At 39.3% G+C, this 144,179-nt stretch overlaps 4 protein-coding genes and 1 long non-coding RNA gene across 14 annotated transcripts; 4 read left to right on the top strand and 1 right to left on the bottom strand.

Moving 5' to 3' along the window:
- The first annotated feature begins 3,444 nt into the window (after window positions 1-3,444).
- On the top strand, window positions 3,445-16,546 carry LOC311090784 (uncharacterized protein). Of its 4 annotated transcripts, XM_084126301.1 has the most exons (4): window positions 5,890-8,302; window positions 8,832-8,912; window positions 13,387-13,553; window positions 13,807-16,546. In XM_084126301.1, exons 3-4 carry the CDS (start codon window positions 13,469-13,471, stop codon window positions 14,670-14,672), a joined length of 951 nt encoding a protein of 316 aa, XP_083982427.1. In that variant the 5' UTR covers window positions 5,890-8,302; window positions 8,832-8,912; window positions 13,387-13,468; the 3' UTR covers window positions 14,673-16,546. The 4 variants fall into 4 exon arrangements, with proteins under 4 accessions (XP_083982426.1, XP_083982425.1, XP_083982428.1 ...); XM_084126300.1 differs by lacking the exons at window positions 5,890-8,302; window positions 8,832-8,912 and adding an exon at window positions 3,445-3,615; XM_084126299.1 differs by lacking the exons at window positions 5,890-8,302; window positions 8,832-8,912 and adding an exon at window positions 3,445-3,615 and having other exon boundaries at window positions 12,883-13,553.
- Window positions 16,547-28,279: 11,733 nt separating this feature from the next.
- On the top strand, window positions 28,280-38,405 carry LOC311090783 (uncharacterized protein). 6 transcript variants are annotated; one of them, XM_084126298.1, is made up of 4 exons: window positions 28,280-28,361; window positions 35,146-35,196; window positions 35,369-35,589; window positions 37,176-38,405. In XM_084126298.1, exons 3-4 carry the CDS (start codon window positions 35,505-35,507, stop codon window positions 38,039-38,041), a joined length of 951 nt encoding a protein of 316 aa, XP_083982424.1. In that variant the 5' UTR covers window positions 28,280-28,361; window positions 35,146-35,196; window positions 35,369-35,504; the 3' UTR covers window positions 38,042-38,405. The 6 variants fall into 6 exon arrangements, with proteins under 6 accessions (XP_083982424.1, XP_083982420.1, XP_083982423.1 ...); XM_084126294.1 differs by having other exon boundaries at window positions 35,366-35,589; XM_084126297.1 differs by lacking the exon at window positions 28,280-28,361 and adding an exon at window positions 29,425-29,695.
- A 7,865-nt stretch (window positions 38,406-46,270) lies between these two features.
- On the top strand, window positions 46,271-48,832 carry LOC311091527 (uncharacterized protein). The gene is made up of 2 exons (XM_084127486.1): window positions 46,271-46,461; window positions 47,308-48,832. The coding sequence occupies exons 1-2, from the start codon at window positions 46,377-46,379 to the stop codon at window positions 48,150-48,152; spliced, it is 930 nt and encodes a 309-aa protein (XP_083983612.1). The 5' UTR covers window positions 46,271-46,376; the 3' UTR covers window positions 48,153-48,832.
- A 13,996-nt stretch (window positions 48,833-62,828) lies between these two features.
- On the top strand, window positions 62,829-82,947 carry LOC311090781 (uncharacterized protein). Of its 2 annotated transcripts, none has more exons than XM_084126290.1 (3): window positions 62,829-63,050; window positions 72,996-73,230; window positions 80,706-82,947. In XM_084126290.1, the coding sequence occupies exons 2-3, from the start codon at window positions 73,146-73,148 to the stop codon at window positions 81,716-81,718; spliced, it is 1,098 nt and encodes a 365-aa protein (XP_083982416.1). In that variant the 5' UTR covers window positions 62,829-63,050; window positions 72,996-73,145; the 3' UTR covers window positions 81,719-82,947. The 2 variants fall into 2 exon arrangements, with proteins under 2 accessions (XP_083982416.1, XP_083982417.1); XM_084126291.1 differs by having other exon boundaries at window positions 62,831-63,081.
- A 2,763-nt stretch (window positions 82,948-85,710) lies between these two features.
- LOC311091511 lies at window positions 85,711-88,905 on the bottom strand. Its single transcript, XR_014608109.1, has 2 exons — window positions 86,399-88,905; window positions 85,711-86,040 (listed from the first exon to the last, which is right to left on the bottom strand). It is a non-coding gene; the product is annotated as an uncharacterized lncRNA (long non-coding RNA).
- Between the last annotated feature and the right edge of the window lie 55,274 nt (window positions 88,906-144,179).

Here is a 144,179-nt window from a genome sequence, read left to right as displayed (position 1 = left end):
GATTTCTTGTGGCCGTAAAGCAATTGTTTACATCGCGAGACCTGATATCACGCGAGACTTCCTGACGCGGCGGCCCACCGGCTCAAAGTTGCAAGTGCGGATTTTCCGCTCACGGGCACCAGGGGGGTGCGAAACGACCACCATTCAACCCGAAATAATCAATATAACCATTCCAATGACTCCGAAGCTGTTCAGTTAAGGTAAAAAAGTTACTTAGTTCACCTTTAAATTATGGCTAGCTTAGAATATGCAAAACCAAGGTTGCTGAGCTGAAAACTGGAAAATATAAGGTAGCATGTACAATAAATGACAAGAATCTGGAAAACAACTAATGCAATATCTCTGGTTTACCATGGAATCATGCAAAGATTTGCTCCCAAACTTGGAGGCCTGCAAATATGAATGTTAACAGACTGGCTAGTGTTTCCTAACTTAATGAAAACTAATGTTGCTGATGGCTACATTTAGATTTTGGTTTAACCCTATGGTACCAATCCCATGCATGACATATCTCAACAACAATAACAACTGGTAAATATAAGGTAGCATGCACAATAAATGACTAGAAGCTGGAAAACATAACTTATGCAATAAGTCTGGTTTTCCATGCATGGAATCATTATAGATTTTGTTTTACCATTAGCTGTTCATGTTAGCTGTGCTGTCAGACATACAGGGCGCCAAAATTGTTGCTGCATACCCCTCTGACACTGGGTAGTTGCGCCCCTGCTCGGAGCTATGTGGATTACTTTTATGATGGATAGATTCACTTTTATGGACTTCAAAACATAAAAGGCCATTCACTGCCCTTTTAAAGCTTAGTCATTTTTTATATAACTCATATTGTCTGAGTCTGTAAGAAGAATGTCATATACACCTAGGATCAGGGACGTGCGGTCAGGGTAGGCAGGGTAGGCAGTGCCTCACCAAAGGAAATGTTGACATTACATTTATTAATTCCAAGAACTTTATTAATTCACCACATTATTAATTGCATTTATTTTATTCCAAATATTAATTTTTGTAACAAAAATTTTCAGGAATACACATATAATATACTCATTTTGTCATTGTTTGCTCCTAAAACCATTGTTTCATGCAGGAAATTCAAGGCCATGGCCATTGAGGCAGAGGTTAGCAGTGCCTCTTTGGTCCATAGAACGTAGTTTACGTAGGTTTGCGCATGCGCAGTCAGTTCTCATGCTGTCTTGAATTATCAACATTGAGGCAGAGACCGAGCTTGCTTCATGTCACGTGATCCACTCGCTCTCACTCAATCCGCACTTCCCGATCTAGCGGCGCCTAGCGTTGGCTGTCAACAGGCCCGGGGTGGGTAATCGGGAGAATTCCCGGTGGGCCGCTTCACTTTTGGGCCGGTCGAGGATTTTTGTTTTTTCACATTTGTCACGTTAGTTACATTAGGCTACACACGTTCCGCATTCTGACACCGCAGCGCGCAGCCTCTGCATAGGTTGTACCATGTGAGGGAGTTCTCCCCTCCCCTCCTATAGAGTTGGTTGGGTCCATAGCCCGTGTTTTCCAAAACGTTTTCTCAGGTAACTACCGCGGCACCGCCGGCGCCTACCGATAGCTGGGCCGGCCCGGTAGCTATGCGTCAGGGAGGATGGATGGGAGGAAGAGGCCAGGAGGTATGGAAGCTTGTTTCCGCCACAGAATAAAACATTTTAAAAGATAATTGCGACTTTTTATCTCACAATTGCGAGTTTACATCTCGCAATTCTGTCATTATTTCTCAGAATTGCGTGAAATAAAGTCGCAATTGCGTGTTATAAAGTCAGAATTGCGAGATATAAAGTCAGAATTGCGTGAAATAAAGTCGCAATTGCATGTTATAAAGTCAGAATTGCAAGATATAAAGTCAGAATTGTGTGAAATAAAGTCGCAATTGCTTCTTATAAAGTCTAAGTGAATTATTATTTAACCTTTACATTATTTTTTGAACCATGGCATTAATACAAACTACACAATAGTGACTAGGCTGCTTGTCGGTTCGCTGACACCGCGCCGCCTCCCTCTCTTACTGTGTCCCGCACAAAACATTTGTTTGTTGTATAATATATATCTATCATAAGATAGATGTGTCCATTAATTTGATTATTAGATTTGATTGTGCATTAGCCTCACATATGACTTTGCTGTATGCAGGCAGCGATGTGATGATTCCTGATATGAACTTGGGTTGCTTCATTAACTGAATGAATATGAACATATGCCACATTGATAGGTCACAGCCTACCCATGACAAGATTTCACCGCACATTACTGCCAAGGATGGCTTGAGTGTGAGTAAATCATGGGCTAATTTTAATTTTTGGGTAAACTATCCCATTCATGTTTATTTCAGACCAGATGGAAGAGAAAGAGCAAAGACAAACTGAAGTGATTTTTTTTGCTGTAGTTTGTTTCAGCCTGTTCACACCAATAAAATGAGCTTAATGTGTCAATTTACAGAAGATCTCAGACATGACCATAATGAATGAGCTGAAAACAGGGAACTTTTGGAGACGTTTTCAGCAGCTCAGTTAAACATGATGGCCCTGTTTATTTTTGTCAAACTATCAATACTAATTGATAGATAATTGAGGTTTGTGAAATAATGTTATGACAAATTGTCATCCATAGACTCTGTATAATAAATGTTCTAAAACTGTCCTAATTCGATCCACTTCTCGATCTGAATGAAAAATCAAACCTTTCAAGAGGGCAGGGTCTCAAATCTGAGCTTGCTAAAGTTTCACAGATCTATATGTGCATTCTAAGATATTGGAAAGCCAAACAATTGTATAAAATGTAATACATGTCAGTAGAATAAGTTATTTGTCAGTACCTGCTCTTCATCTCTTCTTCATCATCCTCTCTCTTTCTTTTTCTCCCAGTCTCCTTATTTTGCCTTGTAGCTCTTCCCTTCCCAATGCTGAGCTTTGATTGATACTGTCTTTTCTTCTGTCAGTGAAGAAGGTAAACAAAGCTGATAGCTATTTGTTTCATGAATCATTATGTGCATTTACTGAGAGCTACAAGGTAGGTACACACAATATGTGCACATTCATTATTAATCTTATGCCTAATATGATGAAAAGGGCTTCGTTAATGTTTCTTGTCTTGTCACATTGACAGTTACGAATTACATTAGGCTAACGTTACATGAATCATGCAAAAAAAAAAGAAAAAAAAAGTGGGTGGTTATTTCCCAATTCAAAATTGCGAAATTAGACAAGTTTATTAGTTTGCACACATGATTATTTTTGTTGGTCCTTTAACATTTCTATCATAAAACAGTAGTCAAATATTAATGTTTAGTTTATCTACTTGCATCTTATCTCGTACTTTATAACCGTTGTCACTCAGTCTAGAATTCTCAGCAGCTTCTGTGAACAATAAGCCCCGCCTACTTTGATTTGATTGGTCATCTCAACCCTGTTGACAGTGACGAGCGCTGTTAGACTGCGGAGCTCAGATGAGAAGGACGGTTATCCTGGCGTCGTTCAATATCCTTGCAGAACCAAAGTAGAGTTAAGATCTGGCAATTATTTCACGGCCTTTATTATATACTACTATTATATACACAAAAATGTCGAGGTCCGGACCTCATTGGTGAGTATACGGCCCTAGAAGAGAAAATCTCTTGTGACGTCAGTTTTTTTCTCTGTCTTTCTCCGGCTCTGACTGACGCACTGCGCATGCGCTTAATCTTTGTTTGGATTCAGACTGCACGTAATACACATGTAAACTAATATGCGCTTTGAATTGCAAAGTTTATGGTTCATATAAACAGAGCTTTCAGAATCTATTTAATTACAAAAATCAGTGCATGTAAACATCCAATAGGTGGCAGTAATACACTAAAAAGGTTTCTAGTTTGCCATGTAAATCCAAAAGAACAAATAGGTTTGAGGAGGATGCGCAGAAGAGGGACACGAGCGCTGAAAGTTTAAAGACCTGTATACTATTTGTTAATTTTAATCCAAGATGCTTTAACGACCGTGTGAGTTTAAATGAAGGACAGTTGTGGAGTATTTTCGCTGGATGCTAGATATTTTCAGTCAGTGTGTTGTTGCCGCATGTGAAAGATGACATGAACCAGCTTGCTATATAGGTATTTAACTACTAATTAACACATTATGTGCTCAGGTTTAGTGTTAATATGTAATATACACGAAATCTTGTTAGTTTCTAATGTAAGATTATGTATTGATGTTAACATTGATTACCAATATTAATAATGGTACATAATGTAGAGCTAAGGCTAGTGCTCTAATCTAGCTGTAGTCTTTAAAAAAATTAATATGTCTGTATATATATATATATATATATATATATATATATATATATATATATATATATATACACACACACACACATACACAAACACAAGAGAAAGAAATATTTGCATGCATACACTGAATTTATGCTTGATTTATATTGTATATAAATAAGAATAAAGAGATCCTCACACGAATATAGGCCAAAAATCCCAGGGGATTTTATTGTCCAGAGGCCACAAATAAAGTGCAAAACGTGTTTGGGTTCAACCGTTCATCAGTGTCATGTGTTACCAAGCGTACACCTAAACACGTATTACCGTAATCCATGTAACATACCAGAATCTGATTTGATCCCATATACAAATATTTACATAATTATATATACATATCACAACAATCCTCTATTAAAAAAATAATAATAAAAAAATGTATTAACATAAAAAAAAATCTGACTATCAATATGAACATAAATATACTCATTCCCTTTATTGAATAACACAAAAGAGTATTCTCATCATCCCTACACATCACACGATTAGACACTGCAATGCATAATGAAACAACATTTATAGGATATAGACATTTTAGGTCAAAAATCCATTTAAATTCCCTCTGCAAAAAACTCCGCTTCAAATGACCACCCCTACGCGACTGTTATATGCTCTATAATAACGAAATTTAATTCCGAGATCGAATGGGACATCTCAGTAAAATGACGCGCAACTGGAGATTTTTGGTCTTTCCTTCTGATAGTGCTCATATATTCACTGATACGTGTCTTAATTTGTCTATTTGTCGTACCTACGTATTGTTTGTCACATGGACAAGATAATAGGTAAATCACATTGGTAGAAGTGCATGTAACAAATTGTTTAATCTTAAATGTACGGTACGTGTTACAATCTTTAAAGGTCTAGGAGATGGAAACATGATAATTTATTACAAAAAGCTGAAGCCACTAGATACAGTGAGTGAGCTATGTACAATGTAAATGAAAACACACAGAAGGAAAAATAACATACAAATAATTATAGGGAAAAGGAACTTAAGTGGCGCCAAATTAAAGGACCAAATATAACAAAATAATTCACTTAAACTAATGGAACCAATGTTGTATCTCGTAGATTACCTCACTAATAATGCCTAGAATGGTACCAAACTTCTACAGTAGTACAAATAGGTTCTGTACTCATAAAACGAGGCATTGGAAAGTTTGTTAATACATCAGGAGTTTATTTAAATTACACTTGCCTGACAGCTCATGCTACTGCTAACCTGGACATCGAGATCACTTCCGAGATTTGTGAAAAGTTTGCAACAATTGTTATGTAACACTAAGTTGTCAAAACTTCCGAAAAAATAATAATTCGTCGTTACACTACATCCTTATGCATCGCTTTCTGCCAGGACTTTTACGGGCTTTTCCCAAATCATGGAAGTGACCTCGACGTCCGGGTTAGAGGTAGCATTAGCTATCAGGCAAGTGTTATTTAAATAAACTCCTGATGTACTTACAAACTTTCCAATGCCTTGTTTTATGAGTACAGAACCTATTTGTACTACTGTAGAAGTTTGGTACCATTCTGGGCATTATTAGTGGGGTAATTTATGATATACAACATTGGTTCCATTAGCGCCTGCAGTAAACCATCCGGCTGATATCTCTAAATAAGCTCTAACTTTAATAATGTTCAACCAAGAGAAAAAAGGCTTCTGGGGGGGGGGGAGCCGTGTTTGGCTCGAAGTCACGGTGCAAAGGACCCTAGGTTGATTTTACTCCGAACCATCCCTTTAAGACAGGGAAAGAAACCATAGTCTTTGTTTATACGTCCATCAGGACTAGTCTTCATGAAGGTGTCGGATTTGACCAAATAGTCTCTAATGTTTCACGCTCTATAATGTGAAAAAAGAGGCGGATCCGAAAAAGACTCTCGCCCACTGGATCACACTTAAGTATATACCAATGTTTTTTAATTACATTCTTGATCGCTTGACTGTGTGCAGAAAAAGTAGTGGTACAAACTACAGAGTGGGACTTCTTTTGTTTATCCGATATATGGGATGATTCTCTACTTTCTCCAAAGCCATATCGAGCCATTTTTTCGGATAACCCCTAAGAATAAAATGCTTATACATTATCAACAATTGTTGTTCAAAATCTGATTCTACAATACACTTCAGTCGAAGAAATTGGGTATAGGGTAGCCCTTTTTTTAGATAAGCGCTTGGTGCATGGAGAATACTATTTTTGTATGTTGGTTTGGAATATAAAGAGGTCAATAACGTACCGGATTCAAATATAACTGTAGTATCAAGGAAAACGACAGAATTAGGGATGCACCGAATGTTCGGCAACCGGAAAAAGAATAAATTTTGCGGAACAATGATGTTTTTGATGACGCGATCAAATAGTAACCAGCGTAGAGTGAGAGGCGTGTTCTTTATAAATGCAGCAAACATGTCGGCGGTGTGGAAGCATTTTAAAGTGTCTGAGAAAGAGGCAAAAACGGCCGTTTGCTGACACTATTCTGCTGAATTTGTCTAGAGGGGGTGTATCTGCAAAAACTTAAAGCACTACAAGTTTAATTTATCACTTAAAATCAAGACACCCCGAACAGCATGCAGAGTACGAAAGACGCAGCGGCAGCAGCAAAAAGGAAAGTAGCTCCTCCCAGTCCCAGGACATCTGCGGCTGACTTCTTAGAAAAGGCAAAATAGTTTGCCAATGACAGTGCCAAAGATAAGGGCATTACTAAAAGGCTAATGGAATGATCAACCATTCTCGGTCGTAGAGGATGTTGGATTTCGCAGGCTTATAGACCATATTGAGCCCCGTTACACCATGCCTAGTAGACAGCATTTCTCAGACGTGTGTTTACCTGAGATGTATTACGTCGTTTCAACTCGCATCCATGAGCTCTTGGCTACAGATATTGCAGCCCTCAGCTTCACGATGATATATGGAGCTCGGATGTAAGCACCAGCAGTGTGCTGAGTTTAACTGCGCCGTGGATCAACACAGATTTCAAGCAACAAAATATTGTGCTGCACTCACAAGAGTTTAGGGGTTCCCATACAGCTGCAGCCATATCCGAGGCGTTCGCCAACATGTTTGGCACTTGGCGTATCGACTGATCTAAAGTGCATGCGGTAGTCAGTGACAACGCAAGAAATATGGCTAAAGCCATGGAAGATAGCGATCTGAAAGGCATACGGTGTATGGCACACACAATTCAACTGGCAACCCTGCTTCAAAATCAAAACGTTTCCAACAAGATGTGAGCACAAGGTGGAACAGTACATATTATATGCTGGAAAGCCTTTTTGCACAAAAAAGCAAGTCCTGGCTACATACATAGCAGATCATGATCTGCCCGCAACATTAACCGCATACCAGTGGGTGTTTATCGAGAGCGTTCTCTCTCTTCTCGCCCCCTTTGAGCAGATAACAAAAGAGATAAGCTCATCTGATGCATCTGTGGCAGACTTTAACCCCTTACTTGCAGCACTAAAGCGTCTTTTAAAAAAGAGGCTGAAACAGACCCACGGAGTGAAAACAACTAAAAGTGCGCTCTTAGAGGCTGTCAGCACACGATTTAGTCAGGCGGACTCACAACCCCTGTACTGCATCGCGACTGTACTTGATCCATGATATAAAGATCATTACTTGGATTTGGGGAAAAAGCTGCGGAAACAAGAAAAGATCCAGGCCGAATTGGATTTGGGAAAGCCGCTAAGTAATGGAGATGGTCAGGTGATGCACAGCGCAGGAGATGAAAACAGCGCAGAGAGAAAACGGGCTCGTACTGCAGGTGAGCCGCGCTGTCTCGCTGTCTGACATGTTCTATGAGATCCTCCAAGAGAATAACCCATTTGCAAGACAGAAGACAAGCTCAACCGCTCAACAGTTAGATGGTTATCTCTCAGAAGTCCCCACCCCCAGGAGCAATAACCCTCTCAAATTGTGGAGGACTAATCAAGGCCGATTTCCAGAACCTGGCACAGATGGCACGGAGGTAGGCTTCTTGTATGGAAAAATTAATTTAAGATTTTATTTATATTTTGGTAACACTTTATAAGTAGTTTATATTGTTAACATTAACTAGGCTATTAGTTAACATGAACTAACAATGAAAAACACTTATTAAAAGCATTTATTAATCTTAATGTTAACATTTACTAATACAGTATTAAAATCAAAAGTGGTATTTGTTATCATTAGTTAATGCGCTTATACTAACAATGAACAATTGTATTTTTATTAACTTACATTAACAAAGATTATTAAATACCGTAACAAATGTATTGCTCATTGTTAGTTAATGTTAGTTAATGCTTGTTAATGCAATAATGTTAACAAATGGAACCTTATTTTAAAGTGTTACCTATATTTTATATTATGTATTTTGTACTTTTTCAGTGTAGTAAAATAGTAGGCGTACACCAGTTTTCAACCATTTCATTATCTCTGAGACATTGTTTGTTTTGAAATGCGCAACTGTCAGAAAACTGCAATATTTAAAATTGTAACTCTTCTGATCCCAGGTCCATGCACAAGCACAGACAGCGAGAGACTGTTTAGTGCTGCATCTCATGTCATCGATGAGAAGAGGAACCGACTTTCATGTGAGAAAGCAGAGAAGCTACTTTTCATAAAGAAGAACCTGCCTCTTTTCCTGAAGAATTAGGCTAAGTAGGCTTATGTCTAGGACAGTTATCATTTGTTGTGGGTTCATCCACGTTTTTGCACTTTTCAATGCACTTTTTTGTTGTTGTAGGCATACAGTTACATTCTTTCAGCAGTCAGTTATAGGCCTAACATAGGCTATTCAAGAAGGGGGGGCTTTAAAGATGGCCAAATAAAAATATATTTATTATATATTAATTTATGTTAAGTTATATTGTGCTTTGTTTGTATAATATCTGCTGGAATGTTGAATACATTTTCAGTTTTAAATAAATAATTTTAAATAGTATTTTTGGATTTTTTTTTTTTTTTCTGAAAAGCAAGACAAAATAGTAAAAAGCAAATTTTTACTATTTAATTAATGCAATGGTGAAAAAATTGGCAAAAAAAAATGGAAAAAAATGCGAATTGCATCTCTAGACAGAATGGGAATCAACTTCCACATTGAACTTAACAGAATCCACTATATTATTCAAAAACGCAACAAATTCATCGAACAGCTGTCTTGAGACCCTAAAAATACATCATCCACATAACAATATTATCTAAAAAAGGGTTATTATTCCAGATGTAAATAGGCAAGCATAATCCGGAGAAAATTTGGAACCCATGGCTGCACCCTGCTTCTGTAAATAGTATTTATCCTCAAAAAGGATTTTAAACATTTTTTTTTTTTTTTTTAAGTAAAGTGATCATATCAATGATAAATTCAAAAGGAGGGGATTTCTCAGTTCTTTGATTTAAGAAATGTTTCATCACCACTAAACCTTGCCTATGAGGAATGTTAGTGTATTATGAGACCACATCCATAGTTGTTCAAATATAGTATTGGGTTCTTCCCTTTCTATATTAATTTCAGATAATTGTATCAAGAAATCACCAGTTTCTTTTAGATATGAGGGGAGATGTTCAACCAAAGGTCTTAAAATGCGATCTACATACTGTGATATAGGTTCCAGCAAACTTTCATTGGAAGCTACAATAGGGCGCCCCGGGGGCTTATTTACAGATTTATGTACCTTAGGTAGAGCATACATAGCAGGCAGAACAGGAAAATCATTAGTCAGAAATTTTAACTCTGATTGATTTATAAAACCCCTTTGATGTGATTCAAGTAAAAACATGTCAATCTCCATCTTTAAAAGGAATGGTAGGATCACTATCCAATTTCATCAAATCAAGTATATTTGTATAGCGCTTTTCACAATACAGATTGTATCAAAGCAGCTTCACAGTATTAAAATAAAATAATACAACAAAGTTTGTTTCTAGTGGAATTTATTGATTGATAGAATAAAATTAAATATCCCCAAAATATCCCATATAATTCATATAATATGTAGCATCAGACAATTGCGATGTCACTAAAGAAATATTATCCAATTTATTCATCAAGACTAAACCACCACCTTTATCAGCTGGTTTCCAAACCACATCAGATTTCCTTGATAATTCATTTAAAGTCCGACGTTCCTTAAAGGGTTAGTTCACCCAAAAATTTTAATTATGTCAGTAATTACTCACCCTCATGTTGTTCCAACCCTGTAAGACTTTCGTTCATCTTCTGAACACAAATTATGATATTTTTGATTAAATCTGAGAGCTGTCTCACTCCTCCCTAGGTTTCTATGTTGTTGAAACTTGCCAGCCCAGAAAAGTTAGTAAAGACAATGTTTAAAATAGTCCAAGCGACTACAGTGACTTCTCGTCACTTGATAAACTTAAGGTTGAGCCACTGTAGTCACTTGGACTACTTTAAACATTGTCTTTACTAACTTTTCTGGGCCGGCAAGTTTCAACAACATAGAAACCTAGGGAGGAGTGAGACAGCTCTCAGATTTAATCAAAATTATCTTAATTTGTGTTCCGAAGATGAACGAAAGTCTTACGGGGTTGGAACACCATGAGGGAGTAATTACTGACAGAATTTTCATTTTTGGGTGAACTAACCCTTTAAATCCATAATGATTGTGTGTGGGACATTTCAAGATATTTTCAATCTCAACCACGTTTGAAATCAATCGCTGAGTTGTTAACAACAGGACAAAATACACTGCGTGGTCGTAAAGGTTGTTTAGTATTGACCGATTTGTATTGTCTTTGAGAACTGTCCTTATGAAAAAAATACTTAAGTTTGATAGATCTATAAAATTTTAACATCTCGATTTTAAGTTGAAGGGGATCGGTAGGTGTAGGAGGAACATAAGTCAGACCTTTGTTCAGCAGTTGCTCCTCAGTACCTAAATGGATCGTGGATAAGTTAAACACTAGACTTTGGTCTTGTACATCCTTTTCCTTCTCATGGGTTGAGTTCCCACTTTTTCTTCCCCTTCTGCCTCGACGTGTTTTGTACCTCGGGTGTTGTAGTATCGTCGTCGTGGAGGATGCACATCCATCTCGTGAGTCTTTCTTCCTAAAAAATCAGGATCAGAACTTGAACCTGACATGTTGAAGGATCTTTCGCTGAAACGAACTTGCTTTTTCTGGCTTATAATGTATACGCGTGGCTGGATATCGCTTTGGAGAAAGTATGAGAATCGTCCTATATATCGGACAAACAAAAGAAGTCCCACTCTGTAGTTTGTACCACTACTTATTCTGCACACAGTCAAGTGATCAAGAATGTGAACATTGGTATATACTTAAGTGTGATCCAGTGGGCGAGAGTCTTTTTTCGGATCCGCCTCTTTTTTCACATTATAGAGCGTGAAACATTAGAGACTATTTGGTCAAATCCAACACCCTCATAAAGACTAGTCCTGATGGACGTATAAACAAGGACACTGGTTTCTTTCCCTGTCTTAAGTGCGCGGCATGTAGACACATCCGTAGAAGATGTTCTTCCTTTCGTAGTAGCATAACGTATATGCGCTTCTACCAATGTGATTTACCTATTATCTTGTCCATGTGACAAACAATTTGTAGGTATGACAAATAGACAAATTAAGACACGTATCAGTGAACATATGAGCACTATCAGAAGGAAAGACCAAAAATCTCCAGCTGCGCGTCCCAATTGAATGTCCCATTCAATCTCAGAATTAAATTTCATTGTTATAGAGCATATAACCCAGTCGCGTAGGGGTGGTCATTTGAAGCGGAGACTTTTGCAGAGGGAATTTAAATGGATTTTTGACCTAAAATGTCTATATCCTTTGGGCATGATTGAGGAATATACTCTCAATTGTTTTCTATAAATGTTGTTTCATTATGCATTGCAATGTCTAATCGTGTGATGTGTAGGGATGATGAGAATACTCTTTTGTGATATTCAATAATGGGAATGAGTATATTTATGGTCATATTGATGATCAGATTTTTTTTAATAGAGGATTGTTGTGATATGTATATATAATGATGTAGACTATTGATGTAAATATTTGTATATGTGATAAAGTCAGATTACGGTATGTTACATGGATTACGGTAATAAGTGTTTAGGTGTACGCTTGGTAACACATGACGCTGATGAAGGGTTGAACCCGAAAACGTTTTGCATTCTTGCACTTTATTTGTGGCCTCTGGACAATAAAATCCCATGGGTTTTTTAGCCTATATTCGTGTGCGGATCTCTTTATTCTTATTTTTGATTTCCTTTTGGATCTATGCACCACAAGAAGATATCACTCATCAGTTTGGGACTAATGTTTGGCGCTACGCCTTTCCATCCTCTTATTATATATAAATATTTTAACAATTTTTTCTTAAATATATACATGCATATGTGTGTATTTATATATACAAAATAATTATACAGTACACACACATGTATTATGTAATCCCAAACTTTTATTTTGGATACGATTAATTGTTGCCCAGCACTAATTTTTATGCTACAGTATGTCTTATCTTTCACATTATATTTATATTTATTTTTTAAATCATTGATGTCTGTGTTATTCATTGCAGAACTCAAACCGACTTTGGAGAGGAGTCATCTTTCTTGGTCTTCCTTTTCTTAAAAGGATACTTCACCGATTAGCATTAAGCTTTGTATTAGTAGAAACCCGGTAGTATTTTCGAATGACCGTGCTTCCCTCTCTCATGTCCCCCTGAGACGAGAAATTTCTGTATTGTGTGTCTGGAAAAAAAACTCAGATGACGCAAAAATCATCATTTAGCGTCATCGGAGGCTTTTTTGGCTAGAGACTACAGCCAGTAGTAGGAGCTAGTTCTGCATGTTTTCAACCCGCCCATAGAGGGTGGGATCTCACTTACAGAATGTACAAATAGTGTCAGCCATCTTTTTTTGTTTAAGCTAAGCTAACAGCAAGACCTGCTTGGCGGTCAGGCAGACTCGAGCTGGGGCAGACTAACTCGTCACGGAGACTCACGATAAAACGGCGTCTTTTCAGTTTCGAGTCAACTAGTTGCCTAGTTGTAGCTTCTGATACTGCCCTCTGTAACTGGTAGGCGTGGCTTGGATATTCCCATCATCCTACAAGAGAAGGACAAACTCCAGGAGTAGCAGCTGAAATCTGTGTGACTGTTAAAGATGGAGTTTATTAAAGAGGAGATTGAAGACATGAGGGATCCAGAACCATCCAGAATAAAACTTGAAGATACTGATGAACAAGCAGGTTGGTGTCCATGCTTGATTCTTCATTGTTGACTGCTTTGGTAGATGTGAATTAATAAGCATTATTTGGATGATAAATGATAGAGATATACATCTAAATGATCATCACCTTGTATATAGCAGTTGTCAAACATATTCTAACTATTAACAAGTGAATATGCCACATGGAAGATTTGAACCTGATCTCTGTTGCTTTCTGCTATTAAATCAGGGTTCACCTGAACTGATTATAACTGTATTTCTGTGTATTTTAGACCAGATGAGAGTGAAAGAGCAAAGACAAGAACTGAATGAAGAGGAGGAGGAACATTGTTTCTTTAAAACTCAAGGAGCAAAAGCTGAAAAGCTGCACACCTGCTCTCAGTGTGGAAAGAGTTTCACACAGAAAGGAAACCTTAAAACACACTTAATAATTCACAATGGTGAGAAACAGTATACATGCCCTCAGTGTGGAAAGAGTTTCAGACAAAAAGGAAACCTTAAGACGCATTTAAGAATTCATACTGGAGAGAAACCATATACATGCACTCAGTGTGAAAAGAGTTTCACACAAAAAGGAGACCTTAATATACACATGAGAATTCACACTGGAGAGAGACCGTATACATGCACTCAATGTGGAAAGAGTTTCACACAAAAAGGAGACCTTAATATACACATGAGAATTCACACTGGAGAGAAACCATATACATGCACGCAGTGTGGAAGGAGTTTCACATATTTATCTGATCTCAGAATTCATCTGCGCGTTCACTCTGGAGAAAAACCATTTATCTGTGATCAGTGTGGAAAAGTGTTTATTTCATCATCACATCTAAATAAACACCTGAATGTTCATTCAGATGAGAGGCCTCACTTGTGTTCTCTATGTGGAAAGAGTTTTTCAAGGCTGGAAGGATTTAAACAGCACCAGAAAAGACATAATAAAGTGAGAGATCATGTATGTTGTGAGTGTGGGAAGGGATTTACTACAGCTAGTCATCTGAAACAGCATCAAAGAATTCATACTGGAGAAAGACCTTACAAGTGCTCATATTGTGACCAGAGTTTCAATCAGTCTGGACATCTGAAATCACATGAGCGCATTCATACTGGAGAGAAGCCGTACTTCTGTACTTAAAGTGAGAAGAGTTTTGCCCAATCAAAGAATCTATTGGCTCATATTAAAAAGCAATGTTCTGTGTCACAATGAGCAAATGTTTTCTTCAGATCCAAAACGTCCAAGTAAATCATGTGAGATTCACATAAAGTAAATGTGTAGTTAATTAACTAATTAACTATGAAATGTGTTTTCTATGTTGGAGAAAAAGAAAATGATTTAATTATTCTTTGATTGAACGCTTACTCAAAGAAATATTGAAATTAAAAGAGATGGGAAACAAATGTTAGAAGAAAAAAAAAAAAACAATCAGTTATTTGTTAATATATGAAGCAATTCTTTCAGTTAAGTTTTTTAATTTAATATGGAGGGTTTTTTTTTTTACTTTTGTTACATAAAATCAACAATTGTTATTTCATAAACAGATGTAACGACTGAGACAAATCAGACACAAGTATTATAGTTTAACAAATAATATTTAAAACTCACTCTGGGATCTGTGGTCTCATCCCCCCAACAAGGGCAAGAAGGTCTTAGTTACCATGACCACGATCAGATAAGTTGGTTTTATTGCTGTTACAAATATGGTCACGTGGTCGAGACAGAGACAATGGGGAAGACAGAAAAAGACTTTAAAACAGACTTTGCTGCATTAATCTGATCTATAAATGAACATGCATCCCAGAAAATTGTGTTACTGATTTACTGTTGTGTAGTGTTTTTAATTCTATTTTATATATATATATATATATATATATACTGTGTATTTTATGATAGAACCAACGGTCAATGTAACTTCACCTATACCATGTTTTGTCTCTATATATTGGTACTTTGAAGATCGAAATGATTGTGTACATGATATGCCGATAGCTGCGCAACATATTAGTATTACAAGAATCTTTCTTAGTTTCTTCATCAGAAACCAATCCAGCTGCCATTGCAAATGAGCACGCTTAAACCAAAGATTCATAAATCAACCACAGAGGAATTTTCTCGCTTGGAAATTCCACCCTTCTCATTGGTCAACCAAACCCGGAGAGGTGGGACCTTTCTCAGGCTTTATTAGAGACAAATTCACAGTGACCCTCGCTCTCTTCTTCTGGCTCTCTATTGCTGTTTCTTCGGGTTGATGTTTGTGGGGACCCCCCTACTGGGGCCCAAGGGCCCCAGCAGGCCATGACCACCGCCTGCTATCCTTTCACTCTCCCAAAGGATTCAGACTGTCTTTTCTTCAATCCAACTCAGAAGAAAACTGCAACCTTACCATCACTGAATGGGCAACGATCAACTCTTGGCCTTCTCAGTACGTTCAAGATGTTGTGCTGTCCAGCGTGGCCTCAGCAGGCCCCAGGGCAGCAGGCCTCGACTCACAACCAGCCATGTGGTCATCCAGGAGAGAGAGGACTCTCTCTCAACCACAACAGAATCAAGGACAACCTCAGGAGTTCAACGTCTTCATTCAATGCAGAAGAAGTCCATCGCAACTCCCACTATTTGCTCTGCAAGTCCTCTCCGGCCCAGGGCCGGCAGGCCATGATCTGCACTCCAGCCATGAGAACAGAGTCGAACTAACCATGCAAGTTCATCATATCTTCTTCATCCAGCAGAGAAGAAAACGATTGCAACCTCAACAACTTCAATTTTCAACCACTTCAAGAATTCTGTCCACTGCACAGACCATGCAAGTATCAATTTAATGAGGTGCTCTGAAAATGATAAGCTGATGGTTCTTTTCATAGTTAAATGGATCTTTTCCATAGTTCCATTTCCTGCTTCCGGTTCCATATCACTCACCATTTTGCCTATGCATGTATGTATGTATGTATGAATGTATGTATGTTTGTTTAGTTTAGTTATGTTTGTGATTTAGTTAATAAAATTTGTGCACAATATGTATTTGGTTCTGATTCTCTGCTTGCAACAAAGTCTATTTTACGATCTTGATCTTGTTACATGCTCTAAGTATTTCATGTACGAAATAATTATTTTTCGGTGGCCATGAAAGATACGCTTTTCTTAGAATAAATGAATAATCAAAAGAGTTTGTTGGATGAACTGATTAATTGATTGTAATATTAATTTAGCTACATCAAGTTAATCCAATTAATTGACCCAAATATTAATAACTAATTATTAATATTTCCCCTTTGAGCTAACTTGTTACACAGATGTATTAAAAAGGTACACATTTCTGTGTCTATAAGTTCTGTACAATAACAACAAATAAATTTACCATTTCACTGACAATGTGTGATTTTGTGAGCAAAAGTTATCTACAGATCCAATCAGATAAAGCAAATGTATAGTAAAATAAATTGTGTTCTTTGATGTTAGTGTTGTGGAGTTTTTTGTTTTTGTTTTTTTGTAACTGATTTGTCATTTAGCTGTCACATTCATTTCAATACATAGACTGTATATTAAAAAAAAATCCCCCATAGAAATAATTTATAAAGTCAAAAATGTTGACGTACGCCACATTGCCATCCATGGATTCTGAAATGAAACAAGAACTATATTGGAATGAGACAAAGATGTTTTTCAACATCTCGTTTAACGTGCTGTGATTTCATTCTTTTGTTTATATTATACAAACATACATTGTACATTGATACAGGACCATGGGTGTTTTGTAAAGCCTATCAACAAGAGGGGGGCCGATGAGCACCACTCCCTTTTTCTGCTCAGACATGGAAGACTTCTTACAAAGATTGTTGTGGAAAAATCTTCTCCTCTTTGTGAACACAATCCAATAGTGCCGTGCTATAAACACAGAATGACGATCGTTCTAAGGCCCTGGCCTAAGGCACTTGAGGATACGGGCCCTGAAGGTAGCAAGGCTAAGATAGAGCGAAGGCATTCCTCCAAGACTAAGGGGCTCAAACTATGAGGTCAGAGCCTTGAGGGACAATGTTCTGAGCGGGCTGAGCTTGCGTAGAGTTCAAGGCCAAGCTAAACAGACAGGACCCATGCTTACAGAGCAGGGACATATGTGCACATTTGTCACCATTGGATACTTCACTGGACCGTGCCCAGGAGGAGGCCATGCCTCTGGTGAAGTGGGCCCTGACTCTGATGAGGCACTGGAGGCCCATAAAAGCGTAAGCTAGTGTAATTGCATCCACTCTCTATAATCTCTGCTTTGCAACCGGATGCCCTTTGGTGTGTCCTCCGAAGCACATGAAAAGCTGCTCTGATTGTCTGAACTGGGCAGAGCACTCAATATATATACCCTTAAAAGCCCAAACTGGGCAGGATAAGTGCAACTCTCGCTCATCCTCAGAAATGGGAAGAGCAGAGACAGTAAATTACCTGTGCTCTGAACGGAGTGGAGAGCGCCTTAGGCACGTAACCACTTATTAGTTTGAGGATGAATTTACAGTCATTGGGCCAAAACTTAAGGCAAGACACATTCACAGAGGGCTCTTGCAAGTCACCCACTCATTTGACTGATGCTAGGGCTGGCAGAAGGGCAGACTTCAGCGAAAGGGGCTACAGCTTGGCCGACTGAAGCAGCTCGAAAGGCAGGCCCCTGAGGGCCTTAAGGACTGTAGACAGGTCCCATGTTGGAATAATAAGGGGGTGAGGCGGCATCACTGGTATAGTATAGTACCGCCACCCCTACCCCAATAATTTTTTTTGGAAGGAGTTATGGGGTTGTGAACGGGAGCGGGCTCTTGGGCTGGAGCGGACTCATGGTCAGGGGTTGGCGCCATCACTGGAACAGACTCAGGAATTTCTCTCACTGGAACAGACTCTGTGGCTGGCATGCTGGTTTCCTCCTCGCTCTCGCCGATGGTAAAAGTGGAATCATTGCAGAGGAATACCCAGTCCACGTACTCCTCAAATGTCCTTCGAGGTCAGTCTTCTGAGAAACAGGATTAAGATTATCCCATTTCAAATTAATGTGATGAATGAGTTAGGTCAAAAGTAATCTAAAAGTAACCAAATTGCATTTCCTTAAATGTGCTATGTTATGGATTACATTACCGAATACTATACCCAGCACAGTGACCATTTTGACCATTCTTCTAGAAGCGCATTTGTGAGGTCAGGCACTGATGTTGAACGAGAAGGCCTGGCTTGCAGTCTCCACTCTAATTCATCCCAAAGGTGTTCTATCGGGTTGAGGTCAGGATTCTGTGCAGGCCATTCAAGTTCAGTCAAGTTCTTGCTTTGTGCACTGGTGCGTGGTCTTGTTGGAACAGGAAGGGTCCATCCCCAAAATGTTCCCACAAAGTTGGTAGCATGAAATTGTCCAAAATGTATTGGTATACTGAAGCATTAAGAGTTCCTTTCACTGGAACTAAGGGGCCAATCCCAACCCCTGAAAAACAACCCCAGACCATAATCCCCCTCCACCAAACTTTACATTGGCACAATGCAGTCTGGCAAGTACCGTTCTCCTGGCAACCGCCAAACCCAGACTAGTCCATCGGATTGCCAGACAGAGAAGAGTGATTTGTCACTCCAGAGAACACGTCTCCACTGCTCGGAGATATATGTCCAGTGGCGGCGTGTTTTACACCACGGCGTCTGCCGCTTTGCATTGCACTTGGTGATATAAGGCTTGGATGCAGCTGCTCGGCATGGAAACCCATTCCATTAAGCTCTCTACGCACTGTTCTTGAGCTATTGTATCCTGTAGCTATTGACTGCAGAAAGTTGGCTACTTTTGCGTACTGTGTGCCTCAGCATGCGCTGACCCCGCTCTGTGATTTTATGTGGCCTAGCACTTCTTCCTGGCTGATTTGATGTTGGAATATTTAATAGTGAGGAAATTTTACAAATGGACTTATTGCAAAGGTGGCAGCCTATCACAGTACCACACTTGAATTCACTGAGCTCCTGAGAGCGACCTATTCTTTCACAAATGTCGCAATAGATGCGAATTTGACGCTCTATTCGCATTTGGCGTGAACGCAGCATAAAGAACAGGCTGCGATGTCAAGATTGCAATGCTGGAATGTGTGTGTGTTTGTGTGTGTGTGTGTGTCAGAGAGAGAGAGGCACAGGCGCGATCGAACAGTGGAAACATAAAAACATACTCCGTCATTTTGTTCATACAGGACATCATTAAAACTGCAAAGTGTTTACTTATATTTGTGTAAAACACAACATTGTACTTTTGTCAAACTGTAAACTCTTGTCAAACTGTAACCTACAACTGTCACCCAACCAAAATCACACACACACACACACACACACACACGCTGTTTAAAAGCAAAAATGATCTTATCTTTTGGACATTCATCATATTGCATTGGTTTTCATTTCTAGTCTAAAACACTAATCTGTTTATTTTTAAGTTACACATTCTACATTGATTAAAAAAGAAAAGCAAATGTGTTTTTAATGGTAGTATTATTTTATACAGAAATAAATTATTTATAATTAGATGAGAATAAAGTTAAAGTTAATTAAAATTTTAAGGAAACAAATATATTGATCTGAAATATAGCAAATTAATTTGAAATTCATTCATTCAGAAAATTTTAATTTTCCAAACATATCTCAAGGTCTTTTGAATAAAGGGTGGCAATCTTTCATTATCAACTGTTGTTGTGGACTATATACTAGAGAAGTATTTGTTCTCCATTTGAGTGAGATGTTTTTATGTGGCTAACTGAGCAAAGTGCTTCCATATATTTTATTATTAGTAGTATTAGTTCAAGAATAAAATAAAAATATCGGATTGATATCGGTATCGGCAAATAGCCAAGGCTGCGGCATCGGTATCGGAAGTGAAAAGGTGGTATCGGGACATCCCTAATACAGACACACACACATGAAGATGAATTTGCTTATTTCAGATGTGTTTAGATAGTAATAATATACAGCCATATTCGTCTTTTGGCGAATTTCTTAGTTTTGAAGCTAAAATATGTCACACAACCTAGGTGATTCGTGCAGAACCATTGATTTTTCGCGTACGGGTGGTTGGGGAATCCGTCCGAAAAAAAAAAAAGCCTAAAATTGTAACATTTAAAAAAAACACGTTATTTTACAGGTAATGTTCTGTGTTTTTTTTTTACAGAATTTACCTTTTTTCATTAAACAGTCAAATGCTGTTGTTTTACAGATATTTGCTGTAATTTAAAGTTTTACCATTACAATTACAGTAATTAATTGTAATTAGCAATTACATCAAAATTATGTTTTTTGAAGGCAATTCATACTATTTTTACAGATTAAAAATGTAGTTTTACATAAAATAACTGTTAATGTTCTATAGATTATTTTCCTGTTCATGACATTAAATTAATCCCCCTTCAGAATGCTACCTCCCGGGAATTACTTTCTACAGGGTGCGATGTCTGTGTTTATATTCGGCCAGTGATTAAGTACATTATAGCAAAATTCAAATGCTTTTGCGCTGCTTGCAGCTATATTTTTTATTTTTATAAATTATCATTACAAATTAAAATGTGGTTTATTTAGGGTTTTACCCTGCCCTGGCAGGAACGAAATGTCTATGTCTCCTGGATCAATATTTGTTGCGTGATATCTCTGCGCCCAAGTAGCAGTGCTTCGCCTGTGCTTCACCCCAATATAGTCCCATGTCAATATCTGCCTAGGAAATTGCCTAGTCTTAATCTGCATTGCTATTTGTACTCGTTTTAAATACGCAGGCCACAAGAAGTTATTCTTTTTTTTTTTTTTTTTACTTTTACTCACGACATGCTAGCTGGCAACAAAGGATTCCATTCATTATGCTAAGCTAAGCTAGCGGCGGCGCTGCCGAACTAAAACAATGCATGCACTGAGATAAATGTAGGAAAGACGGTGAATAAGCCCTATTTAAAAAAAAACGGTGGAGTGTTCCTTTAATATTATTACCCTCAAGAATAAAAAAAAAACAATCAGAAGATAGTTAAATTACATTTACCATTAAAGAAACTCAAGTGTGGCCCCAAGTGCCATTGGGTAGTGCATGTTAAAGATGTAGTAACACACAAACATCTAGACCAGTGCATCTGTGAAGCTTGTCATGTTTTCCATTATCACCTACTGGTCTGCTGCCACCATGAAAGCTGCTGCAGACATTGGACTCTCTCCTGTGAAAAATAAAATACAATTAATAATATTATCAGGAAAATCCATCAGCTTAAATGTCACTACTTGATTTTAGCACACACAAATTCTGTTGCCTCTCACTTACCACATACAATAATGCATGGTGTGGGTGACAGGTGTTCTGTCTGAACCTCATATGCAATTGCAAGTTTTGTTGACCATGTGCAGGGCCGGAGTGGGGCCACTTTTCAGCCCGGGAGTTTCAGGCCCAAGACCGGCCCACTTTTTCCATGGTGTAATTCCAAATTAGCACTTTTTCCAAATTGGATAAATGAAGCAACAGTTCAGCTCTTACTATTGTGTAGTTTGTATTAATACCATGGTTCAACAAATAATGTAAAGGTTAAATAATAATTCACTTAGACTTTATAAGAAGCAATTGCGACTTTATTTCACACAATTCTGACTTTATATCTTGCAATTCTGACTTTATAACACGCAATTGCGACTTTATTTCACGCAATTGTGACTTTATTTCACGCAATTCTGACTTTATATCTCGCAATTCTGACTTTATAACACGCAATTGCGACTTTATTTCACGCAATTCTGACTTTATATCTCACAATTCTGAGAAATAAAGTCAGAATTGCGAGATGTAAACTCGCAATTGTGATATAAAAAGTCGCAATTGTCTTTTAAAATGTTTTATTCTGTGGCGGAAACAAGCTTCCATACCTCCTGGCCTCTTCCTCCCATCCATCCTCCCTGACGCGTACTGTTACGGTAGGGTCGGCCCAGCTATTGGTAGGCGCCGGCAGTGCCGCGGTAGCCTACCTGAGAAAACGTTTTGGAAAAGACGGGCTATGGACCCAACCAACTCTATAGGAGGGGAGGGGAGAACTCCCTCACATGGTACAACCCATAAAGAGGCTACGCGCTGCGGTGTCGGAATGGTCAGAATGCGGAATGTGTGTAGCCTAATGTAACTAACGTGACAAATGTGAAAAAAAAAAAATCCTCGACCGGCCCAAAAGTGAATCGGCCCACCGGGAATTCTCCCCATTCTCCCGATTACCCACCCTGGGCCTGACCATGTGCAACATTCTTGCATGATCATCATTGAAGTGTAAAAGTAGCATCAACACTGCTCCAGAGGGTCCACCACCAGCTTGGATTTCTTCTCTCTGTTTTGAAGTTATGTTTGACAAGAACTCTAGCCAATTTTGTTGCCATGGCCTCCTCAAATGCCTCACTGATGTGGACACCGGTTAAAAGTTTGAAGGGACATTCTTCTTTAATGACCTGTGTGTCCTTACCAGACTGTATGTCATTTCTCTGCAATATGAAGGTGTCTGACATTAACTGTTCTATTTGTTTTGTATTCCTGTCATTTACCATGAACATTTCTTGCATCTCTTTTTTTCTTCATCATCTGTGCTTCCACATTCACAGGCCGAGACTCCCAATGAATACAGCCATAAGAGTCTTTGCGTTGCAGCTTTTTTCCATCTCTGTTCTGTTCAGCTCTGTTCTGAAGTTGTTTTGTTAAAGAATCATGGCCACTTCCAACGATTTCAACTTCAATCATGTCTTTTAAAGACTTTGGATATTCTAGGACCATCTTCCGTGCAACTTCATTTAGGTGCTTCTTTGATGTTTTTTTGCAAAGGGCAAGGATTTCAGCGGCAATAATGCAAATCATTTCCCTCCTTTCCCTGGCTGTTGGTTGCTCCCGATTGTTTAATTTCTTATTCAAAACAGCTGGCAGCATGTTCCAAGGGACTTTAAAATTGTAGTGCCAGTCATTGCCCAGTTGTGTAGAGGAACTAGTGCTGTCAGTATCAGATGGAGAGGAGATGACGCTTGCAAGTGAGCTTGCACTCCAGCAAGGTCATCTGTCTGTACAAGGTTCATGTCATCTAACATTTCCACACCCAGGTCTCGGAGGGCATCCAAAATGGGTTGCATTGTAGCTGGTGTGCTATACATTGGAAGTGCTTATTTAATAAGTGTGGCTATGTCATCCATGGCTAAACAAATAAATGATCAGTGAAATGGAAACATAGCTACAGATCTAAAACACTATGCTTCAGGGATATTACTTTCATCGCAAACAGACTGTATGCAGCAAGTGGGTAAAAATCTAGACAATGATCAGCATGAATGCAAAGCATATCCCTTGCAGCTTCTCCAACTTTATAGAGCCCATACTCTGGCATGTAAGATGATGAGTGAGGTGTCACAAGAAAATAGACATCTTTGTATCCTTTCATAAGAACAAGCTCAATTTGTCCAAATTCCACAGACTCGTCATTATTAAGGCATAGAAAGGAACCCTTTCTATAGAGAGTTCCCTTAAAGGTCACTTCTGTGGACACCAAGTCAGGTGTGACCAAGCTTGCCACAATAGTATTGCGTACTTTACTGCTGTACAGCTCAGCATGGTAAGGAGAGGAGTCTTTCTCCTGTAAAGCTGGAGGAAAGAAGGAGCTGGAGTTCATGAAGGATTGAAGGAGCTGATGATTGTTTGCCAGACTCTTGCAAACATTTTTGAAGTTTTGTGTCCTCCTCACACATTGTTTGAAGAATGAGTGTTTGCTCTCAAACCTCATTGTCCACAAACAAATGAGTGAGCCAAAACTCATGATCAACAATGGATAGTGTAGGAAATAGTGATGCTTTGGTTTCAGTTTTTCAGAGGGAAATAGATGCTTCCTTGTTTCAAGATATTCTTGAATGTGGACCTGAAGGAAACTAACTTGGGCAGCAGATATATTGGCGGAACAGACTAACTCCACTACTTCCTTTAGCATTATCACTACCTGCCATACCTGGTCCTGGGTGTCTTTGATTCTGTCCCCTCCCCAATAATGATGGGATTCTCAGCTGCCTGCCCACCAATCTTAGTTCCACATTCACTGACTTCTGAAGGGACTGATCTAGCAACAGAACCCATGTATTTGAACTGTTTGATTTGCCAGTTGAGTTGCTGGTAAGTCATCTATTTCTTCACTTTCACAAAGTACTGCAGGTAAATAGAAAGGTCATAGGCAACTACTCCTTCAAATAAGTCATGGCCTATGCAGGGTGGAAGGCCAGGCTGACATACTTGAAAATACTGAAGACTATTGAAAAATGAGTCAAACTTCACTTCATTTACAACTATTTCTTCACTGTCTTGAAGTAGCTGCACTTTGTAATTTTTAACTGTCCTTACTGGAAACCTGACTGTCACATTACCAATCTCCTTTCTGGGTACCAAACAGAACAGTGAGAGGAAGTACTGACATTTTCAGTATAACCACCAATACAGTGGGATCCCAAATTGTCACCAACGATGCACAAGACCGTTGCCCGTACAATATGACCTGAAGACGTGACTAGACCATTGTGTTCTAGCTCTTTAATGTCTGACAGCATTCTTGAAAACAATTTCTCCTGCCCAAAGTATTTAAAATCTTGCTCCGTGCACAAAAGCAAAAGTTGCAGGTGATCAACACTTGACCGATAGAACGGCTCAAAGTTGGAAAGTGTAAAGTACACCCCCACTATCTTGTGCTTTTTATTTGCCGAGCCGAGAGGGTTGACTACCTCAAAAGCATCCTGGTACAAAATAAGCTTTAAACTTATACCTGGCTGCACACACAAAGCATTGGTATGAAACACTGATCCATCACAGACATCAGTTAATACCCCTGTAGAAGGGACATTTTGAGTCTTCACACATTCTCGCCAAACCACAGGATCTTTTAATATTGCATTGCAAGTGTATTTGAGAGGGATTTACTGTGCATACCTGTCTCTTCTTTTATCATCTGTCCCTAGGTAAATAGGTTGTGGGTGCACATAGGAGAAGTTCTTTTGAAAAAACTGCTTCCTGGTATATTCTGTAGAGAGAGGAAGGCTGCATGAAGAATGAAAATCAGTCACACCATTCAAAGCTGCTTCTACATCAGAATCAGAAATATGTGTACTCTCTTTAAGTATTTTTTTTTTTAATTGTTTTGTTGTATGCTGACTGCAAATATCAAGTTTTTTTAAAAACTTTTGTTTGTTACATAAAACCCGTTATTTCATAAACAGATTTATTTAAGAGTACCCATTTCCCTGCAACATAAAAGTAGCATACTGTATAAGCTCTGTACAATAACAACAAATAAAATGACCATTTCACTGACAATGTGTGATTTTGTGAGCAAAGGTTATCTACAGATCCAATACTTCAAATAAACAATGGGATTCAGATAAAGCAAATGTATATTGAAGTGAACTGTGACATTAGTTTTGTGAAAGTTGTTTTTGAGTTGTAAGTCTCTGAATTGTCATTTAGCTGTCACTTTCATTTCAACATTAAATGTTCATGTTTACATATTCATGCATTTTATTTCCTCCAGGATGGATTATTGACTACGTTTACAAGCTGTCAATATTCGGGTTATGGTCGGGTTAAGGTCACTATTTGGGTTTCTGAAACATTTGGAATAACCCGTTTACATGCGTGAGCAGAGAGAGTTACTCCTGTATACATGGAATTTGTAATCAATTGGCAATATCCCGATGTAAACGGCGACGCACGGTTAGCGTCTGGACGTACGGACAACCTTAAGACGCAATATGCGTAATTTCCGATTTTTCTTCCTGTATCCAAAGACAACAACAACAGCAGCAGCACGCGGATAATGAATAGTTTGGGACAGATAGTGATCGCCTTTGTTTGCGCTTTCCTCCTCGCTCCAAAGTGTGGTGCTGTGCTGCGTCTCGCCATGTTTACCTCTACTTCTTGTTTACTTCCGGTATACTGCATGCGGGTTTTTGTATGCGCCGTCTCTCCTCAAAAGACCAAGATTCCTTGCGAATAGAACATGCGCAGAACACAAATCAATGTTCCTTTTGATGGGGATATGCCGATACGCGTTTACATGACCAAATATTCGGGTTAGAAAAGGGGTACCCCAGGGATCATATCCGGGTATTTAAAAACCGGGATATGAGCATATCCGGGTTTTTGCCGGTGTTTACATGGCCGTGTGCGACCAGGTTATTGCTAATATTCCGGTTTTGAACGGGTTATTGGCTGCATGTAAACGTAGTCATTGTAACTGTATCTTGGCGTGGCTAAATCCTCCTTATCCCACCTTAAATTGATACAAAACACTGCCGCCAGGCTTCTTACTGGAACTAGAAAGAGGGAGCATATTTAGCCTGTTCTTCCAGCCCGTTCTCATCCTAGGGCGTCATATATTGACGCTTTTGACATTTCGTCGACATCGAACGCACATGGCACCCTTTAGCGTCAATATGAGACGCAGATAGAAATGGGCCAGAAGGCGCCTCCTAGTGGTCTAACCCTAACCCTACACTAGACCTAAACCTACCCATAACCGAACAAAGCTCTGTGCGTGTCATATTGACGCTAAAGGGTGCCATGTGCGTTCGATGTCGACGAAATGTCAAAAGCGTCAGTATATGACGCCCAAGGATGAGAATGCGTTGGTTCTTCACTTCATTGGTTGCCGGTCAAATACAGTGTTAAGTTTGAGGTTTTGTTGTATGTGTATAAGGGGTTAAACGGCCAGACTCCCTATTACATTACAGATCTTCTTCTCCACCAGAAATGTTCTAGGCCCTTAAGGTCTTCAAACAGGTTAATGCTGACTGTGCCACAATTTCGCTTGAACTAAAAGGTTGATAGTGCCTTTTCTGTTGCTGCTCAACATCTGTGGAATGATTTGCCGGAACACATAAGGCTGTCTTCCAATGTTGATAGCTTTAAATCCTCACTGAAGACTTATTTTTTCTCTCTGACTTTTGGTTCAATGTAATTTTATGAATTTGTGTGTGTTCCTGTGAGTTTATGTATTTTTATTTTCTAAAGTTGTACGATTGGGAAACAAGTCTTTGCTCAGCAGTGGCTTTAAATGTGCTCTAGAAATAAAAGTGCCTTGCCTTTAATTTTTATTTTATTTTTTTATATAGGCCTAGGTGTTGTTTATTTATAAATTCACAAAATTATTTCTAAGATCACTTAAAGTTTGTGAAAGAATATTGTTATGATAAATTGCCATCCATAGACTCGGTATAATACATGTTCTAAAACAGTTCTGTTCTAAAACTGATCTGAATGAAAATTCAAACCTTTTAGTGAGAAGACCAAGACCGTATGCAGGGTTTTATAAATAGTGATGTCCCAAAAGCTTGCTAGGGGTTCACAGATCTACATAAATGTGCATTTTAATATATTGGAAGGCCAAATACATGTCAGTAGGTAGTAGCATTCATTTGTTAGTACCTGCTCTTCTTCTCTTCTCCATCATCTAATCTCTTTCTTTGTCTCTCAGTCTCCTTATTATGCCTTGTATCTCTTCCCTTCCCAATGCTGAGCTTTGACTGATACTGTCTTATCGTCTGTCAGTGAAGAAGGTAAACAAAGCTGATAGCTATTTGTTTCATGAATCATTACGTACATTTACTGAAGGCTAAGGTAGGGGGAGACCGGGGACAGTTGCAACATGGGGATGGTTGCAACATGTCATTTTTCTCCAATCAGACACAAGCTAGAGCTGTGCTAGAGCTACAAGCTGCACTCATACTGCACATGCACATGCACAGTTAGACCCTCCCCCGACTAAGAAGACAGTAGACATATTCAACATCTGCTGCTGCATTTATTGAACAAAACTTGTTTTGGAGGTATGAAAGTAAATTTTTTCATGAGATATATTTTTTGTCATACTGTCCAGACATTTTGTATGAATTAATCAAAACTTACTTAGTTTGAATTATTGTTTTGTTGACTTCTAAGTGACATGGTTAGCATGTGTCAAAGTCAGTGTCTAGCAGGCGTATGATGTTCTGTCATGGCTGATAGGGTTGGGGACGGTTGCAACAAGTTATAAATTGCATTTTTAATAAAGGTTTGTTGCATTGCAAATTGTTCAATTCTTCCTGTCTGACACTGAAATATGGAGAGATTGAATAGCATCTGTAACACCTGCACACTGAATCTATGTAGGCCTATGTTCTACACATAAACAAAACAAACTCAATAACTGTTATTTGATAAATATGACTAAATAAATAAATTATAGGCTACAATAATATTATTGAAATAAATAATACTATAATATTATAGTAGGCCTAAAACAGTTAATATTTTCAGAATTCTATGCTCATTGAGACAAAAAGCTAAAATTAATTAGAGAAATTTAAGGTATTTTTAACGTGTTGCAATCGTCCCTGGGTTGTGTTGCAACCGTCCCCTGGGTCGGGGTCAGTTGCAACATCTGACTTCTTCCATTCAAATAAATACTGTGAACGATATGTCATATATAATCATCTTTAAATGGTATGGGTAATTAGCAGACAGATGCAAGTTTAATATATACAAATTTGGTTGGTCTAGTCCAAATAGTCTCTGAGTAACTGAGAGAAATGCAAAAAGTGTTGCAACTGTCCCCGGTCTCCCCTACACAATATGTGCACATTCATTATGCCTAATATGATGAAAAGGGCTTTGTTAATGTTTCTTGTCTTGTCACATTGACAGTTTTTTTTCTTCACATTTTTACATTTTACATTGACAAATTGCATGAATCACGCAAATTAAAGGCTATTTTTAATTCAAAATTCCAAAATTAGACAAAGGTTTATTAGTTTGCACCCATTATTATTTATGTCGGTCTTTTAACATTTCTATCATAAAACAGTAGTCAAATATTAATGTTTAGTTTATCTACTTGCATCTTATCTCGTACTTTATAACCGTTGTCACTCAGTCTGGAATTCTCAGCAGCTTCTGTGAACAATAAGCCCCGCCTACTTTGATTTGATTGGTCATCTCAACCCTGTTGACAGTGACGAGCGCTGTTAGACTGCGGAGCTCAGATGAGAAGGACGAGTATCCTGGCGTCGTTCAATATCCTTGCAGAACCATAGTAGAGTTAAGATCTGGCAATTATTTCATGGCCTTTATTATATACTACTACTATTATATATACAAAAATGTCGAGGTCCGGACCTCATTGGTGAGTATACGGCCCTAGAAGAGACTGAAATTATCTTAAAATCTCTTGCGACGTGACGTCAGTTTTTTGTCTGTCTTTCTCCGGCTCTGACTGACGCACTGCGCATGCGCTTAATGTTTGTTTGCATTCACTGCACGTAATATACACATGTAAACTAATATGCGCTTTGAATTGCAAAGTTTATGGTTCATATAAACAGAGCTTTCAAATGTACTATTTGTTACTAAGATGCCTTAACGACCGTGTAAGAGTTTGAATGAAGGACAATTGTATTTTCGCTGGATGCTGGATATTTTCAGTCAGTGTGTTGTTGCCACACGTGAAAGATGACATGAACCAGCTTGAGATATGAGGTATTTAACTACTAATTAACACATTATGTGCTCAAGTTTAGTGTTAATATGTAATAAACACGGAATCTTCTTAGTTCCTAATGTAAGAATTGATGTTAACCTTGATTAACAATATTAATAATGGTCCATAATGTAGAGCTAGCCTATAATAGGCTAGTGCTAGGCTAAGGCTAAAGCTAGAGCTGAATTTAGTCTTTAATTTGATTAGTGTGTGTGTATATATATATATATATATATATATATATATATATATATATATATACACTAATCACACACACTCACACAGAGTATGCTTATATGCACATACATGCTGGCTAGTTACTGATTTACTGTAATCTGGATAACGCATTACAAGATTCCAAAAATTAAGTAGTAGTTAATTTATTTGAATAGAAAAAAGCAGTAGTTAATTGAGTAGAGTTTTCTCAGCATTTATTGTTAAACACACATTAATTATTTGAATTATATCACCCAGTCAGTCATTTAACCATGTATTACTGTCTCTGAAAGGCTTTTGTCTCTCAAACACATTAAAATGTACAAATTCACATCATTTTATTTGTATGCAATGCAGGGATTCCCCCTTTTCTTTCTCTTTTTTTTCTTCTTTTTCTTTTTTCTTTTTGTCAGTTAAACCTCTTTGTCGTAATAGTTGAAGATTACCCTGAGATTTTAAGCAAACATGTTAGGTCAACAATACAATTAAGACAATGATAATAATAATAGATAAATTAAATTAAGTTAAATGTACAATATGTAAGATTTTTGTAATAAAATATCCAAAGATCACTTGCACAGTGTGATATATTTCCTGCAGTTGTGTACTTACAATATCCCAAAAGTTCCCAAAGATTTTTAATTTCAGAGTAATTCCGATTTTAAATAATGGCTCGTCCTGGTTCACTTGTCGCCTGTCAATGGCGTAATATCCGCGTTATCCCTGGTTTCCGCTAGTACTGCCATAGTAACCATGGTGACAGACGTGGACAACTGCGTTATGTCTAGCGGCACGCTCACGCTTTTGTTGTTTCATTCAAACATTATGGACCATGGCAAGCAGACTTTGGGACAAAAGGAGAACTAAAACAAGGATCAATATCAGCGTGCCGTTTTTGAGATGCTCCACGTCCGCGACTAACTTCAACTTGGCGAGATGCCGTTTTTACATGTACTTATTAGACAGGTGAGCAAATGCACATAAAACTAATCAATGTTATATAGCTCAACATGATGAAATGTTAGAATATGATCTGTATGTTATTCTAATGTTGATCTAGCGTACTGCTAGTCTCATACAGCCAACAAACGAACACACAGAATAACATTATAACTTTCAACACACTCAAATGCAGTTTAGTATGACACTGTAACGTTAGACCAAGTGAAACAGCGCTGCGTTAAATAAACTGACCTGTGTGAGTAGTAATTCAGCACTTGCGTGTAGTTCGGTAGAATGAAATATCCTTTTTCCTTTATATCCGCGGGACGGGCGTGTGCCGCTGATACCTGTCTCTCATTAGCACTCGCGCCCTGCTTCATACCACAGTCATGTTAAAAACATCAATGTATTCACTCATCCATAAACATTATTAGATCCATCAGCATGACGACAAGTTCCATAATTCCGGTTATGCGTCATCAATCTACGCCTTTGTTATTGTAAGAGGTTAGCGACTCCTAGCTGCGAAAAAAAAATACATATTGTAGCTTTAATGGATTTTTGATGTTGGTTAATGGTCACATGACATGCAGGTACACAAATAATATATTTAATCATTTTTACTAAGTGTTTTTATTTTTAAATTATTACATTTAATTAAAAAATGTTGGGTTGAGACTTTTGACATAATGACGCTGGGTTGATTCAACCCAATTTTGGTTGAAAATCGTTCTTAATCTGTAACACAACGCTACTGGGTTGGGAACGCGGATGTGAAAGGGAACATGCATTTCACGGTAACAACACGGACGACACCAGTGAGAGAAGCCATTTTACGCCATTTTCTCAGCGTCTTCAGGTGGAAGCAAGTGGTTTATGGTAAGTGAAGATGATAAATTAAAGTCCTTATCAATTGTTTTTGATTAAGATTATGTTGAGGTTTCTTGGAATGCGGAAAAAGCAAGAAAAGAGCTTTATAGGAATATTCGTGGTTTTAACAACTTAGGTCTCTTTTATTGAACTGAAGAGACACTTTTAATATAGTGGGTTTCTTATGTCATGTTTACAAGTTTTTTTTTTTTTAAGTGTGTTGATTGAGGGTTATCAACAGATTTACATTTAATTATTTTTATTAACCGGAATGTAATGAATTTAGTTTCCCTTGAAGAAAAGAAATAGCAATATGTAAAAAAAAGGTTGAATTATTTGAATACTGCTGTAGTGATAATTGCTAAAATTAATGTTTTGCATGTAATATTTCAGACTTGTTGCGCATTGTGTGTTCATTTTGCCTGCGCCGGGAGTAATTGACACTTGAGGATTTTCTCAGCTTCTTCAGAACAGAGGAAAAGACGGTTTATGGTAAGGAAAGGTTAAAATTCCTCGTCGTTATCAATTGTTTTTTAATTAAGGGTAAAACCATGTTTGTTTTCTTGTAGTTGTACAAAGCCAGAGACCTAGGATTGCTTCATTATTCTGAGTTTATATGAGTTTATTTTTAGAAAATGTTTCTTTCTGTTGTCTCCTGCCTGTTTACTTTAGTGCTGGGCAATGATTAACCGCGATTAATCGCATCCAAAGTAAAAGTTTGTGTTTACATAATATATGTGTGGGTACTGTGTATAACTATTTTGTATATATAAATATACATGAATGTATATATTTAAGCAATATGTGCATGTATACACTGAATATATATTTATACATAATTTATATTATACATAAATATTTTATATATAAATTACACATTTTTCTTAAATATATACATGGATATGTGTGTATATACAAAATAATTATACACCGTACACACACATGTATTATTTAAACACAAACTTTTATTCTGGATACGATTGATCACGATTAATCGTTGCCCAGCACTAATTTTTATGCAACAGTATACCTTCTTTTTCACATTATATATTAAATCATTGATGTCCGTGTTATTCATTGCAGAACTCAAACCCACTTTGGAGAGGAGTCATCTTTCTTGGTCTTCCATTTCTTAAAGGAACAGTTCACACAAAAAGAATTTACTCGCCATCATCACATTCCAAACACACAAGACTTTTGTCCACGTTCGGAACACAATTGAAGATATTTTTAATATTATCATCATTTTTTTGTTGATCCATTTACAGTCTAGATCAGTGGTTGAGATCCTATGGCTCGCGAGCCACACCTGGCTCTTTGGCAAAAATCATGTGGCTCGCAAGGTCTCTCACCCTTTATCAACGGGTGCTTTGCTGTGTTAAGAGACATTTCGAAACATTTCACCCGCTGGTACTTTCACTTTTGCCGCAGAGACCCTTTATGTCCTATAAATGTGTCTTATTTTTGATAATCTGCGCAGATTTCAGTTGATGATTCTTATTAATAACAAAACATGAATGAATGAGACAGAAAAGAGCATTTTATACTTTATATTGAAAATAAATATTAAAAGCGCGATAAGTCGAGAAAGAGAACTGAATTTTACTGACAGGATGCTGTGCGCGTGTAACCAAGGTTACTAATGCTCATATCAAACCTATGAGAAAAAAAAGACAAAAGTAAGATTTACTATTTAGTATTTTATTACTTATATGTTTAAGATGTTTATTTATAGCACATTTCATACACATAGTGCTTTACATAGTCAAGGAATTATAATAATGATAAAATAATCACAACATATGCATAAGTAATACACAAGCCTGCATCCAAGGACCTGCTGTCCCAAACTCATGTCTGAGTGCGTGTGTAAACTCACTTCCCAATTCTCTCAACTCTTCCAACCAGACAGCCCTAACCAAAAAATAAACAAAATCGTAACCAAAATAAAAACAAGGATAATTAAACCCGTTATAAAAAGAATGAAAAGAATAAAAAGATGATACATAGATGACATAAAGTGCAATCAGTCAGATGTTCTGTGGCACAGTGCTCATTCAGTAAATTCACAGCTAAACATATTTGTTTTGAGTCTGGATTTGAATGCAATATGCAAAAAAAAGTCTAATTTGGTCTTAAATGCAGGTTATATTCATCAATGTTAACTGAACTGTTAAAAACAATTTAACTGTAAACTGTGTGGGTGTTGATTTGCAATATTTTCTTCATGCGCACATTGTTACGTTTTACTGTGTTAACAGTTTTTAATAAATTTGTACCTTTTGATAGTCATTCTGTGTGTGTAAAAGTGTTTTTATAATGTATAAGATGGTTCCACTTTATTTTGATAGTCCACTTTAGATATTCTACTAACTATAAGTAACTTTGCAACTACATGTCAACTAACTCTCATTAGAGTATTAGTAGACTGTTAGGTTAGGGTTAGGTGTTAGGGTTCGGGTTAGTATAAAAAGTTGACTTGTAGTTGCCAAGTTACTTAAGCCCCTTTCACACAGCGCGTTGATCCCGGGAAATTGCCAGGAAATTGCCAGAGTGCCTTCTGTGTGAACGCAAACACATCCTGGGATTGATGCTAGGGTTGGGGACTTTGTATCAGTCCCAGAACACGCCCTGTGTGAACAAAAGCTGTAATCAATGCCGTAAGGTGTGTGTCGTAGTGATGACGCTGAATCTGGGATCGTTCGCCAGCTAGTGAAATGGTATGTAATGCGCTAGCTTATGATCGAATTAGAAAAAAAATGCACTAGCGAGAGAGAAATCGCTTAAGGCGCTGGAGACATTATATGTCACATCTATGTCACGGTTCTTTACGGGATGTGGGTGAATGCACGCACAGATTCTGGAAAATTACTGGCAGTGTTCATTTTCATTTTAATCCAGCAATGTAGTAATATTTATATATAACACAAACACAAAGATGAACTTGCTTCTTTCATGATGTGTTATATAGTAAAAATATATAGCCTTACTCTGTACAGCAAATATGTACAGTTAACATTGTTCCACATTACATCATTCTAACAACTTAATGTTTTAATATGTTTCAGACCAGATGGAAGTGAAAGAGCAAAGACAAGAACTGAAGTGAAATTTCAAAGGTAATGATGCTGTAGTTTGTTTCAGTCTGTTGACACCAATAAAATGAGCTTAATGTGCCAATTTACAGAAGATCTCAGACATCACCATAATGAATGAGCTGAAAACAGGGAACTTTCCGTACGGCTTTTCAGCAGCAGTTTAACATGATGACTTTGTACTTTTAAAAAGCAGATTGGATAAAAATTCACACCTGCAGTGAAGCCCCTCCCACAACAATTCACCAATAAATACTGGGAATATTCCCATCATCCTACAAGAGAAGGACAAACTCCAGGAGTAGCAGCTGAAATCTGTGTGACTGTTAAAGATGGAGTTTATTAAAGTGGAGATTGAAGACATGAGTGATCCAGAACCATCAGGAATAAAACATGAAGATATTGAGGAACAAATAGGTTGGTGTCCATTCTTGATTCTTCATTGTTGACTGCTTTGGTAGATGTGAATTAATAAGCAGTATATGGATGATAAATGATGGAGAAATACATCTAATTGATCATTACCTTTTTATCATAACTAGAGGTCGACCGATAGTGGATTTTACCGATACCGATAAGTAAGTTTGACTGTACTTGCAGATAACCGATTAATCAACCAATATTTTTTTTTTAAATGGATACTGGATAAAAAACAAACACAACACTCCAAGTAAAACTGAAAGTACTAAATTAAATAAATATATAAATATGCATGTATTAAAATGAAAAGTTCTATGGAACTAATTCTACAGAAAATAATGTAAACATTAAAATATTACAGGTCAAATGTGTGTTTCTTTAGCTATAACCTAGAAACATACGTAACACTGTGCAAGTCCCATTTGTTAACAAGGATGTATTAGCTAGCTTTCATGAACTATATTATGCAATGTACATTTTTACAGCATGTATTAATATTTGAGCAATTCAATTGTAGCTTGATCATTCATGTTAGTTCATAGTACATTAACTAAGGTTAACAGATAAAATAAAAATGTATTTACTACTTAAAATGTAGGCTATTAGTAAATGTTGAAATTAACAAAATAACAAAGAACAATACTTCTACAACATTTATTAACCTTAGTTAATGCTAAAAATGTAGACCTATATTACATGTATAGTCTCTCACTTTATTTGCTTCAATTTTAGAACACTTGAAGATTATCTAATCAAAATAACAATATGTATTGTAGTGCTAAAAAAATAACTGAAATCGAATGTGTTTCTGATTTGTTTCTGACGGCTACATGAACGTATTAATGTTGAGAAAGCAATCACGTCACTAGCTTTAAATATGCAACTTCGCCAGCTAATGAATGCATAAAAGTGACCAGCTGGATATAAACTAATGGAAATAGATGGTAACATTAGCGACATTAAACATTTGGGTCAGGTTTGCGTGTGTTTTTATCATATTCTTTTAACCGCTTGAGGTACTACTAATGTTAATCCTCTCAGCCTCGACGGCAGACATACTTCTGTTCTTTCTCTGCAAACGCAGCATCTAGTCAACAAATGAATTACTTTATAATGAAATGGCAACATGTACTTTAGTGCTCTGTATTCATACCGTTTCACTGTCTGTGTTTTAAATGCGCATCTGAAGTGTCAGCGCTCTCCATTAAGCGCGTTCTCTCCATGCAGCGCACAGCTTCACCTGATAAAATAAACAACTTGAGGTGCCAGTGATAGTTTTATTTGGCCTCTAGATGGCACTCTTGTTCTGTGTAATGACAGCGCACCCTTCTCAGCCGCTCCAGCAACGGACGCAAACCGGAAAAACTATTGGTCTGGATTTTTGTCGATAACTGATAAACTGGTATATCGGCAAAACCGATGAATCGGTCGATCTCTAAATTACAACCATATTTTAACTATATTAACAAGTGAATGATAGAACAAACCTTTGCCACATGAAAGATCTGAAACCTGATATATGTTGTTTTTTGCTATTAAATAAGGGTTCACTTGAACTTATTTTAACTTGATGTGTATTTTAGACCAGGTGGAAGTGAAAGAGCAAAGACAAGAACTGAATGAAGAGGAGGAGGAACATCATTTCTTTATAACTCAAAGAGCAAAAGCCAAAAAAACCCACACCTGCTCTCAGTGTGGAAAGATTTTCCAACAAAAAGGAAACCTTCAGGCACACTTAAGAATTCACAATGGTGAGAAACCGTATACATGTCCTCAGTGTGGAAAGAGTTTCACACAAAAAGGATATCTTAAGACACACTTAATAATGCATTCTGGAGAGAAACCACATGCATGCCCTCATTGTGAAAAGAGTTTCGTACAAAAAGGATACCTTAAGATACACATGAGAATTCATACTGGAGAGAAACCGTATACGTGCCCTCAGTGTGAAAAGAGTTTCATACAAAAAGGAGACCTTAGAACACACATGAGAATTCACACTGGAGAGAAACCGTATACATGCACTCAGTGTGGAAAGAGTTACACATATTCATCTGATCTCAGAATTCATCTGCTCCGTCACTCTGGAGAAAAACCATTTATCTGTGATCAGTGTGGTAAAGAGTTTATTTCATCAACACATCTAAATAAACACCTGAATGTTCATTCAGATGAGACGCCTCAATTGTGTACTCTGTGTGGAAAGAGTTTTGCAAGGCCAGAAGGATTTAAACGGCACCAGAAAATGCATAATGAAGTGAGAGATCATGTGTGTTGTGATTGTGGGAAGGGATTTACTACATCTAGTCATCTGAAACAGCATCAAAGAATTCATACTGGAGAAAGACCTTATAAGTGCTCATATTGTGACAAGAGTTTCACTCAGTCTGCAAACCTGAAATCACATGAGCGACTTCATACTGGAGAGAAGCCGTACCACTGTACTTAAAGTGAGAAGAGTTTCACCCAATCAAAGAATCATCCAAGTAAACAAAATCAATCAAATCAAATAATCAAAACGTCCAAGGAAATCATGTGAGATTCACATTAAGTAAATGTGTAGTTAGTTAACTAATAAACAATGAAATTTGTTGGAGAAAAAAAAATTATTGAAAATTATTGAATTATTCTTTGAACATTTATTTAAAGAAATATCAAATCAAAGTTGTTGTTTTACTTTTGTTTGTTACATAAAACCTGCAATTTCATAAACAATGTATTAAAAAGTCTACACATTTCTCTGCAATATAATAGTATTTTATGTGCGTCTATAACTGTCTATAAGCTCTGTACAATAAAACAAAATGACCATTTCACTGACAATGTGTGATTTTGTGAGAAAAAGTTATCTACAGATCCAATCAGATAAAGCAAATGTATAGTGAAATAAACCTGTTCTATGGTGTTAGTGTTATTTGTTCGAGTTGTAACTAACCCCAGTAATTTGTTATTTAGCCGTCACTTTCATTTCAATATGTATTTATATTAAAGTTTTTTTTCATAGAAGTAATTTATGAAGTGACATTTTTTGACTTGCGCCACATTGCCATACATAGGTTCTGAAATGAAACTGCAACTAAATTGGAATGAGACAAAGATGTTTTTCAGCAGCTCGGTTAACATGGTGCTGTTATTTCACTCTTTTGTTGTTTATATTATACAAAACAGACATTGTATGTTGATACTCGGTTCGGTTTGTGTCACGGGTTATTTTGTTCATTTTTAACACTTTAGAAATACTATACATCAGCATAAAATATATAACCTTATAATCTACCATTTACAGTATTACAGTTATTCTCAAGGTCATGTAATCAAAACACTGAAAGAAAGAGGCAGCTTGATCTTAGGAATAGACACATTATTGTTACAGTGACAATCATAAATTAAATCTGTGAGATTCTGATACAGCAAGAGGGGAGATGCTGTTAATTTCAACAGGCTTTTCATTTATTTGTAAAAAAAAAAAAAGGTTTACAACTGTTGGCCGTAAACAAATTGTAGCTGAGAACAAAAACCCTTATTGTCAAATTTAAAGAATAGGCTTTCTTGTCACTGTCAGTGCCTACATTTATTACACCGTGTCCTCACCAGCCGTGACACGTATTAAAAGGTGTCTTTTCCATGTTAATTTTTTAGAAACGGTTCGTATTTACAGCATTGCAGAGAACAGAAAGTATGCTAATCTCAGGAAGGCTACTGTTTATGTGCTTTATTTAAAGGGGTCATATAATGGTACATGCACTTTTACAAGTTGATTGTACTGAAATGTGTGTTGGCAGTGCCTGTACACAACCATCATAAAATGATAAAAATCCATCCAGTGATGTCACAAAATCGAAGCCCCTCCCACGATTGTTGATTGACAGCAGCGTTTCAACACAGACCTGCCCTCGCTCGTGAGCGAGCTGTCATCATAGTCCGCGTGATCAATGTTGATACGCTGGAGCACTGTCTATGAGCAGAACGGCGTCTAAGCGATTGTGGTGTTCTGTTCTTGGGTGTAATAAGGAACACAGCAGTCATTTTGATGTTCCTAAATCCAAACCGCTGAAGACGCAGTGGTTGAGTTTTGTTTTCGAAGGGAATATTCCCCACGATCAACAGCAATGCTTTCATGTTTGTGCGAATCATTTGACCAGACTGCTTTATAAACGAGAACATTGAAAAAGGTATTAGCTCCTGTCTGAGTATGTGTTGTTTATGTGCCTAATGACTGTCATAGTCTCACAGACTGGTTATTTTTTAAACAGATCAGTAAAATATTAGTGCTTCAGCCCTGACAGTTGTACCTAACAACACTGCATAGATAATGTTACTCATCACGGACAAGCCTACATTTACCGAAAAAAAGTTTAGCTGTAACATAAATCTGTCAATGAACTAACCTATACATCAGTAAACACATAGCGTTCGTATCTCACTACTCTACCCTGCCAGTACATACAAAGATAGATCAAAGTGACATTACGTTAACCAACCATTCAGAAACATCCTGTTTTCCATCTCCGGTTCAAATTGATACGGTTGCACAGTGTCCTCAGAGACTCCCGCTGCCATTCTTCCAAATATAACGTTACCCTCAACTGTTGTCAAGGCAACACTCCATGTGTGTTGTTGTGGCAAAACGCCCACAGAACAGAGGGGCGGGGTGAGCAAAGCTCATTATCATTTAAAGACACATGCACTTAAACGGCGTGCTGAAAACAGCTGTTTTTGACCAGGTAAAATGAGTGTTTTCTTACAATACTAATGAGAATTTTTTATTAAAGTATATTACAAACTTTTAATTTAGACCCTAAAGAATCATATTAGCTTGTACAAAAATGGCATTATATGACCCCTTTAATGTTAAAAGTGTCTGTGTGAGTTTGCATATTTTGTGTGTGTGTTATTGCATTACTGAAAGCAACAAGAAAGTTTAAACTGTCAGTTAAGAGAGAATTTTTTTTTTTCGCTATTTACAAATCAGAAATTATGTTAAGTACATAATTTATCATATTGAACTCCTTCCGGAGAAGCATGTCTTTTTCGATGTTCTTTTTAATCCTCCTGACTCTAGGCATCTTATTTCTAAATTTATTTGTTTATTTGGAAGCTGCGTTTCAGCCCCTACTGTAAGATTTAAAGAGGCCTGGGAGGAAAACCTAGGAGTTGAGCTCTCCGAAGATACGTGGGACAGGTGCTTGACTACGATACATGCCTGTTCATTCAACAGCAGACACCAACTGATCCAATTCAAAGTTATCCACCACTTACATTACACTAAATCCAAATTGCATAAAATTTCCCCCTCTGTTTCACCAATGTGTGACAGGTGTAAGGTGGCAGAAGATACAGCTTCTCATGCTTTCTGGTTTTGCCCTTTATTGTTTGGATTTTGGTCAAGCATTTTTGACTGGTACTCCAAGGCTTACAATAAGCCTCTTTCACCAGATGCTGAACTTACCATCTTTGGCTTCTCACAGCGCACTTCCTGCCTTTCAGGTGCATTGCAACAGTCCCTAATGCTGGGCATGGTCATGGCTAAGAGACTTGTGCTTAAAAACTGGAAATCACCCTCACCCCCTTCCTTCCATATGTGTATTATGGACATGATCTCTGTCATACACAGGGATGTGATTTTTCCGGATTAATCCGGAATTCCGGATTTTCCGACCTGAAAATGTGACCTACGTGAATCATGCAGATCTGTAAAAAAAAAAAAAAAAAAATGGGGGGGGGGGGGGGGGGGATCTCACAGCCGTCACCATGGTAACCCGGGACGGAACCACAATCGCCGCGAATCGCGGCCACACCGGGCGGCACGTCAACATGGTTACAGATGGCAGAGAGATGCAATCTTTCCCCGCCCAGCGAGTGCTTGAAGTGCGTCAGAAACAGAGCGCGCGCGCGATCAGTTGTTGGTCATTTGTTGTGTAGCGTGCGCGACGCCGCATCCATATATACAGCATTGCTTTTTTTTGAGGGCGCTTAACACACAGGCTCGTAGAAACGGGCCTGGCAGCTCGCGCCAGTTCTAGACGCGGTGAAAGTTTACAGATTGTGACGGATGGCCGAATTTACGTGACACATTATAAATGAGCATTATAGTCTGCGATAGATACAGTGCCAAAAAGAAGAGAAGAGGATAAAAGGGGATAAAGACAGAGGTAAAGTGATGTAGTGAATGAACAGTTTATCTAATTGCATAGGAGTAAGATAGTATAATTTCATGGCAGTTATTTTTTACCTTAAACTTAATGTTAGCAGTTGTTCTGAGTTCTCCAGACTGTGTGATTTTGTTACAATCATGTCAGTTTTAAGACGCATTTTTTATTATCACTTTTTTATTAATGTTTTACCCTACAGTTGTGCAGTTTTGGGGGGAATACAGTAGGCTACAGGCCAAAAGTTTGGAAACATTACTATTTTTAATGTTTTTGAAAGAAGTTTCTTCTGCTCATCAAGCCTGCATTTATTTGATCAAAAATACTGATTTTTTTTTTTTTTTAATATTGTGACATATTATTACAATTTAAAATAATTGGTTTTCAATTTATTATACTTTAAATTATAATTTATTTCTGTGAAGCAAAGCTGAATTTTCAGGATCATTACTCCAGTAATCACATGATCCTTTAGAAATCATTCTAATATTCTGATTTATTATGAGTGTTGGAAACAGTTCTGCTGCCTAAAATATTTGATGAATAAAAGGTTAAAAAGAACTGCATTTATTCAAAATAAAAAAAATATTTTCTAATAATATAAATCTTCTTTACTATCACTTTTTATCAATTTAACACATCCTTGCTGAATAAAAGTATTGATTTATTTCAAAAAAAGAAAGAAAAAAATTACTGAACCCAAATTACTGACCAGTAGTGTATATTGTTACAAAATATTTCTATTTTTTTATTTTTATTTTATTACTTTTTATTCATCAAAGTATCCTAAAAGTATCACAGGTTATTAAAAAATATTAAGCAGCAGAACTGTTTCCAACTTTGATAATGAATCATCATATTAGAATGATTTCTAAAGGACTGCAGTAATGATCCTGAAAATTCAGCTTTGCATCACAGAAATAAATGATAATTTAAAGTATAGGCTAATAAATGGAAAACCAATTATTTTAAATTGTAATAATATATCACAATATTGCATTTTTTTTGTTATGTTGTTATGTGTCATACTCATGACATAAGTTGGATATTGCACATTAAGCAGTTTAAGTTTGGTGTAAATTTTTTTTAAAATATATATTTTATTTTTTAAATTCAAATAAGTTGTTGTCATGTGTCATAAAAAGTTGGATGTTTTTATGGGGGGGGGGGGGGGGGGGTCTCAGTATATTTTCCTGCTTTTTTGTCCGTAGCCAATCACATGCCTGCATACAGATGGAAAGACTCCGACTTTTGATGACTGACTCTATTGAAAAGTTTTCTGCTGTTTGGGGTTCATTTCTTGGGCATTTGGACAAGATGACAACTCAGTCGGCCCCCAGTGACTTCTCTAAGGTTTAAGCTGCATATCCCTTCTGGACACCTAGACTGTTGTGCAGATTTATACTAATGTACTTTTATATATTGGACCAAATGTATATTAATAAATTTCTTCCTTTTTTCTTCTTCCCCCCCCCCCCCCCCCCCCCTTCTTTCATGTGTGTGTATAGTCCGAGCCTGTGTTTGTTCTGTGTTTTAACTTTAAAAATCCTTAAAATAAAGTATAAAAAAAAGAAAGTTCAAACTGTCAACTCATTGTTAACAGACAAGTGTATTCTATGACAACGATTGTTTCAGTAACTCAGTATGTCATTTTTATAGTGTTAAAATAGTGTAATATTCATGAATTTGATTATGTACTTATCCATTTAGTTGAGGGTGCCAGGAGCTTGTGGAGAGGACCAACTCACTCAAGCATGATTGGCTGTGATTTTGATTGACTACATAGCGTCCCATAGTTGGGATCTGGTGATCTGGGATCTACGCATCTGGGGTCTCATTTATAAAACTGTGCATAGGAACCTTACTAAAAGTGTACGTGCGCCTGAAAGCCAAAAATGACGTACGCAAAAAAATATTCAGACTTATAAAACCGTTCGTACGCCAGAACCTGCGCAGAATTCACTTTATAAATCCCAGTCAGCGGAAGATTGTGCGCACATGCGTCTTCACCCCGAAAGAACCATATATGGAGCTTACAACGCCTAGTTTTACTATGCATATCCTCACCTGCATATTATTTGCATATGATTATTCATCCACGTGATAACGTTTAACGGTACAAGACACATTACATTAAAAATCAAGTAGTTGCCTATATATTGCCTTGTTTTTGAATACATAAATCAAATAGTGTAAAATACATAATCTTTTCCACTGGCCGAATAGTATTTTTAATAGATTTATATTTTTAATGGAAACAGATAGGCCTTGGGCATTATTTGCACAAAACTATTTTCTCAGACAATCTTGTATTATCATGATAAGCAATTATCTCTGTGGTTAAAACATTAAAACACAGCACGCTACAGGAAAAGTGTTCAAAAACATCGCATCCACAACAAATATTTATATTGATTGAATTTGAATATAAAAAATGTTGTAACTTCTCAGTAATGATTTCATGTTTAAGTGTTCTCCATTAATTTGAATGGCATATTTAATCTAAATGTTTATATCAGAAGTAAAACAGTTTAAATCATTATTTTATTTATTTAAACTGTTATTTGCGTCAGTTTCACTAAACGGCCCAACGCGCTCGCTGGCGCGGACATTTAAGAAGGGATGGAAATTTGCTTCAAGTGACAGGCTTGGTGAGTGAAATTATATTTGTATTATCTTGTATTTCTTTAGATTTTCTGTCTAAAAGTGAACAAAAAGACGCTTAACTCCAGCTCACCATCGGTGTCGCCAAACTGCTCCATCTCCAAAACGTTCGTACGCATGGGTCAGAGTTTGCGTGCAGGTGCGCAAATTTTCCAGTCAGGTTTGTTTTTATAAATCACAACTTATGCGTCGGAAGCGGCGTACGCACATTTTCAGCCCCGTTTTGTGCGTACGCCATGTTTATAAATGAGGCCCCTGGTGTGGACAGTCAAATTATTTGTCGCTGGAATCTTATCGCATCGTGTCTGGTTAGGACACGGTGTAACATTCGCCTCTGTGCCATATGATAAAAAACACGTTACTCTGCATGTGGCCGGACCCGAACAATACACACGTGTCTCGAACCGTGACAAGTGAATTGAATGGTTCAGATTTTTTTCATGAACCATTCCACCCCTAGTGTTTTGTATAGTCTATCAACAAGAGCTGGGGCAGATGAGCACCTCATCCCTTTTCTGCTCAGACATGGAAAACTTCCTATAACGATTGTTATGGAAAAATCTTCTCCTCTTTGTGAATACAATCCTATATAAGTGCTATAACACAGAACGAAGATCGTTCTAAGGCCCTGGCCTAAGGCACTTGAGGATACGGGCCCTGAAGCTAGCAAGGCTAAGATAGGGCGAAGGCATTCCTCTAAGACCTAAGGGGCTCAAACCATGAGGTCGGAGCCTTGAGGGACAATATTCTGAGCGGGCTGAGCTTGCGTAGAGTTCAAGACCAAGCTAAACAGACAGGACCCATGCTTGCAGAGCAGGGACATCTGCGTACATATGTCGCCAATGGATACTGGGTTTGGCGGTTGCCAGGAGAACGGTACCTGCATTGTGCCAAGTGTAAAGTTTGGTGGAGGGGGGATTATGATGTGGGGTTGTTTTTCAAAGGTTGGGCTTAGCCCCTTAGTTCCAGTGAAAGGAACTCCTAATGCTTCAGCATACCAAGATACTTTGGACAATTGCATGCTCCCAACTTTGTGGGAACGGTTTGGGGATGGCCTCTACTGTTTCCAACATGACTGCGCACCAGTCCTGACCTCAACCCGATAGAACACTCTGTTTCCGCTCCACCAAGGTCTGTGGTGGGCGTTCTGGCGCAATATGGCTGATGTCGCATCATCCAGGTGGATGCTGCACATTGGTGTCACTTTGGGTGTTCCTGTGCACCCAGGAACCCTGCATATTCTCTTCTTGTAACACATTATTTGCCATTGTGAGGTATTGACATCTTTGAAAAGTACCCCTTATCGCACAATGTTGCCCTGAAGCAACAAAAAGAAAAACAGAATTTGTACATGAGAAATTAAAAAAACTTTATAAAACCTGCCAAAAGGCTTCTCTACACCTTCATACACACACATTTTTAATGTACAGTCCATGTCATTTTAAATAAGATTACTGAAGCAAATAATCTTGCCTTCTCACCTTCAAATGGTGCATGCTAGTGACTCCCAACCCTTACTGGACTGTTCTTTGATACTTTTTCAAACATTCTAATTGGTTGCAATCATTTAAAGAAACATGTACTGAACATAGGGCTTGAGAAGGCAACGCTGTACTGTAGAGGGTTAATATTCTGGAAAATTTGAGTACAGTATAGAGTATATTATAATCAGATATGATGACATTACAGTAATTATTACAGCAAAAGCTAATGTTTTATTATAAATATATACATCACCATAATGAATGAGCTGAAAACGGGGAACTTTTGGAGACGAAGAGCTGCTCAGTTTAACATGATGACTGTACTTTTTAAATGCAGATTGGATAAAAACACAGTGATCACAGTTCACACCTGCAGTGAAGCCCCTCCCACAACAATTCACCAATAAATACTGGGAATATTCCCATCATCCTACAAGAGAAGGACAAACTCCAGGAGTAGCAGCTGAAATCTGTGTGACTGTTAAAGATGGAGTTTATTAAAGAGGAGATTGAAGACATGAGGGATCCAGAACCATCCAGAATAAAACATGAAGATACTGAGGAACACATAGGTTGGTGTTCATTCTTGATTCTTCATTATGACTACTTTGGTTGATGTGAATTAATAAGCAGTATATGGATGATAAATGATAGAGAAATAGATCTAAATGATCATAACCTTGTATATAGCAGTTGTCAAACACATTTTACCAATATTTTCAATTGAATGACAGAACAATCATTATGAAAAAGAAGTTTATTCAAGTGTGCTATTAGTATACTTCTTTTAAACTAAAAATAAGAACATATACTTTCAGTCTACTTATTATGTACTTAAAATTGCACTTAAGTATACTTGACTCATAGGTACTGACAGAAAGGTCCAAGTATATTTCAACTATAGGACTCAATCTTTTGATGGAGATATACTTAAAAGTGTAAAAAAAAAAAGTATTCTAAGTATACTTGGCTTGAAGTTGTTTAATCTTTTAATTGACTAGCCTATTAAATACTTTTTCACACATTTTACATATTGAAAATAATGGTTTATAAAGAAAGCAGGCGGTTTTCCTACTTCTGAGTATCTGAATGTTTGTGAAGGCTAGTCCACTGGTAGTGTACACAGGCATTTACTTCAAATCTAAAAAAAAAAAAAAAAAATTTAGTCCCAAGCAGTATTGAAATAGTACACTTACAAGTATACTACTAGTACATTGACATTAGTACTTAGTTAATAAAGTATACTGAAAATATACTTGAACATTAAATAACTTCTTATTTAAGTAGTGTTAAGTACACTTCTTTTTCGTACGGGGAACCTTTGCCATATGAATGATCTGAATCTGATCTCTGTTGCTTTCTGCTATTAAATCAGGGTTCACTTGAACTAATTCTAACTGTATTTCTGTGTATTTTAGACCAGGTGAGAGTGAAACAGCAAAGACAAGAACTGAATGAAGTGGAGGAGGAACATCGTAACTTTACAATTCAAAGAAAAAAAGCCAAAAAGACGCACATCTGCACTCAGTGTGGAAAGAGTTTCACAAAGACAGGAGACCTTAACAGACACTTAAGAATTCACACTGGAGAGAAACCGTATACATGCCCTCAGTGTGGAAAGAGTTTCACAAATAAAGGATACCTTAACAAACACACAAGAATTCACACTGGAGAGAAACCGTATACATGCCCTCAGTGTGAGAAGAGTTTCACATGTTTAACTGATCTCAAGTATCATCTGCGCATTCACTCTGGAGAAAAGCCATTTAAATGTGATCAGTGTGGTAAAGATTTTATTTCGTCATCACATCTAAATCAACACCTGATAGTTCATTCAGATGAGAGGCCTTATGTGTGTTCTCTCTGTGGAAAGAGCTTTTCACGGCTGATCACTTGTAAACGGCACCAGAAAAGACATAATGAAGTGAGAGATCATGTGTGTTTGGACTGTGGGAAGAGCTTTATTGCATCTGGTGAACTTAAACGGCACCAAAGAATTCATACTGGAGAAAGACCTTACAAGTGCTCATATTGTGACAAGAGTTTCACTCACTCTGGAAACCTGAATTTTCATGAGCGACATCATACTGGAGAAAAACCTTACAAGTGCTCATATTGTGACAAGAGTTTCACTCACTCTGGAAACCTGAATTTTCATGAACGACATCATACTGGAGAAAAACCTTACAAGTGCTCATATTGTGACAAGAGTTTCACTCAGTTAAGATCTCTGAAATCACACAATCGAGTTCATACTGGATAAAAGCCGTACGACTGTACTCAGTGTGAGAAGAGTTTCACCCAATCAAATAATCTAGTGTATCATATTAAAAAGCATTGTTCTGTGTCACAGCGAGCAAATATTTTCATCAGATCCCAAACTTTCAAGTAAATCATGTGAGATTCTCATAAAGTAAATGTGTAGTTAGTTAATAAACAAATGTTTCTGTGAAATGCCACAATATCTGTGTTTTATATGTTGGAAAACAAGAAAATTATTGAATTATTCTTACATTGATCGCTTACTCAAAGAAATACCAAAATTTAAAAAGAAACAGGAAGCAAATGTAAGAAAAACAACTATTAGTTATTTGTCAATATATGAAACAATTCACTAAATATTGTTTTTTTAAATTTAATATGGAGGGTGTTTTATCTTTTGTTTGTTTAGTTATAAAACCTGTTATTTCATAAACAGATGTATTAAAAAACCTACACACATCTCTGCAATATTAAAGAGGTCTATAAGCTCTGTACAATAACAACAATTATTACATGGCTAATGTAGAATGCGGTCTGATATTTCTTGAAAACAGACCGCTGCTAAGTATAACACACCGTTGCCATGAAAAACGGAGCATTGCTATGGACGCAGGATTCTAACCGTAGAGACGGAACGGACTATTTTCTTTAGCGGAAGCAATACAATCGTTTTTAAATCAATAAACTCCTTTTTAAATCAATATTTTGTGTCAAATTATTATTTTGTAGGTAGCCATGTAATAAGCGGGATAATGTAGAGCGAGGCGGTTGTTATAGCGAATACAACCCCTTCAGGCTGATTCAAGATCCCTCCGCGTCAGGGTCCTGATAAGCCTGTTGGGGTTGTATACGCTATAACAACCGCCTCGCTCTACATTATCCCTTACATAATTACCATTTCACTAACGATGTGTGATTTTGTGAGCAAAAGTTATCTACAGATCCAATACTTCAAAATAAACAATGAGATTCAAATAAAGCAAATGTATTGTGAAATTAACTAGTGTTCTGTGACATTAGTTTTGTGGAAGTTGTTTTTGAGTTGTAACTTTCTGACTTGTCATTTAGCTTTCACTTTCATTCAATATATACATTAAATATTTTTTTCCATCCATCCATCTTCTTCCGCTTATCCGGGGCTGGGTTGCAGGGGCAGCAGTCTAAGCAGAGACGCCTAGACTTACCTCTCCCTAGACACTTCCCCCAGCTCTTCCAAGGGAATACCAAGGCGTTCCCAGGCCAGCCGTGAGACATAGTCCCTCTAGTGTGTCCTAGGTCTTCCTCGTCTCCTCCCAGTGGGACGTGCCCGGAACACCTCCCCGGGAAGGCGTCCAGGAGGCATCCGGAACAGATGCCCGAGCCACCTCAGCTGGCCCTTCTCGATGTGGAGGAGCAGCGGCTCTACTCTGAGCTCCTCCTGAGTGACCAAGCTCCTCACCCTATCTCTAAGTCAGCGCCCAGCCACCCTGCGGAGAAAGCTCATTTCGGCTGCCTGTATCCGGGATCTTATCCTTTCGGTCATGACCCACAGCTCATGACTTTAGGTGAGAGTAGGAACGTAGATCTTCACCTTGCAACTCAGCTTTTTCTTCACCATGACAGACCGGAACATCGACTGCATTACTGCTGAAGCTGCACCGATCCATCGGTCAATCTCCCGTTCCATCCTTCCCTCACTCGTGGGGGGACCCCAAGATACTTGAACTCCTCCACTTGAGACAGGAACTCTCCACCAACCTTAAGCGGGCAAGCCACCCTTTTCCAACTGAGAACCATGGCCTCGGACTTGGAGATGCTGATTCTCATCCCAGCCGGTTCACACTCGGCTGCAAACCGTACCAGTGCATGCTGGAGGTCCTGATGTGATGAGGCCAACATGACAAAATCATCCGCAAAAAGCAGAGAGGAAATCATATGGTCCCTAAGCAGGACACTCTCTGGCCCCTGGCTGCGTCTAGAAATTCAGTCCATAAAAATTATGAACAGAACCGGTGACAAAGGGCAGCCCTGCCAAAGTCCAACATGCACTGGAAACAAGTCTGACTTACTACCGGCAATGGGAACCAAGCTCCTGCTCTGGTCGTACAGTGACCGGACAGCCCTTAGCAGAGGGCCCCGGACCCCATACTCCCAGAGCACCCTCCACAGGATGCCACAAGGAACATGGTCAAATGCCTTCTCCAAATCCACAAAACACTTGTGGATTGGTTGGGCAAACTCCCATGAACCCTCCAACACCCTGGAAAGGGGTGTAGAGCTGGTCCAGTGTTCACGGCCGGTACGAAAACCACATTGTTCCTCCTGAATCTGAGGTTCTGCTATCGGCCGAATTCTCCTCTCCAGTACCCTGGTATAGACTTTCCCCTGTAGTTGGAACATACCCTCCAGTCCCTCTTCTTGAAAAGAGGGACCACCACCCCCGTCTGCCAGTCCAGAGGTACTGTCCCCAACCACCACGCGATGCTGCAGAGGCGTGTCAGCCAAGACCACCCCACAACATCCAGAGACTTGAGGTACTCGGGGCGGATCTCATCCACCCCCGGAGCCTTGCCACCGAGGAGCTTTTTAACTACCTCGGTGACTTCAGCCCGGGTGATGGACGAGTCCACCTCCGAGCCCTCGGCCTCTGCTTCCCCAATGGCAGATGTGTCAGTCAGTCTAGGGTATCGTGGTGCCACGTGCACTGATGGACACCCTTATGCTTGAACATGGTGTTCGTTATGGACAAGCCGTGGCTAGCACAAAAGTCCAATAACAGAACACCGCCCAATCACGCCCCTCCAGGTATCACTGTCGCTGCCCACGTGGGGGTTGAAGTCCCCCAGTAGAACGATGGAGTCCCCAGTCGGAGCACTTTCCAGCACCCCTCCCAGGGACCCCAAGAGGGCCAGGTACTCTGTACTGCCATTCGGCCCGTAGGCACACACGTCAGTGAGAGACCTATCCCCGACCTGAAGGCGCAAGGAAGCGACCCTCTCATTCACCGGGGTGAACTCCAACACTTTGCGGCTGAGCCTGAGGGGCTATAAGCAAACCCACACCAGCCCGCCACCTCTCACCATGGGCAACTCCAGAGTGGTAGAGAGTCCAGCCTCTCTCCAGGAGTGTGGTTCCAGAGCCCAAGCTGTGCGTGGAGGTGAGCCCGACTATCTCTAGTCGGTACCTCTCTACCTCCCGCACAAGCTCAGACTCCTTCCCCGACAGCGAGGTGACGTTCCACGTCCCTAGAGCCAGTTTCCGTGTCCAGAGATCGGGTCGTCGGGGCTCCCGCCTTCGACTGCTGCCCGATCCACTAAGCACCGGCCCATTATGATCCCTTCTGCAGGTGGTGAGCCCACGGGAGGGCGGCCCAACGTCACTCTTTCGGGCTGAGCCATGCCGGGCGACATCACGGTCCTTGTTCTTAAATCGGTCATAAAGGGTTTATGAACCGCTCTTAGTCTGACCTGTTAACTAGGAAATGTTCTAAAACTGTTCTGAGACAGAAACATAATTTAAAATAGATTTCAAAGGTTTGTCTCAGCTTGTTCAATGAAATTAAACGGGAACTATAACAAAACGTACAGTATAGCAACCTACTTTTAACTTTTATACCGTTTCTAACACCTTGCCTCCCAACTTTGCTCAACCAATTAGCATTCATTAGCACACAGAGAACCAAAGCAGTGACGTCTAAGAATTTTGACCAAAAATGTATCCAAAAAAGTAAATGTTTCTCACAACTTGATATAAATATAAAAAGGTTAGATCAGAAGGTTTGTTGTATTTATTTGTTACATTTAGACACCTTTGTGAATGGCACACAGAAGGCATTGGGACTGAGAAAACATGCTAGGTCTGTAGCGTTTACCTCTTAAGAAAAGTATGGACCATTTTTATATTTTGCTCAAAGCAATAATCTACTAAAACCAAACAATGTACATAATAAAATAATCAAAACTCTCATCATGAGAACAAATCAAAGTTAACTAATTTAAAAGTTTTTTTTGACTTTCACCCCTAAATAATCTTTTAAATTCTAATATTGTTTATTGTGAAATGCTCTTTGTATGCTGATTAATAATGCTGTATGTATGTATGTATGTATTAGGGGTGGAGCCGAACCCGAATACGGTATTCGGAAAGGCACAAATAATGTGTTTTTTACGAATACTTATTTCGAACAAATACTTTAAAAATATTTGTATTCGGGAACAAGAAAAACTTTATATCAAAAAGCTGCGTTTCCTCATGAGACATGGCGACCGGCGGTGCTGCTGAGGAGGAAAGAGCCACATATGGAAATATTTTGGATTAGGCTAATGTCACGTTGTCATAAGGGGTCGTTCACATAGCGCGTTTTTTGCATGTGCAGATTTCAAATGTAGGCGCGCGGCAAGGGCGCTTATAATAGAAGCGAGCGGCGCGTTCGTTTTTCCAGGTGCGCCTATGTCCATGTTTGCATAGCAACGACAGACGCCACGAGAGAGCAAGCGCTTGTGGAAAGGAGAAAGCGGTGCGAACTGCGCTCTCCATGATGACGAGGAAGTATCAGCAAAGAATTAATTAATTTCTAGCCCTTGCATTAGCTTTAGATATATTTATGGAGATGAGAAATGAAATAAAAAGCCGTCATTAATATCAGTCCGTCAGAAAAGCAGTTCTAGGCTTATTCTTGGCTGGATAACTCTCGGTAATTTAGACAATAGGCTGTTGACAGAGTAACGTAAGGTAATGGCTGTTATGTTATTTTCTTTTCAATGACGTTCCTTGTTACATGTTCATTGCTGGATTTATGGAAAAACATCAACCAATATTGCATATCCATAATTATTATAATGGATACAATTAAAGAGTACTTACACTATAACGTAAATTAGAAGTGTAACGCAAAAAAAAATGATTTTTACACCTATTTTGAATTTTACTCGAATACAAATACAAATACAAATACTTTTCCCCCCTCAACAAATACAAATACAGATACAAATACCGGCTGCTTTGCACACCCCTAGTATGTATGTACGAAAAAAAAAAACATCTAAAAATGCCACACATTCACTTAAAACCTGATTTAGTCACAAACATTGTTTAGTTAAACAGTCAGAGTTATCTGTATGACAGATAAAATAATTGTATTATCTGTATTCTCATTTTCTGCAGTGTTTTAGCAAAATGATCTATTTTGCTGCTCACCGTATTTTTTACGCGCAGCTCTGTAGAAACGGTAAAATGACGGAATTATGTCCGCCATTTGAATAACACTGGGCCAGAGTCCGTTCATTGGGTTTTGGAACAATGGATCCAGAAAGACATGAAGGAAGAGGTTGAGGACACTGGAGTGGAGGAGGAGGAGGATAAGGATGAGGAGGAAGAGTAGATGGGAGTGGAGGAAGAGGTTAAGGAAGAGGTAAAGTATGAGGTGGAGGAAGAAGAAGGGGAAGGGAAAGGCCAAGGAGACAAGCATTGCCACTCTAGTTGCTCATGTCTTTGTCCATGGTATGTCTATGAGGGAGGATGGGCAACGAGTACAGCCAAACTTGAGTCGCTTCACCGTCGCCTCGATCATAAGAACCTTCATGGAGAAAAACAGGTACTACTTCAGACTGCTCTCAACTATAACTTGTGAGTGCTGTAAACTCTGCTGTGACAACACATACATGTACTGTAGCTGTTGCCCTATACTACTGTAACAAAAGTAAATGCATCAAATTGCCTCACATACATATAGAGTTTTCTGAACGCTTCCATTTTGTAAAAAGGATGTGTTACAGTTACAGTAATCAGTACTTCTGTTTTTCTAGGACACAGAGACGATGAAATGGAAGAAGCCTGCCAAATATTTCAGTTGATGCGAGGTGGCTAGGGCCAATACAGCAAAAAAATGTGCAAATGTAACCATTGGTTGTGTCTTTTGTGTTACAGTTTTTCTCGATTGCATAAACACATTTCTTGAAACTATGCCTCGTATTCTCAAAACTGTAAACACAAATCCACAACGTCTCACCCAGTTCCCCAAACATACTATTTTCAGGTCAAAATGAAGCTCTACACTCAAAACCATTTACTCTTGCTGAAAAAACAAACGTTGCCCTCAGACATCACACACAAGCCCTCACAAGCACACACACTACAACATAGTCTTACACACTGGTGCAATAAATTTAAAACATTTCCAAAACTGGTTATGTTATGTTGCTTGTGGTTCCCCCCTCACAAACCTTTTCACATGGTGAACACAAAAGACACAACCAATGGATACATTGGCACATTTTTTTATTCCTTAATGTACTGTACAGTACAATACACCAAACAAACAAACAACAAAATAAATGCTCTGCCTCAGCATCCCGTCTTTGGTCTGCATAGGCCAGAGTCTCGTCAGCAGTGGGGGGGGAATCCTCTTGTATGCCTGATCCACCGCTGGCACGCATCAATTGTTGACCACAAGCAGAATAACTTACCAGTTTTGGAAATGTTGTTTTTAATTTATTGCACCAGTGTGTAAGACTATGTTGTAGTGTGTGTGTTTGTGAGGGCTTGTGTGTGATGTCTGAGGGCAAAGTTTGTTTTTTTCAGCAAGAGTGAATGGTTCTGAGTGTAGAGCTTCATTTTGACCTGAAAATAGGATGTTTGGGGAATTGGATGAGATTTTATGGATTTGTGTTTACTGTTTTAAGAATACGAGGGATAGTTTCAAGAAATGTGTTTAAGCAATCGAGAAAAACTGTAACATTTATATAGTAAAACAGCTGTTAAATATTAATGTTTAATTTAGCTACTTGCATCTTATCTTGCACTTTATAACCGTTAACTGAAGCGCCACTCTGCAATCGCGCTCAGCAGCTTCTGTGAACAATAAGCCCCGCCTAATTTAATTTGATTGGTCATCTCAGCCATGTTGACAGTGACAAGCGCTGTTAGACCGCTGAGGACCTCAGATGGGAAGGTTGGTTATCCTGGTGTTGTACAAAATCCTTGCAGCACCAAAGTGGAGTTAAGATCAGGCAATTATTCCACAACTTTTGGTCATTGTTATGGATTCTTAAACGCGGGTTTAAGAATGTCTTAGTGACAACGAACTCTACCTGAAGCAGGAGAAATGCGAATTTCATCGACCATCCATCCACTTCCTGGGTTACATCATTGGCGGATGTGCATCCAGATGTACCAGGGGAAGGTCCATTCTGTCAGAATCTGGCCACAACCATCAAAGAGCTGCAACGTTTTCTAGGATTTGCAAATCTCTACAGGAAATTCATCACCAACTTCAGCCTGATTGCCTCTCCCATCACTTCACTACTCCAAAATCGGCCCATGTCTCTGTTCTGAAGTCCACTGGCACTGACTGAAGTGATCAATCAACTTTAAGAAGCCTTTTGCACCGCTCCTATCCTTAAAATCCCAATCCAGACCTACCCTTCATAGTGAAAGGGGATGCATCCACCAATGTTGTGGGAGAAGTGCTATCACAGTTGCAAGGGGAACAAGCCCAGCCTCATCCATGTGCCTTCTCCCTAAAACTGTCCTCGGCAGAGCAGAATTATGACATCGGCAACCATGTGTTTCTCGCCATCAAGTTAGCTCTGGAAGAATGGAGACACTGGCTGGAGGTAGCAAAACACAAATTCCTTGTCATCACTGATCACCGTAACTTGGAATATCTCCAGAATGCATGCCATCTTGATCTTTGCCAAGCCAGGTGAGCTTTGTTATTCACACACTTTGACTGTGAACACGAAGTTACTTACCATCCAGGTGACAAGAACACCAAAGTGAATGCACTTTCCTGCATGCACTCTCCAGACTTATTTAAACAATCTCCTGAAACCATTCTCCCTCCAGTCCTCTTCTTGTGCCCGATTCAGTGGTCTCTGAATGACCAGATCACAGCTCCCACCTCATGTACTGGTGTCCATCACCGTCTCTGGGATCCGTTCATCCAGGTAACCAGCAAACCCTCTCGCTCCTCAGTGAATGCTACCAGTGGCCAAGTATGACCCAGGCCGTCCAACGCTACATTCGAGGATGTCCCTTCTGTGCCATCTCCAAAAGACAGAGACATCTACCATCGGACCATGACTGGTTCCGCCAGAAAGGGGCCACCAGAAGGTCTACACGTCTGTCCTCCCTGATTCGTCTGATGACCTGAGAAAGTAGCACGACTGAGGGAAAGGCGTACAGAGGTAGGCTGGTCACTCATGGGCCAGCGTGTCCCTGTCCTTCAATAAGATTATTGGGCAGTGAGAGTGGTCTTCTGAGGTGAAGAGATCAACCTCTGCCCTCTTGAAGATACTCCAGATCTTGTGAACCATCTGGGGATGAAGCATCTGTCTCACCAGTTTGTACAGAGGCCTTGATCCAAGTCTACCTTGGAGGTTTATGTAGGACACCACGGCCATGTTGTCCATGCTCAATCAGGAGCTGGATGTTGGCCTGCCCTTGCACAGAGCATTCCAACCCAGGCTGAAGGAATCTGTCAAGAACACTATCCTTCTGGAGACCAAGCCCAAGTCTGTGCCGGCCTGGTACAGACAAGGGTCCTTCCGAGGGGCCAGGAAAAAAGTATAATAGGAACTTGTGGGGGTAAGGGATGGGACAGTATACACTGCAGGGATGGTGGCACTTAATTGAGGAGAAGAAGTTGGAAGGTGATCAGTGGCGGCGCCAGCAGCTCAGGAAGCCAGGGAGGCCTTGATTCTGGAACTTGGCTTGGCCACTAAGACCGAGAACGTATAGTACCGCCACCCCCTACCCCAATAAAACATTTTTGGAAGGAGCTATGGGGTTGTGAATGGGAGCAGACTCTGGTCAGGGGCTGGAGCCATCACTGTAACAGACTCTCTCACTGGAACAGACTCTGTGGCTGGCATGCTAGTTTCCTCCTTGCTCCTGCTGATGGTAAAAGGGGAACCATTGCAGAGGGAATACCCAGTCCACGTACTCCTCAAATGTCCCTCGAGGTCTGTCTTCTGAAAAACACGCATTGGGACAAAAAGTATTGGGACACCCCTCCAAATCATTTAATTCAGGTGTTCCATTCACTTCCAAGGACCTAGGCATGCAGACTGCTTCTACAAACATTTGTGAAAGAATGGGTCGCTCTCAGGAGCTCAGTGAATTCAAGTGTGGTACTGTGATAGTTTGCCACCTGTGCCATAAGTCCATTCATAAAACTTCCTCACTACTATAACAAAGTAGAAGCAATTGGGAACAGAAGTCACCAACTTTCGGGAGTCGATAGCTACAGACCTCCAAACTGGGTTTGGCGGTTGCCAGGAGAACGGTACTCGCCTGACTGCATTGTGCCAAGTTTAAAGTTTGGTGGTGGAGAGATTATGGTGTGAAATGAAAAAAACTTTATAAAAACCTGCCAAAATGCTTCTCTACACCTTCATACACACATTTTTAATGTACAGTCCATGTCATTTTAAATAAGATTACTAAAGCAAATAATCTTGCCTTCTCACACCATGTGCTCCTGTGACCATGTATCAGAAAAGGACGTCCCACCTTCATGCTAGTGACTCCCAAACCTTATTGGACTGTTCTTTGATACATTTTCAGATTTTAAATAGATTTCAAAATATTTATCTTATAGCTTGTTGAATTAAATTAAACAAAACCTATACTCGAATGAGCCAAAGATGCTTTTCAGCAACTCAGTGGTGCTGTTATTTCACTCTATTGTTGTTTATATGCGGTTGTTTAGCAATATCAACATTTCTTCTCAGAAAACTTCTACAAAGAGAAGCCACAATATGCCAGTAAACAGTGCAAGGCAGTACTTTGTATCTAGTCAAACAACAACAAAGACGTCTTGATATTTGAATGCGCCTCAGTGCGGTTTCCATTTTGTGAGTGCAAACCTAAAACAAGCATATTAGATGATAGAATGTGAAAGATCTGATACTAGACAAATACCTGAACTCTTGTTTTCAGGGTTCACTTTAATTTTCGCATTTATCCTCCTTAAACTGATTCTAACTCCTTAATATGTTTATTTCAGACCAGATGGAAGTTAAAGAGCAAAGACAAGAACTGAAGTAAAAGGTAATGATGCTGTAATTTGTTTCAGCCGGTTCACACCAATAAAATGAGCTTAATGTGCCAATTTACAGAAGATCTCAGACATCACCATAATGAATGAGGTGAAAACAGGGAACTTTTGGTTTTTCAGCAGCAGTTTAACATGATGGCTCTGTACCTTTTAAATGCAGATTGGATAAAAACACAGTGATCACAGTTCACACCTGCAGTGAAGCCCCTCCCACAACAATTCACCAATAAATACTGGGAATATTCCCATCATCCTACAAGAGAAGGACAAACTCCAGGAGTAGCAGCTGAAATCTGTGTGACTGTTAAAGATGGAGTTTATTAAAGAGGAGATTGAAGACATGAGAGATCCAGAACCATCCAGAATAAAACATGAAGATACTGAGGAACAAATAGGTTGGTGTCCATTCTTGATTCTTCATTGTTGACTGCTTTGGTAGATATGAATTAATAAGCAGTATATGGATGATAAATGATACATTTTAACTATATTGTCAAATGAATGACAGAACAATCCTTACGAAAAAGAAGTTTATTCAAGTGTGCTATTAGTATACTTCTTTTAAACTAAAAATAAGAACGTACTTTCAGTCTACTTATTATGTACTTAAAATTGCACTCAAGTATACTTGACTCATAGGTACTGACAGAAAGGTCCAAGTATATTTGGACTATAGGACTTGTACTCAATCTTTTGATCGAAATATACTTAAAAGTATAAATAAGTATTCTAAGTATTCTTGTCTTGATGTTGTTTAATTTTTTAATTTAGTAACATTAAATACTTTTTCACATAGTTTTACACTGAAAATATTGGTTTATAAAGAAAACAGGCTTTTTCCCTAATTCTGAGTATCTGAATGTTTGTGAAGGCTAGTCCACTGCTAGTGTACACAGGCATTTACTTCAAATCTTCCCCCGCCGATGACTGAATTTTCCGGCTATCCATGTTTTCACTGTTGGACGGTACGGGACTATTACGCATCTTCGGATAAAAACACAGGCGAAGAAGAAGCAGAAACAACTGATTGAGGATTGCTTACGCAAATGTAAACGGCACGATTATATAAAACAATATTAATTGAAACTGCCAAACGTTACCGTAAGCGTTAATGACTGTGAAACTTGAGGGTGTTGTTGTTGGACTGGATCTACTCCATCTTTGTTTTGATCATCGTTTGTCTTTGACAAAAATGAGATTTTCTGAAGCCATGAAGCTAAGATTAAATGTATTTAAAATGGAAAGATTTAAATAGGAACTAAGTAGTATACTTAAAGAGCAAAACATAATATATAAATAGTAAACTATAAGTATGATGGTATGTTCACTTCGTTCACAAATGTTACAAAGGTATGTTCACAAAACTTACAAGTATACTAAGTATAAAACTACTATAGATTACTGAGAGTATACTTTAAAGTGTACTTTCATAAACTAAAAACATTTACTACAAGAATTAAAATAATAAACTACAATTATACTTGTATAATAAGTTAATTTGTAGTAAAGATGTTCTAAACTAGTTGTGCAGTTAAAGTTTGCTACTTTTGTACCTATAGTACACTTAAATGCTTACCTTTATACACTAAAAAGTGGGCAGATTTAGTCCCAAGCAATATTGAAATGGTACAGTTTCAAGTATACTACGATAATTCATGAAATTAACTTAAAGTATACTTCTTTTTCGTAAGGGAAACTTTTGCCATATGAAAGATCTGAAACCTGATCTCTGTTGCTTTCTGCTATTAAATCAGGGTTCACTTGAACTGATTCTAACTGTATTTCTGTGTATTTTAGACCAGGTGAGAGTGAAAGAGCAAAGACAAGAACTAAATGAAGTGGAGGAGGAACATCGTAACTTTACAATTCAGAGAACAAAAGCCAAAAAGACGCACACCTGCACTCAGTGTGGAAAGAGTTTCACAGGGAAAGGAGACCTTAAGACACACATGAGAATTCACACTGGAGAGAAACCGTATACATGCACTCAGTGTGGAAAGAGTTTCAGAGATGCAACAGGTCTCAGGTATCATCTGCACGTTCACTCTGGAGAAAAGCCATTTAACTGTGATCAGTGTGGTAAAGATTTTATTTCATCATCACATCTAAAAAAGCACTTGATAGTTCATTCAGGTGAGAAGCCTTATGTGTGTTCTCTCTGTGGAAAGAGCTTTTCACGGCTGGACAGTTTTAAACTGCACCAGAAAACACACAATGAAGTGAGAGATCATGTGTGTTGTGACTGTGGAAAGAGCTTTACTAGAGCTGAGCATCTGAAACGGCACCAAAGAATTCATACTGGAGAAAAACCTTACAAGTGCTCATATTGTGACAAGAGTTTCGCTCATTCTGGAACTCTGAAATCACACGAGCGAGTTCATACTGGAGAGAAGCCGTACTACTGTACTCAGTGTGGGAAGAGTTTCACAAATTTAGCTAATCTCAATTGTCATCTGCGCATTCACTCTGGAGAAAAGCCATTTAACTGTGATCAGTGTGGTAAAGATTTTATTTCATCATCACATCTAAAAGATCATCTGAAAGTTCACACCGGTGTGAGAGATCATGTGTGTTGTGACTGTGGGAAGAGCTTTATTGCATCTGCTGAACTGAAACGGCACGAAAGAATTCATACTGGAGAAAAACCTTACAAGTGCTCATATTGTGACAAGAGTTTCACTGATTCTGGAAACCTGAAATCACACGAGCGAGTTCACACTGGAGAGAAGCCGTATCACTGTACTGTGTGTGAGAAGAGCTTCACCCAATCAAGTAATCTAGTGAAGCATATTAAAAAGTGTTGTTCTGTGTCACAGTGAGCAAATGTTTTCATCAGATCCCAAACTTTGAGGGAAATCATGTGAGATTCACATGTGTAGTTAGTTAACTAATAAACTAATGTTTCTGTGAAATGCCACAACATTTGTGTTTTATATGATGGAAAACAAGACAATTATTGAATTATTCTTTGATTGAACACTTACTCAAAGAAATACCCAAATTTAAAAAGAGACTGGAAACAAATGTAAGAAAAACAATATCAGTTATTTGTCCATATATGAAACAATTCACTCAATATCTGTTTTTAAATTTAATATGGAGGGTGTTTTATCTTTTGTTTGTTTAGTTATAAAACCTGTTATTTCATAAACAGATGTATAAAAAAAAAAAACTACACATATCTCTGCAATATTAAAGAGGTCTATAAGCTCTGTACAATAACAACAAATAATCACCATTTCACTGACAATGTGTGATTTTGTGAGCAAAGGTTATCTACAGATCCAATACTTCAAATAAACAATGAGATTCAGATAAAGCAAATGTATTGTGAAGTTAACTCGTGTTCTGTGACATTAGTTTTGTGGAAGTTGTTTTTACTCGTAACTTTCTTACTTGTCATTTAGCTTTCACTTTCATTCCATATATACATTATAGATTTTTTGAAAGACAAATTTCTCACATTCACATTAGGTTTTTAGGTTTATGAATTAATATTGTTGACCTAAGACAAATTGCCATCCAAAGGCTCTGTATAATAAATGTTTAAAATGTAAACTCTTCTAATTCTGAGGCAGAAACATCCTCCTGAGACCCAGAAAATAAATATTTTTGAATTTATTTTTTTTATTTTTATGTCATCACATTGTTTAGAGCATAAGAAACAAATGGTAAAAAAAAAAAAAACATTTTTGAAAAAATATATTTTATTCATTTGTTATGCTATGTCCTCTGTAGTGGACACCAGGACTCAGTTGTTTAAAAAATAAAATGACATGAAATTATATGTATATGCAAAAACAATGGGATTTTTTTCTCAATCACCAATAAATCTTGGGGTTTCAAGATTTATTTTAACTAACATTTGTATAAAGATGATTCTCAACTATGTTATGAAAGATATAACAGAATTAATTGATACACCATTTTACTTTTACAATAATAATTCCCATTCAATGCAATGTATCTATAATACACTGTATTTAATGTGCACATTAATGTGTTCTTGGAGCAATATTTAATGAAAGAAGTGTAATAATTGGAGTAATAATTACATTTTAATAATAATAATATCTAATATTTCATAGGAATATTCATGTATTATTTCCATATTCACTTGTTGTGTCTCCCGAAATGCCTGATAAACATGATTTCAGTCCTGATGTCCTCTACAGTGGACATGTATGAAATCAACGCCCTGTTCTGGAACAGAAAGTCATTTTTTATTTGAAACCCCATAACGTTTTCCTGAGATTATAAAATACAATTTGAAAAGTAGTCTGATTCATTTAGATGTAAATAATTACAATATATTATCATATTTCCATAAGAGTGCTACATTTGATCACTAAATTAATGTCAGACATTTTTAAAGGCCAAGATAAGTTGTTTTCATAGTGAAACCTCCAAACATTTGGTGTCTCTGGAAAGCCCTGAATGTGCTCTTTACAGGACACCCAGGCTGTGATGTTCACTACAATATAATGTCCACTACAGTGGACAAAAGTCTATTCCTGGGTCCCAGGAGGATATTTTAAAATAGATTTCAAATGAAACGGGTATGCTAATTGTATTATTATTCCTTACCTGAGGATGGCGCTCTCAGTATGAAGATGTGTTGGGTTGTACCCTGTAAAAGAGAAGAATAAGAAAGTACAGTAAAAACAGCAAGTCGCATGAAACCGCAGTGTCTCCGTGAATTATTCAAACTTGCATCCAATAAACATCACATGGAGTCAGAAGAAAACTGTGGACCAGTTGAAGCCTCCTAACAGTTTGGATTTCGAAGGAAATCTGGCGTGGATTCAAAAGTTTGATCTGAATATCATTGCAACTGGCACTGCAGAAAAGAGTGACAAGGTAAAATGTGTGACATTTTGATGCCATAAAGGTATTTAATAACATGGACTTTGATGATGAAGTGGTTGATTTTGAAGTGCTCAAAGAGAAGTTTAGAGAATACTGTGAGCCAAGAAAGAATATTACGTATCTGAGGCATATGTTTTTCACGAGAGCACAGGGACCGAACGAAACCATTGATGCATTCGTGACTGACTTGAAAAATAAGGCGAAAGACTGTGAATTTGGAAGATTAAATGATGACTTGATTAAAGATCGCATTGTCTGTGGTGTTAATGACACAGAGAGCTAGGCTTCTCAGGGAAACAGATTTGAACCTAGCAAAGGCATAAGGATATCTGTCGTGCAAACGAAATAACACAAAGCCATATGAAAGTGCTGCATGAAGAAGCAGAAGTGGCTGTGAACAAAACCACGAGCTGTCAGACAGGCGAATTTCAAGCACACAGGGAGGGAAAGAGAAGAAAGAGTGCACGAGATGTGGTTACCGTATTTTCCGGACTATAAATCGGGGCAATTCCAGCGTTATGGACGTGACATTTGCAGTAAAAACTTGAAACGTGTGTTTACATATACATACTCCCTTAAAGTAGTTCAGACATTAGAAAAATATCTCTACATGCGTTTTATATTTAATATGAGGGAAATACACATGTCTGTAACGGACGTGACACAAAAAATCTTTAACTTTTAGGTGGCAAAATATTTTGTAGTAATTCTGTGAAATACACTGCGCAAACCAAAAGTAATACTATGAATGAAGAAGGGTTGGCTCTCCACAGAACATAAAATATTTTATTTTATTTTTCGTGTTCGCATTGAGGAAAAAAACTATGTTACGAACGTGAGCGCTCTGAAAGCGGCACTAAAAGACTTTAAACAGAAAGCACAAATCCTGTCTTTAATTTTGTTTTGTATTAACTGTATCTTAATTGTAATCAATGTTTCATCAACCAATTGCCTGGATTTAATAAAGAAGTAAATATAATAGACAATAGATAATCACGACACGGAGGTGCTGGCGCGTGAACCTGGAGCTTGTCTCATAAATGAACCGAAACTCAGCGTATAAGACCTACTTGCCTCACAGACCTGAGACATATATAGAAAGCTTGAAATGTCGACTTTTAAACAGAACACTGTTGCCAGTAAGTTACTGTAATTAAGATTTACAGTACACTTACCGTATTTCAGTTTTACAGTAACTACATGGTACTGTTTTTGTGTAATACAGTGCATTACTATAAAAACCTAGCTAATCGGTACACTACTGTAATTAGTTTTATTTGTACCAAATATAAATTAGATTTTATAATTTTGATATAGAATTAATTTTATTTCTATCCTACATAAGTACTTCTGACATACAAACAATGTCTGCCAATGCTGGAAATTATATGTTTACATTTTTACACATTAATGGGTGAGTTTAGGGACAATGTTTTTTGTTAATTTTAAATCATTCATTGTGTTAATGATTTTAACAAAGTAAATATGTCAGAAAGGTTAGCACAAAGATGTGTAAACATGTTAAATTAACACATTATGTGCTGTCCTTCACTGCACACATTGTTAAAAAACATACATAAAATCCTTAACAAAACGTTAATGAATGTAGAGTCATTGGTTGTTTAGCTTATACAATTATTATAATGAAATATCAATCATTACATTCATAAAACTGCAGAATATAAATACATTTTTAAGCAGTCAAAAAGGAAATGTCCAACACCGGACAAAACACAGTTCTTTTCACAATGCATGTGTTGGGAACTTTTTCCTTCTTCAAAGCAGACCAGGAGACGTTGGGATCGCGTTCAAACAGAAGTTATTCTTTATTGAGAACTTCGCTGTACGTGGCTGCAGTACTTCCAGCAATCTAAAGTAACATAACTTTTCATGGTATCTTATAGGCCTTCAGTGGGCAGTCCTTAAAGGTGCTGACCTTACACACAGCCTTAGGGAAGACCTCTAAATCTAATCATCTAAAGACAATAGAGGCAATTACTCCCAACTGAGATAATGGTACCCCCCAAATTGTATAAACAACACATGGTCACGAGAACTAAGACTAGATAAAGATTCACACACAGTTCAACTCTTAGTTTTCTTATGTGATGTTATGTAAGGGAGTAGGATCAGCAGATCTAAAACATATTCTTAAATTTGTAATCCTACACATGACACACAACCCCACCTTCAAAATAATTTCACTTATTTCCAAAAATTGGTTGGATTCATGTACACTGGTGGCCAAAAGAAGTATTTAAGTGTCTTAATGTTTTTTAAAGATGTCTCTTTGATGCTCAAGAAACATTTCTTATTATTAGGAGTAAAAGTCATTCCATTCCAACATTCCATATTAGTGCCAAATTATTTTTAACCTCCTTTTTTAAATTTTGTATTATTATTTACTATAACTTAACCCTTAGGTTTTTTCCTAAAACGTTCGATTTTGACATCTTAATTTCAAAAGGCTATATCTTAAAAGTGATAAAAGATAGAGACTTTCTGTAAATTAGAGAAATATTAAGGGTGACCCAAAGTTTATGTAGGGATTACATTTTCCCATCTAATTTGCATATTATGACGTCATATGGTGGCGGCCATCTTGGATTATAGAATTTTCATGAAAAGTCACATGTTTAAATGATAAAATGCAGCACTTCTTTCCCCCCAAAATGTCCCTCACCTTCTGTATGCTATATTGCACAATACTGAATGCTCAGGTAAACAGTAAGTAGTGAACAAACTAAATCATTACTAATAAATGGTAGAAACAAACCGAATGCATGTAGCGTAGAGTCCTGCATGGGTTCGGGTACCCGCGGGAACACATCTACAAAAATATTTCTGTATTTCAAGTTGATAAAATAATTTAAAATCCACATCAGTTTATTTGTGCCCACGCGCCACGCCCTACCAGGATCTATAACGTTACCTAGGCTACTACTTTCACTTTTAAAAATTCCTCATAACCGCGCGCGCGATCTGCAGTCGTCGAGATGGATGCTGAGGAGTTGAAGAAAAGAATAGCTAGTGGAGATTGTAAAGTTGTCGACAATACGTCATCAAAAGTCAAGTCCAGTGTGTGGGAGAAATTTGGAGTTATCTGAAGAAAACAATATTGTGAAAGGCTTTGCTGCATGCATTTTCGTGTTGGATAGCCGCAAATGTGGAACTTCATCGCTGAGGAAGCACGCAGATAACTGTGGTAACAAACCAAGCAGTTCTATCGAACAGTATTTTTCAGATTTAACACTGTTCAGTATGTGTGGTGTGCAGTGTTTGAACCCAAAATGGTCAGATGTAGGCTAGACGAAATTGCGTGGCAGATATAGTGTTGTAGCCGCGTCTGTTACTCAGTTTTGTGGTAACGTTAGCCATGTTCTCCTTTTGACAGCTTCGGCTGAAGTTGTCCTTGTGTTAATTGTCGTTATAACTTCTGTATGACCTGGCAATAAACATTTTTGTAAGTGTGTCTATAATGTGATTGGCTAAACTGATTTTATTTCGGGTGCGGGTCGGGTGTCGGTTCTATTTTAAGCGGGTCGGGTCGGGTGCGGATTTTAATTGGTGCTGTTGACGGATAACGGGTCGGATGCGGTTTGAAGCACTGCGGGTACGGGCGGGTGCGGATTTACAAAATTGGACCCGTGCAGGACTCTGATGTAGCGGTTGGCCTTTTGCTTTAGAGATTTTCCATTTACTACATACAGTAGGCACTCTGATTCCATGTATGGGGCACATATATATTATTCATATGACACACAAACACAAGTAGACAAGACCTGTTTAGTTCAAAAGCTCACTCGCCACGGCAAGGCACAGATCATGAGTGAAATGACGAGACAAGACGAGAGACAGACGAGACAAGACGAGACAATTAGTATTTTTTTTTTCTTTTTGTGGTTTTTGTTGATGTTTTTTTTCTTTTTTTCTTTTTTTTTTAGCTGACAAAGACGCACACATGACAAGGACATGAACACAAAAAAGAACACATACACTACTAAATGGTCAGGGAAATAGATAGTAAATCAACAGTGTAAATCATTACTAATAAATGGCAGACAAAAAAAAAAAAAATGTATGTAGCAGGCCTTTTGCTGTAGAGATAATGACTCCCTATCCATCCAGGTGAAATTTCTTGTAGTGTTTCATGGTGTGGTACCTCTCATTGCAAGGCACAACACAAAGACCCACCCCACACTGCCTGCACATGTATTTTGTCTGACGGCGGCCTTTAGGGCGGGTCCGATCAGAACAAACTACACAATCTGGGTAACCATCAGCCTGGCAGATAAAGTGGCACTCAGTGAGTCTCTGTGGCAAGTCTTTCGGCCTTTGTTGCTCTCTTTCCTGGAGAAGCCTTCCAGTAAAGCAGCGATGACATCCTGCATGAAGACTTTCAGGGGCTTGTGAGGTGCAGCAGTGCAGCGGCAGTAAATGATGTGGGCATTCACCATGCTTACACTGAGAATGGCATTGAAAATCCAGTTGTACCATTTCCTTGACCTATGGGGAAAGAGGTAGGTCTTCATTCTCTGGTCTGCTGTGTCGACACCCCCCATGAATGAATTGTAGTCATCAACACAAACAGGCTTATTTATCTCCCTATAGCCACTATCAGTGTCTTTGGTCCTGATGCGCTTTCTGACACGTGTTGGAATTAGTGTTGCACGGTGTACCGATACTTCAAAAGTATCGCGATACTCGGAAATTAAAAACGTCACGATACCTAAATTTATCAGTATCGATACTTAAAAAAAAAAAAAAAAAAAAGCCTCCCTATGGACATCTGTGTTTTTTTCCTGACGCACGCAGCAAAGAACCTGCCGCTGTCAGTGTCATGTGACAAAACACTACAGCGAGATGGCTGCATGTGCGAGCACAAGTGGTCCACGACTCGTAGAAAAAGATGACGCGAGGAGTGACATATGGAAGTACGATGCCTACCTTGCTCTGTTGCACGGTGCACCGATACTTCAAAAGTAAATCGGAAATTAAAAACGTCACGATTGCTTAATTTATTAGTAGGCTATCAATACTTCTAAGAATGACCGCGTTCAAGATTTGTAAGGCCGGCGACACACTGGCTACGTGTCGTGTCCGTTTTTATTTCGGCTCCCATGTTAACTGCCTGCGTGACACACGCGTCTGGGCGCAGCTCGAGACGCGCGGAAAACGCGTGCATGCTAGAAATAGAACCAACGCCTATTTTTCACGCGACACGCAAGCGTGTTGGAAGTGTTTCCAGGCAAAATATGTCATTTGTCATGTCATGTAATTTTGACACGAATACATATTAATAAATGACATTTTGATGTTTGAAAGTTTTGACATAAATACAATATAAATGTAATTTAAAAAAATATTATTGATTTTCAAATATTGCACCTCTCAATACAGAACAAATTATTCTGTAGCCTATTTTGCCGTCAACACTGCCGACGTTGTCTTTGCTGCTATATGTTTAACATGAAGTATAGGCCTTCCACAACTCTCTCCCCACGTCAAATATATCACCAATGAGGCTTATCATATGTTACCAATATTAAACATTGTTTAATATAATCGCTGTTCATATTTTTATTCAAAGTTCAGAATCAAGATAAAGCTCTTATGTTTCTTATGATAAATGAGATAATGCTGCTAAATTTATTTTTATTTTTTACCTTGAATGTCATCGCTCTAATGTATTTTTTATATTTTGATATTTCATATCATGTTTAATATATCTGCTGTTCATATGTTCATTTATTAGTGTGTTATATGATTAGAATGTTGTCCCGGTTTTAAACTTTTGAACTTCTTATTGCTACTGACTTATTATTGCTACTGACTTATAAAGCCCTAAACGGCTTAGCTCCAGTCTATTTAACGGATCTTCTGTCGCCCTATAATCCATCGTGCTCTTTAAGATCAATAAATTCTAGGCTTTTGGTCATACCTAGGATATCCAGATCAACCAAAGGAGGGAGAGCATTTTCACATTTGGCTCCGAAACTCTGGAATAGTCTTCCTGATACTGTTCGTTACTCGGACTCGCTCTCCCAGTTTAAAACTAGATTAAAGACGCATCTTTTCGGCCAGGCATTCATATAATATTTTTAATCTTACAGTTCAAACTACAATCCGGCCTCTAGTTCATAAACGCCAGAGGAGAACTGGCCCCGACTGAGCCTGGGTTCTCCCAAGGTTTTTTTTTTTCTCCATTAGGTCACTTGATGGAGTTTTTTCGGTTCCTTGCCACTGTTGCCTTTGGCTTGCTCAGTTGGGGATATTTTGGGGATATTTAATTTTATTTTATCAATCAATAAATTCCACTAGAAACAAACCTTGTTGTATTATTTTATTTTAATTTAATACTGTGAAGCTGCTTTGATACAATCTGTATTGTGAAAAGCGCTATACAAATATACTTGATTTGATTTGATTTGACAAACCCGAATCATTGCTTGCCAGCTCATCTGCTATGGCTGGCGAGGTGTAATAGCTGTCCATGTACACCTCATGCCCTTTCCCTGTGTACGGGGCCATCAGCTCACGGACAATAAGGTGTATAGCACCGAAATCACTTGCATTAGGCCTACTTTGTCCAGTGTACATGGACCACTGTAGCACATAGCCTGACTTGGCTTCACTCAGAACAAATACTTTGTAGCCATATTTGTCTGATTTGTTTGGGTTGTACATTTTTAGGGTTGATTTCCCTTTGAACGCAATGGTCATTTCATCCAATGACAGCTGCTTAGATGGACCATACATTGCTGAAAACCGGGGGATGACCAAATTGATGATTGGGCGGATTTTGAATAGCCTGTCATACCCTGGATGACCCCTGTCAACACACTCCTCATTATTGGTGAAGTGAAGGAAAGACAAAATCATCTCAAATCTATTCCTGAACATCACCTTGCCAAATCCAGGTGTTGCTGTTGGCCAATATTCGGCCCAATAATCCTCCAACTCTGACTTCTCTTCCAGACCCATACTCAAATGCAGAGAAAAGAAGGCTTTCATTTCACTGACAGTTACGTCAGACCATTGATGAAATCTGGAGTGTGGATGGAGTTGATGGGAGGCTAAAAACTGATGGGCGTAGCGATTTGTCTCATTGTCTCAAGTAAATTCCAGAAATCATCAGAGAGAAAGAGTGATAGAAAATCTAGGGGCAAATTGGCATTGGAGAGTTCTCTTTTCCCCAGATATCCAATTGGCTGATCAAAGGGCGTGATCCAACTTTGGTACTCATCCTCATTGGCCAAGTACTCAAAGCCGGCATTCCCATCAGCTTGCGATAGACTATGCATAATAGCCCCTCTGCCCCGTGTCAAAAATATCCCGCCTCATTCCCTACAACACTAACACGCCTGCTAACTTCGCGATAAACACTCCGACCCCAGGAAACATTGTTCCCACCACTGACATTGGGCAAAGGACCATCTACATTGGGCAAAGGATTCTCCGTTTGTGCTTGGTGTAGGGCTATACTTTCACTTTCAGAATCACCGTCATCTTCTGAAGGCAGATATTCCCCTTCAGAATCAGGGTCCGTGAATAGAAGACCCAACACTTCATTGCGGGTAAGCTTTATTGATGCCATTAGATAATAATAATAATAATAATAATAATAATCTATTGCAAATACTCGCTGACGTTGACAATATTGCTCTGATAAAATGGCTCACTCGCACACTAGCTCCGCTTTTGTTCGCACTGATTCAATGCGCTCTAGCTCGAAGATTTTGTATAGAAGCATGATGTTTTTTTGAGTTGGGGATGAAGTATGACATGTCTGCCATCTAGTGGAGGGGAGGTCGAACGAAATTTGACACCCTATTTGACAAAATCGGCCGTTTTATTCAGTGCCGCATCTTGTCGAGTAAACTCGACCGTGGCGCCTAGAGGGTTAAGAATATATATTTGTAAACAGCTTTTTGTCAATAGCATATTCAAACATTTCTGCTGACCTAAATTAAATTATGCCAGATTAAATTTTAATACTAACATATCCTAGATTCTGTCTAAAAATGCTGAGATCCATAGAGAGAGACTGAAACGGATGATTTAGCCCATTTCAGCTTGTTTGCAGTGTAGGGGTTCCTGTTTGAGTTTGTAAATAATGCATTGTTCACTTCTGCACATTGTTTTTCCCATAAATTTTATTGTTATTTTTTTCCGAAAATTGCATTGTGATGCTTATTTATTTAGTGATGTAATATTCATAGTGTACTTTTCAGCAATACAGGTATAACTGAAATGTTCTACAAAAAAAATTATAAATATAGCTCTGCCATAGCATTTCACTGATCTTTGTTATAATGTATTTTGTTCGAGAGATTATATATGCTGATGTACTTTTTTTAATGTACTTTTATGTATTTATTTTGCAATGTACACAACAAGATAGTATATTAAAGTTTTCGTGATTTCAAAGTCTGTGTATGTCTTAACATTTATATTTAATTAGGGCCCGAGCACCGATGGTGAGAGGACCCTATTGTTTTTGCTCCGTTTATTATTCTTCTTCTTCTTCTCCAAAGTGAATCGCTTTTTAGAGGGCCTTAACATGCTCGAAAACTCATGAAACTTTGCACACGCTTCAGAAGTGGTGAAAATTTACGTGTGATATGGTTTTCAAAATTGGAGGGGGCAAATTCGGTAAATTATTGCCCCTACATTTTGCCCCGGCTCTAGGTTTCACGTACAGGTATGAAATTTGGTACATACATGTAATGACCCAATACCTACAAAAAAGTCTCTTGGAGCATAGCCCTAAACACAACAGGAAGTCAGCTATTTTGAACTTCCTCCTAGATTTTGTGCATTTTTCGTAATTTCCTGATGTTGTACTTTAACGAACTCCTCCTACAGTTTTGATCTGATCCTCTTCACATTTGGTGAGTGTAATCTTAAGGCCTTTCCTAAAGGCGCCGGGTGGCGGTGGCAGGGGTGCGAGGGCCCTTTTCATCGCTGCTTGCAGCTTTAATTATTTTTGTACTTTTAATATACCATTTTGAATACTTAATATAACAGCTTTATAATAAACTATTAGTGTAATGCTAATAAATTTTTAATGAGCTGAAATGCTATTTAAATGTTCTTGAAGTACATTAAAATTAAGCTTCAAATATATTATAACTGTAGTTTAAGACATATGAAAGTATATTTTTAATGAATTGTAAAGAAATACACTTAAATGCACTAAATATACTTGAAGTGGTTCCATTTAAGCACAGTTTAATATATTAAAATATAGTGCAAATAGCTTAAAAGTACACACAAAAGTACACTAAATACACTTAAATTTATGCTTTACTACAATTTAATTACTACTAAAATATACTTAGTGCAAAATTAACTGTTTCAAAATAGCACACTTCAAGTTAACTAATTAACACACTTGAAGTATACTGATAATTAGTCTGGCTGCAAATATACTTGGCATATTATTTTTTCAGTTGATGAATGAAATTAAATGAAACAGAAATTATACTGGAATGAGACAGATGCTTTTCATCATCTCGGTTAACGTGGTGGTGCTGTTATTTCACTCTGTTGTTTATATTATACAAGTATACATTAGCCCATAGATACAGGGCCATATGCGGTTGTATAGCATATCAACATTTCTGCTCAGACAACTTACAAAGAGAAGCCACAATATGCCAGTAAACAGTGTAAGTTAGTACTTTGTCTCTAGTCAACAACAACAAAAACGTCCTGATATTTGAATGTGCCTCAGTGCGGTTTCCACTTTGTGAGCACAAAAGAGATGAGAAAGTGAAAGATCTGATACTAGACAGATATCTGATCTCATGTTTTCTGTTATTAAATCAGGTTTCACTTGAACTGATTATGGACCTAATGCCTAATGGACCGGAAGTTTTGTTTTTTAAGCTGCTCAGTTTAACATGACGGCCCTCTACTTTTTAAATGCAGATTGGATAAAAACACAGTGATCACAGTTCACACCTGCAGTGAAGCCCCTCCCACAACAATTCACCAATAAATACTGAGAATATTCCCATCATCCTACAAGAGAAGGACAAACTCCAGGAGTAGCAGCTGAAATCTGTGTGACTGTTAAAGATGGAGTTTATTAAAGAGGAGATTGAAGACATGAGTGATCCAGAACCATCCAGAATAAAACATGAAGATACTGAGGAACAAATAGGTTGGTGTCCATTCTTGATTCTTCATTGTTGACTGCTTTGGTAGATATGAATTAATAAGCAGTTTATGGATGATAAATGATAGAGAAATGGATCTAAATGATCATAACCTTGTATATAGCAGTTGTCAAACACATTTTAACTATATTGTCAAATGAATGACAGAACAGTCCTAACGAAAAATAAGTTTATTCAAGTGTGCTATTAGTATACTACTTTTAAACTAAAAATAAGAAATTATTCTTTCAGTCTACTTAATATGTACTTAAAATTGCACTTAAGTATACTTGACTCATAGGTACTGACAGAAAGGTCCAAGTATATTTGGACTATAGAACTTGTACTCAATCTTTTGATCGAAATATACTTAAAAGTATAATTAAGTATTCTAAGTATACTTGTCTTGATGTTGTTTAATCTTTTAATTTAGTAGCATTAAATACTTTTTCACATAGTTTTACATACTGAAAATATTGGTTTATAAAGAAAACGTCTCTGGTTACTGATGTTACTTATGTTCTCTGAATAGGGAACGAGACGCTGCGTAGCTTAAGACGCAGTGGGAACGCCCTCTGGGTGTGCCGATTGTCTGAAGCCCTTATAGAATCACGGCAATTTATTGGCTGATGGTGCAGGCGCCGCCCCGATGCTCTTACGTCGTCACATTATATACGCGCGCGCGACATCTGCTCCTCAGATTTCTCTGCCGAAAATAAGCTTGTCGGCAGCGCGAGGAGCTTGGCAGCGAACACAGCGTCTCATTCCCTAATCAGAGATCATAGGTTACATCAGTAACCAGAGACGTTCTCTTTCATAGGTTCACTGAACGCTGTGTAGCTTAAAGGGATACTTCACCTCTGGAAAGATGAATGTGTATTTAAAATAGGTCATTTATGTAGAAGAAATGTGAAATTATTTTTGAATTTGGAGCTTTCTAGACTAAGAAAAGCCAGAAAATGTATTTTTGGCTTATGAGGATGAAAGACAACAACTCCCAGAATGCACTTGCTTCGCTGCCCTAGGAGGCCACTCCCAAGCCACGCTAAGAGAGGGTAAGAGAGGGCAGTTGAAAACAACAAAGCTAAGCTACTAGCGAGTCTCCGTGTTGAGTTTGCCCTGGATTTCGAGATCGCCCAAAATGTCCGGCATTCGGCTTTTGTGTTCTACAGTCGCCATTCATCATGTTTACTGTGGCGAGCAGGACGAGGCTGGGGGGCGCGGGAGAATGGCGCGAGGCCGGTGGCGTCATTACTGAGACGCACCGGTCTCGCATCTCTCACGGAGGAGCGGGAATTTTCTTAGCAATGTTAAAACGCACATCAACCGATCACTTGTTTAGCGTTCATGTAAGCATTACATTCAGATTCACCAATCGGAATGAATTCGGCTAGATTGAAACAAAAGGTGTGCATGTAAACAATGAATGGCGACCGCAGAAAGCAAAAGCCGAATCCCGGACATTTTGGACGATCTCGACGGCTGGACATGTCCGGGAAAAAGAGGATGGCATTGGAAATCAAACGCACTGGCACTGATCTGTGATAGGTCTGTTAGTGCATTAGGTCCAACCCCCTATGGGCGGGTTTGAAAGGGTGGGAACTAGTGCTTGTAGTCTCAATGTAAGAGGTAAATACGGATTTCTCCTGTCTCAGGGGAAAATGAGAGAGTGTTGCACGACCATTCAATAGTATGACTGGGTTTCTAACAATGCTTAATGCAAATGGGTGGAGTGTTCCTTTAAGACGCAGTGGGAACGAAATACCAAACTCGCCAAGCTATAGCGCTGTCGTAACTAGTACAATGACCAAATAACTCTCACGACTGGTTCAAGCAGATAAAACCTTGGAGTCATGTCGAGATCCAAACTGTAGAATCTGACAAAAGTGTGTGGAGAGGACCAGCCTGTCGCCACACAAATGTCTTCCAGGAGGGCCCCTTTAAAAAGTGCTTGAGAGGAAGCCACACTTCTGGTGGAATGATGTGACCTGATGCTAAGAGGTGAAGTCAGACTGCGCACCTCATATGCCAGTGAAATAGCCTCTGTAACCCAGTGGGAAATTCTCTGCTTTGATGCGGCAAACCTGCAGCGGCCAGCACCAAAACATACCAAGAGCTGGTTAGATTTACTCCAACCGCCAGAGCGATCCACATAGAACTTCAATGCTTGGACAGGGCAGAGCAAATTAAGTTTCCTGTCCTCCTCAGAAACAAAAGGAGGAGGATGGAAAGAGTGAAGATTAATAACCTGATAGCGAAATTCTGTGGACAATACTTTGGGCACATATCCTGGTCTCGGTCTTAAAGTCACCCTGACCAGACCAGGAGCGAAGTCTATACATGTCTCGCTAACAGAAAGAGCTTGCAAATCCCCCACCCGCTTCAACGAAGTCAAAGCTAACAAAAGAGTAACCTTGAGAGTCAGAATCCGCTCCGGAGCTGACTCCAAGGGCTCAAAGGGAGCCTCCGTTAAGCCCTCTAGGACGACTGACAGGTCCCAAGAGAGAATTCCAGGGGAGCGTGCTGGTTTCAGGCACCTAACCCCACGCATAATGCCAAGATTAACCTCAGTTTACCCAGGGGGATCTCATCCGACTCTCTATGAGCTGTAATAGCAGCAAAGTATACTCTCAGAGTGGTAGCGGCTGCTCCAGAAGCAAACTTCTCCTGTAGGAACTCAAGCGCTGAACCCACCGAGCAGCTGACTGGATCCATAGCGTGTGTTGAACACCATGACTCAAAAACCCTCCACTTGGAGGAATACAGCCTCCTCGTGGAAAGGGCTCTCGCACTTGCAATGGTCTCCTGGATGTCAGCGGGAAGACCAAAGCTCAAAGCTAGCGGCCTCTGATGGGCCATACGCATAGCTTCCAAATGTCGGGCGAGGGTGCCATATCCTGCCCTGAAGCTGGAATAGTAGATCCTCCCTGACCGGAATCTCCCAGGGAGGGGATTCCAGAAGAAGAAACAGCTCAGAGAACCACGGCTGCGACGGGCAGAATGGGGCTACGAGTAGGAGACAAGTTCCGCTCTCCCTCACCCTGGACAGAACCGCCTGGATCAATTTGGCGGGCGGGAATGCATAAAGTTTCTGCATCGGCCAAGGGTGGGCGAATGCATCTATTCCCAACGGTGCTGGGGGGCTCAGGGAGAACCAAAGTGGGCACTGGGACGACTTCTGAGATGCGAAGAGGTCCACTTCCGCTCTTCCGAACACGTCCCAAATCTGGGCTACTGTTTGACGGTTCAGTATCCATTCCCCCGACCTGAGCTTCTGCCTTGATAGAAAATCCGCTGCAAGGTTCAAGATCCCGGGGACATGGACTGCCCTCAGTGAAAGGAACTTGTCCTGAGCCCACAGGAGGAGGTGGCGTGCATGCCTGTCTAGGGTGTGCGACCGTGAACCCCCCTGCCGGTTTACATGGGACACTACTGCCATATTGTCTGTTCTGACAATGACATGGTGCCCTTCGAGAACAAGGAGAAAGTGAAGGGCCAGGGAAACAGCTCTCAGCTCCAAGCTGTTTATGTGCCAAGAGAGAGTCTCCCCAGTCCAGACCCCACATGCTGGCCTGCCCTCGAAAACCGCACCCCAGCCGGTCAGAGAGGCATCTGTCTTAATCATTTGGCGACGCAAAACTGCACCAATGCCGACCCCTTTCCGAAGGAAGAGGGGGTCCCGCCAGATTGAAAGGGCGTGGAAGCAACTGCGCGACACCTTCAACAGGCGAAGAGCTGGTCCTGTGGGCCCCTGAGAGCTTCATCCACCACAGAAAAGGTCTCATGTGGAGCAACCCTAGGGGTAGCACAGGGGAGGCTGCGGCCATGAGCCCCAGAAGTCTGCGGCAAGTGCCCACAGAAACACGATGGCCAAGCATGAAGCGGGCCAAACATGTCACAAGACTGGAAATCTGGGCAGGAGCCAAACTGGCCTGCATCAGAACGGAATCCAGGCAGAAAACTCTGCGTTGACCTGGGGTAAGAACACTCTTCTCTGTGTTTAACCTCAAGCTGAGAGACTGAATGTGACGAAGGACAATGTCCCTGTGGTGAGTCACTAATTCCCTGGAGTGGGCTAAAAGGAGCCAATCGTCCAGGTAGTTCAGTATACGGATGCCCTGGAGCCACAACGGGGCCAGAGCAGCATCCATACACTTTGTGAACATTCTCAGCGCTAGAGCGAGACCAAAAGGAAGGACCCTGTACTGGTACGCCTTTTCTCCAAAGGCGAATCTGAGGACCCTCCTGTGTCGCCGTACGACCTGAATATGGAAATACGCATCCTTCACGTCTACTGTCACGAACCAGTCCCCCGCCCGAATTTGAGATATGATAGCTTTCAGCGTCAACATCTTGAATTTCCCTTTGTAAAGGGAGAAATTCAGCCGGTGGAGGTCTAGTATAGGTTGCAGACCGCTGCCCTTCTTCGGGACCAGGAAGTAACAGCTGAAGAAACCTTGCTCAACTTCCTTTGGAGGAACCTCTTCTATCACTCCCTTGAGGAGAAGGGACAAAATCTCCTGCTGTAGTACAGAAGCCTCTGAGGTGCTGTTGACTACAGTTGGAAAAACCCTGTTGAAGCAAGGGGGGTTGCGACAGAACTCAAGCATGTAGCCGAGCCGAACTGTACGGAGGATCCAAGGCAATGAGCCGAGTCACTCCTCCTAACGGTGAACTCTGTCCTATGAGAAGGACGTTCTCTGGGTTGAGATGGGGAGGGGTTAGATGAATCCTTTCTAACCCTCCTGGGCATAAACTGCCTGAAGGCAGCTGACTGGGATTTTGCGGCCCGAAACTTGTCAACCACAGTGTTGACCGCCTCCCCGGACAGTCCAGACTGAGAAACTGGGGCGTCCAGGAGGAAAACCTTCTCTTTGTCATGGATCTCTGTGAGATTGAGCCATAGGTGGCGCTCTGCAGCAATTGCACCCGCCATAGACTGACTTGACACGTGCGGTGTGCTTGGTGGCTCTTAAGGCCAGATCCGTGGCCTTACGAAGCTCTTTGACAGCTTCTGCCGTTATTCCGGTTCCCTTGTCCATCTCCTTCAAAACATCCGCCTGGTAGGCTTGGAGGATGGCCATAGTATGTAGGGCCAGCTGCCATGTAGGACTGACCAGCTGCCATGTAGGACTTTCCGATAAGGGCGGATGTAGTCCTGCACGGTTTAGAGGAAAGGAGGGGCGAGATTTCCACGACAGAGCAGACGACGGAGAAAGGTGAGTAGCCAACGTGTCCTCGACCGCTTGGATGGCAGAATAGCCCTGCTCCACAGAACCAACAAGGTTGGTGAAGTCGGCGGCTGCCGCATTTGTCAGATGTGCGGAAAAAGGCTGTTTCCAGGATCTGGAGATCTCGTGATGCTGATCACTGAAAAAGGGCAGCTTTCTCCGCTCTGGCCTAGAATTAGGGCCACTTAAAAATCTTGTGTAGAGTTTAGACGATTGTGACTCGCGGGGCTCGTCGGGCCAGTCGATTGCGAGCTTCTCTGTAGCGCGCGAAAGCACTTCAATAAGCTCTGTGTAGGCCGCAGTAGGCGCGCTTCCTGGCCGCTAGGCGGTAGAACCTCATCAGCTAAAGCAGGCCCGAAATCCTCGAAGTCGGACGCTGCAGTGTAAATCACATCTTCCAACCCGAAAGAAACCGTCTCGCACGCTCCTGGGCTGGGACATAAATAATCATGTGAAAACTCGACTGGTAGGACGCCGCTTGCGTGCTCGGGAGAGAAAGGGCGAGGCTCTTCTGCTCATACTCTATATCCTCGAGCTCTACATCCGAACCCCAGGTCGCGGATCCCCGCAAGGCCTCAGCGGTCTCGGGAGTGCGACGGGGGGAAACGAATGACTCCTTATCAAAAAACGCGAACCTAGAGTGGAGGGTTTTGAGAAGCATGTTGTCACAAAATGTACATTTTGACAAGCCTAGAATAGCCTCGCGCGCATGCGGAAAACCCAAACATTTTACACACTTACTGTGAGGGTCGTCTTTTGCAATAAAGTGAGCGCATGGCGGCAGGCAACGACGAAACTCCATGGCACTTCACCGCAAGGAGAACTGAGTTCCACTATTCGCAGTCGCTGAAGTGCAGATGAAGAATGTTGATGCTAAATCCAATATTTGGGCCAGAAAAACCGAGACCAAAGGGCTTAAATGGCCGCTTCGTGAAGGCAGAGAAATCTGAGGAGCTGATGGCGCGTGCGTATATAATGTGACGACGTAAGAGCTGAATTTTCCGGCTATCCATGTTTTCACTGTTGGACGGTACGGGAACTATTACGCATCTTCGGATAAAAACACAGGCTAAGAAGAAGCAGAAACAATTGATAGAGGATTGCTTACGCAAATGTAAACTGCACAATCATCAAAACAATATTAATCAAAACTGCCAAACGTTACCATAAGCGTTAATGACTGTGAAACTTTGGGGTGTTGTTGGACTGGATCTACTCCATGTTTGTTTTGATCATCGTTCTGAATCCCATCTGGTCTGGTCCCATCTGGTCTGAATCCCATCAGTCTTTGACAGAAATGTGAATTTTTTATTTTTTTTTTACTACATAAAGTATAAGTATACTTATAATTAGACTTTAAAAATATACTTATACTTTTTAAATATACTTGAACATTACTTAAAGGGATAGTTCACTTTGAAATTACATTTTGGTATGTTTTAGCTTACCTCAAGGGCATCCAAGATGTAGGTGTCTTTGTTTCCGCAGTAGTTTCAATTTTGATATTTTTAGGTCAAACCGTTCTTGTCTGTCAGTCATATAATGCAGGTCTATGGTCACAGACTCACCACCTCAAAGAGCATGCACAGAGAAGTCCAAATTAAACAATTCCCCATCGTAAGTACACATTGATGGCCTAAGACACGAAACGAGCAGTTTGTGTGAGAAAACGAACAGTATTTATATTGTTTTTACCTCGTGTAGGAGACAAGTCTCTTGTATATAATATAGACTTCCTTCGCGCTGGCTGATTCCGGAGAAACATACGATGTAAACGTTCGTTCCTACTAAAACATTAGTTCCGAAAAAATGGAGGAGAAGCTGATCATCGCCGTTTTCTCACACAAACCGCTCTTTTCGTGTCTTAGGCCATCAATGTGTACTTACGATTTGGAATTGTTTAATTTGGACTTCTCTGTGCATGCTCTTTGAGATAGTAACCATAGGCCTGCATTATATGACTGACAGACAAGAACGGTTTGACCTAAAAATATAAAAATTGAAACTACTGCGGAAACAAAGACACCTACATCTTGGATGCCCTTGAGGTAAGCTAAAACATACCAAAATTTAATTTCCAAGTGAACTATCCCTTTAAGTATAATGTATAAAATTAACTTGAGGTATACTTCTTTTTCGTGAGGGAAACTTTTGCCATATGAAAGATCTGAAACCTGATCTCTGTTGCTTTCTGATATTAAATCAGGGTTCACTTGAACTAATTCTAACTGTATTTCTGTGTATTTTAGACCAGGTGAGAGTGAAACAGCCAAGACAAGAACTGAATGAAGTGGAGGAGGAACATCATAACTTTACAATTCAAAGAAAAAAAGCCAAAAAGACGCACACCTGCACTCAGTGTGGAAAGAGTTTACAAAGTAAAGGAAAACTTAATACACACTTAAGAATTCACACTGGAGAGAAACCGTATGCATGCACTCAGTGTGAGAAGAGTTTCACATGTTTAACTGATCTCAATTATCATCTGCACGTTCACTCTGGAGAAAGGCCATTTAAATGTGATCAGTGTGGTAAAGATTTTATTTCATCATCAAATCTAAAAAAACACTTGATAGTTCATTCAGATGAGAGGCCTTATGTGTGTTCTCTCTGTGGAAAAAGTTTTTCAAGGCTGGACAGTTTTAAACTGCACCAGAAAACACATAATGAAGTGAGAGATCATGTGTGTTGTGACTGTGGGAAGAGCTTTAGTACTTCTGGTGATCTGAAACGGCACCAAAGAATTCATACTGGAGAAAGACCTTACAAGTGCTCATATTGTGACAAGAGTTTCGCTCAGCCTGGAACTCTGAAATCACACGAGCGAGTTCATACTGGAGAGAAGCCGTATACATGCACTCAGTGTGAGAAGAGCTTCACAAATTTAGCTAATCTCAATTGTCATCTGCGCATTCACTCTGGAGAAAAGCCATTTAACTGTGATCAGTGTGGTAAAGATTTTATTTCATCATCACATCTAAAACAACATCTGAAAGTTCATTCAGATGAGAGGCCTTATGTGTGTTCTCTCTGTGGAAAGAGTTTTTCACGGCTGAACAGTTTTAAACTGCACCAGAAAATACACACCGGTGTGAGAGATCATGTGTGTTATGACTGTGGGAAGAGATTTTCTACAGTTTCCTATCTGAAAAGTCATCAAAGAATTCATACTGGAGAAAAACCCTACAAGTGCTCATATTGTGACAAGAGTTTCACTCAGTCCGGATCTCTGAAATCACACAAGCGAATTCATACTGGATAAAAGCCGTACGACTGTACTCAGTGTGAGAAGAGTTTCACCCAATTAAAATCTAGTGTATCATATTAAAAAGTGTTGTTCTGTGTCACAGTGAGCAAATGTTTTCATCAGATCCCAAACTTTGAGGGAAATCATGTGAGATTCACATGTGTAGTTAGTTAACTAATAAACTAATGTTTCTGTGTAATGCCACAACATTTGTGTTTTATATGTTGGAAAACAAGAAAATTATTGAATTATTCTTACATTGATCGCTTACTCAAAGAAATACCAAAATTTAAAAAGAGACTGGAAACAAATGTAAGAAAAACAACTATCAGTGATTTGTCAATATATGAAACGATTCACTCAATATCGGTTTTTAAATTTAATATGAAGGGTGTTTTTATCTTTTGTTTGTTTAGTTATAAAACCTGTTATTTCATAAACGGATGTATTAAAAAAACCTACATATATCTCTGCAATATTAAAGAGGTCTATAAGCTCTGTACAATAACAACAAATAATTACCATTTCACTGACAATGTGTGATTTTGTGAGTAAAAGTTATCTACAGATCCAATACTTCAAATAATGAGATTCAGATAAAGCAAATGTATTGTGAAGTTAACTCGTGTTTTCTGTGACATTAGTTTTGTGGAAGTTGTTTTTACTCGTAACTTTCTGACTTGTCATTTAGCTTTCACTTTCATTCCATATATACATTAAAGATTTTTTTTATAGACAAATTTCTCACATTCACATTAGGTTTGTGAAAGAATATTGTTGACCTAAGACAAATTGCCATCCAAAGGCTCTGTATAATAAATGTTCTAAAACTATTCTAATAAGTTCTAATAAGATCTTCACTCAGATCACTAGGATCATATCAGCTAGAAATACCAAGGGTTCACTCAAAGCATGGCGAGTCCGCTTTTAGCTATTATGCCAGCCGCAGCTGGAACCAGCTTCCAGAGGAGACCAGACGTGCTCCTACAGTAGTCACTTTCAAATCCAGACTCAAAACACTTCTGTTTAGCTATGCATTTAATGAATGAGCACTGTGCCAATGTTCGTCCGACTGTTTGTACTGTACTGTACTGTATTTTATTTTTTATTTTTCTAAACTGTTTTAATTATTCTTATTTCTTTTTATTATTTTAATTTCTTCTATGTAAAGCACTTTGAATTGCCATTGTGTATGAAATGTGCTATATAAATAAACTTGCCTTGCCATGCCTAAGAGGCAGAAACATATTTTAAAATAGATTTCAAAGGTTTGCCTCAGCTTGTTAAATGAAATATAATGGGAACTATAACAAAACGTATAACAACCTACTTTTAACTTTTATACCGTTTCTAACACCTTGCCCCCCAACTTTTGTTCAAGCAATTAGCCTTCATTAGCACACAGAGAGCCAAAACAGTGACGTCTAAGAATTTTTACCAAAAATGTATCCAAAAAAGTTCATCTTTCTCTCAACTTGATATAAATATAAACAGGTTAGATCAAAAGTTTTTTTAATTTTTTTTTTATGTTATGTTAGACGCCTTTGTGAATGGCACATAGAAGGCATTGGGACTGAGAAAACATGCTGGGTGTGTAGCGTTTACCTCTTAAGAAAAGTATGGCCCATTTTTATATTTTGCTCAAAGCAATAATCTACTAAAACCAAACAATGTACATAATATAATAATCAAAACTTTCATCATGAGGACAAATCAAAGTTAACTAATTTAAAAGTTTTGTGATGATATCACTAGTTGACAACATAGTACTATTTTCGGAAATCATAGGCTATGATATTGCGCGCAGATGCACGTGATGCAACGCTGCAGAGCCGGCAGACTCGTGTGTCAGACTCATTTCAGTGCAAAATAATTAGGTCAAAAACGATTTAATATACTGCAAATAGCCTACTAGTTTTTTATGTTTATTTATAATTCATTTAGGCGGACAACAAGGCTACCAAGTACTGCGCACATTGCGCAGCTAATTAATTTAACGTTTTTTTCCCCTAACGTCATTTTTAGTCGAAAATTTCAGGACTTTAGTCGACCAAGATTTTCTTTGGTTGATTACAGCCCTAGTGCTTTGTAAGTAATCAGCAATATTTTAAAATTTATACGATGTTTAATAGGGAGCCATTGCAGTGTTGACAGAACTGAGCTAATATGGTCATACTTCCTGGTTCTGGTAAGAACTCGAGCTGCTGCGTTTTGGACCAGCTGTAATTTGTTTATTAAGCGTGCAGGGCAACCACCCAATAGAGCATTACAATAATCTAGCCTTGAGGTCATGAACACATGGACTAATTGTTCCGCATTTGTCAATGAGAGCATATGACGTAATTTAGATATATTTTTAAAATGGAAAAATGCGTTTTTTACAGATACTAGACACGTGACTTTCAAATGAAAGATTGGTATCAAAGAGCACACCCAGGTTCCTAACCGACGACGAAGACTTGACAGAGCAGATAATAATCTTTTATAATTATCATGTTTCAAATTTCTAAATTAAAATTGATTTTAATATTTTCTTTTCTCTTGAACAAACCCACCAGGTTCCAGATGAATCACATTCCAAACTTACATCCAATCAGAAAAAAATAAAAGACTTGTGCCCGGTTTCACAGGCAAGGCTTAAAGGGCTTAGTTCACCCAAAAATAAAAATTCTGCCATCATTTACTCACCATCATGTCGTTCCAAACCCGTAAGACTTTCGTTCATCTTCTGATTACAAATTAAGATCTTTTTGATGAAGTCTGAGAGCTTTCTCCTCCATTGACAGCTATGCAACTAACACTTTGACGCTTCAAAAAGTTCATAAAGAGATCGTAAAACTAATCCATATGAATTGAGCGGTTTAGTCCAAATTTTCTGAAGAGACTATCGCTTTAAATGCTTGAAAATATTTACTTTAGGCTTTTATTCACAAGTTGCTCATCAACTCCTACATCAGTTGTGCTAAACGGAAGCTCAAGCATGTTCACTTGACGTGTGAAAACCAATGAGGTTTGATACTTGCCTTGACAAACACCACTGATCATTTCACACATGCTGCTGCTGGGACTCGGGAGCCGCCCAGAAAAAAAAACAGTCTGACTTTGTTTACCATTGACTAATTTGATGTCTCTGTTAGTTCAGGCATGGATAAGATATACACACAGCACAGGCCATAAACTTGTGAGCCTCAATTTGGGCAGAGACAGGGTATTTAAAGTCCAAAGGTCAAGAACAGCACCTCAGTGTTACCAGCCCTTCAACACCGTTAGCCTTGTAACTAAAATAGCTTGTGCAGTGTTCATTTACAGCCAACTTAAACAGCTTTGTTCTTCACTGCTGTGCGTGTGTTTAAAGGGGTCCTATTATATCCTTTTAAGAAGTCTTGATTTTGTTTTTGGGGTGTACTAGAATATGGTTTCATGCTTGATTGTTCAAAAAACACATTATTTTTCAAATTTTTACATTATTACAGCTCCTTTCGTTTTCGAAGTCCCTCCTTACGACATACGAAATGTGCTGTGATTGGTTAGCTGGAACAGTGTGTTGTGATTCGCATAGCTTAGCGTGTATTCAGGAATTGTCCCGCCCCTACATAACCGCAAGCTCTACTCAGATGCAAATATTAACAAAGGCGTCAATTTCAAACCATTTCAAACCCGATTCAGACCCTGACAATGTTAACGAACAAGAAGATCGTACAGAACCGATTTCAAGCATGGACTTTGCAAGCTCGGATTTCACAGGGCATTTCAGAGTGGTATGTTTTTTTTGTATTTTTCTTATAGAAATCAATGAGGTTCATTCTTGTGTTACACAGCACATCTGTTCGCTGATCGATGTTTAAATGTGAATAAAAGTCTAAATTAAATCTGTTCATCATATAAAGCGATTGAGTCTTCAGAAAATTTGGACTAAGCCGCTCAATTCATATGGATCAGTTTTGCGATTTCTTTATGCATTTTTTTGAAGTGTCAAAGTGTGACGTGAAGTAACAGAGGAGACAATAGCAAGTAAAACTGGTTCTTTATTGAACAATACGAGAAACCAGACTCAGAAGGTGTAGGAAGAAAATAGGAACAGTCTCAGTCAATTGCAGGCAGGTCTCACGATCACTCTCAGCATCAGAGGGAAGAAACTCAGGAACGGATGCGTTGGCAGCGCAGGCTTGCGTGGGCAACTCGAAGATGCACGGTCAGATGAGTGACAGTGAAATCCCAGTGAAGACGTGACGTGAAGACAAACTGCAACGAAGAATCTCCCAAATGAAACACAGGCTGGAGACACGAGGAGTCGAGGAGGAACAGGAACAGAAAGGGAAACATCCACAAACAACGATCTGACAAACACAAGACGCACAAGGTGAGTATAAATAGGCACTGGAAAATGAGAATCACCTGCCGCCCACACACCATATACACACACACACACATAACACAACGCAAGGAAGAGAAGCTACTTAAAAGTCCTAATTTAACTAAGGCCTAATCCTGGCTTAATCTATGCCCTGTTTGTGAAACCAGACCTTGAAGTACAAGACAGTGAGAATATCTTTTATGAGGAAATGAATTGCTTATTACTGATAATCATGTAATTGAATCAGAAACAACGGTATAATGGTCTGTCTTAGAATGGTCTGTTCCTCTATGAATCTTCAAGAAAAAGACTTCTGCTTTGTTGGGAAACAGACTTCTGACCTTAAAAACTGAGGGAGGCCTTCACAGGAAAGAGCCTAGTTGACATTTCAGGACTGCGCTGTCGTCGCGTCCAGGCGCAGGTCCTTCATCAGATCTGGATACTGGCCTGGATCCGGCGCACTGCGGTAAACCTCGGGATAAACAGAGAGACTAATATTAGCGTAGATGCCATTCTTCTTATGATGTAACGAGTACATCAGGATTTATGGGAAGTGTTCCTGATTCCGGCTGACCTAATCTATGCAGCCTAACCTTGAATTATAAAAGTCTATAATGTGTTATGTGTATGCTAGGTCAAAGAGATGTGTTTTTAGTCTAGCTTTGAACTGACAGAGTGTGTCTGCTTACCGGACAATGTTAGGAAGACTGTTCCAAAGTTTTAGTGCTAAATAGGGAAAGGATCTACCACCAGCAGTCGATTTTGATATTCTAGGTATTATCAACTGGACGGAATTTTGAGATCGCAATAGACGTGAAGGACTATAATGCGTTAAGAGCTTGCTCAAGTACTGCGGAGCTAAACCATTTAGTGCTTTGTAAGTAATCAGCAATATTTAAAAAATTTATACGGTGTTTAATAGGGAGCCAGTGCAGTGTTGACAGAACTGAGCTAATATGGACTTCCTGGCTCTGGTAAGAACTCTAGCTGCTGCGTTTTGGACCAGCTGTAATTTGTTTATTAAGCGTGCAGGGCAACCACCCATAATATCATTACAATAATCTAGCCTTGATCTCATGAACACATGGACTAATTGTTCCGCATTTGTCAATGAGAGCATATGACGTAATTTAGATATATTTTTAAGATGGAAAAATGCGGTTTTACAGATACTAGACACGTGACTTTCAAATGAAAGATTGGTATCAAAGAGCACACCCAGGTTCCTAACCAACGATGAAGACTTAACAGAGCAGCCATCAAGTATTAGACAGTATTCTAGATTATGACGTGAGGACGTTTTTTGTCCAATAATTAGAATCTCTGTTTTTTCAGAATTAAGTAGTAGGAAATTACTAGTCATCCAATTTTTTATATCAGCTATTCCGTTAATTTTGTGAATTGGTAAGTTTCGTCTGGGCGTGAAGAAATATAGAGCTGAGTATCATCAGCATAACAGTTAAAACTAGCTTTTGAAGTAAGGGATCGAATATTCAGTAACCCGAGCTTTATCATTTGTTCATCCGTATTATATCTGTGTTTTATTTGTTGAACATAAATTAAATTTTTACCTTTGAATGGGTTTAGGAGTTTTTTGTATGTACTAAATCGGGGAACAGACACAGTCTCTATATGATGATAGCTAGGTGAAAGAGGCTCTATGTGATGGGATTTATCTGACATTGGTGACGTGACACAGCTAGCAGATGGTCGGTTAAGCCAGTCTGTCTGCTTTCTGACCTGAGCCCCAGATTGTCATGTTTGAGCTCTAAGACTATGTGCCATATTACTAGAGAGAAGATCAGCACCATCCCAGGAGGGATGAATACCATCTCTTTTCAACAGGTCAGGTCTGCCCCAAAAACTTTGCCAATTTTCTATGAATTCTATATTATTACGTGGACACCAATCAGACAGCCAGCCATTGCGTGAGGACAATCTACTAACTATCTCATCACTCCAGCAAACAGGAAGGGGGCCAGAGAAAATTACAGTGCCTGACATCGTACTTGCAAGTTCACACACCTCTTTAATGTTAATTTTGGTGATCTCCGACTGGCGGAGTCTAACATCATTAGTGCCGACGTGAATAATAATTTTAGAGAATTTACGATTAGCATTAGCCAGCACTTTTAAATTTGCTCTGATGTCAGGCACTCTGGCTCCCGGCAAACATGTAACTATGGTGGCTGGTGTCTATATTTTCATGTTCCGTGTAATAGAATCGCCAATAACTAGGGCACAATCAACAGGACTTTCACCAGTACTGACCAAGCAAGGACTTTCACGAGTGCGTTTCAGAGTGGTATGTTTTTTTGTATTTTTCTTATAGACATGATGTTATCCACCATTTAATCATATATGTTGGAAAACTATGGTAATTCAAAAAGTAATCGATCACAAAATCATGGATAACACACAGACTGTTTCCAACGACTGGAGCAGATTTTGAACACCGACTGAATACAACTAGTTGCCTCTGACTCGTCGCGTTTGGGCATTATCAGTCGTAAGTATCAAATTACATTCATAATCGACCTTACAGTTGTTAAGTGTGTCCCCTGCTTAAGGGGTGGTGAACAGTCTTACAAAAGCAAGAGCTTACAAAAGCTAAAGTAAACACTACATCAATACTGTATTGTTAGCAAAGATTTAGAATAACACTAGAATAACACAAGACGCGTCACTCGTATTGTTTTGAATGGAAGAAAATGCAATGCTCAATATGGCGAATAAGTCCCGCCTTCTAAATAAGAGCCAATCGGAGATTGGTAAAGTTATCGTGTCACTGCAGCTGCTGTTAGAAGCTCCGGTTTCAATAGAAACAATCAGACGTGCTTCCACTGTGCATGTACATTAGCTTGATCCAGCCTGAAAAATGTTGTTCCCTTTCGAGAGGTCTCTCGTATTGCGTAAGGCTAGCTTCGCTGACCTCCGGAATAGGAAGCAACTCGCCGCCGTCGAAACGCATCTCAGCGGGATAAAGCTACTGAGGACGCCAGCTTCATTTGCCACCTTCAGCACGCTGTGTCGCTGTGCCATCCGGCACACGTATCCTTTTACTGCTTATTCTCATGTGTTCACCGCTGCGTTCACACTCTAAAAGAGTAATATTTTGAAGGCGTTGTTTCAAATGCCTCGCACCACCTGTGCCTCGTGTAGAGGCCCACTCGTCGGTGGAAACCGCCACATTCTGTGCGCTTCCTGCCTGGGCCGCGACCATGCCGAAGCTGCACTCGCTAAGGGCGGCTGCCCTGAATGTGATGCCATGGACCTTACCACTCTGCGGGCTCATCTCGCCTGCTTCGCCGATGACGACCCGATCCCCGCCCCTTTGCTCGAGCCGCGCAAGAAGAAGCGCCGCTCACAAGGGAGACTGAGCGAGCTGAGACGAGCGAGCTCACGCCGGCCCAGTCCCCGCGTGCCTCGGTCTCTCTCCAGCAATCTCCCTCGCCAGTCCTGTTTACACAGGCTGACCAGCGCCCCTCTCTGCGAGCGGTGGACCTTGTGTCGTTCGGGCTTCAGACGAGGAGGAAGAGGAAAAGGATGACAGCCTTTCCCTTGCGGCTTCGGACTGTGATGACTAGGTGGGGTCCGTTTCCAGCCCCCCGCCATCCACACAAGACAGCGTGAGAGCCAACACTGACTCAGAGCTTCTCCGCATGCTCACTAAGGCCGTGGCAGACCTCGGGCTTGACTGGTCTCCACCCAAGCAACCATCACGCAGCAGGATCGACGAGTGGTTCCTACAAGGGCGCCGGCAGACCCCCCAGCAGAGGCCCGCCCCCTTCTTCCCCGAAGTTCACGATGAACTAAATCGTGGAAGGCGCCACACTCGGCTTGCATCAAGCCCTCCTTTTCTTCAGCGCTCTCCAACGCTGACAGCGCTAAAGAGAAAGGCTACGAGGCGAACCCCCCCCCTCGAAGAGGCAGTGGGCGCTCACCTTTGCCCAACTACCGCCTCGGGATGGAAGACTAAGGCTTCACATCCCTCCAAGCCTTGCCGCGCTACATCCTCCCTCGCTGGCTGTGCCGGCGCTCCATTCGATGGCTGTACTACAAGTCTTCCAGGCCAAACTTCTCCATTCCCTGGACGAGTCTGGACCTGAATCAGAGGCTTTCAAGGACTTGCGCAGCGCCACCGACCTGGCCCTGCGAGGTACTAAGTCTACAGCCCAGGCCATCGTCAGGAGCATGGCCAACCTAACGGTGCTCGAGCGGCACCTATGGTTGAACTTAACAGACATGAAAAAGGCAGATAGGGCGGCTTTCCTGGACTCTCCCATCACCACTTCCGGTCTCTTCGGCCCGGCTGTTAAGAGCTTCGCTGAGCGCTACACGGAGGTGCAGAAAGCATCACAGGCGATGCACCACTTCCTCCCCAAGTGCTCCAGCTCGGCTTCGAGTCATCAGAACAGGAGGAAGCCTCCTCCTCAGCAGCCCAAGCCAGCGCCGCCGGTCACCCAGCCCCGCCCAGCGGCTGAAGTCCGCCGCCGCTCCCGCTCTACTTGACGCGCTCCGTTCCCTGAGAGGCGGGGACGCCAACCCAAGATTGCGTTGGAACCCGGACCTCGTAAGCCGTCCTAGCCACGGGGAGAAAAAGAGAGAATTCGAGTCCCACCGAGGCCGGACCGATCTCTCAAAAATCCCTCAGACATTTTCCAGTTCCCTCTCAGGCGGCTGGAAATGCAAAATCCGCAGCAAACGAGCCTGCCGCGAAGCACGCTCGCCTGCAATGAAACGAAATTTTTAGGCGACACAAATAAAACAAGAAAAGAGCTCTTTTTAAAAGACTGTACGCACAGTGTTTGAGACTGTATGCACAGTGTGTGTGGAGGTGCAGACCTTGTGGTGGGCACACCTTCTACATCTGTTAAATTCACAGCCTGTGATGGCGAATTGGTAACTGTGGGGACAGTGCTAGTGTGCAGGTGTGCAAACTTTATAGTGGGCACATGACCTACATATGACACATGGAGAAAAGAGCTCTTTTCTTGTTTTATTTGTGTCACCGTAAAAACGGCTTTTGATTGCGGGCGAGCGTGCTTCGCGGCAGACTCGTCTGCTGCAGATTTTACATTTCCAGCCGCCTGAAAGGGAACTGGAAAATGTCTGAGGGATTTTTGAGAGATCGGTCCGGTCTCGGCAGGACTCGAATTCTCTCTTTTTCTCCCCGTGGCTAGAACGGCTTACGAGGTCCGGGGTCCAACGCAATCTTGGGTCGGGGTCCCCGCCTCTCAGGGAACGAAGCGCGTCTAGCAGAGCGGGAGCGGCGACGGACTTCAGCCGCTGGGCGGGCCTGGGTGACCGGCGGCGCTGGCTTGGGCTGCTGAGGAGGAGGCTTCCTCCTGTTCTGGCGTCTCCAAGCCGAGCTGGAGCGCTTGGGGAGGAAGTGGCGCATCGCCTGTGATGCTTTCTGCAAATCCGTGTAGCGCTCGGAGAAGCTCTTAACACCCGGGCCGAAAAGACCGGAAGTGGAGATGGGAGAGTCCAGGAAAGCCGCCCCATCTGCCTCTTTCATGTCCGTTAAGTTCAACCATAGGTGCCGCTTGAGCACCGTTAGGTTGGCCATGCTCCTGCCGATGGCCTGGGCTGTAAACTTTGTAGCTCGCAGGGCAGGTCGGTGGCGCTGCGCAAGTCCTTGAAAGCCTCAGATTAAGGTCCAGACTCGTCTAGGGAACGGAGAAGTTTGGCCTGGAAGACTTGTAGTACAGCCATCGTATGGAGCGCTGGCACAGCCAGCGAGGGCGGATGTAGCGCGGCAAGGCTTGGAGGGATGTGAAGCCTTAGTCTTCCATCCCGCGGCGGTAGTTGGGCAAAGTTGAGCGCCCACCGCCTCTTCGAGGGGGGGATCGCCTCGTAGCCTTTCTCTTCAGCGCCGTCGACGTTGGAGAGCGCTGAAGAAAAGGAGAGCTTGATGCGAGCCGAGTGTGGCGCCTTCCACGATTTAGTGAGTTCATTGTGAACTTCGGGGAAGAAGGGGGCGGGCCTCTGCTGGGGGGGTCTGCCGGCGCCCTTGCAGGAACCAATCGTCGAGCCTGCTGCGTGATGGTTGCTTGGATGGAGTCGAGCCCGAGGTCTGCCACGGCCTTAGTGAGCACGCGGAGAAGCTCTGAGTCAATGTTGGCTCTCACGCTGTCTTGTGTGGATAGTGGGGGGCCGGAAACGGACCCCACCTAGTCATTGCAGTCCGAAGCCGCAAGGGAAAGGCTGTCATCCTTTTCTTCTTCCTCCTCGTCCGAAGCCCGAACGACACAAGGTCCACCGCTCGCAGAGAGGGGCGCTGGTCGGCCTGTGTAAACAGGACTGGCGAGGCAGATTGCTGGAGAGAGACTGAGGCACGCAGGGACTGGGCCGGCGTGAGCTCGCTTGTCTCAGCTCGCTCAGGCTCCATTCGTGAGCGGCGCTTCTTCTTGCGCGGCTCGAGCTAAGGGGCGGGGATCGGGTTGTCGTCGGCGAAGCAGGCGAGTTGAGCCCGCAGAGTGGTAAGGTCCATGGCATCACATTCAGGGCAGCCGCCCTTAGCGAGTGCAGCTTCGGCATGGTCGCGGCCCAGGCAGGAAGCGCACAGAATGTGGCGGTTTCCACCGACAAGTGGGCCTCTACGCGAGGCGCAGGTGGTGTGAGGCATTTGAAACAATGCCTTCGAAATATTACTCGTTTAGAGTGTGAACGCAGCGGCGAACACACGAGAATAAGTAGTAAAAGGATACGTGCACTGGATGGCACAGCGACACAGCGTGCTGAAGGTGGCGAATGAAGCCGGCGTCTTCAGTAGCTTCACCTGAGAGGCGTTTCGACGGCGGCGAGTTACTTCCTATTCCAGAGGTCAGCGAAGCTAGCCTTACGCAATACTTGTTCCCTCATCTCAGGGAACTGAGGTTACGTTAGTAACCAAGTAGTTTTCTGTCATGATTTGAGCGTTTACAAACAAAATTTATGAGACAGTGGTTGTCAGGTTTCATAGGTGATTTAAGGTTAAGGTATGAAATTTAATCGTAAGCTTGGCGAACAGTTTTGGAGAATTGGATGTTTTCCCATTCAAAAAGATAGGAGCTGAACTTGCATGCCCAAGATGGGTCTCAAAGATGGCCGCCGAGTGAAATGACTTGTCAAGTCAAGTCAAGTCATATACATTTATATAGCGTTTTTAACAATGTAGATTGTTCCAAAGCAGCTTTACATTGATAATAGGAAATTAAAGTAAAGTGTTTTTGGCTTTATAGCAGCTTTAGAATAAAGTTATTGTCCAGCTTAAGTTAGTTTGATTGATTCACTTCCGTCACAACGATCATTAGTTATTAACTTTGGGGCCGCTAACACGACAACGTTTTAACAGAAAACTCTTAAGTTCTTTCAGCGCAAACTTAAAAAAACGCGAACCAGTGAGAATGCCGATGACGTGCACATGCGTATTACGTTCTTTCTGCGCAAACTTCAAAAACGCGAACCAGTGAGAATGCCGATGACGTGCACATGCGTATTACGTTCTTTCTGCGCAAACTTCAAAAACGCGAACCAGTGAGAACGCCGATGATGTGCACATGCGTATTACGTTCTTTCTGCGCAAACTTCAAAAACGCGAACCAGTGAGAACGTTGATGGCGTGCACGTGCGTATTACGAGTTCAGTCTATAGGTATGCGCGTTTTATTATATGTGCGCAGGCGTGTAGTCCTTCCCTACAAATCAACCCTCAACATAGTACTTGTATGGCCTTAAAATTAATAATACAGAATTTTTATCATTTCCATGTAGCCACGCGAACCGGAATTATCCCGACAACGCGTTATCTGTAGATAGGTAAAGGGAGGGGAGGGAGCCTAGTTGACATTTCAGGACTGCGCTGTCGTCGCGTCCAGGCGCAGGTCCTTCATAAGATCTGGATACGGCCTGGATCCGGCGGACTGCGGTAAACCTCGGGATAAACAGAGAGACTAATATTAGCGTAGATGCCATTCTTCTTATGATGTAACGAGTACATCAGGATTTATGGGAAGTGTTCCTGATTCCGGCTGACCTAATCTATGCAGCCTAACATTGAATTATAAAAAGTCTATAATGTGTTATGTGTATGCTAGGTCAAAGAGATGTGTTTTTAGTCTAGCTTTGAACTGACAGAGTGTGTCTGCTTCCCGGACAATGTTAGGAAGCCTGTTCCAAAGTTTTGGTGCTAAATAGGAAAAGGATCTACCACCAGCAGTCGATTTTGATATTCTAGGTATTATCAACTGGCCGGAATTTTGAGATCGCAATAGACGTAAAGGACTATAATCCGTTAAGAGCTTGCTCAAGTACTGCGGAGCTAAACCATTTAGTGCTTTGTAAGTAATCAGCAATATTTTAAAATGTATACGATGTTTAATAGGGAGCCAGTGCAGCGTTGACAGAACTGAGCTAATATGGTCATACTTCCTGGTTCTGGTAAGAAACTCGAGCTGCTGCGTTTTGGACCAGCTGTAATTTGTTTATTAAGCGTGCAGGGCAACCACCCATAATAGCATTACAATAATCTAGCCTTGATGTCATGAACACATGGACTAATTGTTTCGCATTTGTCAATGAGAGCATATGACGTAATTTAGATATATTTTTAAGATGGAAAAATGCGGTTTTACAGATATTAGACACGTGACTTTTAAATGAAAGATTGGTATCAAAGAGCACACCCAGGTTCCTAACCGACGACGAAGACTTGACAGAGCAGCCATCAAGTGTTAGACAGTATTCTAGATTATTACGTGAGGAATTTTTTTGTTCAATAATTAGAATCTCTGTTTTTTCAGAATTAAGTAGTAGAAAAATTACTAGTCATCCAATTTTTTATATCACCTATGCATTCTGTTAATTTTGTGAATTGGTAAGTTTTGTCAGGGGGCGTGAAGAAATATAGAGCTGAGTATCATCAGCATAACAGTGAAAACTAATTCCATGCTTCCTAATGATATCTCCCAAGGGTAGCATGTACAGATTGAAAAGCAACGGTACTGAGCCTTGTGGTACGCCATACTGAACTTGTGATCGATGAGACATCTCTTCATTTACTGCTACAAACCGATAACGGTCAGATTATTATGATTTAAACCATGTTAATGCAATTCCACTAATGCCAACATAATTTTCGAGTCTATTTAAAAGAATGTTGTGGTCAATAGTATCAAATGCAGCACTAAGATCGAGTAACACTAATAGGGAGATACAACCACGATCGGATGATAAGAGCAAATCAATTGTGACTCTGATGAGAGCAGTCTCAGTACTATGGTACGGTCTAAATCCTGACTGGAAATCCTCGCAGATATCATTTCTTTCTAAAAAGGAACATAGTTGTGAGGATACCGCCTTTTCCAGTATCTTTGACAGAAAAGGTAGAATCGAGATCGGCCTGTAATTGACTAATTCTGTACGATCAAGTTGCGTTTTTTTAACAAGCGGTTTAATCATAGCCAGCTTAAAGGTTTTTGGTACGTATCCTAGAGACAAAGACGAATTAATGATATTAAGAAGAGGATCTATGACCTCTGGAAGCATCTTTTTCAATATCTTAGTCGGTATAGGGGCTAACATACATGTTGTCGATTTAGATGATTTAACGAATTCTTCCTCTTCTATAGCAACAAATGAATAAAATGTTTCCTTAGGGAGACTACAATGCACTGCCTGATGTGATACTGTAGTAGACAGTTGCATAGTTATAATTTTCTCCCTGATATTATCAATCTTATAAGTGAAGAAGTTCATAAAGTCATTACTGCTGTGCTACTTGGAAACTTCTGGGCTTGAAGCTTTATTTTTCATTAGTTTAGCCACTGTTTCAAATAAATACCTAGGGTTTTGTTTATTTTCTTCTAATAGGGTTGAAAAATAAGCAGATCTAGCAGCTTTTAAGGCCTCTCTGTATGCAATCGAGGTCTCTTTCCCTGAAAGGCGAAATACCTCTAGTTTTGTTTTATTCCAATTGCGCTCCATTTTTCTGGCTGCTCTCTTAACGGCCAGAGTGTGCTCGTTGTACCACGGCGTTAGACTATTTTCTTTAATCTTCTTTAACGCAACGGAGCAACTGTGTCTGGAAAAGTTATAAGTTTCTGTCGCAATATCGAGTTCTTCTAAGCTATCTGGGATGCTGAGATGATGAAACTGATCAGGAAGATTATTAATAAAGCAATCTTTAGAGGCAGAAGTGATAGGTCTAACATATTTGTAACATGAGGTCCGCTTTGCAGCCTTGGCAAAATGAAGTTTACACGAGACTAGATAATGATCTGAGATGTCATCGCTCTGCTGCAGAATTTCAACGGCATCAACATTGATTCCGTGTGATAATATTAGATCTAGAGAATGATTACGACGATGAGTAGGTCCTGACACATGTTGTCTAACTCCAATAGAGTTAAGAATGTCTTTAAATGCCAATCCCACTGCATCTTTTTCGTTATCTACATGTATATTAAAATCACCAATTAGGACTTTATCTGCAGCCAGTGATAGAAAGTCAGCAAATTCTTTGATAAAGTTTGTATGGTGCCCTGGTGGCCTGTATACAGTAGCCAGCACAAATCTCAAACGTGATTTATCATTTACAAACGTGACTCTTCATCTTCTCTAACACAGCTTAACCAGGCCTCGCCAACTTTTTTGCATATTGCGTGGGGCGGAGATTATTAAATGAGAAACATTATGATTTCATAAGATCTGGAAAAATCGTGTTGTAGTCTGAACGAGCCGTTCGTTGCAGTTCTTGAAAAGTGGACTCTGTAAAATAAAATATAAATATAATATAAAATAATAAAATATAAAATGGAAAAGCACAACAGGACCCCTTTAAAGCTGGCTCCTCATAACCCAATTGAGTGGCTGCGCTGAGTCTTGGCACTTCCACGGCCAGCATCCACTACACTGGACCTCTGGGACTGCCAGTGGGTCTCTTCCAGTTTCCTGCAACACCATCAACAATCCAGATGTCAGGCATGAGGGCAGTGACAGCAACACTGACCTTTATCTGTTAATAAGTTATCATATAAAGCGATTGAGTCTCTTCAGAAAATTTGGACTAAGCCGCTCAATTCATATGGATCAGTTTTGCAATGTCTTTATGAATTTTTTTTAAGTGTCAAATTTGTAGTTGCGTAGCTGTCAGTGGAGGAACAGAAATCTCTCAGATTTTATTAAAAAGATCTTCATTTGTGTTCTGAAGATGAACGAAAGTCTTACGCGTTTGGAACGACACAAGGGTGAGTAATTAATGACAGAATTTTCATTTGTGGATGAAGTAACCCTTTAAATCTAGTTCCAGACTAAACTGAATGTTTGAGCTGTTTTAACTGTTTTAACTGAAAGCAACTTGCACTGGCATATCTTAAAATATGTCCGTGCCATTGTTTTGTCTCAAGATGCACACCAGTAATTTTTTTTTCTTCTAAGGCACATTTATAAAAGCTACTTAAAAGTCCTAATTTAACTAAGGCCTAATCCTGGCTTAATCTAAGCCCTGTTTGTGAAACCAGGCCTTGAGGTATAAGACAGTGAGAACGTCTTTTATGAGGAAATGAAATGCTTATTACTGATAATCATGTAATTGAATCAGAAACAATGGTATAATGGTCTGTCTTAGAATGGTCTGTTCCTCTATGAATCTTCAAGAAAAAGACTTCTGCTTTGTTGGGAAACAGACTTCTGACCTTAAAAACTGAGAGAGGCCTTCACAGGAAAGAGCCTAGTTGACATTTCAGGACTGCGCTGTCGTCGCGTCCAGGCGCAGGTCCTTCATCAGATCTGGATACGGCCTGGATCCGGCGGACTGCGGTAAACCTCGGGATAAACAGAGAGACTAATATTAGCGTAGATGCCATTCTTCTTATGATGTAACGAGTACATCAGGATTTATGGGAAGTGTTCCTGATTCCGGCTGACCTAATCTATGCAGCCTAACATTGAATTATAAAAAGTCTATAATGTGTTATGTGTATGCTAGGTCAAAGAGATGTGTTTTTAGTCTAGCTTTGAACTGACAGAGTGTGTCTGCTTCCCGGACAATGTTAGGAAGCCTGTTCCAAAGTTTTGGTGCTAAATAGGAAAAGGTTCTACCACCAGCAGTCGATTTTGATATTCTAGGTATTATCAACTGGCCGGAATTTTGAGATCGCAATAGACGTGAAGGACTATAATGCGTTAAGAGCTTGCTCAAGTACTGCGGAGCTAAACCATTTAGTGCTTTGTAAGTGATCAGCAATATTTTAAAATGTATACGATGTTTAATAGGGAGCCAGTGTTGACAGAACTGAGCTAATATGGTCATACTTCCTGGTTCTGGTAAGAACTCGAGCTGCTGCGTTTTGGACCAGCTGTAATTTGCTTATTAAGCGTGCAGGGCAACCACCCATAATAGCATTACAATAATCTAGCCTTGATGTCATGAACACATGGACTAATTGTTCCGCATTTGTCAATGAGAGCATATGACGTAATTTAGATATATTTTTAAGATGGAAAAATGCGGTTTTACAGATATTAGACACGTGACTTTCAAATGAAAGATTGGTATCAAAGAGCACACCCAGGTTCCTAACCGACGACGAAGACTTGACAGAGCAGCCATCAAGTGTTAGACAGTATTCTAGATTATTACGTGAGGAATTTTTTTGTTCAATAATCTAGTAGGAAGTAGGAAATAATAGTAGGAAATTACTAGTCATCCAATTTTTTATATCACCTATGCATTCTGTTAATTTTGTGAATTGGTAAGTTTTGTCAGGGCGTGAAGAAATATAGAGCTGAGTATCATCAGCATAACAGTTAAAACTAATTCCATGCTTCCTAATGATATCTCCCAAGGGTAGCATGTACAGATTGAAAAGCAACGGTACTGAGCCTTGTGGTACGCCATACTGAACTTGTGATCGATGAGACATCTCTTCATTTACTGCTACAAACCGATAACGGTCAGATAATTATGATTTAAACCATGTTAATGCAATTCCACTAATGCCAACATAATTTTCGAGTCTATTTAAAAGAATGTTGTGGTCAGTAGTATCAAATGCAGCACTAAGATCGAGTAACACTAATAGAGAGATACAACCACGATCGGATGATAAGAGCAAATCAATTGTGACTCTGATGAGAGCAGTCTCAGTACTATGGTACGGTCTAAATCCTGACTGGAAATCCTCGCAGATATCATTTCTTTCTAAAAAGGAACATAGTTGTGAGGATACCGCCTTTTCCAGTATCTTTGACAGAAAAGGTAGAATCGAGATCGGCCTGTAATTGACTAATTCTGTACGATCAAGTTGCGTTTTTTTAACAAGCGGTTTAATCATAGCCAGCTTAAAGGTTTTTGGTACGTATCCTAGAGACAAAGACGAATTAATGATATTAAGAAGAGGATCTATGACCTCTGGAAGCATCTTTTTCAATATCTTAGTCGGTATAGGGTCTAACATACATGTTGTCGATTTAGATGATTTAACAAATTCTTCCTCTTCTATAGCAACAAATGAATAAAATCTTTCCTTAGGGAGACTACAATGCACTGCCTGATGTGATACTGTAGTAGACAGTTGCATAGTTATAATTTTCTCCCTGATATTATCAATCTTATAAGTGAAGAAGTTCATAAAGTCATTACTGCTGTGCTACTTGGAAACTTCTGGGCTTGAAGCTTTATTTTTCATTAGTTTAGCCACTGTTTCAAATAAATACCTAGGGTTTTGTTTATTTTCTTCTAATAGGGTTGAAAAATAAGCAGATCTAGCAGCTTTTAAGGCCTCTCTGTATGCAATCGAGGTCTCTTTCCATGAAACGCGAAATACCTCTAGTTTTGTTTTCTTCCAGTTGCGCTCCATTTTTCTGGCTGCTCTCTTAACGGCCAGAGTGTGCTCGTTGTACCACGGCGTTAGACTATTTTCTTTAATCTTCTTTAACGCAACGGAGCAACTGTGTCTGGAAAAGTTATAAGTTTCTGTCGCAATATCGAGTTCTTCTAAGCTATCTGGGATGCTGAGATGATGAAACTGATCAGGAAGATTATTAATAAAGCAATCTTTAGAGGCAGAAGTGATAGGTCTAACATATTTGTAACATGAGGTCCGCTTTGCAGCCTTGGCAAAATGAAGTTTACACGAGACTAGATAATGATCTGAGATGTCATCGCTCTGCTGCAGAATTTCAACGGCATCAACATTGATTCCGTGTGATAATATTAGATCTAGAGAATGATTACGACGATGAGTAGGTCCTGACACATGTTGTCTAACTCCAATAGAGTTAAGAATGTCTTTAAATGCCAATCCCACTGCATCTTTTTCGTTATCTACATGTATATTAAAATCACCAATTAGGACTTTATCTGCAGCCAGTGATAGAAAGTCAGCAAATTCTTTGATAAAGTTTGTATGGTGCCCTGGTGGCCTGTATACAGTAGCCAGCACAAATCTCAAACGTGATTTATCATTTACAAACGTGACTCTTCATCTTCTCTAACACAGCTTAGCCAGGCCTCGCCAACTTTTTTGCGTATTGCGTGGGCGGAGATTATTAAATGAGAAACATTATGATTTCATAAGATCTGGAAAAATCGTGTTGTAGTCTGAACGAGCCGTTCGTTGCAGTTCTTGAAAAGTGGACTCTGTAAAATAAAATATAAATATAATATAAAATAATAAAATATAAAATGGAAAAGCACAACAGGACCCCTTTAAAGCTGGCTCCTCATAACCCAATTGAGTGGCTGCGCTGAGTCTTGGCACTTCCACGGCCAGCATCCACTACACTGGACCTCTGGGACTGCCAGTGGGTCTCTTCCAGTTTCCTGCAACACCATCAACAATCCAGATGTCAGGCATGAGGGCAGTGACAGCAACACTGACCTTTATCTGTTAATAAGTTATCATATAAAGCGATTGAGTCTCTTCAGAAAATTTGGACTAAGCCGCTCAATTCATATGGATCAGTTTTGCAATCTCTTTATGAATTTTTTTGAAGTGTCAAATTTGTAGTTGCGTAGCTGTCAGTGGAGGAACAGAAATCTCTCAGATTTTATTAAAAAGATCTTCATTTGTGTTCTGAAGATGAACGAAAGTCTTACGCGTTTGGAACGACACAAGGGTGAGTAATTAATGACAGAATTTTCATTTGTGGATGAAGTAACCCTTTAAATCTAGTTCCAGACTAAACTGAATGTTTGAGCTGTTTTAACTGTTTTAACTGAAAGCAACTTGCACTGGCATATCTTAAAATATGTCCGTGCCATTGTTTTGTCTCAAGATGCACACCAGTAATTTTTTCTAAAATCTTCTAAGGCACATTTATAAAAGCTACTTAAAAGTCCTAATTTAACTAAGGCCTAATCCTGGCTTAATCTAAGCCCTGTTTGTGAAACCAGGCCTTGAGGTATAAGACAGTGAGAACGTCTTTTATGAGGAAATGAAATGCTTATTACTGATAATCATGTAATTGAATCAGAAACAATGGTATAATGGTCTGTCTTAGAATGGTCTGTTCCTCTATGAATCTTCAAGAAAAAGACTTCTGCTTTGTTGGGAAACAGACTTCTGACCTTAAAAACTGAGAGAGGCCTTCACAGGAAAGAGCCTAGTTGACATTTCAGGACTGCGCTGTCGTCGCGTCCAGGCGCAGGTCCTTCATCAGATCTGGATACGGCCTGGATCCGGCGGACTGCGGTAAACCTCGGGATAAACAGAGAGACTAATATTAGCGTAGATGCCATTCTTCTTATGATGTAACGAGTACATCAGGATTTATGGGAAGTGTTCCCGATTCCGGCTGACCTAATCTATGCAGCCTAACATTGAATTATAAAAAGTCTATAATGTGTTATGTGTATGCTAGGTCAAAGAGATGTGTTTTTAGTCTAGCTTTGAACTGACAGAGTGTGTCTGCTTCCCGGACAATGTTAGGAAGCCTGTTCCAAAGTTTTGGTGCTAAATAGGAAAAGGATCTACCACCAGCAGTCGATTTTGATATTCTAGGTATTATCAACTGGCCGGAATTTTGAGATCGCAATAGACGTAAAGGACTATAATGCGTTAAGAGCTTGCTCAAGTACTGCGGAGCTAAACCATTTAGTGCTTTGTAAGTAATCAGCAATATTTTAAAATGTATACGATGTTTAATAGGGAGCCATTGCAGTGTTGACAGAACTGAGCTAATATGGTCATACTTCCTGGTTCTGGTAAGAACTCGAGCTGCTGCGTTTTGGACCAGCTGTAATTTGCTTATTAAGCGTGCAGGGCAACCACCCATAATAGCATTACAATAATCTAGCCTTGATGTCATGAACACATGGACTAATTGTTCCGCATTTGTCAATGAGAGCATATGACGTAATTTAGATATATTTTTAAGATGGAAAAATGCGGTTTTACAGATATTAGACACGTGACTTTCAAATGAAAGATTGGTATCAAAGAGCACACCCAGGTTCCTAACCGACGACGAAGACTTGACAGAGCAGCCATCAAGTGTTAGACAGTATTCTAGATTATTACGTGAGGAATTTTTTTGTTCAATAATCTAGTAGGAAGTAGGAAATAATAGTAGGAAATTACTAGTCATCCAATTTTTTATATCACCTATGCATTCTGTTAATTTTGTGAATTGGTAAGTTTTGTCAGGGCGTGAAGAAATATAGAGCTGAGTATCATCAGCATAACAGTTAAAACTAATTCCATGCTTCCTAATGATATCTCCCAAGGGTAGCATGTACAGATTGAAAAGCAACGGTACTGAGCCTTGTGGTACGCCATACTGAACTTGTGATCGATGAGACATCTCTTCATTTACTGCTACAAACCGATAACGGTCAGATAATTATGATTTAAACCATGTTAATGCAATTCCACTAATGCCAACATAATTTTCGAGTCTATTTAAAAGAATGTTGTGGTCAATAGTATCAAATGCAGCACTAAGATCGAGTAACACTAATAGGGAGATACAACCACGATCGGATGATAAGAGCAAATCAATTGTGACTCTGATGAGAGCAGTCTCAGTACTATGGTACGGTCTAAATCCTGACTGGAAATCCTCGCAGATATCATTTCTTTCTAAAAAGGAACATAGTTGTGAGGATACCGCCTTTTCCAGTATCTTTGACAGAAAAGGTAGAATCGAGATCGGCCTGTAATTGACTAATTCTGTACGATCAAGTTGCGTTTTTTTAACAAGCGGTTTAATCATAGCCAGCTTAAAGGTTTTTGGTACGTATCCTAGAGACAAAGACGAATTAATGATATTAAGAAGAGGATCTATGACCTCTGGAAGCATCTTTTTCAATATCTTAGTCGGTATAGGGGCTAACATACATGTTGTCGATTTAGATGATTTAACGAATTCTTCCTCTTCTATAGCAACAAATGAATAAAATGTTTCCTTAGGGAGACTACAATGCACTGCCTGATGTGATACTGTAGTAGACAGTTGCATAGTTATAATTTTCTCCCTGATATTATCAATCTTATAAGTGAAGAAGTTCATAAAGTCATTACTGCTGTGCTACTTGGAAACTTCTGGGCTTGAAGCTTTATTTTTCATTAGTTTAGCCACTGTTTCAAATAAATACCTAGGGTTTTGTTTATTTTCTTCTAATAGGGTTGAAAAATAAGCAGATCTAGCAGCTTTTAAGGCCTCTCTGTATGCAATCGAGGTCTCTTTCCATGAAAGGCGAAATACCTCTAGTTTTGTTTTCTTCCAATTGCGCTCCATTTTTCTGGCTGCTCTCTTAACGGCCAGAGTGTGCTCATTGTACCACGGCGTTGGAATATTTTCTTTAATCTTCTTTAACGCAACGGAGCAACTGTGTCTGGAAAAGAGAGAGTTAAAAGTTTCTGTCGCAATATCGAGTTCTTCTAAGCTATCTGGGATGCTGAGATGATGAAACTGATCAGGAAGATTATTAATAAAGCAATCTTTAGTGGCAGAAGTGATAGGTCTAACATATTTGTAACAAGAGGTCCGCTTTGCAGGCTTGGCTAAATGAAGTTTACACGAGACTAGATAATGATCTGAGATGTCTTCGCTCTGCTGCAGAATTTCAACGGCATCAACATTGATTCCGTGTGATAATATTAGATCTAGAGAATGATTACGACGATGAGTAGGTCCTGACACATGTTGTCTAACTCCAATAGAGTTAAGAATGTCTTTAAATGCCAATCCCACTGCATCTTCTATAATGCGTTAAGAGCTTGCTCAAGTACTGCGGAGCTAAACCATTAAGTGCTTTGTAAGTAATCAGCAATATTTTAAAATGTATACAATGTTTAATAGGGAGCCAGTGCAGCGTTGACAGAACTGAGCTAATATGGTCATACTTCCTGGCTCTGGTAAGAACTCGAGCTGCTGTGTTTTGGACCAGCTGTAATTTGCTTATTAAGCGTGCAGGGCAACCACCCATAATAGCATTACAATAATCTAGCCTTGATGTCATGAACACATGGACTAATTGTTCCGCATTTGTCAATGAGAGCATATGACGTAATTTAGATATATTTTTAAGATGGAAAAATGCGGTTTTACAGATATTAGACACGTGACTTTTAAATGAAAGATTGGTATCAAAGAGCACACCCAGGTTCCTAACCGACAACGAAGACTTGACAGAGCAGCCATCAAGTGTTAGACAGTATTCTAGATTATTACGTGAGGAATTTTTTTGTTCAATAATTAGAATCTCTGTTTTTTCAAAATTAAGTAGTAGGAAATTACTAGTCATCCAATTTTTTATATCACCTATGCATTCTGTTAATTTTGTGAATTGGTAAGTTTTGTCAGGGCGTGAAGAAATATAGAGCTGAGTAGCATAACAGTGAAAACTAATTCCATGCTTCCTAATGATATCTCCCAAGGGTAGCATGTACAGAGTGAAAAGCAACGGTACTGAGCCTTGTGGTACGCCATACTGAACTTGTGATCGATGAGACATCTCTTCATTTACTGCTACAAACCGATAACGGTCAGATAATTATGATTTAAACCATGTTAATGCAATTCCATTAATGCCAACATAATTTTCGAGTCTATTTAAAAGAATGTTGTGGTCAATAGTATCAAATGCAGCACTAAGATCGAGTAACACTAATAGAGAGATACAACCACGATCGGATGATAAGAGCAAATCAATTGTGACTCTGATGAGAGCAGTCTCAGTACTATGGTACGGTCTAAATCCTGACTGGAAATCCTTGCAGATATCATTTCTTTCTAAAAAGGAACATAGTTGTGAGGATACCGCCTTTTCCAGTATCTTTGACAGAAAAGGTAGAATCGAGATCGGCCTGTAATTGACTAATTCTGTACGATCAAGTTGCGTTTTTTTAACAAGCGGTTTAATCATAGCCAGCTTAAAGGTTTTTGGTACGTATCCTAGAGACAAAGACGAATTAATGATATTAAGAAGAGGATCTATGACCTCTGGAAGCATCTCATTCAGTAGCTTAGTCGGTATAGGGTCTAACATACATGTTGTCGATTAAGATCAGGGATGGGCAACTTCGGTCCTGGAGGGCCACTGTCCTACAGAGTTTAGCTTCAACCCTAATCAAACACACCTGAACGAGCTAATCAAGGTCCTCAGGATTACTAGAAAATTACAGGCAGGTGATTTTTTCAGGGTTGGAGCTAAACTCTGTAGGACAGTGGCCCTCCAGGACCGAAGTTGCCCATCCCTGATTTAGATGATTTAACGAATTCTTCCTCTTCTATAGCAACAAATGAATAAAATGTTTCCTTAGGGAGACTACAATGCACTGCCTGATGTGATACTGTAGTAGACAGTTGCATAGTTATAATTTTCTCCCTGATATTATCAATCTTATAAGTGAAGAAGTTCATAAAGTCATTACTGCTGTGCTACTTGGAAACTTCTGGGCTTGAAGCTTTATTTTTCATTAGTTTAGCCACTGTTTCAAATAAATACCTAGGGTTTTGTTTATTTTCTTCTAATAGGGTTGAAAAATAAGCAGATCTAGCAGCTTTTAAGGCCTCTCTGTATGCAATCGAGGTCTCTTTCCATGAAACGCGAAATACCTCTAGTTTTGTTTTATTCCAATTGCGCTCCATTTTTCTGGCTGCTCTCTTAAGGGCCCGAGTGTGCTCGTTGTACCACGGCGTTAGACTATTTTCTTTAATCTTCTTTAACGCAACGGAGCAACTGTGTCTGGAAAAGTTATAAGTTTCTGTCGCAATATCGAGTTCTTCTAAGCTATCTGGGATGCTGAGATGATGAAACTGATCAGGAAGATTATTAATAAAGCAATCTTTAGTGGCAGAAGTGATAGGTCTAACATATTTGTAACACGAGGTCCGCTTCTCTAACACAGCTTAGCCAGGCCTCGCCAACTTTTTTGCATATTGCGTGGGTCGGAGATTATTAAATGAGAAACATTATGATTTCATAAGATCTGGAAAAATCGCGTTGTAGCCTGAACGAGCCGTTCGTTGCAGTTCTTGAAAAGTGGACTCTGTAAAATAAAATATAAATATGTTATAAAATAATAAAATATAAAATGGAAAAGCACAACAGGACCCCTTTAAAGCTGGCTCCTCATAACCCAATTGAGTGGCTGCGCTGAGTCTTGGCACTTCCACGGCCAGCATCCACTACACTGGACCTCTGGGACTGCCAGTGGGTCTCTTCCAGTTTCCTGCAACACCATCAACAATCCAGATGTCAGGCATGAGGGCAGTGACAGCAACACTGACCTTTATCAGTCAGCTTTGTTCCTGAAGTCAGTCAAGCTGTGTTTGTCTAGATCTATTAATTCATTCAGAAATACATTACAAATGCAATTCATACATGCAGTGACTAAGATACACCTCTTTTATGATGATCATGTTTCAAATTTCTATGTGCCAAATTTCTATGAATGCAGCTCATATTGCTCTCCAGAGCCTGTTTGTACGCTTTCTTTTCATCCAGTTCCTCCAAAACCTTGTACAGACGCTGGAAAAGCCACAACTTAAGTCAATGTGCTTTGTACAGCATTTCACATATATAACTGCTAAAGGTTTTCTGTAAGGGGTTGAGTTGGGCAAGGGTGTAATAATTATAACTAGCTTAATTTAAGTACAAATTAAGTCAGCAGGAAGTCCGTACCATGGCATGTGTCTCAGTGCAAGTAAATTTTACTAGGGATGCACCGATATGAAAACTTTGGCCGATAACCGATAACTCTTTAAATTTGAAGGCCGATAACCGATAAATTGGCTGATAAAGTTCAAATTTGTATATAATTTTTTGAGAGCCTGATTACAAAAACAAAAGTCTCACCATTAAAATCCATGTCCCAAGCACACAATTATAATAATGTTCTCATTATAATTTTATGTAGCCTATATGACTTGCACTGCACATGTTGAACTTAACTGTATTTCCCTTTTTGAAGCGATTTCAATCATATTTTAAGCAATTCAAAACCATCATAGCGAACAAAGTGTTTAAGTTAGAATCCACTCACAACTCTAAACGGCAGAATTTTTGTCCATCGCGTTTTTGTCCATCGCGATTAATCGTTGCACAGCACTAATTTAAATATAATACATTTTCATTTAATTGACCCTTCGCTAAGCCCCGCCCTCCTTAGTTACTGTTGCTACGCCTGTCAAGCTTTTGCGCCTGGCACGTCTATTACAGTCTGTATGCACTAGTTTCAGACATTCCTATTGAGATAATTAGTCATTTTTAGCAGACAGGTGAAAATTTGAGAGAGCAAGACTGCAGTATGCATTCGAGGGCTATATCCACGACATAATATGCAAATGATTAGAGAATAATTTCATCAAAATTGAAGCTAAAGTCTATAACGTTAGGTCTCAGCGCAAGCAGCAGCGCCTCATACGCTGACCATTCAAATGGGAAACACACAAATTGAGGAACAGCTTTGTGCATGCCCAGCAGGGTAAGTGAAATGTGAAAATATTCTAATATTTATAAATCAAACAGCTTATCCATATGTATCGTGGAATAAACACAAGACATTAGCCTGACCACTTTGCAATGATAACATTCTCCCGCTTATATTTGTAGTGCGCCAGGCTAACGTTACTGCTCACACGTCGTGGGTCACATAGTGACTACTGTTATGAACTGATTAAGTTTGCATACCAAACTTTCCCTTGGAGATCTCCGGCAAGCCCCGTGATGTTCCCTGCTTTTACTTTTACTAGAACTAACACCGGGAGAGTCGCGATCGGATTGGGGTAACGTTACTAGTTTGGCCGTCGATTAACAAAATACTGAAATATATTTTTAAGTACCGTTAAGTTATGTCAGTGAGCCTCCGTCTTGCCTTTAATCACACTGCTTGATCCACGAGCTGGACAATAACTTTATTCTAGAGCTGCTATAAAGCCAAAACACTTTACTTTTAATTTCCTATTATCAATGTAAAGCTGCTTTGGAACAATCTAAATTGTTAAAAGCGCTATATAAATGAAGATGACGCCCGGCATTTCTCCCCTTGGGTTTTACGTTTCGGGAAGGGAACAAAATCCACCACCCCGTCCAAAATTTTAGGATACCGGGTATCAGATTTGCACAATCCATACGCACAACGCTTCGGCATGTTTCCATCGCTCGAAAGCTTGCCAGACCTCCCGCGCCTAGTTACGGTTGCTAAGCCACGATTGGCCTGTGGCGGTTTTCGGGCGTGGCTTAGCGAAGGGTCAATTGCAATTAGGATGCAATTAAGTGTCTGGCAACATTACATTTAGTTCCCACTTAAGTATGTTATTTCCGTATAAGGAGTTGTTGTTTTTTAAAGGGGTCATATGATGCGATTTCTTGTTTCCTTTATCTTTAGTGTGTTATGTAGCTGTGCAAGTATAAGATCTGCAGAGTTACAAAGCTCAAAGTGTCAAACCTTAAGAGGTGTGCTTTAAAAAAGTTAAGACTCAGCCACACCTTCCTAAAACGCTTTGTTCAAACACTCCCCCACAAATCTACGTCAGTGTGTGGGGGCAGAGTTTCGTAACACCGCCCAAATGTATACGCAAAGAAAGAAGGCGTAACTCTTATTCTCGCTGTATTATTGTTGCCGCCGGTGTTTTTCGTTGCAAAAGCATAAATTGGTCAGATTTTGATCAGAAGCGAAAGTAGAACACAGTGGTTAAGATTTATTTACAACACTGTTCTAGAACAGTACAACTAACATTTTCGATTGTGTGCTGCATATTTTTTGGAAGACTATTTCCAGAACCTGGGAGAGTACAAGGTCGACTGTGCACAAAGGCTGATTCTAAAAAGTGGCGCAATTCCATATTTGCGAGTACATTCTGGTGCTTCTGACTCACAGACACAGCCTGTAAGTATGTTTTCATATTTTAAGAATTTGCTACTGACTATTCAAACGCAAGTTTTGAGCAGTATAGAGTAGCACTTGCTTGTCGCTTCTACGATCACAAATGCAGACAGTTTTACGTTTACATAGTCTTCTAGGCTGACATTATCACCTTTCATTATTGCTTTGGGTGCTGATGTTCCAAATATGGTAAGGGGTGTGACATTTCTGTCACACGCTTAAGGTTTTTGGGCCAATCACAATGCTCTGGATCACTGGCCAATCAGAGTACTCCGCCCTTTTCAGAATGATGAGCTTTATAAAAATCGGCGCGTTTCAGAAAGGCGGGGCATAGAGGAGCAACAATAATGTACAGTATGTGTAAAATAATTACTTTTTTTAACCTAAAACCAGGTAAACACATTGCATCTATCTATAAATTACAGAAACGTCTGTCTGTCTGTATGTCTGTGTGTCTGTCTGTTAACCGCATATCTCTCGAACTGTTAGTCCGATGGATTTCAAATTCGACAGGTGTCTTGCCACGGGCACGAGTAAGTGCAGTGCCAAGTTTGACGTTGTTTGGATGAGAAATGCTAAAGATATCGGTAAATATATCATTTTCAAAAGGTTGTGGTTTAAAAATAAACATTCTGACATAAACACTCAGTCAGCTACACTGTTTACTTCTGAATATTATAGTTTGGTTCCAGAACGTGATAAATCCATTTTGATTAATTTGAGTAAAAATGTGTTTTCTATACCAATAAAGTGTCAAGATGAAAACCACTATTTTCTGTTTCAGACTTTCACATAGCATCTTTAGGTTATAATATCATAAAAAATTCAAATCCAGATTTGGATTTTCAAAGATCTATTATAAAAACGGATTATTTCCTCCAAAAAATGCAATAAATTCATGACACTTTTTTTCAAAATGCTATCATATTGAAACTGTTGAAATCAGCCATCGCTAAGAAATATCTCCTGAACTTTTTTGACGGCGATCAGCTCACAAAAACAGATTTTGCACGGGCACTTTGCACTGCTCCCTGAATCGACGCGCTTATTCATTTGTGGATGTAAACTGAATCTAGAAGTCAGCTATGCTGTTTACTTCTGAATATTATATTTCATTCTGTTGCGCTTAACGTTATCGCTACTGTGTAAATGCTATTCACCAACTAAACATATCCTTTTCAATGCGTTCACAGTCTCTTTCACGGGCATCATTTGTAGTTGCCTATGCACAAACTGTTTCCTCAAGCATACCGTTTTCTCGGAGTTCATTGTGTGCTTTCTACCATGCACAAATAAAAATGTCACTGAACTTTTGCTGTGCAATTGTAACAATGAGCACTCAAACACACCAAACCAACAATTACTAAAAACACACTTAAAAACTTATTTTGCATGGGCATTTTGCACTAGTAGTTAGACCAAATACACAAAATAATGTGCTTTTTAGAACTATCATATGACCCCTTTAAGTATATGCTAAAGTGTACTTCTTTTTCAAAAGGGTAATAATTTAATATTACTGCGTATTAAAATCAGTAACTGAGTCTGAATGTACTGTAAATGCCCCTGTTTCTCGATGAACACAAGCTGTGCTGCTCTCACTCACGTCGATGTGGATCTGTTTCTCGCTGTGTTCCTCCATCAGGCATCTGGATGTGCTGTGGAGTCTCTCGTTGTCGGCCTGCGACTGCAGTAAGACTCCGTTCACATCACTCGCCACATCAGTGTTCTGCAGCAAAACACACATTTCACAACATCACAAACACACAGAGGACATTTTCACCGATCTGTCGGAGATCGGGAGACACGGCTTCATTTCAGTTTCAACATAGTGTCGGCCCAGATCCGGCCCACAGCCATGTGGAATCCACGAGTACCAGATGTGGGCCGGATCAGGGCCGACACTATGTTGCTGTCTGGGTTGCAACTTTGTCTCAAATGTTTCTTAAAATGTCTTAAGAAGAATAAATATAGACTCTTTTCATCTCTGTTTAATCTCTGTCCCTGTCTGTCATGTACCTTAATCCTGTCCTGGTGTTCCTGGTTCTTGATGTGAGTGGTTCTTGTCCTCCGGTGGTTTGTAGTAACTCTTGGGCAACTGACTGACCTCCTGGTTTAGATTGTGACCTACTGTCTGCTATTAAACCTCACCCTGACGAGAACTCTTATCCTGACCTGAACTCTGAACCTAATCCTGGCCTGATCTTTGGACGTGCGCCGCTGCTTTGCTGAACTCTACTGCCTCCTGCTGTTGCTCCATCCTCAATCATAACCCTGAGGCTGTTTAACTACAGGTGAACCGTAAAGAAAAAAATGAATATAATGTTAAGGAAAAATAATAACCCAATGCTAGGGTATTAAAACAACAGGGCTGAGCGATATATCGGTTATTGTGATTTATTAGTTATATTATAATATTAACCTTTGGTGGTTTGAGTTTGAGGGAGGAGTTCTGTCTGTCTGAGCTGCTCTTGTCTGTATTGGCGGCTTCTCTCTTCCTCTCTGTCACTCTCTCATCAGAACCTGCACTGTCTCATCCATCATCAGCACTGCAGTCCTGTATGAGTGTGTGTGATGTACAAAGGTCTCAAAATGTCCACCAGTGAAAGGAAATTGCACTTGCTTTTCTAATTTAATCAGGTCCAGATTCATGCACTTCTGGAGTGCAAAAAACAAGTGGGATGTGTTTCTCCAGGAAATTGAGGAGAAAATTGATTCTGATATAGCATCATTATGTCCAGATTCTCCTAACAATGAGAATGTCCTCACAAAGTGAGAAAGTAAGAAAACATCTAAAAATATTATAATTGTACAGTGGATATAAAAAGTCAACAACAAAAGAATTGGACGTTTAATGTAAAAATATATTTAATTGTCTGAAAACACTTTAAGTTTCTGTTATTATCTTTTTTTCTATGAAATGTCACAGGTTTTTAGCGGCATTGCATAGGTTGTAATTTTTCCATTAAACGTTTTTCATTAAACAAAAGTTCTGATATGATTTATCTTTGTTTCATTTTTTGACAAAAATGCATATCCACTGTATCTGCACATCTTGTTTTTGACACTGCACTCTGACTGATGCTACATGGTTTTAATGACCAATTCTACCCAAAAAAAACTGATGCCATGTGAAACTGTAGGACATGGTTTGTCCCATGTCTCTGACAAGTGACTGGTTAATCACTAGTACCTGATGAGGGACATCTGCAGGGTCAGCTGTGAGGCGTCTGTGTCCTGATCGCTCCGTCCACAAGAGTCTGAGCTCATCAACACACTCTCTCCCTCTGACACCTACAAGAATGATATAATGATATACACTGTCACATGCTGCTTCTGCAAGTGTGTGTCTGTCTGTGTGTGTGTGCGTGTGTGTGTGGGTGGCCTGTTAAACCCTACATTATGGGGACAAAACATCCCCAAAAGGATTTTTGTCCCTTTTAGTCCCCATGAGGAAAAAACCTTATAACACACTAATGTCACACTAAATGTTTTTTGAAAGTATAAAAATGCAGAACGTTTTCTGTGATGGGTAGGTGTACGGTTAGGGGATAGAATATACAGTTTGTACAGTATAAAAATCATTATGTCTATGGAAAGTCAACATAATTATATAAAACATGTTTGAGTGTGAGTGTACGTTTACATGACAACAATACGCTTAAAACTGAGAAGTTTTTACTTTGAGTTTTCCGCGCACAGACGACACCATTGTCAAAACGATACCCATTATTCACACAGATCCGCGAAAACGACTAAAAACGCTGTATTCTGCTGCCAGTCCATTAGATGGCGATGAAACACTATAGACTGAACACGTAATACGCATGTGCATGATGTCATCGTTTTCACAGATTCATGTTGTTGATGTTTACACGTGTTTGACCTACATATAATTGATGAAAAATAATTGCCAAAATACTAATATGCCAGAAGTAAGAAAAATCCGACAAAACCACGTGCTGTGTGTCATTCAGAATTGAACTGAGTGAACCATTTAATTTCCAGAATTTAAAAGGAGGTGGAAAACAACAATTCGGAACAGAACTTAACAAATTGTCCAAATCATATTTTATAATATAAAACATAAATGCCATTTATAAAATTTGTTTTCCATTTCCACAACTGTACAAAAGTTTAGGGTTGGTAAATGTTTAAATGTTTAAAATAATAAAATAATAAAATAAACTCTTCTGCTCACCAAGCAGTGAGCTTTTGATTAAGCAGTTTTTTTTATTATAAAAAATACAGTAAAAATAGTAATATTGTAAAATATTAATTTCCCACGGAAAAACATTGTGACGGGTCTAAAATATAAACACTTACAGACTCTCGTGCCTGTCTCTCAGTCTGTCCACCTCCTTCAGAGCCTCTACGGTCTCCGGGTATCCTTGATCGGGCTACCAGGTTCAAAGGGAGGATGGGTACGGTGTCTTTAACGGCTGAGACTGTGTCCTGCAACCCCTGGGAACGCAAGAGGGAATGTCATTTACAAAAGCACAGTTCATGCCACCTGAGGCTGAGATGAATGTCTTCGTTTTTGGCCTCAGTTTCTGTTTGTAGATGTTGGTTATGCATTTACATTTAGCAAATCATTCATTCAGGTCAATGTTTGCCTCAACAGCAGCTGCCGCCTGCTCTGACAAAACAATGACTGCGATAAGAACCTGTGAGATTTAGGATGGTTGTGAAAGGTTACTGGCTTCTGAAAGCTACAGGACACACTAAATTGACTTCGCGCTGTGTGTTGAGTGATTACGGCTGGACGTGCCTCTTGGATCTTCTGCCTCTCGCTGTTGAACGCCGTCTGCGAATCGTCCCATGTGACGCTGTGTGAGCTCCTCTGGAACAGGGTGTTGGGCCATCTTGTCCTTCAGCTCTTTCTGAGAGAGAAGAAAAATGTAATTCGGCATTTTCTTAATAAATTTTCTTAATAATCTCGATCATCAAGAACAGTTACCCTAAAGTGGAAAACTCTGACAACACTAACCCTAAAATTTACATGAACCCCGCCCCGGGAACGCGATTTATAGATTATCATGACAGAATATGCTAATCAATGACTAGATTAGAAGATAACTAAACATAAGCTACATAAATTCATCAACTAATCATTCAGAAATGTTGTCAACATGTTGTGACTTCTTCTTGAGTCTCTTCATCTTTGTCTGACTGCGGTTTGAACATAAAAGGCTAAAAGTTTTTTGAAATATTCAGTGCGTGTCTGTGTGAGGTAATCGAAGATGCTCACACGGCGCGTTTTTGCTCACCCTCAAAAACTGACAATTTTAATATGCTATAAAAAATATCTGTGGGGTATTTTGTGCACTCTGGGGACATCAGAGACTTATTTTACATCTTGTGAAAAGGACATTATCGGACCGCTTTAATACTTTTATTTCAAAAGGACTTTCAACAGGAATCGGCGTGATCTGGAGATCGCGTGAGGGATGTAAAGTGACTTCTGTGTACAAGAGGCTTCATACATTGGCACACTTTTGACAGTGGACTTTCTTTGTTTGTGAAATTTCATGAGGGTGAATTTGAAAAGTTATTTTTGGTTGAACTATTCCTTACTCACCATGGTGTTGTCCAGATCTTGCACTTGGTTGCAATACTGCTCCAATACGGGCACAAGACGGAGAGCCAACCAATCATTCATGTTCAGCTGAGGATGACAACATGTTACCAAGTGCTGAATATAAGTGTGTGTGTGTGTGTGTGTGTGTGTGTGTGTGTGTGTGTGTTCACCTGGCTGAGCTGACCATTCGCCGCATCAACTTCCTGTCTCAGAGCATGTGTGAACTCTTTGAGCACCTGAACTTCCTGTCTCAGAACATGTATGAACTCTAGTAGCACCTGAATTTCATATCTCATATCATCTCTGGACTCTGAGAGCGACTGAACTTTCAGTCTCAGAACATTTCTGGACTCTATGTGCCCCTCAACTTCCTGTATCATAACATGTCTGGACTCTATGAGCACCTCAAATTTCTGTATCAGATCATCTTTGGACTCTATGGCCGCCTGGACTTCCCTCAGCAGGTCTTGGATTGAGTCCATAACCTGAGGAGGAAACAGTTTTTGAAGATTTACTTGGTTTCATTTCATACCTCTCATACAGTAACTGGGAAACCAACACGCTCTTCAGAGAAAAAGCCCATAATGCCCTTTTGCCTGAACTTTGAAGAGGGACCAAACTCTATGAGAGCACTGCTGAATCAGTTAAGCACATCCTCCGTGTCTCTTTCTTTGAAAAGGAGATACTTTCTGAACTTTCTTAATATACTTTCTGAACTTTTGACCTTTAACCCCACCAGAGGTTGCCATGACGGCACACAGTCCTGGGAATCACACTTGCAAAGCAAGCAAACTGAGAGGTGAACTAACGTGTATACGCTCGCCAGTCGTCTGGCCAAATTCCCATAGTAATCAGGCGTCAGACGTAAGATATGAGACGTTAGACGTCACGGTCACGTGTTGGAGCTGCGTTTAAAGTGCGCGGCGACGTGGCGGCGATGGAGCTGAGAAAGGATTTTTTTTACTTTGCGCCTGGATAACGTACGTGTGGATAAATGTGTGGATAAACGCCTGGATAACGTACGTGTGGATAAACGCCTGGATAACGTACGTGTGGATAAACGTCTGGGTAAACGTCTGGATAACGTACGTGTGGATAAACGTGTGGATAAACGCCTGGATAACGTACGTGTGGATAAACGCCTGGATAACGTACGCGTGGATAAACGCCTGGATAACGTACGTGTGGATAAACGTCTGGGTAAACGTCTGGATAACGTACGTGTGGATAAACGTGTGGATAAACGCCTGGATAACGTACGTGTGGATAAACGTCTGGGTAAACGTCTGGATAACGTACGTGTGGATAAACGCCTGGATAACGTACGTGTGGATAAACGTGTGGATAAACGCCTGGATAACGTACGTGTGGATAAACGTCTGGGTAAACGTCTGGATAACGTACGTGTGGATAAACGCCTGGATAACGTACGTGTGGATAAACGTGTGGATAAACGCCTGGATAACGTACGTGTGGATAAACGTCTGGGTAAACGTCTGGATAACGTACGTGTGGATAAACGCCTGGATAACGTACGTGTGGGTAAACGTCTGGATAACGTACGTGTGGATAAACGCCTGGATAACGTACGTGTGGATAAACGTGTGGATAAACGCCTGGATAACGTACGTGTGGATAAACGTCTGGGTAAACGTCTGGATAACGTACGTGTGGATAAACGCCTGGATAACGTATGTGTGGATAAACGCCTGGATAACGTACGTGTGGATAAACGTCTGGGTAAACGTCTGGATAACGTACGTGTGGATAAACGTGTGGATAAACGCCTGGATAACGTACGTGTGGATAAACGCCTGGATAACGTACGTGTGGATAAACGCCTGGATAACGTACGTGTGGATAAACGTGTGGATAAACGCCTGGATAACGTACGTGTGGATAAACGTCTGGGTAAACGTCTGGATAACGTACGTGTGGATAAACGCCTGGATAACGTATGTGTGGATAAACGCCTGGATAACGTACGTGTGGATAAACGTCTGGGTAAACGCCTGGATAACGTACGTGTGGATAAACGCCTGGATAAACGTCTGGATAACGTACGTGTGGATAAACGTCTGGGTAAACGTCTGGATAACGTACGTGTGGATAAACGTCTGGGTAAACGTCTGGATAACGTACGTGTGGATAAACGTCTGGGTAAACGCCTGGATAACGTACGTGTGGATAAACGCCTGGATAAACGTCTGGATAACGTACGTGTGGATAAACGTCTGGGTAAACGTCTGGATAACGTACGTGTGGATAAACGTCTGGGTAAACGTCTGGATAACGTACGCGTGGATAAACGTCTGGATAAACGTCTGGATAAACGTCTGGATAAACGTCTGACACTGGCTAAATTCTATTTTCTTTAATATTGTAGCCTACCTTTTTAATTTGGGATATGATCATTAATAACACACTGTTTTCATGTTTTTATGGGTTGTACAAAAGTGTAGGCCTACACACTATTAGTAATAAATCTCATTTATATATGTTTATATATTTATTTATGTGTATGTTTAAAGGTAATATTGTAAATAAAAAACAGAAGTAAGGATAAAAAAATAAAGGTAGCCTATTAATTTATTTTTTAACTGGTCATTGACTGATTTTAATTTACCTGTTAAACGTAATGTTTTATGGGTTTCTCTGTCTGTTCTGTATGCTGCATGTCTCCTTAATCAGAATCATCTGATTCAGATCAGCTTGGGACTTTATACAAAAAGAACATGTTTTTCTCGTAATAACAAGATGTTATGTCATTAAAACGACATATTTTCTTGACCTTATAAGAAAATATGCCTTTATCCACATAAGATTGAAAGCCTATCACGCCTTTATCACACTTCTACATTCAAATAGTAGCAGCCCCCAATCAGAGGCGAACAATTAATCAAATTAAACAAATTAATCAATGAGGCCCTTTTAAAAAAATATATTTTATATAGGCCTATAAGTTTTTTATATAATATATTATATATAAGATTTATTTTTGTTAATAGGCTATATCTTTATCACCTAGAGATATAATTAAACAAAAAGTAGTCATCTAACAGAACATAGCCTAAGTTGTTTATTTTTTACAACATTATGTTCTTATTTTGTTTAATTAACGAAATGTCAATATTCGTCTTTATAACAGAAGATACGATACAATACAAAAGTCTTCAAGATACAGCCTACAATCTTCACATGCCGGATTGTCGCCTTTTAAAACACCTTTTTTGGTGGAATAAGCAATGCTATAGAAATATATTGTTAGTTTCTTAATTTAAACTTTATTTTAACTAATTATGCTAACTCAACTAATTAAAGAGCTGGATACTAATTACCTACTAATTAAATCATGTCAAATAGTAGGCTATTGATTAGAGTTGCCATAGACTTGTCTAGACTAGTCATTTATTTAAGCAATTAGGACTAATCGCACGTTTATATTCAATCCTGGCTGCATAGGCTATTGCCTATATTCCGCGCTCAAGCGAATACATAAAACTTGCCGCAAAGCACAGGCAAAAGTAGGCTAATGATAATAAATGTGTCTGATAAAAATAACGAAGCATTTTAACTGTTTATTAATAAACTAGTCTTTTCTAAATCGTGTAGGCTGCCAGCAAACATATCTCCATACATCTCCGCTGTAATGTATAGATGCGCCTTTCATACGGACAGGATTACATAATCAGATGGTACCGTATTTTTTTCGTTGGTGGACATTTTTTATAAGCTTTATATAGATAGCTATATTTCTCATGTCTGTGAGGCTTGTCTACACTGTTTTTCAGTTCATTTTTGAGACGCGCTCCAATTCACGGAGATCATGAAAACGCGCCCTGTTCGTTTTATTTTATTTTACAAAAGCACAACGTTTTCTTCTTGTTGTGAGTTTACACAAATAAAAGTAGTTGCGACTGATGTATTATTCTTTTCTGTATGACCAGAAATGGAGTATTTTAAGTTGTTTCCACTGTTGATAGGAAAATGCGAGTGATGGCACCGGCGCCTCCATGTCATGCAGTGCGCGCTCCACACTCCGCACAAACACTCGGATATGCGCTTAATAATAGCGAACATTTATCTAGGTTAACGTTAGAGCGAAAGAATCGTTGCCGGCTTCGAAAGACACGTTGAGACACCTTTATTTTCTTTATGATAAAAGGTTTCTATGGGAGGAAAACGCTTAACGTGTAATTAAATGCGTTGCGTTCATATTCTGGGCTCATCTGCTTTTCTGTAGGATAGTATGGTTTATTAATAAGGTGTGTGCAGAATTTGATATTTTAACATAAATGTCCGTTGGGGGCTGCTATTGCTTGAGATTTTTGAACATTGAAGTGATAAAAAATGATTGCCTATAAATTTTATGTGGATAAAGGCATATTTTGTACATGACTACACATGTCCTTATAAGGCCAAGAAAATATGTCGTTTTAACGACAAAGCATCTCGTTATTACGAGAAAAAGATGTCGTTTTAACGACATAAGATCTCGTTATTACGAAAAAAAGATAAAACGACATAAGATCTCGTTATTACGACATAATTGAGTGGGAAAAAATTATATATGTGGCAGCAATGCGTCACCGTACTAACAAGCCCAATTAAAGACTGCTACCTGTTCTTTTGCCTTTTTACATTTTGGGCGTTCATCCTGTGTTTGTTTGTTCCTGGAGGTGTTCCCTCAACACACTGTCAGCTTATGAGAGTTTGTAATTACATTTACTTGACTTCAGCGTGTTTCTTTTTGTGTCTTCATTGCTTGGTTTGTAAATTAAAACAATTGCAACCAATACATTTGAAAAAAAAAATAAAGGTTTGCTACTTCTAACTGAATGTAAATATTGTCAGTGCACTGAACTTGAAAAGTATTTACACAACTATAATAATAATAATAATAATAACAACAACAACACCAATAACATACTGGTTAATGCAAAATGTTAGCCAAATAATCCAACGATTTATATTTGTGTTAAATTTATTGGTCAAAACTATACTAACACAACAACATAGCAATAGTTCAGTGATATTAACACATCACTGGGTTAGTTTCTGGGTCATTTTTAACACCTTTTTTAACCATTTCATTTAGACATGTTTACTAAATGTTTAGTTTTATAAAATTGCTGTAGGCAGTAAAATCTGTCAAATACCAACTGCAAGATTTAATTAATTGATTTACCTTTTTCTAACTGGCCGCCTTAAGTAATATAGCTAACACTTGTTGCAGTCCTACTATATTAAATCTTAAATATAATTATACTAATTATTATTATACTGATTACTAATAGTGTCTACACTGTTGCCCAACCCACAAAAACATGAAAACGTGTGTGTTATGATCATATCCAAAATCCACACGTACGTTATCCAGGCGTTCATTCACACGCACGATATCATACGTCATTGGTCACGGCAAGGTACGCGACGATTGACACGATGATTGCTTAGTTTGCAAAGTAAATGCACAAATCACACCTCATAAGTTACTTAACGTTAACGTTACCTGCTTTGAACCAAAGTCATTGTTCCCCTGGGCCTTAACTTTAAGCGCAAGCACTCTCTCTTCCAACACCCTACAGCTCGACGGCTCCAGCAGGGAGGCTGTGATCTTAAGGTGTTCCAGGATGGACTTTTTCAAAGTGCTTAGGGCAATTAAATCGACCGTTCTGACATCATGTATAATTTTTAGATCCATCTGCTCGCTGCGAACTAGCTGTCAGCTGAGATATTTTTCTGTTTACGCTTAGTGTTGTGAGCGGCGGCGTCTTCGGGTGCTTAGCAACTGATTCAGTGGTCACGTGAACGTCTGCGGGTGTGCGTGTGGGGGAGTTAGTAATAGGAGGGAAAATAGGGGGCTTGCCGGAGATCTCCAAGGAAAAGTTTGGTATGCAAACTTAGGCTTTCACACTTAGCGTCTTTTTTGACAAGAAAAAGTTGACAACGGCGTTTTTTTTAGCAAAAATTGTAAGTATGGAAATTTATGTACTTATTGTTTAGAACGAATTTGACTGACTTTACCTAACCTGAGAATAAACAAAATAAGGTAGAAGGTGTCTATATTTAAGACCCAAACAAGGGGTTAAATTAAGCACCATAAAACAATATATATATATATATATATATATATATATATATATATATATATATATATATACAGGGTTCGAAATGAGGGGGGTCTGGGGGGGTCCCGGACCCTCCATAAGTCATTAGGGACCCCCCATAATAATTTATTTTTGGATTTTGGGGGGTCCCCGACAAATATATTTTAACATTAATGATTGTGAAATAGGTCTTTAGTGACGTTTTATATTTATAACAGTAATTATATTTTATTTCCTAGCGCGAGGCTGCAATCAGGGCAGCTATTAGCCGAGTGAGTTCCTATACAGCGTCACAGATTGTTGTTGTGGTGCTCCCGCAGACATGTACTGTAGCTGAACCAAAACGAAACCTCACAAAGAGTGAAATCCTGAATGAAAATCCTGTAAGTGCTTCGATTATGTTTATATCTCCATAATTGCTTATAGTAAAATATTAGGAGTTCGAGTTCCTATATCAAAAGTTGCATTAACTAGATACCCAGTGTAATGATTAGAAGAGTAGGCCTACGTTTGTCAACGTTTCTTGTTAGCTGTAACGTTATCTGCCAGCTAACAGCAGACTATGGAAGCTTGTTTCCGCCACAGAGTGAAAAATAAACAAGGAAACGTCAATTTTTAATCTCACAATTCTGACTTTTTATCTCAGAATTACGTGATATAAAGTCGCAATTGCAGGTTATGAAGTCAGAATTGCGTGATATAAAGTCGCAGTTATGTGTTATAAAGTCAAAATTGCTTGTTATAAAGTCAAAATTATGAGATATAAACTCGCAATTGCGAGGAATATAACTTACTTGAAATTCTGACTTTTTTTCTCAGAATTGCATGTTTATATCTCGCAATTCTGACTTTATAATACGCAATTGGGAGATATAAAGTCAGAATTGCATGATATAAAGTCGCAATTGCGTGTTATAAAGTCAGAATTGCGAGATATAAACTATTCTGAGGTTAAACAAACAACAACAAGATTTTAAATAATTTTTAATAATTTAATAATTACATTTTAGGGTACCCCCCAAGAGTCCTAAGTCATTTCGAACCCTGTATATATATGTATATGTAGCCTATACATGTGTGTGTGTGTTATATATTGATGATGATTTGCTGCTCAAGAAACATTTATGTTTATTATCAGTGTTTAAAACAGTTGCTGCTTCATATTTTTGCAGGAGCCGTATAGTGATACATTTCCAGCCTCGAGCTGAAGCAGCTTTCACACACAAGTTTGTGTTTTTGTCTTTGTGTCTGTAGAGTTTGTCTCTCTCTGGATCTACAGTCGCTTCACTGTCAGTTCTTGATCTGTCTTTTGATGATGTAGTGAAATCTGTTTCAAACTGCAGCACTTCTACTAAAAGAAGATAGTAAAGATGTCTTCCACAAGTAAGTTTGGGATTCATTTATTCACAGAAATGAGTTCAGCAACATTTATTAAATGTATAAAATGCTCTAGATTGTTAGAGAATCAGATTTTTTTGAGATTTGTTTCTCTGTAGTGAAAACCGTCCAGGTCATTCATTCTCCTGAATATCAGACCAGAGAGGAGTTTCTACAATGTGAGTTACTATGAAAACACACACACACACACACGTGTAAAATCCAGTCTGACTGTTTTATGCTAAATTAACGGTATCATATTTTTGCAAAAAAAAAAAAAAAACGTACATTTTTTATAATTAATAAGTTGCATTTTATGAGTACAGCCATTTTATATAACAGCAAGCAAGTTGACATTAAACATTAAAAACATTAAACAAATGCTTTATGAGTTTATGAGTGCAAATGCATGTCATGGTGACTGTAACAAATTGCAGTAACATTAGCAGGAAACATATTATGTTGCCTGTTAAAAAGCCTTTCATTTGCATGATGTGGAATAACATGTTTATATCCGATTAAACAATTACAAAAATAGTTCTTAATTGCTGCCTTATATGACATTCTATGGGTGGAAATGGATTGAGGTTTCGTTGCCTAAGTATCTCTCATAATTTGCTTATAATCTCATTGATGGCTCAGTCGGACTGAAGAGTTTCTGCTTCAGTTTCTGAACATGGAGACCAACACACATATGTTGTCCACAAACGAGTTACTAGCCCTTGTGCATTGTTTAAATTTACTACCTTTCGTTATGTTAGTGGCTGAAAACAGCCACTACTTTAAACTGCTGTAAAAATGTATCAGATAAATATTTTTTTCAATTTTTTTTGCATAAATCTATTAATCAACCTCAGTCCTGCTCAAAAATACTAAATGTTTAAAAAAAATTCAGGATTTTAACTCTTTAATTGCCAAATTCGTAAATGATGTCACTGATTTGGGGGAAAAAAAACACAAAATGACTAATTTTCAATATAAAATGTGATTGTGGACTGGATTTTTTTTTACCTTTTATCACAGTCTTGGACATGTCAAAGATTAGAAACAACATTGGTTTTGATGCATTGTTAGTTTTTGTGCAGCATGAGATTTTAACTTTTTCTCCCTCATTTACTGTTCGTGGCTGTTTTTGCCCCATTGACTTCCATTATAACCACATTTTTTGATTGCAAAGCCATGACACCATATAATCATGCATTTTTGATTGTTGGTGGTTTTCCCTGTTGGGAAGAGGTAAAATTTTTAATTTTTACTGTTGATAACTAGGTGGAACCATTAACCCTTTAGATAGGCCTGTGCAAAAAAAAGCTTAGTTTCTGGCTTTTACATGGAGTATTATGGAGTTTATATGGAGTATAAAAGCATAATAAAGTGTGTGTGTGTGTGTGTGTGTGTGTGTGTGTGTGTGTGTGTGTGTGTGTGTGTGTGTGTGTGTGTGTGTGTGTGTGTGAACTCACCTTGATGCGTCTGAGAAAATCAAAATATGCACCTCAGCTCTCAGAACTACATGGAGTAAACAAAAACAAAGTAAGTGTATTTATGCATCTGCTGCCTTTTGATGGTGAGAAATGCAGACTAAACAAAAACAAAGCAAGTGGATTTAAACGCGTGCATGCAAGCCTGCTGCTCATTTGATGGTGAGAAGAGCAGCAAGCAACATGAGAAAGGGCTTGACTTGTAGTGAAGTTTTAGAGATGATTATGCAGCCTGACCCCTCCAGCGAGCTGCATGATGTATCGTCTTCCCCCTCTGACACCACAGACTCAGGAGAGTCAGATCCTGATTTGGATGTGGCACCCTCATCATCCTCTCTAGCTTCCACTGAAGGCGAGGAGGATTCGGAGGATCCTGGATCTGGGTGGATTGGGAGAAACGGCGAAGTGTGGTTTTCCACTAACGCGGAGACAACTCCCTTTCTTCAGCCTGCCAGAGGCGTGACTCCAGGGCCGACGCGCTATGCCATCGCAAAGGTCCAGAACATGGATTCCGTGTTCAATCTGTTTTTTATGGAGGAGATGATTGACCTCATTGTCAGCATGACTTGCGTCAACACATACATGTTTGTACAGTCATACAAACATGTATGACTATGCTTTGTGATGGCATAGCACGTCGGCCCTGGAGTCACGCCTCTGGCAGGCTGAAGAAAGGGAGTTGTCTCCGCGTTAGTGGAAAACCACACTTCGCTGTTTCTCCCAATCTACCCAGATCCAGGATCCTCCGAATCCTCCTCGCCTTCAGTGGAAGCTAGAGAGGATGATGAGGGTGCCACATCCAAATCAGGATCTGACTCTCCTGAGTCTGTGGTGTCAGAGGGGGAAGACGATACATCATGCAGCTCGCTGGAGGGGTCAGGCTGCATAATCATCTCTAAAACTTCACTACAAGTCAAGCCCTTTCTCATGTTGCTTGCTGCTCTTCTCACCATCAAATGAGCAGCAGGCTTGCATGCACGCGTTTAAATCCACTTGCTTTGTTTTTGTTTAGTCTGCATTTCTCACCATCAAAAGGCAGCAGATGCATAAATACACTTACTTTGTTTTTGTTTACTCCATGTAGTTCTGAGAGCTGAGGTGCATATTTTGATTTTCTCAGACGCATCAAGGTGAGTTCACACACACACACACACACACACACACACACACACACACAAACAAACTTTATTATGCTATTATACTCCATATAAACTCCATATAACTCCATGTAAAAGCCAGAAACTAAGCTTTTTTTTGCACAGGCCTATCTAAAGGGTTAATGGTGCCACCTGGTTATCAACAGTAAAAATTACAAATTTTACCTCTTCCCAACAGGGAAAACCACCAACAATCAAAAATGCATAATTATATGGTGTCATGACTTTGCAATCAAAAAATGTGGTTATAATGGAAGTCAATGGGGCAAAAACAGCCACGAACAGTAAATGAGGGAGAAAAAGTTAAAATCTGATGCTGCACAAAAACTAACAATGCATCAAAACCAATGTTGTTTCTAATCTTTGACATGTCCAAGACTGTGATAAAAGGTAAAAAAAAATCCAGTCCACAATCACATTTTATATTGAAAATGAGTCATTTTGTGTGTTTTTTCCCAAATCAGTGACATCATTTACGAATTTGGCAATTAAAGAGTTAAAATCCTGAATTTTTTTTAAACATTTAGTATTTTTGAGCAGGACTGAGGTTGATTAATAGATTTATGCAAAAAAAATTGAAAAAAATATTTATCTGATATATTTTTACAGCAGTTTAAAGTAGTGGCTGTTTTCAGCCACAAACATAACGAAAGGGTAGTAAATTTGCCCACAGTGTACTGTTGAGTTTTTGAAAAATTTCAAAGCATTTTCCCAAAATATGTGTCAAAATAAGATTTGTCACCAAAAATCATTCCATTTGCTGAAACACAGAGAAAGTTATGGCCAAATTTAGACTAAAAAATACCCCATAGTGGATGAAAACATCCCCAACAGCACATAAGGGCTAGGAGTGCTACTTGGGTATTGAGAGGTGTGTTCCTCTGGTGCTCTTCAGCTTGGAGATCCAAAATGTTTCCCAAATAAACGGTAGTTCTGAGGCACTCAAAAGGAATATAAGTTTAAAAAGCCTTTATTTAAACTTGGCTATCCATTAAAAAACATGCCAACATGTTTCGGCCTCTGTGGCCTTCTTCAGGGCAAATTCAAAATAGCAGTCTGTAGACTGCATGCTGTATATCTGCATGTGGTCACATGACCTAGAAGCACAGGTGCTCATCTGCACAGGTATCACCTCACAGAGAGCAATTACAACAAGTTACTTTGGATAAGACAAGTCACATTTTCACATCAGGATAGTTTAAAATATCAATATAAATAGATACACATAGCAAGAGGTTACTTTTTATAAGACAAGTTACAGAAAAAAAGTTTACATTGTGAAAAAGATTTAATTTAATTTCATGCTCTAATACAGTGGTTCTCAATTCCAGTCCTCGTGACCCACTGCTCTGCACATTTTCTATGTCTCCCTTATTTAACACACCTGAACCAGATCATCAGCTCATTAGGAGAGACTCCATGAACTGAACTGAGTGTGTCAGATAAGAGAGACATACAAAATGTGCAGAGCAGTGGGTCACGAGGACTGGAATTGAGAACCACTGCTCTAATAAATATGTGCAGTCTCAGATGTTGAATAATTTTACACTTTCTATATTTTACCACTTTCCACATCAAGATACAATTTGAAATATCAATATAGATAGATACATATAGCAAAACATTGACATGTGCATATAGTCAGTTACAAAAAAGGAGAAAAATCCAATTCCAAGTTTAGACCAGGGTATTAATTAGCTTTTAAAGTACAAATCCAAAAGGATTCTCTTTGTAAAAGTTTTTTGAGTCTATCTCCCCCTCTTGGTAATATTTTAACATGTTCTACCCCAAAGATTTTTAGAGTATCGCTTCTTCCGTGGTTCGCCTCTTTGTAATGTAGAGCCACAGGGTATTGGTGGTTGCTTGTTCTTATCACATATTTGTGTTCTGCTAATCTTTCTTTAAGCTTACGCTCGGTTCTTCTAATATAAAAACAGCCACAAGGACATTCAAGTCTATAGACAACGAATGAGGTATGGCAAATAATAAATGAGTGTATACTGTATTCACGATTTGATGTCACATCCGTAAAAATATTGGTCTTGACCATGTTGTTACAGTGACTACAGTTTCCACACTTATAATTACCTCTTTTTGTGCCTAGCCAGGTTTTATTCTGTACAGGAGGCATATAGCTTTTCACAAGACTATCTTTTAGAGTAGGAGCTCGTTTAAAGGTGATAGTAGGTACCTCCGGCAGTGCATCTCTCAAGACGGTATCACTTTTTATTATGTCCCAATTCTTCTTGATTATTTGCTTTATCTTATTGGCTTGACTACTGTATTGTGTAACAAAATAAACTTGGTTTGGCTCTTGTTGTCGCCTCTGTATCTGAGCCAACAGCTGTTTTCTACTAATTTCTTTAACTCTATTATAGGCTGTATCTAAGGTCTTGTGTTTATATCCTCTTTTCTTAAACCTTTGAACCATGTCTTGAGCATTTTTATCAAAAACATCTTCAGAATCATATATGCGTTTAATCCTTTGAAACTGGCCAAAAGGGATATTCTCTATTAACCAAGGTGGGTGGTAACTTTCAGCCCTCAGTATGGTATTCCGATCAGTGGGTTTTCTAAACACGGACGTGTGCAATTCACCTTTGTCATCTTTTGATATCTCCAGATCTAGGAAATGGATATTTGTTAATGAGAACTCTAGACTCAGCTTCAAATTAGGATTAGTGTATGGAAGTAAAATAATGTCAAATGTTTTTGAAATAAAAAGCCTGTTGAATTGCACTACTTGAAAAAAAATATTTTAATGCATTGTATTTTTAGGGCTCTCATTTTTATGGGCTGAAATTCAACATGGTTGAATATTTAAGCTGTGAATATTTCAATTAAAAACATTTCAAACACATTTTCATTATTAAAAATTCAATAATCCATATTCACCTTTCATATTTCACTTCCAAAATATTCAAACTGTTTAAAAATTCAAATTGTTTGCAAATTCGCTTCCACAAATTCAGTGGTTCAAATTCGACAGTAAATTCAACATTGACATCCAGGAACTGCAGGAAAAGCAGTAGATTGCCGAGCATACTCTCCATCTGCTGTTAGTCAACCTCATCAGCAGGAGGTGCGCTTGTTGTTGACGAAGACCAGCAACAGTTAGAGCAAGCCATTCATTCATAAAACTCATTTACAGCAATGTAAGTGTATTTGTGATTATTATGACGGCGGTTTTATGTTAAATTCCGTGCCTTCACGGTTACTTTTCCTGTGTAGCCTACATGCATCTTTCTCTACTGTGAACGAGATTATAATGTTATTCCCCGATGCGGATCCAGATCCAATGTTACATTTTTAAGGTTGACATATATTTCTCTTGGTTGTTTAGTTGCCTTAACTTTATATTGTGGCGATGTGCTGCATGCAGGCTATTAGGGATTCCCTCAATACTTCAGGATTCCCCTGCTGGACATATACAACGCTTAACGTAGCTTAATGGACTAATTACAGTGATATAAAAGACCAAACTCGCAGGCAAGCAGATGGACTCAGAATAACGCGCAAAGCTTAATGCTGAGCGTTTCCCAGTGATAGACTGGCATAAAGATGGCTCGATGTTGGACATTCGCACATTTAGGGTGTAAAGTGTATCCGTCTCTAAAGTGTATTCGACTTTGGTATACACGTTTCTAACTTCAATAGCATTTGAATAGAACAACTTACAGTCATAAAACCAACTGTAAAGTGTTCATGAAGTGTCAGGCATAATGCGCACCCTTTGGATTTTTTATATCTATTCAAATAAATTTAAGTTTGCTATTGAAGTTAGAAACGTGTATGCCAATGTTGTATGCAAATTTAGAGACGGTCCCTAAATGTGCGAATGTCCAATGTCAAGCCAATTTTACATTTAGTCATTTAGCAGACGCTTTTATCCAAAGCGATTTACAGTTAAACTAACAATAGGACAACAATATGCAAGTGCTATGACAGTTTAAACTAATGCAATACACATAGGCATACTATATATATATATATATATAGAGAGAGAGAGAGAGAGAGAAAAAATAGAATAGAATAGAATAGAATTGAATAGAAAGTGTTAGTATTAATTGATCAAGTGTTGATTTTATGCCAGTATATCACGAAACGCTCAGCATGAAACTTTGCGCATTGAGTTCATATTCTGAGTCCATCTGCTTGCCTGTAGCCTATAGTAGCCTACATCCTACATCCCCAATAAGGTGCAAGATTGGTCTTTCATATCACTGTATTAGTCCATTAAGCTACAAGCGTTTTGTCCCAACTGAAGGGGAATCCTTGAGTATGAGGTATTGAGGGAAACCGATTATAATCCTGTTCATGGTAGAGAAAGCTGATGACATGTAGGCTACACAGGGAAAGTAACAATGAAGTTATTGAATGAAACATAAACACAGCTTTTGTGTCTTTATCATCTTTTCTGCATATATACTGACACAGATAATCATTTTCATTTTATGAATGAATGTCTTCGTCAACAACAAGCGCTTTTGCACCTCCTGCTGATGAGGTTGACTAACAGCAGATGGAGAGTATGCTCGGCAATCTACTGCTTTTCCTGCAGTGCCTGGACGTCAATGTTGAATTTACTGTCGAATTTGAACCACTGAATTTGTGGAAGCGAATTTGCAAAGCGAAATAAAATGGACCGAAAATTGCCTGTTGAATATTATTGGTTGTATTTTTAAACAGTTTGAATATTTTGGAAGTGAAATATGAAAGGTGAATATGGATTATTGAATTTTTAATAATGAAAATGTGTTTGAAATGTTTTTCATTGAAATATTCACAGCTTAAATATTCAACCATGTTGAATTTCAGCCCATAAAAATGCAAGCCCTAAAAATACAATGCATTAAAATGCAAGCATGGTTAATGCAATGCCTATTTTATTTTCAAGTAGTGCAATTCAACAGGCTTTTTATTTCAAAAACATTTGACATTATTTTACTTCCATATTAGTGTTATTAAGATATGCATGAAACTGTAGCAGCTCTTGCTGTGACCCAGACCATATAAGAAGAACGTCGTCAATATACCTACCCCACCATACAATCTTATTAACATATTCATTTAGACTCGAATAGACAAATGTTTCCTCCCACAGACCCATAAACAAATTAGAATAATTTGGTGCAAAGCAAGCTCCCATTGCTGTACCTTTTATCTGCTTAAAGAATTTGTTTTGGAATAAGAAAACATTGTTAGTTAGTGTCCATTCTGTTAGTTTTAAGATAAACTCTACTGGGGGCATCTGTTCTGGTGGTCTCTTCTCCAAATAATGTGACAATGCCTTTAATCCTTCTTTGTGATCAATGTTCGTATATAGTGACTCAACGTCCATCGTCACTAGAAAGGCAGTACCAATATTTTTCATTTCTTTGATCTTATTTAACACAAATGTGCTGTCTTGGATAAAGGAGGGCAAGTCTATTACAAATTGCTTAATATGAAAATCACAGAACTTGGATGCCGGTTCAGTCACTGACCCATTGCCACTTATGATTGGCCTTCCTGGTGGGTTCTCCAAGTTCTTGTGTGTTTTCGGAAGCATGTAAAAAGAAGCAATTCTTGGGCATTTACCTTGTAGGAAATCATGTACTTTTTTAGAAATCCAGTCTTCACTTTTTGCATGTTTAAGCATCTCCTCTAGTTCACTCTTAATTTGTTCTATTGGATTAGATGGTAAAGGCTGATAGTACTCACGGTAATCCAGTTGACGCATGGCCTCGGTGATATACTGGTCTCTGCCCCACACTACCACTGCTCCTCCTTTATCTGCTCTTTTGATGATGATTTCATTGTTAGTTGACAGACATTTTAATGCTTCTTTTTCATCCTTTAACAGGTTGTAATTCTGTTGAGTTTTACCGTAAGCGTTAATGACTGTGAAACTTTGGGGTGTTGTTGGACTGGATCTACTCCATCTTTGTTTTGATCATCGTTCTGAATCCCATCTGGACGCAGTCTTTGACAAAAATGCAATATTTTTGATTTTTTTTTACTACATTAAGTATTAGTATACTTAAAATATACTTGAATATTACTTAAGTATGATTCATAAAATTAACTTGAGGTATACTTCTTTTTTGTAAGGGAAACTTTTGCCATATGAAAGATCTGAAACCTGATCTCTGTTGCTTTCTGCTATTAAATCAGGGTTCACTTGAACTAATTCTAACTGTATTTCTGTGTATTTTAGACCAGGTGAGAGTGAAAGAGCAAAGACAAGAACTGAATGAAGTGAAGGAGGAACATCGTAACTTTACAATTCAAAGAACAAAAGCCAAAAAGACGCACACCTGCACTCAGTGTGGAAAGAGTTTCACAAAGAAAGGAAAACTTAATAAAAGGAAGGAAAACTTAATACACACTTAATTCAGATGAGAGGCCTTATGTGTGTTCTCTCTGTGGAAAGAGTTTTTCAAGGCTGGACAGTTTTAAACTGCACCAGAAAATACACACCGGTGTGAGAGATCATGTGTGTTGTGACTGTGGGAAAAGATTTTCTACAGCTAGTCATCTGAAAAGTCATCAAAGAATTCATACTGGAGAAAAACCTTACAAGTGCTCATATTGTCACAAGAGTTTCACTCGGTCTGGAAACCTGAAATCACACGAGCGAGTTCACACTGGAGTGAAGCCGTATCACTGTACTCAGTGTGAGAAGAGTTTTACCCGATCAAATAATCTAGTGTATCATATTAAAAAGTGTTGTTCTGTGTCACAGTGAGCAAATGTTTTCATCAGATCCCAAACTTTGAGGGAAATCATATGAGATTCACATGTGTAACTAATAAACTAATGTTTCTGTGAAATGCCACAACATTTGTGTTTTATATGTTGGAAAACAAGAAAATTATTGAATTATTCTTTGATTGAACACTTACTCAAAGAAATACCAAAATTTAAAAAGAGACTGGAAACAAATGTAAGAAAAACAACTATCAGTTATTTGTCAATGTATGAAACAATTCACTCAATATCGGTTTTTAAATTTAATATGGAGGGTGTTTTATCTTTTGTTTGTTTAGTTATAAAACCTGTTATTTCATAAATGCATGTATTTAAAAAAAAAAACTACACATATCTCTGCAGTATTAAAGAGGTCTATAAGCTCTGTAAAATAACAACAAATAATTACAAATTTCACTGACAATGTGTGATTTTGTGAGTAAAAGTTATCTACAGATCCAATACTTCAAATAATGAGATTCAGATAAAGCAAATGTATTGTGAAGTTAACTCGTGTTCTGTGACATTAGTTTTGTGGAAGTTTCTGACTTGTCATTTAGCTTTCACTTTTTTTTAATATATACATTAAAGATTTTTTTCATAGACACATTTCTCACGTTCACATTAGGTTTGTGAAAGAATATTGTTGAAATTGCCATCCGAAGACTGTATAATAAATGCTCTAAAACTGTTCTAATTCTAATAAGTTCTAATAAGAGGCAGAAACATATTTTAAAATAGATTTCAAAGGTTTGCCTCAGCTTGTTAAATGAAATATAATGGGAACTATAACAAAACGTACAGCATAGCAACCTACTTTTAACTTTTATACCGTTTCTAACACCTTGCCCCCCAATGTTGCTCAACCAATTAGCCTTCATTAGCACACAGAGAGCCAAAACAGTGATGTCTAAGAATTTTTACCAAAACTATATCCAAAAAAGTTAATATTTTTCCCAACTTGATATAAATATAAACAGGTTAGATCAGAAGGTTTTTATTTTTTATTTTTTTATGTTATGTTAGACACCTTTGTGAATGGCACATAGAAGGCATTGGGACTGAGAAAACATGCTGGGTGTGTAGCGTTTACCTCTTAAGAAAAGTATGGCCCATTTTTATATTTTGCTCAAAGCAATAATCTACTAAAACCAAACAATGTACATAATCTAATAATCAAAACTCTCATTATGAGGACAAATCAAAGTTTTTTTTATTTTTTGTCTTTCCTTACCACCTCTAAATAACCTTTCAAATTCTAACATTGTTTATTATGAAATGCTCTTTGTATGCTGATTAATAATGCTGTATGTATGCATGAAGAAAATAAAACGTCTAAAAATGCCACACATTAACTTAAAACCTGATTTAGTCTCGAACGTCGTTTAATTAAACAGTCAGAGTCATCTGTATGACAGATACAAATAATTGTATTAGCTGTAATCTCGTTTTCTGCAGTGTTTTAGCAAAATTATCTATTTTGCTGCTCACCGCGTTTTTGACGCGCTGCTCACTTTAATCTGTAGAAACGGTAAAATGGCGCAATTATGTCAGCCTTTTGAATAACCCTGGTCTACATGAATCATGTACATTATGTTTTCAATTTGAAATGGCAAAATTATAGCCTGACTACGTCAGACTTCGTACTTCCACTCAATTTCAGTTTGCTTCTGTACTCAGTCTGAGATAGCGACCTATCTCCCATTTTTTTACTCCGGCCTCAAAACAGCCGGCCAATCAACGAACAGAGGGCGGGCTGAGAGCCGTGACGTAGACACTGATTGTACCATGGATGCGTAGATTTACTTCACATAATCTGCAAAAGTCGTTCACAGCCATGTTCACTCCGGTATTTCGCTCAATGGTTTTGTTTTCGCATCATACATGTGTTTACAGTGGAAGTTCGATGCGGCTGAGCCGGTTCATAACGCACGTCATAACCAAACGTTATGTGATTGGCTTACGGGTAACCAATGATTTTAAACTTCAGACAAGCGCTTTATAAACTTATAAACTTTAAACTTTATAACCGTTAACTGAAGCGTCACTCTTGAATCGCGCTCAGCAGCTTCTGTAAACATAAAGCCCCGCCTACTTTGATTTGATATGTCATCTCAACCCTGTTGACAGTGACAAGCGCTGTTAGACCGCTGAGGAGCTCAGATGAGAAGGATGGTTTTCCTGGTGTTGTACAAAATCCTTGCAGCACCAAAGTAGAGTTAAGATCAGGCAATTATTTCACAACTTTTGGCCAATGTCATGGATTCTTAAACAAGGGTTCATCCGACTACATGATTCCCCTGCCGCTTCAAGTTTTATCTTTTTTCTTGGTAAAAAAGTACGGAGGCTAGAGGCCGTGCATAGACTACAGAGCTCTTAATGTCCAGACTGTCAATTACCGTCATCCTCTTCCCCTGGTTCTAACAGCTCTAGAACAACTGAGAGGCGTTCACATCGATGAGTGATGAGTAGGAAACAGCCTTCATCTCACTATCTTAGCACTGAATACCAGCCACTATGAATGCCATATGGTCTTGCTAACTCACCTTTAGTCTTCCAAGGCTTTCATGGATGAAGTATTCCGGGACACGCTCCAGAGGTTTGTCATCATTTACATTATAAATATTCTTATTTACTTCAGAAACCTGACTGAACCTTGCAAGCATGTTGCACAGGTCCTTGAATGCCTTAGAGACTACCAACTCTACCAGAATCAGGAGAAATGCAAGTTTCACCGCCCATCCGTCCACTTCCTGGGTTTCATCATTGATGAATATGCATCCAGGTGTACCAGGGGAAGGTCCATGCTGTCAGAAACTGGCCACAACCATCAAAGAGCTGCAATGATTTGCAAATCTCTACAGGAAATTCATTGTCAACTTCAGCCTGATTGCCTCTCCCATCACTTCACTACTCCAAAATCAGCCCATGTCTCTGTCCTGAAGTCCACTTGCCACTGAAGTGTTCAACCAAATTAAAGAAGCCTTTTGCACTGCTCCCATCCTCAAACACCCCAATCCAGACCTACCCTTCATAATGAAACGGATGCATCCACCAATGTTGTGGGAGAAGTGCTATCACAGTTGCAAGGGGAACAAGCCCAGCCTCATCCATGTGCCTTCTCCCTAAAACTGTCCCCGGCAGAACAGAATTACGACATCGGCAACCATGTGTTTCTCGCCATCAAGTTAGCTCTGGAAGAATGGAGACACTGGCTGGAGGTAGCAAAACACAAATTCCTTGTCATCACTGATCACCTTAACTTGGAATATCTCCAGAATGTATGCCATCTTGATCTTTGCCAAGCCAGGAGGGCTTTGTTATTCACATGCTTCGACTTTAAAGTTAACTACTGTCCAGGTGACAAGAACACCAAAGTGGATGCACTTTCCCATATACACTCTCCAGACTTATTTCCACAATCTCCTCCAGACTTATTTCAACTATCTCCTGAAACCATTCTCCCTCCAGACCTCTGTGTGCCTGATTCAGTGATCTCTGAACGACCAGATCACAGCTCCCACCTCATGAACTGGTGTCCCATCACTGTCTATGGGATCCGTTCATCCAGGTAACCAGCAAACCCTCTCGCTCCTCCGTGAATGCTACCGGTGGCCAAGTATGACCCAGGCCGTCCAACGCTTCATTCAAGGATGTCCCATTTGTGCCATCTCCAAAACACAGAGACATCTACCGGAAGGCAAGCTCCATCCAGTTGGTTTGCATCAGGAAGGGGGATAAATGGAAAACTGCGTTCAACACCCCCAGGGGCCATTTTGAATATTTGGTTATGTAGTTCGGGCTGTCCAACTCCCCAGCAGTTTTCCAGGCACTCATCAATGACGTGTTGAGAGATATGGTAGACCAGTTCATATATGTCTACCTGGATGACATATTGATTTTTTCTTCTTCTCCCCAGGAACACGTTCAGCACGTCAGACGAGTGCTTCAGAGGTTGCTAGAGAATGGGCTTTTTGTCAAGGCGGAGAAATGCACTTTTCATGCACAGTCTGTTCCTTTCCTAGGTTACATCATCTCTTCTGAGATGATGTATGGATCCTGACAAGGTTAAGGCTGTGATAGATTGGCCAAGTCCAGATTCCCGTAAGGCCCTACAGAGGTTTCTGGGGTTCGCCAACTTCTATCGGCGATTCATATGCAACTTCAGCCAACCGTACCTCTGACCGCCTTGACCTCCCCCAGAATGACGTTCAGATGGTCCGATACAGCCGAGGCTGTATTCGTCAACCTCAAGAGCCGCTTTTTTTGTGGGGGTAGGTGCAGTTCTCAACCAACGCTCTTCGACAGACGACAAGATGCATCCTTGCGCATTTTTATCCCACCGTTTATCACCTTCCGAACGTAACTATGATATTGGTAACAGAGAGTTGTTAGCAGTCAAGTTGGCGTTAGAGGAGTGGCGTCATTGGTTAGAAGGGTCGGGGGTACCTTTTATCGTTTGGACCGATCACAAGAACCTCGAATATATTAGATATGCCAAAAGACTTAACTCCAGGCAGGCTCGTGGGCACTTTTTTTTCGGACATTTTGATTTTTTCCCTCTCGTACCGCCCGGGTTCCAAGAACATCAAACTCAATTCTTTATCTCCTGAGTGCATTTTACCCAAGAAACTAGTTATCTGCACACTCACATGAGAGGTCGAATTGAAGGTCAAGACGGCCTTAGAAGGGTTAATGCCTCCACCCGATTGTCCACCGAGTCGATTGTTTGTACCGGAGGAGTTACGGTCCGAAGTTATTCGATGGGGTCATTGCTCCAACGTGACTTGTCATCCAGGAGTAAACCGCACCAGTTGTTTGGTAAAGCAATGATTCTGATGGCCATTAATGGCTCCCAACATTCGCAGTTTTGTTTTGGCTTGCTCGGTTTGTGCCACTGATAAGGCCATCCTTAAAAATATTCTTGTTTGCCGTAACCCGACCGACCCTGTCAATTTAGGACCGACCCAATTAATTATTTTTTTCCCCTTTTAGTCCGACCGACTTGCCGGTTGTAAACTTGCGTTAAGACAGACCGATTTTTTTTAGTCTTCAAACAACTAATACAAATGCAATAAAATGATATTACCCTAATTATATTTTAGTAAATATATTGTGAATATAAATTGCCCATAGGCCTACATACAAACGTAGGCTACGCTCATCTATGATTATAAGGGCTGTAGGCTATATGCGAAATGAAACCAAAATCGCGACACTCAGGGCCATGAACCTGTGTCACGGTGTGAGAAGGCAGAAGGCAGAATCGCGAAACACCCCTTCCAACTCCCAGAGTTATCCTTCCCATCCAGGGGTGCGTTTCCCGAAAGCATTGTTGGCCAACTATGGTCGCAAGTTCATCGCAATGTCCATTGAACTCTATTGGTAACGAGGGAACTTGCGACCATAGTTGGCTAACGATGCTTTCGAGAAACGCACCCCAGATCCAATGCTACCACGTCTTTAAATTAGCCTACTATTGGGCAGTTCCAGCGTTATGTACGTGACATTTGCAGTCAAAACTTGAAATATAATTTCTTCCATACTCCTTTCATAAAGGAGTCCAGACGTTAGAAAAATATCAGTATAAACCTTTTATATTTAATATGAGGGAAATACACTTGCGTTACGGTCCCGAGGTGACACAAAAAATCTTTAACTTTTAGGTGGTAAAATGTTTTAGTAATTCTATGAATTACACTGCGCAAACCAAAAGTAATATACCCACCGGATGAAGAAGGGTTGGCTCTCCACAGAACATAATATATTCATTTTATTTTATTTTTCTTTTCGTGTTAGCATTTATGAGGAAGAAACAATGTTACGGATGTGACCGCTCTGAAAGTGGCACTGCTTTAAAACTTTCACAGAGATCTCAAACAGGCATTTAAAACACCAAATATTAAGGATTGGAATATCAAGCAAAATAATATTCGATGATTGATCGAAAATTGTATCTCTCCCCCCACATGCTCACCGCAAGATAGAGATGCGCGGATGGGCTATTATTTCATCCGCAACCGCATCACAAAACTGATCATCCGTCCGCCATCCATCCGCACCAACGTTTTTGACCAATTTTCAAAACCGCACCCGCCCGCCATCCGCTGAATGTATACATATATTTTTCATTTGATTGGTTTATTTTATTGGTTCAACCGCCCGCCACCCGTCCGAGTTTAATTAAAATATTATTTTTCGTCACATCATCTGCCCGATCCGCGGTTTATCCGTGGAGTCCGCGGCTGTAACCGCCAACCGCGCATCTCTACCACAAGACACTCCGAAATTAAATTTCTCTGTAGCCTATACTGTAGGCCAGGGGTGCCCAACCCTGCTCCTGCCGATTGACTGTCCTGCACATTTCATCTCCAACCCTAATCAAACACACCTGTCTTTAATTTTCAAGTGATCCTGAAGACGTTAATTGGTTGCTTCAGGTGTTTTTGATTAGGGTTGGAGATAAACTGTGCAGGACAGTCGATCGGCAGGAGCAGGGTTGGGCACCCCTGCTGTAGGCTAATAGGCCTATGTGTTGTAGCCCAGTCATTAAAAAACGATTTAGTTTTATATTCATGTTTAAATAAAATAATAGATGTATATTTTTTTAAATTTTATGTTGATTATATGAAAAGTGAAAAGCATGAATAAGATAAGATGATCCCGAAAATATCGGGAGACAAATGGAGTGGCCAGACATGATTTTGACCACTTCATTAAGTTTGTTTTTGTAGAAAGCCTTTCTTTAAAGTGAATATAAAAGTTTATACAGGTTTTCTAATTGTTATTTAATATATATTTTTTTAATCAAAATCTCTCTTTTTTTTCTCTCGACACCTCTTGAACTTGGCACAAGTTCTGGAAAACTGAAGTCCCGATGTGCAAATTTGTTTAAATTTATACCTACGTATAGCCTGACTTCATCATACTCATATTCTAGGCAGAATGTGAGTCTGATAATGCTCCATAGGGCTTTGATTATGAGGCGTGTCTTAACCGAACCAGGAAAAAAAAAACTCTGCACTCAATTGGATAGACTACAACCAATCAGAGCAACGCAGTGAGCGACGCATAGTTGTCAACAGAGCTCAACTGCACAAACGCAGGAAGAAGTTGTAAAGTAATGAGTAAAGTAATAATAAAGCACTCCATGAGTGCGACCAAAGGAGAAACCACAATGACCACAGGGTTTTCATTGCGTCCCATCTTCTTAGCAACCATCGGAGTCAGCTGATAAATTAAACTTTTGGCGAATCCCGTAGGAAGGACGGCAAACACATATTTCCGATTGACAAATGCCTTGATTGCGGTTCTCTATTCATCTTTTTAAATTAATGTGCTGTCGATTTCTTTTATAAGAGACGCGATAGCGGAATCTAAACATCTCAATTCTCCAGCTGCAGTCATCTTTGTTGAAAACCAATTCAACCCAAGCGCTCTTTGGTGACGTGGGTGATTACGTAACCGCAGATCATCTGTCCATCATCGATTAAAGCCCGCCCTGGCAATTTGATTGGCTCGGCCTTCTGGGAGCCGAGCATAATTACTCCTCAACGGATTGAGTCCAGACCGAACTTCCCGACCAAAAAATGTTGTGGGTGGGGTTCGGGCTGGCACCCAGGCTAACCTATGTAATCACCATGACCAAAATTGTACTTTTTTTTTTACATTGAATCTTAAAAAATATATAGTCCGACCTATCGACCCTTTTTTTTTTTTTTTGGCTGTTACGGCAAACCAAAATATTTTTAAGGATGGCCTAAGACGTCTAATCGACCTCCTGATGGGTTACTCCAATCGCTGTCTGTCCCTTCGAGACCCTGGCCCCACATAGCGCTAGATTTTGTCACCGCCCTCCCACCCTCTCATGGCATGACGGTAGTTTTGACCATAGTGGATCGGTTCTCGAAGGCGGCTCATTTTATTCCCTTGCCCAAATTACAAATTACCCTCTACCAAGGAGACAGTGGTGACTGTCGTAGATCACATCTTTCACTTACATAGCCTCCCGATGGACATGGTTTCTGACAGGGGACCCCAATTTGTGTCCAAATTCTGGCAGGAGTTTTGTAGATTACTGGGAGCTACGGTCAGTCTGTCTTCGGGTTATCATCCACAAAGCAATGGCCAAACCGAGAGAGCCAACCAAGATTTGGAGAGTTGCGATGTTTGGTGTCCAAGAATCCTTCCTCCTGGAGCCAGCAACTTTCTATGGTTGAGTATGCACATAACTCGTTACCAGTGTCATCCATGGGCCTATTTCCGTTTCAGTGTAGTTTAGGGCAGTGGTTCCCAAACCTGTCCTGGAGTACCCCCAACACTGCACGTTTTCTTTGTCTCCCTAATCAAACACACCTGATTCAACTCATCAGCTCATTATCACATGGTTTAATGAGCTGATGACTTGAATCAGGTGTGTTTGATTAGGGAGACAAAGAAAACGCGCAGTGTTGGGGGTAGGACAGGTTTGGGAACCACTGGTTTAGGGTACCAGCCACCATTTTTCCTAGTCTGGAATCCGAAGTCGCGGAACAAGCTAGCTCCCAAATTCATCGGCCCATTCACTGTCACCAAAATCCTTAGTCTGGTGGCAGTCCGACTCAAACTTCCTCCGGCGTACAGGAGAATTCAGTTTGCAGTCAAAAGCCCCTTTTACACAGCCTTTTATGCGTTGATCCCGGGAAATTGCCGCATTTGCCGAAGAGTGCCTTCTGTGTGAACGCAAACACGTCCCGGGATTGATGCCGGGATCAATGCAGGGATGGGGACCTAGTAACCTTGCCGGAATCAGTCCCGGAACGCGCCCTGTGTGAACAAAAGCAGGACCAATGCCATAAGTGGTGTGTCGCAGTGATGATGCACGTTAGGCATTGTCACTATGAATGCAAAAACCGTGCATTCAAATTTTTGGTGTGTCAAGAGGTGCGCGAGACATGATCAGATGATGACGTAAATGAAAGCTTTAGCGTAAGTTCTGCCAGGAAGACTCAATCAGGGCATCATGTATTACCTCACTTCTAACCAATCATGTGCTAACACTCGCAGTATAAAAGATTTGTACTTACATTTGTCTGAGTTCGCAGATGCTGACGCTGCCAATTACCTCCATCCTCCCCAACCACCACCAAGATGGTCCAAGTTGAGCTGCAGATCAAGTTGAGCTTCTGGTGTTTTTGACGAACAATACGTAGATGTAGTGAGTACAAGAGGAGTGTAAAAGTTAATGCACTTTAAAAACTGAATGTCATTTCATTTCAATAAAAGATGCAATGCTTGATTTGGTTTATATTTGCTTGTTGCGCTCACTTGCGTGCTCTTGTGGGCGGTAGGAGACAATACAGTACTTTTTTCCTCTAACATTCAGTATTGCCTTTAGAATTCGAATATAATCCAAATTTTGCTAATATTTAAGAAAGAAATTCGCATTTAGCTTTTCAGCCATTTTGACAGCCCTAACACGCCATGTGTCTTTACGGGATCTTTAAGGGATGTGTGTGAACACACTCACAGATTCCGGAAAATCACTGGCAGTGCGAATGAACCAAAATCAAACAAATCCCGGCCCCTGTGAATCTCTGTGTGAAATGGGCTATAGAAACAACAACAACAAACATAATTCTATAATTTTCTGATGCGAGGCTTTTATTTTGAAAAATGTGCATGAAAGCTATTGAGACTTCTGTGAGACTCATTTTAAGAAAAAGCCCCTGAGAAAAATGTGTTTTCATAATTCAGTATCTGCGGTCAGAGATGTTGTAAAACTATATGTCAGTGTCATTATTATAATGTTATATTCGTAACTTATGAAATAAAAAGTCTCTCACCTTAGGAACACACACTCATAGATATCATATATAAACGCTAGATGTCTTATGGCGCAGTCACTTCCAGCATCACCGTTCGGCCATCTTGTCACAGTGAAGCTGTGTATTAAGGTGAATGATCAGCATGCACACAAATCCTCTTATCTCACTGAAATCTTGACGGATTTACAAACGGTTTGGTTTCTTACAAACGTTATTAACGTGGCTATAATTACGAATGCTTGAACATGTATGTTATAATTATTCATATGTATGCAGTGGTATGTATGCAGTGTCATAACTACATCTCTGACGTTTATAACAAACCAAACCGTTTGAAAATCGGTAGAAAATTGAGCAAGCTATGGTTATTTAAAAGTACATGCACCATTAAACGAGTGAGCGAGCACACTGTGGCAAGATGGCCGCCGTGTGCGGACGTCGACCTCCATTGGCCAGCAGTGCGCACGAGACATCTAGCCTTTATATACGATATCTATGCACACACTTTCCTGTCTTGTCTTTTCCTGTTATTTGTGTTTTTTCTAACTGGATAACCTTTGAAAAATCTGCTTGAATAAGACATATTCATGTAATTTACTTATTTACCAATGTTAACTATACTTCTTGATTGTAAAAGAGTCACTTTGTTGTAGTTAGAAAATAATAAAAGCTGTAAAATGTTAAACATACTGAAAAATAAAGTTGGTCGTTTTCTTGATTTTCAGATGGTATAAAATGGCATTAAAACGTTATAAATATAATGTATTTAGTGTTGAGAGGGTTTGTTGTTGTAACTGTATTAACTATATGCTTTAAATGTTAATATTGTTTTACTTAATGTATATCATCTTTATTTTGTTGTGCACGAAAGAGGGAAAATATATATTTTTGTTTATGAATAATATTTTGAGCTCGTTGTGTGAGTGACGTCATCTGTAATGGACCGGTCGCGCGCGCGCGTTCTCTCAGAACAGCCCGTGACTGGAGAGAGTCAGTCAGGTAAGTTAGGTCTCTGCATTAAAGAGTGAAAATAGGCTGTATTAAGTCTAGTTTCGAGTTTTTATTAATTATGATAATAATTGCAAGTTTATGTTTTTGGAGTTTTATTAACGCGCGTTAAAAAACAAACAAACAAAAAAAAACATTTCTTCACATATCATTTTGGTGGATTGCGTGTGGGTTTAGCTTTCATTTTGATGTTAATGTATGTTTATAGCCATATGTGACCTGTGTATTAGATGAATTGCAGTTACTGTTAGGGAGGACGGTAATTAACATGTATTTTCTCATGCATCCTTGAAGACAGTGAATCTGAAGACGTGTGTGTAGTGTCAGTCCTCTGTCAATAAACTGCAGATGTGGTTCATTTGGTTCTTGGTGAAATCTGCTATATATTTACGAGGGGTGTAAATCGGACAGTTCATCACGATACGATATCGATTCTCTCAGCCAGCGATAAGATATTTGCCGTTTTAAAATTCTGCGATTCGATTCAGGGCTATACTGATTGATTTATCAATATTTAAATATTATGCCAAGTTTACACAACCAGTTACGTTTATTAACTCACAAATGCAACTAAAATAACATTAATGTTTAATTGAACTCTTTGAAAATTGCACAGCCTATCGCAATTGGGACATTTACAACAGAGTTAATTTGCAGAAACAGATCAATCCGTTCTTGTTTATTTATTTATTTATTTATTGCATTCCAAGTAATATCAATCAAACTGCAGCTGGGTTGTGGTGATTAAGTAATAATAACTAAAAAATACAGGTAACTTACAAAATTAAAGTTCAATCAAAGTATGTTTTTTATAAATTAAAAGTTTTTTTTTTTTTTTTTTTTTAAGCAAAAGCAGATAACTCCAACTTTTTTTTTTTTTTTTTTTTTTTTTTGGCAAAACTCCACATTTCATGTTTCAGAGTTAAACAAAACTAGGGTTGGGTATAGTTTTTTTTGTTGTTTTTTTTTCGATGCCGGTGCCAAATCGATACTTTTAAAACGGTACCGGTGCCTAAACGGTGCCTGAACCGATACTTTGAAAAAAAAGAGATCCTCAAAACGATGGTGAATGACATTAAAGAATTTTTCTTTTGGAAAAAATTCAATAAAATCTTAAAATTGAATATATTAATATTTTAGAGTAAATATAAGTAGTCTAAATACAAAACACAACAAATTACCAATTCACAATAAAACCTAAGCCACCTAACCCAAATACAATAATTTAACACTAAATAACACTACAGTAATAACAGCAAAGTAGTCTGTATTCGGTATGCTACAAACCAGCTTTAAATTTCAGCAATTCTTTTCACATTTGTTGCCTTCTCTGGCCAAATACGACACCTCTCCTGACTTATTGCATGTCCTGCACAAGGTGAGCGTTATTTTAGAACGCATCACCTTAAATTCCGTGACGCGAAACCCCTCGTGGAAGAAGAACGCTGTCATGTTTACAACTGTGACAATGAGCGCTCATCAGGATCAACTGAAGGCTGGATTTTCAAAAGTATGTGAAGTTCACGGCTTTATTGTTGCAGTAAACTTGCACA

The sequence above is a fragment of the Abramis brama genome, assembly GCF_963993115.1.
Source record: "Abramis brama genome assembly, chromosome: 10".
NCBI lineage: Eukaryota > Metazoa > Chordata > Actinopteri > Cypriniformes > Leuciscidae > Abramis > Abramis brama.
The sequence above is the reverse complement of the archived record's forward strand: the minus strand, read 5'-3'. Positions and strand labels throughout refer to the sequence as shown.

Coding starts and splice junctions, on each gene's coding strand:
- LOC311090781 (XM_084126290.1), top strand. CDS start 73,146: ATGGAGTTTATTAAAGAGGAGATTGAAGACATGAGTGATCCAGAACCA. Junction 73,231..80,705: donor AGATACTGAGGAACAAATAG/GTTGGTGTCCAT, acceptor TGTGTATTTTAG/ACCAGGTGAGAGTGAAACAG.
- LOC311090783 (XM_084126298.1), top strand. CDS start 35,505: ATGGAGTTTATTAAAGTGGAGATTGAAGACATGAGTGATCCAGAACCA. Junction 35,590..37,175: donor AGATATTGAGGAACAAATAG/GTTGGTGTCCAT, acceptor TGTGTATTTTAG/ACCAGGTGGAAGTGAAAGAG.
- LOC311090784 (XM_084126300.1), top strand. CDS start 13,469: ATGGAGTTTATTAAAGAGGAGATTGAAGACATGAGGGATCCAGAACCA. Junction 13,554..13,806: donor AGATACTGATGAACAAGCAG/GTTGGTGTCCAT, acceptor TGTGTATTTTAG/ACCAGATGAGAGTGAAAGAG.
- LOC311091527 (XM_084127486.1), top strand. CDS start 46,377: ATGGAGTTTATTAAAGAGGAGATTGAAGACATGAGGGATCCAGAACCA. Junction 46,462..47,307: donor AGATACTGAGGAACACATAG/GTTGGTGTTCAT, acceptor TGTGTATTTTAG/ACCAGGTGAGAGTGAAACAG.